The sequence below is a fragment of the Gobio gobio genome, assembly GCF_949357685.1.
Source record: "Gobio gobio genome assembly, chromosome: 12".
NCBI lineage: Eukaryota > Metazoa > Chordata > Actinopteri > Cypriniformes > Gobionidae > Gobio > Gobio gobio.
Window position 1 is genome coordinate 32,983,952 of NC_137105.1, and position 104,511 is coordinate 33,088,462.

Genomic DNA, 104,511 nt, shown 5'->3' on the forward strand with positions numbered 1-104,511 from the left:
TCATGTTATCTTTCACTTCTATAGGCTATATAGGGTGATTTCAGGGTGATTGGGACACTTTTTTCCATTGAGGTGACTTGGAAAAAGTGTCCCAATCACCCTGAATTCAATTCACCCTATAGGCTACCATATTATTACCACAGTGCATTTTGTAAAATAAAGCTATAGTAGGCTATGTCAACATCCTTTTGTTATTTTTTTTAATGAAACATTGTTCTTGTTTACCATGTCAACTCACAGAAGAGGACAATGTATCATCTTGTAGCATTACTACACCTGACGTGTCAAAGACATGAATCACAGATGGAGACCTCGCTCACATGCTGTTATAAACACTGTCGATTTCTTAGCGCAACGACATAACCAAAAATCTAGCAGACTACAACTTAAGCACTCTATAAATGAAGATTTTAGCTACTAAACGTGTTATTGCATTTAGCTGTCATTTCAGCATCACGCTTACGTTACTCTATATGGCTGTCCGCATTGGTGCAGTAACACATAACCAGCTATGGCCACGCAAAATGCATTTAAACTTGCACTTCAAAATAAAATCGCTTACGTTTAACATTCCTACAAACGTCTCGCGCAAAGTAGCCTACGTTCAGTCTGCCCCTGTTACGTGTTGTTAGTAATAAAGATCACTGTGTACCCTACCCACGCTGGTCAGTGATGATACTCACCCTCAAACGCCATGATGCTGTGAATGGGACGTGATAAGGGGTGGTGTAGAAGTCAGAGGGAGGAGAGGAGAGGAGAGGAGAGAATGTACTGGGACAGTGATGCATGGAGCAGCGCACGCCCGACAAACATACACAAGAGCCAACGCGCAATTGTAACCATAAGAAGCTATTTATACATAATATTAACCCTTAAAAATGATCGATGGTTAAAGGGGACATATTATTGCCCTTTTCATAAGATGTAGCCTAATATGAATCTCTGGTGTCTCCAGAATGTGTCTGTGAAATTTCAGCTCATACCCCACAGATAATTTTTATAGCTTGTCCGATTTGCCTATATTGGGTGTGAGCAAAAACATACTGTTTTCGTGTGGGTCTCTTTAACCCTTTAATAGGCTACCTACTGGACCGCCGGCGCTCGCATTTGCATGTCTCTGTTTAAGAGCCAATAGAAACTGAAAGCAAATAATTATTTCAAAATCTTTTTGAGACTTTACACTTTCAGATCAAGTGCAAGCCTCCATAGTCCATACCAACATGCTCCTCTTCCATTGTTTTCACCTTCTAATGAGTCTGCACAAATTGCATGATATGCACACAGGCATATTATGTATATATTATAATACATACATATTACATATACATATTACATAACATTATACATATTATAATGATCATTATAACTAAAAACAAGATTTCACATGGAGTTTTTTTAGCTCATAACTTCATGAAACATGCATGATACATGCGGATCGTATAAAATGGCACATCATTATTTACAGTATTCTCACGATTAAAATGAGTCAAAAATCAACATAATCCTTTACAGTGATCACACTGTAAAATCCAACAGTTGTTCTTACTAAGACTTTTTTTAGTAAACTTTACTTAATGTCCAATAATTTGTTGACCTTACTTGAAACAAGTAAGTAATCTGAACTATTTGCATGCTATGCCTTCGTTACTTAGAAAACTCAAGTAAACATTACTTGACTGGTTTGAGTACCATTTTGCCAAAGCAAAAAAACAAGCGGGTGGACGGGCGGCCGGGCAAAGTGTTTTTGAGGCGGGGCAATTTTTTCTAGACTTATCACTCATTTCCTCCACTTCTTCTCACCATAATTGTGATTAGTGTTCCCTTTGGTTGGACACTTGGAACTTCATTCATATTATAGTAATTAACTTCCTATTAATGCAGCAATGCAACAAGAAATTGATTTCAAAACAAGGGAAGTAATATATATATATATATATATATATATATATATATATATATATATATATATATATATATATATATATATATATATATATATATATATATATATATATATATATATATATATATATATACATACAGGGAGTGCAGAATTATTAGGCACGTTGATTTTCTGATCATAATTTTTTTTCCAGGCACATTTGACCAATTCCAAACCACAGTAATCCTAATAACTACTATTGATTTAGTATTTAATAATGTATAAGTGATATATAATTGTTCATGAAGGCTGGAAATGAAAATCACCTTATATTCAGGTGTGCAGAATTATTAGGCATGTTTTCTTTTACAGATAAATTGAGCCAAAAAAGAGATTTAACTCAGACTGAAAAGTCAAAAAGTATTAAATGCCCATGAGAAGGACTCCTCCTGGACTCCGCTCCAGCCCTCCATGACTTCCTGGATTTCGCTCCAGCCCTCCTGGATTCCGCTCCAGCCCTCCTGGATTCCGCTCCAGCCCTCCTGGATTCCGCTTCAGCCCTCCTTGACTTCCTGGATTCCGCTCCAGCCCTCCTGGATTCCGCTCCAGCCCTCCTGGATTCCGCTCCAGCCCTCCTGGACTCCGCTCCAGCCCTCCTTGACTTCCTGGATTCCGCTCCAGCCCTCCTGGACTCCGCTCCAGCCCTCCTTGACTTCCTGGACTCCGCTCCAGCCTTCGACGAGCCCGCTCCAGCCTTCGACGAGCCCGCTCCAGCCTTCGACGAGCCTGCTCCAACCCACGAGATCTCCACTCCACCCCTGAATTCCCCAAAGAACATTTTGGGGGGGGGGGCATGTACCTGTGGGTGGGAAACATGTGGGTGGGGCTCTGGTTTGGCCTGGGCGCCCTAAGACTCCTGCTCCGCCCAAGGCTCCAGACCCGCCTAAGACTCCTGCTCCGCCCAAGGCTCCAGACCCGCCTAAGACTCCTGACCCGCCATGGCCGCCCACGGCCCCTGACCCGCCATGGCCGCCCACGGCCCCTGACCCGCCATGGCCGCCCCAGGCTCCTGACCCGCCATGGCCGCCCACGGCTCCACCCTGGAGGCCCTCCAGCCAGTCAGACCCCAGTGCTCCCAGGACTCCATGGTGCCCACCCTCCCTCCCAATTTGTACTTCTACGGCGCGAGGACGCGCCTACCGGGAGGGGGCGTTATGTCACATATCTGTGTTTCTGTCATGTTGTTTGCTTTAGTCACATGTTCCTTTTGTCTATGTTTCCCGCCACTTTCTCTGTTTCCTTGGTTACCCTCGTTAGTCTAGTTCTGTTCAGCTGTGTTTAGTTATCCTTATCTGTATCACCTGTGCCCCTCGTTAGGAAGTCATCAGTGTTTGTATTTAGTTCCCTCGTGTTCATTCATTCCTTGTCTGGTCTCAGTTATGTTTACATGTCGTGTTGATGCAGCTTTGTGTTCTGTCCAGCGTTCTTTTGAATAAATACCTGTCTTTGTTGAAGTCCCGTATCGCCTCTTCACTGCAGCACGATACGACCGTGACACATTTATACATCTTATTAATTAGACGATTTATGCCTTGTAAAGCTTTTACAAAAGTGATTTAAAGGGCTGGTTATCTTCTGCACGGGTGTTCTCTAATGTTTTAAAGTTAGTACTGAGGTAGTTTTGACATTGCAAAATATTGTATTATAATTGTTTTATACAAATTGTATTTGTTGTATTTTTTTGCACTCCTGTAATCCAGTGTTGGCACAATTTTTTATTCAGCAATGTGTAGCTACACTTTACAGAAATTTATTTTTATATCAGTTTGTAGGGGCTTAGTTTCATTTTACAGCACAGTTATGTTTTCTGGAGGTGTACAGGAATGTTTCTTTTCTAGAAGAGGTTTATTTTTTTTATTTTACCCGTTATACAGTTAAATCTTTTGCATTTTTAAATACGTATGTCTATATTCTGTATCACTCTGTGTTGTGTTTGTTTCCTTTTAATGGATGAGCCTTTAAATCACCTTTGTAAAAGCTTTACGAGGCATAAATAGTCCTCACTTTAGATGAGCTCACAGAAATAGTAACTACTAAATGTTTTATAACTACCTGAATTAATCATGAATTACAGTAGGAATACATGTTAATAAAGCATTTATTAACACACCGAGTAACTAAGTATGGTATTTCTATAGGTCTAAATAATAAGATAATAAGATATAAATGTACATTTAAATTAAATACAATTATTAAACACATTATATATATGATTATAAATCAAGAATAAAGCATTTATAGCAGTTTTTATAAACTGCTTATTAATGCCTATTAATGTTTTATGAATGATGAATTAACTTTGTACTAATGCTTAACTAATGCTTCATAGCGTGCAGTTATTATAAAGTGTTACCCATTTATGTATAATCCAATAGGCCTACTTAAATGATTTTATTACACTGAAGAAGAAAAAAAGATTTTTGCTTTGCATTCTCTTTGTAGAAAACAACAGAAACATGGGTCATTTTAGCCCTTTTTATATTATGTAGGTTTTCTGGTTCATGCATTTAATAATATTCTTATAATAGTTTTCTTTTGTCTTTTCTGCGTCAGATTTAAGTAGTTTTGATTCACTGCTGGTTTATTTAGCTACTTTTCAGTACACCACATTAAGAACGTCACTTAGTATTTTGAGACTTTTTTGAATATTAAAGTGCAAATGCACACCTGACCACGCTTATGGGTTTGCTACTGTTACAATAAAAATTGTATTTCAAGGGGCTGTTTACATGACACTAACTAAAAAAATGAAACTTTTAATGTGTTTTGGCAATTCATTTACACAACAACAGCGTTTTGGGGGCCTGAAATCGCAAACTTTTGAAAACGATACCGTTATTGTCACTGTGTAAACAACAAAAACACGAATTTGTGAGAACAGTGACATCATGCGCATGCATATTAGCTACGTGTTCAGTCTATAGGCGCTGTTTCTTTACAAAGTGACTTCGCCAACTACTGGCCTGGCAGAATAATACAGTGTCTTTAGTTGGTTTCACTGATCTGTGAACGGGATTCATTCAAGGACAAACTTTTCCGTTTTTAGGACATGATTGTCATGTAAACATACCTTAAATTTGAGTAAAGATTATGAGGGCACCTGGATTTTAAAAATAATAATGATAAATATTCCATAAAAAAGGGTCCATTTTAATTTCTATTGTCATCTGTTACATACTGAACATTTAACAGTTTATTTCTAAGTGTTTACAATAGCCTATTGAAAATCAAAATGTGTAAATAAAGCTATGGAGAAAAAAAAAACTTTTTTTGCAGTTTTACAACCCTTATAGTGTACCAACAGGTAATCAAAAGTTACACACACACACACACACACACACACACACACACACACACACACACACACACACACACACACACACACACACACACACACACACACACACACACACTTGTGGTCTTTAAGCACACTTGAAGTCTTCGGCAAAACACTGGAAATGCATCATGTGGTCAAGTGCAAAGACCACAAGTGTGGGTAGCCTATCTTGGGACAGACCCTGAGTCTGACTCTGAACAGCAATGAGCCATACAACATTACAACATTCAACAAAAATGTGTGAACACGTTATGTTATGATGTTATGTTGTGTTGTATTATGTTATGTTATGTTATGTTATGTTATGTTTTATGTTGTTATGTTATGTTATAGGCCTATGTTATGTTATGTTATGTTATGTTATGTTATGTTGTAAACGCATTTGTACACAGTGAATAAAAATGCCTGGCTGTGGATCTCGGAATAGTCGCTGTGTGAGTGAAAGCACAAACGTCCTGCGTCAAAAGGAACTCCTCCTCCTCAGCATCAAACCCCTTCCGCGATGTCTGACATCCAGCCCTGAATTAACATAGGAAGTTCAGCACGCACACTAACATTATCAGACCTTTTAATAAGAAACAATGAGCGAAATAAAACCAAAAGTAGCGACTTCCACGGACAAAAAGGAAGCTATCGCAGAGGAAAAAGACTGGGCTGCTGCTAAAGCGCACTTTGATAGCTTAAAATCAACGAAACCGAGACCCGTGAGTATTCTGTCAAGTTCAAGATGTCAAGTTCAAGGTGTAGCTATCAATTATGTTTTTGGACGTGTTTTTTAACAGCCCAAGCCGAAATATGCAGTTACTATCGCAGTTTCTTCCCGGGCATTGTTTGATATGATGGCGGAAAGGAAGATATATGAAGAAGAAGGACTGGAGAAGTATGTTCAACATCAGGAAGATCACGAGAGTGAGCCACTGAAACCAGGAGTTGCTTTTCCTTTCGTTAAAGTGAGCATAACACTTATCAACATTAAAACAGAATCCACAAAGTATTATTATTATTATTAGCCTATTATTATTTTACAATGGTTGCATATTTCTCTGTCACACCCTGTCACACCCCTATCTAGCCTATCGACATTGGAAGTAAACAACCTAGAACGCTGATTCGAGAATCGAATCTTCTTTTTTTATTATTATTATTATTATTAGCTATTATTTTTTAATCACTGTTTGATTCTGTTCACATTAATCGTTCTAAGTTATTCCTTTTTGACTCGGACCGAGCAGTCCTCCTTACGAAAATGAACCATTTTACTACAAATAAAACCAAAAAATCATGGTTATTAGTTAAACCATTGTAACCACAAATTAACCATGGTTTTGCAACTCTAGCCATAGTTTAACCATGGTATTTGTGGTAAAACAAATGGTAATCAATTAGCCAACCATGGTATTTGTGGTAAAACAAATGGTAATCAATTAGCCAAAAAACTATGGTTACTACATTGTATTGTACAATAAAACCAAGGTTAATTTTCGTAAGGGATCGACCCAACAGCTAAAAGCCACTTCGGTCAAAAATGAGATAACGATACTGAGTGAATGCTCTCCGCATATACTCGGCATATAGACGTTCATAAAATACTTTCCCACTAAATCCCATCCTCAGCCCATTCAGAAGTATCGGTACTTAGGTAGAAACCTATAGAAGCCTGACAAAAATGCTTATTTTAAAGAAAAACGTCAGACAAACTTCTTCATATATATACACACACACTACCAGTCAAAAGTTTGAAATCATTAAGATTTTGTAATGTTTTTAAAGAAGTCTCTTCTGCTCATCAAGGCTGCATTTATGTTATTAAAAATACAAAATGTAATTTTGTGAAATATTATCAAAATGTATAATAACCGCTTTCTATTTGAATATATTTTAAAATATAATTTATTCCTGTGATGCAAAGCTGAATTTTGAGCATCCAGTCTTCAGTGTCACATGATTCTTCAGAAATTCTAATTGGATGATTTGCTGCTCAAGAAACATTTATGATTATTATCAATGTTGAAAGCAGCTGTGTAAAACTTTTTTTTAGGATTATTTGATGAATAGAAAGTTCAAAAGAACAGTATTTATCTGAAATAGGAAGCTTTTGTTACATTGTACTACGGTCAAAAGTGTTGGGTCGGTAAGATTAAAAAAAAAAAAATTTAAAGGGGGGGGGGGGGGGACTTAAAGAAAATTAATTTATTCTGCAAGGATGCATTAAATTGATCAAGTATAGACATTTATAATGTTGCAAAAGCTTTATATTTCAGATAAATGCTGTTCTTTTAAACTTTATATTCATTAAATAGTCCTGAAAAAAAATTGTACACAACTGTTTTCAACATTGATAATAATAATAAATGTTTCTTGAGCAGACAATCATTATACAGATGCATGAATATTAAAATATGACCACGGAGAGGAAAATTGATGTTGAGGCATTTTAAAAATATAACCCTATATGACAACAAACTGCCAAAACGAGGGAGAAACACTGTAGATCATTTAAAAGGTCTAATAATATTATTATTATCAGTACATTTAAGAGCACTACAACAAACGACACACGTCAGTTGAAAAAAGAAAGAATAAAGGCATAATTACTTTTGCCCATTCATCTTTGATTTTCAGTCTACATCATTGTCTTCTGTTTATCAGAATAATCCATTGTGTCATTGTGTTCATGATCAGACATACAGCTGCATCAGTGTCCCCACATATATTTAATTTAAAGACGACGTGATTAAATATGTGCTTGAAACGCGCTTGCTCTGGTCTCTATCTGATCTATACGATCCACGTTAAATTCGTTGCGGCTTTCCACACAGAAAACACTCTCATTCGCTCACTGTCCAAAAAACACAAAAATAACCAATTTCCACTTATTGGTTATTGGTAGAGTGCTTTAGTGTTTTCAGCGATGTGCAGCCTGTACATATCTGTTCACATCTCAAAAAATTTGTTTTGGGATTTCATGAGCCTTTTTAAGAGCTCTGACATGTACCACCTGACTGCTGCAGATTAATTTCGCCGTTGATAGTGTTGACATAGAAACACATAAATTCGAGTCTGAGGACGTGAATAGCTCACAGTAGAACGTCACAAGGTGCCGTCTCTTAATTATGGTTACAACGTGGTGTGAACGCAGCAAAAGCTCTTTGTTTTGGTTCAGGAGGAACTGTAAAAGGCGGCTGGTGGTTGTTTGTGGCACTTGGTGACTGTGTCCACAACTACATGGCCTTATGGAACGCGCTGATGACGTGCGATATCTGCGCGAGGAGTTACGCGGAGGAATGGAAATACATACGCTGACAGGCAGGCAGGACATCCTATCATTGCATTCGGACTAAATGCAATGATTGGACGAACATTTTTTTTTGTCCTGAGACATCCACAGACGATATATATGTACATTTTCTAATATCTAGGTCACTTCTATCATTGATTGCTATTAGGATGTGAAGAGAATTTCAACCAGAATAGGAAAAAGTGTTTATGAAAAAAATGGCCTGCCCTACCTTTAAGGAGTAGAAAGTGCTATGAAATAGTATAAACTGCTAGTACATACAAAAAAACTAGGGTCCTAAATGAGGTCCTAAAACGGCAACCCCAGGTATTGCTGGATCATGCTACTGTTGATTTATGTCACATTGTTAATAGTACATTTTACACAGATATTTGCTGGCTTTCTTATGAAAACAAGACATTCTTCCTTTTAATGTGCACACAGGCACTGATGAATGTAAATGAACGGCTGAGGAAGCTCTATCCGGACAGTGAAGAGCTGTTTGACATTGTTCTCATGACTAATAATCACGCCCAAGTTGGGGTGCGACTCATTAACAGCATAAATCACTATGGTAGGTGTGCAATTTCTCACTGCATTCTGGTCTGGATGTTACATAAGTTTGTTTTTAGTTTGCACATAAAATGAGTTTGTTAAATAACATTAAACAGTGTAATGTGTACACAATACAGTTACTTTATTTTAAGGTGTCTTTGTTATATATTTAAGTACTAAGTAATAACAATTAACTACATGTACTTATTATAGGGTTAAGGTAGAATTAGTGTTTGATTGAGGGTTAGTTGCACGTAATTATGCATAATTTACTTTTATTACTATGGTAATTACATGTAGCATATGTAACAAGGACATTGTAACATAAAGTGTTACCCAACATACATGGGAAAATATACAGTCAATGATACAGTGTGGTATACAATGAAATTCTAGTAGAAGATAAAGTAGCCAGTAGCTGAATGTTAATATGGAAATTCCCCTCTTACAGATCTGACGATAGAGCGATTCTGCATGACCGGAGGTCAGAGCCCGATTGGCTACCTCAAGGCCTACATGACTAACCTTTACCTCTCAAAAGACTCAAAGAAAGTTAACGAGGCCATTGAGGAAGGTAAATTGATGACAAACACACGACTGTAATGTAACAACTACCGCATGCATGTTGTATTTAACCCTGTAAATTGTAAATTGAAGTTTCTCCAAGTTTAGATTAAGCTAAATCAAGGATTTATGGTACATTTACAGTAATGATGGGTCCTTGGAATGTTCCACTTACTTTAGTAGCCGGTGTTTATTACTTTGCATTAAAAGGGGCTGATGCAAAATGTTGTTTATTGTAATAGGTATAGCGGCAGCCATCATGTTTAAGCCTGATATGGAGACTCAGCGGTCTGAGACTCAGCTGCGTGTGGCCTTCGATGGGGACGCTGTGCTCTTCTCTGATGAGTCTGAGATCATTGTGAAGCAGCATGGGCTAGATACATTCTTCGAGCATGAAAAACTGAATGAGAACAAACCACTTGCACAGGTATGTCAGGTATTTCAACTAGACGTGGATCACATGACAGTTATGCTTCTTTTATACATGGCATTTATACATTATGAGGTGAAGTGAATAACACTGATTATCTCTTCATCACGGCACCTGTTAGTGGGTGGGATATATTAGGCAGCAAGTGAACATTTAGTCCTCAAAGTTGATGTGTTAGAAGCAGGAATAATGGGCAAGCATAAGGATTTGAGCGAGTTTGACAAGGGCCAAATTGTGATGGCTAGACGACTGGGTCAGGGCATCTCCAAAACTGCAGCTCTTGTGGGGTGTTCCCGGTGTGCAGTGGTCAGTATCTATCAAAAGTTGTCCAAGGAAGGAACAGTGGTGAACTGGTGACAGGGCCAAGGCTCATTGATGCACGTGGGGAGCGAAGGCTGGCCCATGTGGTCCGATCAAACAGACAAGCTACTGTGGCTCAAATTGCTCAAGAAGTTAATGCTCGTTCTGATATAAAGGTGTCAGAATACACAGTGCATCACAGTTTGTTGCGTATGGGGCTGCATAGATGCAGACCATTCAGGGTGCCCATGCTGACCCCTGTCCATCACCGAAAGTGGGCATGTGAGCATCAGAACTGGACCACGGAGCAATGGAAGAAGGTGGGCTGGTCCGATGAATCATGTTTTTTTACATCACGTGGATGGCCGTGTGCGTGGGCGTCACTTACTTGAAGAACACATGGCACCAGGATGCACTATGGGAACATCCATGTGGATGTTACTTTGACTACCTAAGCATTGTTGCAGACCATGTACACCCTTTCATGGAAACGGTATTCCCTGGTGGCTGTGGCCTCTTTCAGCAGGATAATGCGCCCTGCCACAAAGCAAAAATGGTTCAGGGATAGTTTGAGGAGCACAACAATGAGTTTGAGGTGTTGACTTGGCCTCCAAATTCCCTTGATCTCAATCCAATCAACATCTGTGGGATGTCCTGAAAAAACAAGTCCGATCCATGTAGGCTTCGCAACTTACATGACTTAAAGGAGCTACTGCTAACTTCTTGGTGCCAGATACCACAGCACACCTTCAGGGGTCTAGTGTAGTCCATGCCTCGACGGGTCAGGGCTTTTTTTTGCAGCAAAAGGGGGACTAACACAATGTCAGGAAGGTGGCCATAATGACATTGCCACCTTGAGGAATAAAGGTGAATTTCACTTATTGAGTCATTAAATATTCAATCATTGTTGCAGAAAAAATATACTGACCCACTGATCAGGGAGTAGGCCATTTTAAGGACTGTCTCAATCGCAGAATCCTTCCAGTACACTGAAACGTTTGCTCCCTAAAAAGTCCCACAATGCACCATGAAAACCAGGGTGCATTGATGCTCAATATGTTCCCTCACCGGAAGTTCTGAAGTGCAAAACATAAATCACGTGAGCCACCTCACTACACATAACATGTTATTATATTTCAGCATAAACACATCGCAAGACAGGTAATGAACATAATCTAGCTAAAATGTATTATAATTTATTTATGATTGAAATGTTGCATGTCTATGTAACAAGCAATGTATTTGTCATAATGTACTTTAAATAACATTAAAAGTAATGTAAGAAAGATATCAGCTCTGCTTTTGTTCATAAATACCAGTAGTGATGTTGTACAATGAGGACGTTGTCATGTCGCCAGAAATAGAGTCATCAATGTCGCAATATGTAGTGCGCCAGTGTCCTTTACTGTCTTTACAAGTGCCCAAATTTGGGAACACGATATACTGATTCACAAGCTAAGGAGCTGATTTAACGCTGATCCAGAAATGACAAAGATGAAGGCAGGTTACAAGAATAACAGGATTTATTTAACAAGAATCTCCAACAATACGAAAATAACAACTGACAATGAACTGATGAACTGAGGAACCAAAGGAACTCAGTAACCATGACAACTCATAAGTGGTGGGAAACTAGACAAAGGAAACACAGGTGACTGAAAATAACAAACTAAAAGTCAAGGAAAATGAAACTAACTAAACAGAACCGTTACAGCTGAATGAGACGCACCCCTAGTTTTCATTAGTCTGTTCAATTAGTCATTCTGTTCACCTGTGGTCTCATTAATTACCTGTGTAGCCTGTGAATTTATAGTTTCTTGAGTTCCTTTGTCCTGTCATCGAGTTGTGAAGTCAGTTTCTCTGAGTTCTTCTGAGTAAGTTTGTATTAAAGATCAACTACGTGAGCTTTATCCTCAACATGTCCTCCAACCAATACGCCTATATGTTTGTCACTTCCCTGAAATACGACCCTTAGGAGCGTTGACAAAAGTTGCGCCCCTATCGACAACAGGACACGTTCATTTTAATTCATGAAATACGACCCATAGGAGCGTTTACTAAAGTTGCGCCCTATCGACAACAGGACACTTTCAGTTTAATGCTTTGTTTCCTTTTTTTTGCGACATAATTGGGGTTTTGCGCAGCTCAATTGATAGAGCATTGCACAACATCCTGTAATCATGTGATCATGCAATCGTGGGTTCGATCCCAGGGAACGCATGTGCTCATAAAGTGTATATGCGCTATAAATCACTGGGTAGGTTTAGGGGTTGGGTGGGTGTAGTGTTTAATAAAAGAATATTTTTGCTAAATGGAAATATGACAAATGGTGGTAAAAAGTCCACACATTGCATTGAAATGAAGACACATTTTGATTGGTAACGACAGTCACACATCATTTCATGACGACAGACGTAACACGACACTGTCATTATTTTTACGCCAGCTAGAGGGCGCATGACTTTAAAACGTAAATAAAGGTCATAATAAAGTGCTTAAAAAACAACCTATAGAGTCGTTTTTTTGGAGGACAGTCTGGATTCTTTTATCGTTTTTATTTTTTTCTTGTTATATTGTTTATAATGAATAGATTATTAAGAAGGTTAAAAAATTAATGAGGGGAAGGGTGAATGACATCCCCGGTCAAAGACTTTAAGGGTTAAGACTCTTATATCATGTGCACTGCTGCGGTTTCTCCAGCCTGCCAATAATAGATTATCAGGTTCTTTCTAATACCATTGGCTGACTCACTGCTCCCCTCTATTTCATATTCAGGGTCCTCTTAAGTGCTTTCTGGAGGCTCTAGGGAAGCTCCAGAAGAAATTCTATGCCAAGAACGAGCGACTGAACTGCCCTATCCGTACCTTCTTGGTGACGGCCAGAAGTGCGGCCAGCTCTGGGGCCCGTGTGCTGAAGACGCTCAGAAGCTGGGGCCTGGAGATCGATGAGGCTTTGTTCCTTGCTGGGGCCCCTAAAGGGCCCCTGCTGGAGAAGATTCGCCCTCACATATTCTTTGATGATCAGATGTTCCACATTGAAGGGGCCAAGGAGATGGGCACTATTTCTGCCCATGTACCATATGGGATAGGACAGAAATATAACAAAGGGAAACTGATAGAACCAGAAAAGCAGCAGAAATAAAAGATGACACTCTTAATGATGAGGGAGATCATTATATAGTTTTTATATTTTTTAGATGAAGATATCTACCCCTGTTTTATGAAATGTAAGGGAAAATGTCAGAGGGAACTGCTGTGCTCTTGTAAACAGTGTAGACATATGTTTTCTGAACATATATTTTTGCTCGCACAAAACTTTTTATTAGCAATAATGCTGGAAATCTATCTATCTATCTATCTATCTATCTATCTATCTATCTATCTATCTATCTATCTATCTATCTATCTATCTATCTATCTATCTATCTATCTATCTATCTATCTATCTATCTATCTATCTATCTATCTATCTATCTATCTATCTATTTTATAATTCTTTATATAGATTTTTTTAATATATCTACCTATATGAGACCTATATAAGGTTTGAGAATATTTGGAATATTGTTTTACTTTTTTATTGGGGTGCATATAACTACAAGATTTGCTTCATATATTAATAATAAGAGCTATTTAAAAAAAATTGAAAATTAAAATTAAACAAACACTTCACAGAATCATTTTGAAATGTATTTGGTCAACGTATTATCATAACAGATATCTGGCTGTTCTGAATGCACTGTTCTTATTTTTGAGGAGGATCTGCAATGTTCACTTTAGAATTTATTAAAGTGAAACATTCATTATCATTAATAGAGTTTTACAATTCAGGCTGATCATCTGCCCATTATGTTGCTTTATGTTTGCAAACATTTACTGTTATGATGTTCGCATCAATGTTCTCCAGGGTTAATCATTTGCTTTCCACACATTTTGCAAATGACAGTTACACAATGTGTTGATATCTCCATTTGTATTAAAATTATCAAAAACACTATTGATGGATTTTAAGGTTGTTGCATGTCATTGAGTTTCATAATCATTTTGTAAAGAGATCATGTGATGTCTGTATAAGCTCTTAAACTCCAGTTGGAAATGCACTGCTCTTCGTATGTGTTTACAGATGTAATCAGGCAGTTTAATTAAATGACATTGGTTTTGTTTTAGGCTGCTTGATAAAACTGAATTCTATACTTGTAATTGTGATAGCTAAATAAAGGTTTTAGACTTTGTATGAGTTAAGGAATCATTTTTTTCATGTCGACACTTTCATGTCGTTCCAAACCTGTATTGCTTTTTACTGTGGAATACAAAAGGAGATGCTTTGAAACATGTTTCTGCTGCTCATTTCTATACATCAAATGTGACCAGGAGCTGCAAGAGAACCATAAAAGTCATCCATAACACTTGCAGAGCACAATGTTCCAAGTCTTCTAAAGCCGTATGATAGCTTTGGAGATTTTTAATTTTGGCTGCAAATCCTCCACTGTAGTTCTCAAATCTCTATATTGCTGTTATGTTCTGTGTCTCGGCCAAAAAGCGCGCTTGAAAACACCAAAAGGACTAAAGAAGGCGACTGTCAACTAGCATGTGTGTTCTGCACTTGTGCGTGTGTTCTGCACTTGTGCGTAAGTAAATATCTGTGTATATCAGAAGGGATCAATAGTCTATTTTCATCATTCAAAAACTGAAACCGACACCAGGACTGCAGATATACGAATCATAAACAAAACAACACTTGTTTACCATTTTGAATATCAATCGCTGATCCCTTTTGTTAATTCCAGTCAGCTCATATTATTAAAATATTTGTGCATTTGAGTGCTCAGGTAAGATGACATAAAATGATAACAGCTTTCTTTTATTTAAAATTATTTAAATTATGATAAAAGCAAGCAAAAACTAATGCTCAAAAAAGGCCCAACATTGCCTGACGGCCAAAAGTTGACTTGGTTTGTCCCAGCACAGCTCTCACGGTACTTTGATGCCGTTTGATGACCACACCAAAGCCATATAAAGCAAGCCTGCAACCTCAGCCAAAAAAGCGTAATGCCTGCTAACTCTTTGGTATGCAGTTTTGTTTAAAAGATGCCAATGGAGGAGAGGCTTCACTTCGCTGAATAGTGTCACTCTCCTCTATTTATTGAATCATCAGCCCATCCGCTAATCTTCAACATGCTGGCTCTTACACGTTTGTTTTGGATTGATCTATTTTTAGATTTTACACCGAAAAAATGCTGTTTCCAGATAAGTCAGATAATTGCACCACAAGTATGATTCAGTTTACGGCAGTTCTTATTCATATGGTATCCGCAAACAGTGATTGACTGTCGCACAACTCTGAAAGAATTAAGAAACTCAATGACGTCAAGGCTGTAATGTGATTGATTATCAAAGCACACGTGATGCACATTAGCCGTTATGCTTTTTCCAATGGTAGAGCCACAAACCCTCATATCTCCCAATAATAATGCTGCGTTCCAGGCAGGTTTTTGAGCCTGTAAGTTACAACTTCAAACCCTGACTCATGACTTTGTAGCGTTCCAGGCAAAAGCGCAAGGAATCGTGTGGTAGCTAGATGTAAACAAAGCATGGCGGACCGTGCGAGGCTTATGCTAAATTTACAATCATTTCTATCGCCAAAGGTGCTTACTTGCTTATTTGAGGGAAACGGAGGGGAAAAAACGGCGCATACGGCAAGAGAAGCTGTTATACCTTTTATTTAACATTATTTGTATATTTGTTTCATAAACACCAGATCCGTACGGGGCTGTCATTGTTGTTTTGCAGGCTATGTGACGTCAGATCTAGTAACTGGGAGTACATTGATCTAGTTCGAGTTCACGGGTGGTAAGGTTTGACTGCCGTTCCAGTCCACTTTCACGGGTAGAAGGTTGGAAAAACACAGGTTACGGGTTGCCTGGAACGCGGCATAAGACCATCTCTGGAACACACCTTTAATCTGCAGTGGTACAGCAGCCACATGGTATAAGTCAGCTCTCAGAAAGTAATGAGTTTACACGTTGTAATTACTAGTTCTACAAGCACTAGTTCAGAATCGTTTAATTACAGTACCTATACAGAGCTTATTCATACAGAGCTACCACAAAAAAAAGTTGACAAAATTGAATTTTTTTCCACCTTAAGCATGTTGTTTTTTCTCAGTTGTAGCTGCCTTAATAAACATATCAATATGGCAAGATTTATCCCACAACTATTTACAGAAACTATTACACTGCGATGGCATGTTAAGGCTGTAACCACAGAGACATAAATATTGTTTGTTTAAAATATTACAAAATCTATAACTTCCAGGACAATGTGTCCCACTGTGAGATCCATAACAAGCAGGAAATAGTAAATGCTCCTCAGAGTTAAAGCTGCCCATGACACTGCCTGATTTATTCAGAATGATAAAAAATCCTGACGGAGTTGACACAAAGTGAGGACACAACTTTTATTGCTATTTTTTCTTGGAAATATATCTTAAAGATCTCCACCTTTTAATGTAACTGCATGTGTATTTTTTTAATTTGTTGCATTTTTAAACACTTTGTTTGGCAGTTTTGCATTGTGACCTCATGCTGAGGACAGGTTAAATTACATGTGTTTCCAAGTATAGTGAGTGATTTTAAAATAATACTAAAGAAATTATTTAAAAGTATGAGCAAGGAATGTCCTGAGTATACAAATTTTCTTTAGATGTAACTTTTTAAGTATTTTTAGTGTTTTGATATTCTTACTTTTTAACATAAAAAGGGCTTCTGTGTTTGGGACATTGTCCCTTATCTCAAGAATCAGTGTACTTAGATGTTTCTAAGCATAAAAGCGTGGTTTGATTCAGTGTTATATTGTTTGAGTAAAAAGCATTGCAAAGGAAACTTCAAGTAAGTAAATTACTCAACAACCTTTTACTGGCCAAGTTAATTACTTATTTTACTTAACTTAGTTAAATAGTTTACTTAATTCCATATATGAACTTTACTTAAAAATATCTGTGTGCAAAAACTTGCAAAAGAAAAATTAAGTACATTTTATTTGATTGTTTTTTTTTTAATGTAGGCTACTTGTAATTATGCATACTTTACTGTTATTACTATAGTAAGTACATGTAGTAATGTGTAACTACGTCACCTTAAAATACACTGTTACCTATCATTCTTCAGGACATCACGTTTTGTGTTTTACAGAAAAAAGTCAGTAAATAGTGACAGAACTTTTAAAAACAGACCCTTTAAATCATCATTGCTTTAATAAAAATCCCTTTACTAATCAGAAGAGGGCACTATGAGACTAAAGTAGGTTTGTGCCATTAATACAAAAGCCCTGATATCGCTATTTTTTTCTTTTCTTCAAAAAGAGTACATTTAATGGAAAATCCCTTCGTATTTAGTGAAATGTTTCGAATCAGAATTTGTACGATATTCCAAAGAGTGGATGTAACCAAAATTGGAACTCAAGGGGCCAATGTCCCTTCCTAGCCACTTGAAACATTTGTCCATTCTCTTTCTGTTGGGCAACAGACTGCCTCTCTTTATGAGCTCTGCCTGTCCTCCAGTTTCCATGGATACTTCAGCACTGACTCCAGGAGAAGTGAGTGGGCTCAGTATGTTTGAGACATAATTAATGACAATGGATTACAGTCAGTGAGCGCCCTGAGCTCCTGCAAAAGAAGCTTAACCTCACATACACTATAATTAGTGTTCATGAAAGAGGACTAAACATAAAACATAGACTCACAGTTCTAGCTGAATTGCACTATCCTTTCAATCAGAGGTGATATTTCTGCGGCTGAGGTGATGTGCGTATGTGCCAGTTTGCACGTTCTGGGTATTGGGAGAAGTGTGGCTGCGACACGCGTGGGTGTAATAGCATTAGAAAGTCATGCTTGGGAGCTTGGATATATCAGAGTGTAACTGAGACTGTATGTGAAACATGAATTTTAGTTTGGTGTTATTGGTGATGTTGATACAGCATATGTTGCATTTAAAAAGGTTTCACGTTGTGATTATAAATCCTTTTTAGATTTGTACTAGCTCAACTCATTGTAGACGTTATTATAAAACATATATGCAAACTAAAAACTGTTTTCCAGTTCCCAAAAATTATCCAGTTCCCAAACTGGTTTAAATCTGAACGGCAAGTGGATTTTTTTTGTGTTTCATGATGAGGAGACATCTTGAAACAGATCTGAAATACTATTTCTGTGAGCCCTTGAATATTGAGTATGTTTACACTGTAAGCCAAACCCACAGATTGAGCAGACTGGTGTTTTTCCCTCGCTTTTTCTGTAATGTAATGTAATGAAATGCATTCAGGTCAGACCAACCCTCGTCTTGCCTGTGGGACTCCCAGAGCACAATGGTTTCCAGGTCAACAGGAACCAGAACCAGTAGTTAGTAAAACACCATGACAGCATGTCTTTCACAGAGAAGCATTTAAAAGATTCATAAAAGTATGATTGAGCTCTAGTTTACCCCACTCTATGAGTTCTCCTGAATTATATTTAAATCTGTCCCAGTGCGACACATTGACTATGCTGCTTCATGGCTTCTACAAAAACATCATGCCTGGTCCAATAAGGCCACCGCTCCCCTGTGCTCCAAAGCACCAAAGCCTGTCTTCTACTATCTGTCTGTTATTTTCTACGTTTTAATTTGCTTGTGCAACACATTTCTAGGTAAAGGCAATGCTGAAAGGTATAGAATTCCTGTGGGGGATAATGATTTACTGTTTTAATTCTCTCTCCATCACTGGTTCCCTCAACATTACTTGTAATAATTCAGCCTGCCTGTATTTTCAGATCTTGAGATTTTCTGTTTCTAAAGAACACACAATATGATGAGAGATAAGCAGTGCACTAACAGAATAACCTTTTTTCAACTACGGGAATAGTCATCATACTATGGAAGCTTGTTTGCACCACAGAATAAAAAAATAAAAAAATACAAAAGATAATAGAGTGCTTTAGTGTCCGCCAACTTTTTTTTTAGCAGTGTTGGTTCCAGAAGTATTTTTTCCATTCATTTTCCCATAGTTATTTAAAAAAAAAGTTTTTGTTAATGTGTTATAAGCTATGGACCAAGCCAATCAGCTATGAGGTGAATCACAACACTACAAACTTTGAAGCAAAAAAGTGTTTGAAAATCAGATAAAAAGACAAATGTGTACTTAAAGGATTAGTTCACCCCAAAGTGAAAATTTCCTGATAATTTACTCATGCTTATGTCTTTCTTTCTTCAGTCGAAAATAAATTAAGTTCTCTCTCCTCGTAACTCATGACGCAATGGGAACGCCCTCTGGGTGTGCCGATTGTCTGAAGACCTTATAGAATAACGCCAATTCATTTGCTGATGGCGCAGGCGCCGCCCCGACGCTCTTATGTCGCCACACTATACTGGCGCGCGCCATCTGCTCCTCAGATTTCTCTGCCTTCACAAAGTGGCCATTTCTAGCCCTTCAGTTTCGGTTTTTCTGGCCCAAATATCTCGGATTTCGTTCAACTTTTATCACCAGCACTTCAGTGACTGCGGATAGTGGAACATTGTTCTCCTTACGGTGAAGTGTCATGGATTTTCGTTGTTGCCTGCCGCCGTGCACTCACTTCATCGCGAATGACGACCCTCACAGTAAGTGTGTTAAATGCTTGGGGTTTTCACACGCGCGCGAGGCGGTTCAGGGGTCTTCAAAATGTACATTTTGTGATAACCTCCTTCTCAAAACCCTCCCCTCGAGGCTTGCGGTTTTTGAAAGGGAGTCATCCGTTTTTCCCCGTTGCGCTCCCGAAGTCGCGCAGGCCTCTCTTGGATCCGCGACCTGGGGTTCAGATATAAAGCTCGAGGATGTGGAGTGTGAGCAGACGGGCCTCGCCCTTTCTCTTCCTCTCTCCCCCGAGCACGTGCGCGGGGCCCTGCCCATCGAGTTTTCTCACGATTACCTATGTCCCAGCCCGGAGGCACGCGAGGCGGCTTCCTTCGGACTGGATGATGTCGTGTTCACTGCAGCATCTGACTCTGAGGATTTCGGGCTTGCTTTTAACGACAACGCTCTCCCGCCTAGTGGCCAGGAAGCGCGGCCTTCAGCGGCCTACGCTGAGCTCCTCGACGTGATTTTGCATGCTACTGAGAAACTCGCTATCGAGTGGCCGGACGAACCCCACGAGGCACAATCCTCTCGACTCGATGAGAGGTTTCTAAGTGGCCCTAATTCCAGGCAGCGCGGAGGAAGCTGCATTTTTCAGCGATCTACATAGTGAAATCTCCAGATCCTGGAAACCTTGTTGGTTCTGTGGAGCAGGGCTAGTCCGCCATTCCTGCGGTTGAGGATACGCTGGCCACTCATCTCGCTCCCTCGTGGAAGTCCTGCCCCCTCCTTCCCACTAAGCCTAAGGGTCAGGAGCGACTCGAAGGGCCATGCCAGCCTGACCAGCTGCCGTGTAGGACTTCCCGATAAGGGCGGAAGTGGGTCTACACGGCAGCTGGTCAGGCTGGCATGGCCCTTCAAGTCACTCCTGACCCTCCGGTCAGAAAAAGGAGAGCGCCAGCTCACGTCCGAGGCTGGGTCAGACCGCGCAAGCGTTTCTGCCCACCTCTCACCAGCTCTCCTTATCCAGCTCTGTCACTTTCGCCGCCCAGCGCATTTCGAAATGCAGAACTGGCCCGACCCACGCCTCTTCCAGCGCTGAGGGAAAGAGATACTTTTTGCTTTCTCCCCTCACGTCTCATTGGCTCACCATCCGCCGCTCGTTCAGACGGAGACACGTTCGGTCTTCTCTGGGAACCAACGGGGCCTATTTTTCCAACTTTGGCTGTGCATCTCCCACTCCGTGCCAGGACGCCATGTGCTTTCCTTCGCGGATGACCACGCCTCCCTTCAAGGATCAGCTCTACACCCTATCTCAGGTATGTCCACTGCACCTCAACACTCCACTTCCTCTGTCACATTTCACCCACGAGTGGAAGCATCTGCCAGGCAGATTCGCCTTCAAGGGGATGGCTTATCAATACAAAGTCCTCCCCTTCTGCCTCGCCCTGGCGCCAAGGACGTTCACGAAGTGTATGGATGCTGTTCTGGCCCTGTTGAGGCTCTAGGGCATCCGTATATTCAATTACCTGGACGATTGGCTCATCCTGGCCCACTCCTGGGAGTTGGTGACTCGCCACAGAGATGTCGCTCTTCAGCACATTCAGTCTCTTGGCTTGAGAGTGAACACCAACAAGAGTGTTCTCACCCCAGCTTAGCAAACCACCTTTTTAGGAGTTCGCCTGGATTACGTTCTGATGCAGGCCCATTTGGCTCCTGCCCGGATATCCAGCCTCGTAACATGCTTGGCCCGCTTCAGGCTCGGCCATCATGTCTCTGTGGGTATTTGTCGCAGGCTCCTGGGTCTCATGGCTGCAGCTTCCCCGGTGCTTCCCCTGGGACTGCTCCATATGAGGCCCTTCCTCTGGTGGATGAAACTCTCAGGCGCTCGATCAACAGGATCGGCCCTTCACCTATTTAAGGTGTCACGCGGCTGCTTCCGCGCCCTATCAATATGGCAGGACCCTCTCTTTCTTCAGAAGGGGGTCAGTATGGGGGCTGTTTTCCGTCACCAAATGATTACGACGGACGCCTCTCAGACCGGCTGGGGCGCGGTATTCGAGGGCAGACCAGGATGCGGAGTGTGGGAAGGGGAAGTTCTCTCTTGGCACATAAACTGCTGAGAGCTGTGTCCCTGGCCCTTCGGCACTGACTCCCCTCTCTCATGGGACATCATGTCATCGTCAGGACGGACAACATGGTGGTGGTGTCTCATGTGAATCACCAAGGGGGCTCACGGTCACGCACCCTGGACAGGCATGTGCGCCGTCTCCTCCTGTGGGCTCAGGAGAAACTCCTGTCCCTGAGCGCAGTCCATGTACCCGGAGTCTTGAACCTCGCAGCAGATTATCTGTCGAGGCAGAAGCTCAGGTCGGGGGAATGGATGCTGAACCCTCAAACTGTATCTCAGATTTGGGAAGTGTTCGGCAAAGCGGAGGTGGACCTCTTTGCCTAGAAAGTGTCGTCCCAGTGCCGGCTCTGTTTTTTTCTGAGCTCCCCAGCTCCTTTGGGGATAGATATACGTTCGCACATCCATGGCCCAATCTGAAACTCTATGCATTTCCGCCCATCAAACTGATTCCGGCGGTTCTGTGCAGGGTGAGAGAGAGCGGGGTCAGCCTTCTGCTTTTGGCCCCACTCCGGCCGTTCCAGACTTGGTTCTCGGAGATGGTTCTCCTTCTGGACTTCTCGGAGATCCCGATCAGAGAGGACCTACTGTCCCAGCTTCAGGGCAGGATTTGTCATCCTCACCCGGAAATTTGGAAGTTGTGGGTATGGCCCATCAAGGGTCAGTAGCTCTAGACACTTCCTGCTGATGTTCAGGAGACCATTGCGAGTGCGAGAGCTCCTTCCACTAGGAGGCTCTACTCCTCCAAGTGGAGGGTCTTTGAGTCATGGTGCTCGTCCCATGCGGTGGACCCAGTTAACTGCCTGGTGGGTTCAGTACTGGAGTTCCTACAAGAGAAGTTTGCCGCTGGAGCAGGAGCCATCGCTGCTCGTAGGGAATTGCCGAAAGTCCCTCTAATCAAGCATAGGTTAGTTTCTTTTATGCAAGGGGTTAGGCGCCTGAGGCCAGCATGCTCCCCTGGTATTCCCTCTTGGGACCTCTCAGTTGTCCTGGAGGGGTTAACAAAGGCTCCTTTTGAGCCGTTGGAGTCAGCCCCAGAGCGGATTATGACTCTCAAGGTTGCTCTTTTACTAGCATTATCCTCCTTGAAACGTGTGGGCGACCTACAGGCCCTCTCTGTTAGTGGGACCTGTATGGATTTTGCTCCTGGTCTAGTCAAAGTAACCTTAAGACCTAGGCCAGGTTATGTGCCCAAAGTTCTGTCCATTTCGTTTCATTCTCAGGTTATCACCCTTCACTCTTTCCACCCTCCTCCTTTCGACTCGGAGGAGGACGAGAAGCTTAATTTGCTCTGTCCTGTCAGAGCATTGAAGTGTTATGTGGACCGATCCGACGGTTGGAGGAAATCTAACCAACTCTTGGTGTGCTTCGGTGCTGGCCGCCGCGGGCTTGCCGCTTTGAAGCAGAGGATTTCCCATTGGGTGACGGAGGCTTGTCTCCGCTGGCTTAAGAGGTGCATGGTATACCTTCACCTCTTAGCATTAGGGCACACTCTACCAGAAGTGTGGCTTCCTCTCAAGCGCTTTTTAGAGGGGCTCTTCTGGAGGATATAGGTTGGTCCTCCCCGCACACTTTTGTGAGGTTCTATAGTTTGGATCTCGACATGGCTCCGGGTTCGCATGTTATTTCTGCTTAATCCGGCCATGCAGGTTATCTGGTATTCTTTGAGCCAGATATGGCAGCGCTTTAGCTTGGCGTGTGTGGTATATCGTTCCCATTGCGTCATAAGTTATGCAGCGTTGAGTGAACCTATGAAAGAGAACGTCTCAGGTTACTGGTGTAACCTATGTTCTCTGAATAGGGAACGAGACGCTGCGTCCGCTGCCAAGCTCCTCACGCTGCTGACAGGCCTTCCTTTTCAGCAGAGAAATCTGAGGAGCAGATGGCGTGCGCCCCAGTATAGTGTGGCGGCATAAGAGCGCCGGGGTGGCGCCCGCGCCATCAGCCAATGAATTACCATGATTCTATCAGGGCTTCAGACAATCGGCACACCCAGAGGGCGTTCCCATTGCGTCATAAGTTATGCAGCGTCTCGTTCCCTATTCAGAGAACATAGGTTACACCAGTAACCTGCGACGTTTTCGGAAGAAAACATTCCAGGATTTTTCATCATATAATGGTTTTCAATTGCAAACAAAATGCTGAAGGTTCAAATCAATGCAGTTTCAAAAGGCTTCGATGCGCTTCAGAAGCTTTGCGTTATCCCAGATGAGGAATAGGGTCTTATCTAGCGAAACGATCTGTCATTTAAACATAAAACATTTATAAAAAGGAATATACTTTTTAACCTAAATTGTTCATCTTGCACAGTTCTGCGAGGAACTAAGGATGACATAATCACGTCGGAAAGGTCACGCCAGACGTAGGCAGAAGTACCGCCCCTGTGTTTATAAGCGCTCATGCGAAGACTAATACAAACGCCCTTGTCAGGACACTGACAAGACAGCTTTCCTTGACTGCTCAGTTTCCACCTTGGGCTTGTTTGGTTCTGCAGTAGATGGCTTCGCAGAGTGCTTCATGGCAGCGCAAAAGACATCACAGGCCATGCGCCATTTCCTGCCCAAGAGAGCGAGTTTCCTCAGCTGCTTCTATTCGCTCAAAAAACAACATTGACTCAGTAGCACGCCCATGCCTGCTCAGCCCCTGCAGAAGGCAGAACCCGAGTTGAAACAAGGGGGTAGGGAGAGAGCATTTTCTTGTGGTGCCCCCCTTAGCACTTGGTGCCCTACGCGCAGCGCGTGATGCGCGTAATGGGAGCGGCGGCACTGTCAGTCACCGAACCTGAGTCTGCCATTTTTGAAAGGGCATTTGTCTGAAAAAACCCTGATGCAATACTTGTTCCCGTTATGTCAGGGAATCGAGGTTACGTCAGTAATGGAGCGTGTTTTGTTTTGTTTTTATTTTTGCCATTGTATGGACAAGGCAAGATGTTTTTCATTGACAAATCAGCATTTTTTTTGTTGTTGAAAAATGTTAATGAAAATATTTCAAATGTTCTTCTTTAATGTCCTCTGTAACAATAGATGCACTAAGGAGTTCAGTCAGTGTCAGAAATGCCAGCTTCCAACCACACCTCCTTATTTAATACAACATTTGAGCAAAAATGTCTAAGTTTTTCCAAGCTAATAAATAGTGAGCATACATATAAATAACAGCATTTATTTGAAATAGAATTTTTGGTTGCACTTAATTTTACAGTATGTGCACTTGTTACTTACAGTGTACATACCCGCAAAAGTACTGAGTAGTGTAAGGTAACTACATGGGTTATGTTAGGGGTAGGTTAAGGGTTAGTACCTATTTAGTGGCAATACTACAAGAAGTAGTATGTTCATGCGAAACAGGACTGTAAAATCAAGTGCTACTGATTTTTTTTGTAACAATGTAAATGTCTGAACTAAAAAAAATAATTCAATTCAATTTAATATATCTTTGCTGAATAAAAGACTTAATTCTTTAAAAAAACGTTATTTTTTGCTTTTATATCCCCAGAGAATAATTTCAAAAAGGCAATTAATATATTACTTAAAGTATATATCAATTATAACACTTCATAAAATTTGTTTTAGCCATTTTCTTAGTAAAATCCACCATCAGGTCTCAGATAATTTCAGAGAAAAACAGATGTATTCTCTGGAGGACAAAATGAATTGCTGGGCCCCACAAAGATAAGATATCTCTAGTCTAACCAAAGGTAAAACTCGAAAGGGTATAGAGCAGTTTGTCAGATGAAGAAAATGGACAGATTGTAAAAACTTAGCTTTGAGTAAATAAAGGTGATGTTATGGTTATACTGCAAATAGTACAAGTAAAGAATATTCAGTAATTTTTAGAAGTTGGAAACTGAATCCCAGTCCAGGATCCTAGACCTGCCTCTTTCAGCATATCTCCTATTGGGAATTCCTGATGGTGAACGATAGGACTGTCTATTGGAGTAAACAGAGAGCAGATTTTTGCCGAGCCATCACCAATTATCCCCGCTTGTGCTGATGTAACAGGAATCAATTTCACAGCTACGAGCTCCCAAGGGTCCCATCACCTCATCGTCTTCCTGTCAGAGGATGTGGGGCTAAATTTGCCTCTGGCACTATCAGAATATTGAGAGATTATTAAAGACATTTATCATAGGTGAATCTAACTGTCCACTTATTATGAAGTACAGTTCATATAATAGAGATCTGCAGCACTTGTGGGAAAAAGGTCCCCTTTGCTTGGGCTCTTCCCACACTTGGCAGCGAGAAGGAGCCCAGAAGGAGTTGTTTGCCTGAACGTGTGCAGAAGGCTGGGCTTGTAGCACAGCACCAGGGGGAACTCAAGATAATGCCCTCAAGCCAAGGCTATATTTAGTAACATCCACAGCAGTAAGTAGCACAATGGGCTTGGGGAATATTCTAGATATACCAGTGGGTTGGTCATGAATGATTCGTTCATTTTGAACAAATCTTTAATAAGACTTGGGAATAACGAGTTGTCTCAGAGAGCGATTTGTTCATTTTATGTTGACTGCACATGCGCAAAATCCTATGAGTTATGAAGTCTTTATCCGAAACATAAATGATTTGTTCACCTACCGAGTCTTCGGTTTGAGTCGTTCGTTCATCATGACAGCAAGGCAGGGGTTTTCGAACCCATTTAATGGGAGTTGGTTAATGCTCTAAACTTTATCCGTATGATGGGGTAAACCCTTTAATAAAGCAATGATACTTGTTAACAGTGGATTTAAATCTTCAGAAAATATTATAGCATATAATACAAAGAAAATCCTGTATTATTGACTTGTCTGTTACTACTTTTGGATCAGCTTTAATTTATTTTCTAATGATCTCCTTGTTATATGATTTATGTCTTTATGTTAATTTAATTACTGAATAAAAAATAGTTAACCATTCAGTAAAGGAAATAGAAATGTAGTGTTATGTATTTAGGATCCATTGATAATTTTGAGTCACTCATTATGTTTATTAGTCCATAATAAATTGCATAAAAAGTTTACAATTTGTAATTTTAACTGATAAGCTGAAGCAATGCAGTCTGTACCGGGAACAGAAATGAAATACTTCCTGGCTCAGTATCTTAAAACAAATACATCAGTATTGACTGTATTTTGTATTATAGTTGTATAATTAGGTATATAATATAATTATCAAAAGACATGCACAAAACATAAAAAAAAGGTTACACTTTATTTCGATAGTCCACTTTAAACATTCTACTAACTATAAGTAACTAACTGTCATTAGAGTATTAGTTGACTGTCAGTAGACTGGTAGGTTATGGTTAGGTGTTAGGGTTCGGGTTAGTAGAATAAGTTGAATTGTAGTTACCAAGTTACTTATAGTCAGTAGAATGTCTGTTGGGGGACCAACAAAATAAAGTTTTAGTAAATATCAATCAGACAGTCTACAAATACTCTAATGACAGTTAGTTGACATGTAGATGCAAAGTTACTTATAGTTAGTAGAATGTCTAAAGTGGACTATCAAAATAAAGTGTTACCAAAAAAAAATTAAATAAATAAAAAATAAATAAATAAACAAATAAATAAATAAATAAATAAATAAATAAATAAATATATATATATATAATATATATATATATATATATATATATATATATATATATATATATATATATATATATATATATATATATATATATATATATATATATATATATATATATATATATATATATATATATATGTATATATATATTCTTGTTCATGTCAGTCTCATTTTCTTAAATGTTTCTTGAGGATCTGTGCTGTGTGTGGGTTTACATGTGACTGTTTCGGGATGTTACGTGACAAAAGAACGAAAGACTCGACCCAAAGACTCGGAAGGTGAGGTAAACTAACAGACGGCATAGCCTGAAGACACATATAAGCAATGAATTAATAATTTCTGTTTCTCATAATTTGGCCTTGGCAGCATTATAGTTTAGTCTTATGCGAAATTTGATCAACGTTTGTGTAAGAAGATGTGATGGGGAATTTGGCTATTAACATTTGAATTATATTCTGCTAAAATGAAGGAAATTGAAAAACGATTAGTTCATTGTGCTGAGTGAGATTCAGTGATGTGAGTCAGTAAAATGATCCGAACTTCCCATCACTAGTATATTCTGGGTAACTGGTAAGTATCTTAGGGCTACAGCTTGCAACTATAGTTACATTTTGCCAAAACCGAATTTTTCTCAAACAGTAGAGCATGGAGCTAACAATGCTAAGGTCATGGGTTCGACTCCCAGGGAGTTTTTAATTTGCTTGCAGAACTTTTGTGTTAATTTGCAAAAATATTGTGGTTGCTCACAAAGTGCGCAATGGTTTACAAACGAATGCAAAGTTTCTCTTGGGGAATCAATAGAAAATGTTTAAATAGTTTAGATTTGGCGACACTATAAACAATCAGTCAGTTGAGATTCATGATACACTATATTGCCAAAAGTTATGGGACGCCTGCCTTTACATGCACATTAACTTTAATGACATCCAATTCTTAATATGTAGGGTTTAATATGGAGTTGTCCCACCCTTTGCAGCCATAACAGCTTCAACTCTTCTGGGAAGGCTTTCCACAAAGTTTAGGAATGTGTTTATGTGAATTTTTGACAATTTTTCTAGAAGCACATTTGTGAGGTCAGGCACTGATGTTGGACGAGAAGGCCTGGCTCGCAGTCTCCACTCTAATTCATCCCAATGAGTGAAAAAAGTTCCTCCACACCAAGCTCATCCATGTCTTTACGGACCTTGCTTGTCATGTTGGAACAGGAAGGGGCCATCCCCAAACTATTCCCACAAAGTTGGGAGCATGAAATTGTCCAAAATGTCTTGGTATGCTGAAGCATTAAGAGTTCATTTCTCTGGAAATAAGGGGCCAAGCCCAACCCCTGAAAAACAACCCCACACAATAATACCCCCTCCACCAAACTTTACACTTGGCACAATGCAGTCAGGCAAGTACCATTCTCCTGGCAACGGCCAAAACCAGACTCGTCCATCGGATTGCCAGACAGAGAAGCGTGATTCGTCACTCCAGAGAACACATCTCCACTTCTCTAGAGTCCAGTGGCGGCGTGCTTTACACCACTGCATCCAATGCTTTGCATTGCACTTGGTGATGTAAGGTTTGGATGCAGCTGCTCGGCCATGAAGCTCTCTACGCAGTGTTCTTGAGCTAATCTGAAGGCCACACGAAGTTTGGAGGTCTGTTGCTATTGCAGAATGTTGGCGACTTCTGCGCACTGTGTGCCTCAGCATGCGGTGACCCCGCTCTGTGATTTCACTTGGCCTACCACTTTGTTCCCAATTTCTTCCACTTTGTTATAATACCACTAACAGTTGAGCGTGGAATATTTAGTAGTGAGGAAATTTCACGAATGAACTTATTGCACAGGTGGCAACCTATCACAGTACCGTGCTTGAATTCACTGAGCTCCTGAGAGCGACCCATTCTTTCACAAATGTTTGTAGAAGCAATCTGCATGCCTAGCTGCTTGATTTTATACACCTGTGGCCAATGAAGTGATTAGAACACCTGAATTCAATGATTTGGAGGGCAATAACACAGTGAAATTGGATGCATGTAAACTTGTCATTTGAAGTTAGTAATTAGGTTTTGCAGTGATATTGAAAATTATGAAATCTATAAGGTTTTGGTTTCAATTTATAACATTTCAGAGCTAGCTACTGTAAAAAAAATTGTGTAGCTTCCAACAATGGATATAGTAATGATGCAGGTAGTGATCAGCAACACTTTTCCTGTGTTCTCTCTTCTGTCACAGTTCTGCTCAATAAATTTAAAATTACTCATGAAAAGGCCCTCTGTAATCATCTAGCTGGTTTAGCACCATTATTTCCCTTACTCCCTTCTCGTTTCTAAACCTCCTCTAGTCCTCTGACCCTCTTATTTAGATAAATATTCCCTATCACTATTAAGCTTCAAGTCTGTGTAAAGACACATGGCAGTTAAAGTAATTTGTGGTTCAGATAAAATGTACCAAAGGCATGTGAGGCACAGCAGAGGTGGTGGTTTGTTCAGACTGCGTCTGGAGTGTTTTTGCATGAGACACTTCACAGATGTAACATAACATAGGGCCATCTTTCATTGGGTTGAACTTTTGGCACACTTATTAGCCACACAAGCATCCTAATTAAAACTGGCCATCAGTGACTAGTCACTTCACCCTCAAACAGTGGAGGGAGGCACGATCAATAATGTGTAATGGTGATATTATCGGGAAATAATGAATTTCTATTCACACACCTAAAAAATAAAACTATCTCATTCTTCTGTGACAGATGCCCTTATATTTGATGAAAACGTTAAACTCTCAGCCATAAAAATGGGTCTCTGTGCAGTAATCTGGTTATCTGTGATCAATGTGCAGTAGAAAGCATTGACCTGGAAGAAAGACGTTCGAAAAAAAAAAAAACACCCAGTCTGTAGTGCTATCAATAGATGTACTAATTAAGGGCAAACATCTAAAGCAATTTCTCTCATGACCTGACAAACACATCACTTCATAAAAAGTACTCATTTGATCTGTATGTGCTTGACTAGCTTTGGTATATTTTTTGAATACAGACTTCTCAAAATGCAGGTCATAAATAGGCCTACTTGAATGCATCTCTTCTATAATGAGCATGTTTTTAATTTCTGAACATAAATTTTAATATAGGCTACATCAAAAATGTCAGTGGGATTTAACTGGGTTAAACTTTATTTTAAGATGACGTGGTTACATTGTACTTACTCAAATCAGTACTCAAATAAGTACTGAGTAATATTAATTAACTACATGTAGTTATGATTAGGGTTTAGTTTAGATTTTGAGAAACAAATTGAATATTAGTAATAGTATGAGAAAAACAGTACGCCAAAAGAGTAGTATGTCCAAATGCATTGTATTTGAAAAACAGTAGACGAAAATTACTTGGATGACGTACTAATTCCGGCAAGATTCTGAAGTGCACATTCTATGGACACTTTGCTATACCATGAGGCCACAGGAGAGGATTTATGCTATGTAATGCTATATTAACGTTATGTACGAATTTCATTCATACTATATTCAAACTATAAAGAACATACTTTTTTAACAGCTGCGAAGTAAATTCAAATTCAAATGTAGTACCTACTCAGACACAGTATGCGATTTCAGATGCAGCAACTAAAACAAGAAGAGCATAAAACACACTTCAAAATAAAAGTCATACAACACAAAACTGGGAAACAAGACAGGAATTTAACACAATCAAAATGTTTTCTTTTCAAAAATGTAATTCAAGTGTGGGCAGCTTTTTTTTTTTTATATTTGAAAAACATTTGTACAGAAATCAGAAGTCGTATGGCACCAGCAACATGCCGAAGAAGAAAAAAATAAAACCAGGAAATTATATCACAGAGAGGACCCCTACAGACCCTCATGACTATCAAGTATCTTCAAGATACCTCAAGTATTAATATATCAGATTATTTCAATATCTAATAATATGTCCAAGTTAGTTTAGATTGCACATCACATTTCTGCTTTGGCCGTCTCTTAAAAAAACAAAACAGAATGACATTACCTGTATGAATTAATAATGTATCATATTTGTCAAAAATACAAAATAAATGAAAATAAATGTATAAAAAACACATATAATACAAATATAATACTGTGTACACATGTGTTCAAGCTGTAAGGAAATGATTGTTTGTTCTTTAATTGACAGTTGTACTACTTGACATTTGTAGAATCATCCAAATTAAACCTTTCTTGGAAATGGTATAAAATATATATTTTTGTAATCAAATGTAAACAACATGACGAGTACATTTCTAAGTTTCATTTCAACTAAAAAAAAAATCTTTATTGTGGACCAAAATACTATATACACAACAGTGTGTATGATAGTGTCTCGATTTTTGTTAGTTAAATAAAACTGGATTCTGATCTGGTGGATAAACTTGCACTTCTATATACATTTCAGCCAGGGGACTGAATGATTCTGTGGCCTAAATATTGAGTTTTTCCCAGCCACTAATGCACACGGTGGGCAGTGATTGGGGCTAAACGCTTTAAAAACTGGGTTTCGTGCTCATTAATTGTCTAGGCATCAGATCCTGTGGACATTTCCTACCTTCTGCTTAGGACAACAGGATTACTGAGTTTCATGGGGTGATGGATCCTGCTTGCAACACGTACCACCAGCTCCAGTTAAGGAGAACATCATGCAGCTCCACGACCTCCTCTAACTCGTCCACCTCCCCTCAGATCTTTTATTCGTCTCGAGGACGTGTAGGTTGGTATCTTGCAGCCGGACACACCAGCTGGAAGTCATGCAGCCTCACCTCCAGTCCCAGTGGAAGGAGCACCAGCACCAGCAGCAGTCCACGGGCCTCTAGCTGGGATAGTATGAGCTCAGAGGCAACCACCTGCCTAAAGCTCAACACCAACAGATCCCATGAAGCAGAGCAGTGTTGTGACCGACCACGAGGCCGCAGCCCCCTTGGAGAACTCAGGTCCAAAGTACGGAGCTGCCAGCAGGGGGCAGAATTGACCAGTGGGGAGGAAGGGACGGGCTCCAGTAGGGGTATCAACGTGACCTCTGATCCGGCCGTGTCGCATCTGGCTGTGTTACAGCATCAACTGGAGCTGAAAATCGAAGCCAAATTGAAGTTCTCGCAGTTCTTGGATGAAGTGAGCAGCCGAGTCCTTTGCCCTACCAACCCGTTCGTGTTGTCCAGGCAAACAGAGTCCTCTAGGTCTAGCTCTTCTATCTCCATTTACAGTAATAGCAAGTCCAGGACACCAGACCTCCAACACCAGCCAGGGGACGTGGATTTTTCTCAAAGCCCAGGTCAGCTGCAGAACATCCAATCAGTGGACGGGATGCATGAAGAACAAGGTGTACCAGAGACTGTAGGAAAAGCCTACCTCGAGACGGACATTGACTGTGTCCGAAGGGAGGATGAGATAAAGGAAGTTAAGACCAAGAAAGAGACGGCCATTACATTTGAGAGCAACGAGAGAAGAGAAGTTAAGACTCCAGAATGTCATCCAAACCCCATCCAGAGAATCAGACCCTCGAGCCCGCTGATCTATAGAGAGGAAACCCTCTCTAGAAACCCCTACCGATCTGTTTCCCTTCCCAGGGACATCAATATGGTAAGTTATTCCTGTCCTGTGTTTTTTTTTCCAGTCAAATTTTTCCAATGCATTTTCATCAGTATACACATAGGAAAGAGTATGGAATCACAAATCTGATCCCTTTAATATATCACTTGCTTCTCCTTGACAGCAATAATGCTAAATAGAGAGCAAACAGAAAGTTTGCATCAGGTCACCATGATTTTGTCAAGTGCAAATTGTTCCTGGATTCACATATTTTATTGACCCCTAAATTGACCCCTAAAATCAGAGGGAAATGATAGATGAATAACATTGATGTAGAAACACCTAACCCTGTTGTAAGCCTAAACTTGACATAAACTGTAAACTTGTCCCTCAAATCTGATTGATTGGAATGTTGTTGACTCAGATATAACAAAGATGTTGATCCAGGAACATGTTGTACGTGTTGAAATAATGTTCATCATATATATATATATATATATATATATATATATATATATATATATATATATATATATATATATATATATATATATATATATATATATATATATATATATATATATATATATATATATATATATATATATATATATACACTCTAAAAAAAAAGGTTCTATATGGCACCAAAAATGGTTCTTCGTTGTAATCATAGAGGAGCCACTTTTGGTGCTATATAGCACCATATCTTTACATGTTCTGTATATGGTAGCGGTGTATATATAGCACCTTAGTCAAAGAACCGGTGAAGAACCTCTGAAGAACCGCTGAAGAACCACTGAAGCACCAAAATTGCTTAGAAAGGTTCCCCTATGATTACGAGCCAAGAACCATTTTTTGTGCCATATAGAACCTTTTATATATAAAAGGGGTATCATATCATATATATATCATATATCTGGTCCTCAAATCTGATTGGCTGAGAGCCTTTTCTAGCATGTGATATTCTCCCAGTATCAGCACTTGGTACCATTTCACCGTTTGTATCACTCCTTTGGCAGTCGAGCAATCCACCCTCTTTTTTTACAAATACTACTGTTATTATGTCATGGAATGTAGTTTTAAGAGTTTTTAGGCGAAAATTTTAGTTATTTATACCTCATATGTGACTTATATATATAAACATAGCGTCACTTTTACACTTTTTCGCAGATGCGACCGTTTATTATGTTTATTTCCAATTGTCTTTTATAATGGCTATTGTTGTTCCTTTATATATTATTGTTCAATAAATATTATTTTTATATAAATAATATGCCGTATTTGGTATTGAGAAAGGGTCCATTATTGATTGCAATTTCAACTTCAGTGACAGTTATATTGTTGAACCATTAGATGGGGGCAAAGTCTTTATGAGTGACTGGTTGTGAACAAGGAAGTTGTTTTAGCGCTGTCTTGGGAAATCTTTTAAAAGGACAAAGACAAAGATATCACTTTCCTCAGTGGACATTCAAACAGATTTTTTATAATGGATATAAAATTCGACCTGAAGAATGAATGCTATATCAGATGCAGGTAATACACTCATTTTATCGATCTCTCTCTCATAATACCATAATACTCTACTCTACGCTATGCCTACATAATACAATAAGTTTCAACGAAGCGACTCAACGTTCCTTCATTACTAGGTATGTGACGTTTTAGAATTAGTAACGGAGGCTTGGGCTCAACTGTTAAATTATCAACTTTAGATTTGAATCCATGGCGGAAGGAAGTAGTTCTGCACAAAAGAGTGTTTTTAAAGACACTCCATTGTTGTTTCTTATTTATTTACTTACTTCCGTCAAACTGTTGTATAAACACAATATCACACTCGTAGCCATGCAATATGGCAATATATCAGCACGCTGCGATTAGGCCTACCTATTTGGCCGCATCACAATAAAATTAAAAATAAATAAAACAATTAAGTCAATAAAGTCTCCTAAGCTTTGAAAGAAGAACCTCTGAGCAATGAAACTTTCCTTTAGGTATTGCTGCCATCCAAAAAAACAACAACTTAACAACTATCTCAGCAGATTTTTGGAGATATATAAAGGTCTGGCTGTGTAGGATGCGTTATCATACAAACCGTAGCAGTAGTAAACAATCCAGTCTGTCCCTGACTCATAAATATATCAGAAGGCATTGCGATTGAATCAAGCTTTTAGTCAAGCTTAGCTCTGAAAGGAAAGAGTGCCAGAGCTCACGTAGAATTGAGCCATTGCACTTTACTATCCATACTAAACTAAAACACAGTGTGCGCTACATAGTAATATTGTGAGCTGTCTGTTCCTCTACATGTGAGCTAATAGTCAATAATCATATTTTAAAGAGATAGAAGAGATGCAGGGTTTGTCCCATTCTGTTCTTGTGTGTTTCAGCAGAAGAAACAGTATGTGTGAAGGATAATCAGATCAATAACTAATCCGGCACTATGGGAAATGAGTTTCTCATTAGTTTGTGGATCACTTACTGTCTCTGCCAACTAATTGGATCGATGTAGCTTTACATAACTGTAGTGTAGATAAACATGTGTGCGGTTATGTCATGTCATGCTGAATCGGTGCGATCGTACACTTTTTTAAGCACAAAATACTCATTATTTATTAGGTTTCATTATTCCAGATGTGCTAGTTGAACCTGTTAACTTTTAAGTGTTTTAAATATGTTTACCTGTTCAATTCACAAAGCATTCATTTGTAGAACACACAAAAATCGTTGTCTTAATTTATTATCTTATTAAAATGCAGTCTTTGCCGTCACCTTAGCAACTGCTTGAAAAAAGGTGGGCGGTGAGGGGGCAGAGAGACAAGTCTGTGTGTGCCTGAGAAGAGAGAGAGAGAGAGAGAGAGAGAGAGAGAGAGAGAGAGAGAGAGAGAGAGAGAGAGAGAGAGAGAGAGAGAGAGAGAGAGAGAGAGAGAGAGAGAGAGAGAGAGAGCCTGTCAGATGAAACTTGCAGTGCTCCCTTGCCATTTGTCGGAAAGTGAGATTTCCAGTCGTTGCCAGAAACAACCGTCATTTGAAAGAAGATGCTGATCTTTATATTATAAGATTGAGTCAGTTTCTGGGTTTAATAAACACTGCAGTTAATAAGTCTGAACCAATGCAATGAAGCAATGCCTACAGTTTATCAACTACAGTAGTAACACATTTTTATAAACATGTAGTTCGTTAGAACTACAAAAAAAAAAAAAAAAATATGGCTCTTGATGTAAAGGTGATGCATTTTTTTCAATAGGAAAATTGGTTGCAGTTTATTTTAAAGTGCGTGCACTTACGTGTACTTACATTGTACTTACCTGAGTACTAGTTAACATAAGCAACTGCATGGGTTAAGGTTAGATTTAGGGGTAGGTTCAGGGTTACATACATGTAGTAGTTACCCAGTTATTGTAATTACTATAAAGAGTACATAGAATGTATATGCAGAACAGGAGTGTAAAATAAAGTGCTACCAACATTTTTTTTTTATCACAGAATTATCTGTTATTCTAAGAAAAGATGTCTGTTTATTGTAGTGGTTCAACATGGCAACATTTGTTTAAGCAGTGGTGTGAGTTGCCAACGAGACAGCTTATTTGTGCAAACCAAGGACTCAGGGTTTGGCCGATGCTGTAACTCAGGCACTTTTATTTGATTTGATTTTCTCAGCTTATTTCTTTTTGTTATTATTTTATTATAAATGTATAAAATATTATAACATGTTGATGTGATAATCTAAACATAGTTAAAAGAGTGAGACGAATAGAGTGAAGAAAATCCCTTATATTTGTTGTGTAAAAATTAATTCTGTAAAATTTACCAAAATTACAAGCCATTATGAATTATGTATTATAGTTGTGTTCCACATTGACTAACATTTTTGCCGCTAGTAAGTATTTTATTTTTTACTTGTGTACTTGCTAGAAAGTCAACAGTGACAATAATCAAGCAGTCAAAATATGCAAAAAAATGTGTGTATTTAAGATACATGTATGAAATGATCCTTACCAAAACAAATGATTTGACATTTTATTCAAGAATCAAATATAATACATTTATGTGGGGGAAATGTTCATGACTAAAAATGACAAATATTAAAAAAATTTCATGGTATGCAATTATGTTCACTGTTCGACATTGTTGGTAAGAAAAGTAATCAAACCACTGAGTATATGAAAAGTGTTTTATGAGTTTAAAAAAAAAAAAAATTATATATTAAAGGGCCAAAAGTGCTATAACTGAAGAAACACTCATCTGCATCATCTTTATTAATTCATACAAACTGCGCACAAACTACAGCTTCATCTTCATTGTCGGCTTTATTATTGTGTTGCCTCTGAAAAATGAGCTTGTGTTGATTTTAATTTTGTTTTGCACCGCAACCTGAATTTATTTCTTAATTTAGTAAAGTGCAAGTAGCCAGATGTTGGGCTTTGTATAACTTTACCCATAGAGAAAAGCAGGCATGTGCTGTAAATTTTTTGTAAGAAAATATACTATATATTAAATAAGAGCAGATGTGTAAAATTTTTGAAGAGCCTGACTCTAGTCAGAATGAGTCTGATACTGCTCCATTGGGCTGTGATTATAGGGCGTGTTTCAAACGAACCAGGAAAGAAAATGCTTCTTCACTCAATTGGATAGACCTACAACCAATGAGAGCAACGGAGTAAGTGACGTGTGTTGAGCAACGCATAGTTGTCAAGAACTCAATTGCACGCACGCTGGAAGAAGTAGAAGGAGAAATGAGTGTAAACGATCTTTGCCGGTGTTGTAAAAAGAATTTAAGAATACACGGAGTACTTACCAACACAATCATCATTTTTGAGAGAAATAGTAAAGGTGAATGCATATCCAAACAAGTTTTCCGTTTAGGATTTGAACGAATTCAACCCCATCACTCTTTGGTGACGTGGATGGTTACGTTGATCATCTGTCCACCATCGTATAAAGCCCGCCCTGACAATTTGATTGGTCCGAACAGCTCTAGTTCGAGCATAGTTGCTCCACAACAGATCAAGTCCAGACCAAACTTTCCGACCTCAAATGTTGTGGGCGGGGCTCAGTTCGGCTGGCATCCAGGTTACCCATAAATGGCATTTATCTACAAGTTTCCTACGCCCCATGAATCCTTTCGTCAAAAGTCGGAGCGTCTTCCAGTTCGAAGAAAACAAGCTGCATTTCCGTCGTAGTTTATGCGCACGTTTTCGTATCGGATAGAAAATGTATCCGACTCAAATGAGCCAGATTTTTTACGTGCATTTATAGAATTCATGCACATCTTGGCGTTTCCATTCAGCATTTTTTTGATGGAAACATCAAACTGACATTATTGACATTCAACAGTTGACAGTCATTCAAGCTATCCAAATTTGCTAACGATGTGGGAACACAACCTCAACAAACTTTCAAAAGGGTGAAACAACAGTACCTTTACCCTCCGCTGTAGTTGGTTAGGAGGATGACGTGAAGAAGTGGCATCGTATCACGTACGATAGCATTTTTAGCTATTTTCTAGATTCAGTAGCCTGTGATGGTAAGGCGATGAGCAATTTGAAAAGCTCAGAGGCGTATCAGTATCTGTCGGAAACGATCTAAAAGCGGACATTGAGCTGAGCCTGAGCCTACACGTATCCCATCACAAGGCATGGGTGCTAGCATCAGTGACAGGTGAAGTACAGACAGCGGGTTGTTCATGTATTAGGGCCAGGACGCTGTTGTAGTCATACAGCAGCACTTTTAAGGTCAGTAAAGTAAGGAAGGACAATTAAGGACACAAAAATGTTATTGATTTTTGTATTTGGATATTATTAATTAACTAATAAATGTACTAAACTGAAATGTTTAGTGTTTGTCATTCAAGTTGCAAATGTTCAACCTTCAACCTTCAAAACCTTCACTTAACCCTTGTGGCACCATCTGATTAAAAAATAGTAAAAATTATCATTTTGAAACCTTGCCAATGATCCTCTTTCATTGTTTCAGCTAACAATGCTCAAAAGAGGATTTTCAGCTATCCTCTTTTCATTGTTTCAGGAGTCATTGTTCAGCTAACCTCGAGTTTCTCATGGTTAAATGTAGACCGTTTTATCTGCCGCGTGAGTTCACTTCCACCATTATAACTGCAGCCTATATTCCTCCGGATGCTGATGCCAAGCTTGCTATGAAAGAACTTCACGCAGCCATCAGTAAACAACAGACTGATCACCCGGAAGCTGCTTTTATTGTTGCAGGTGACTTTAATCATTCAAACTTAAAGTCAGTGCTACCCAAGTTTCACCAGCATGTTTCCTGCCACACCAGAGGAAACAAAACCTTAGACCATGTGTACACAAACATGGCTGGTGCTTACGTTGCGACACCCCTCCCCCACCTGGGACAGTCAGATCACCTTTCTTTGTTCCTCATCCCCAAATATGCACCCCTCATCAACCGTGTGAAGCCAGCAGTAAAGACCATCAAGGTGTGGCCTGCGGGGGTTGACTCCACACTCCAGGAAAGGTTTCTACACACAGACTGGAGTGTGTTTGCTTCTCAAGCCACCAGTGGCGCTCACACGGACATTGACTTCTACACCTCCTCTGTATTGGATCATATCAATACCACCATTGACAGTGTTACAACCCAGAAACAGATCACCACATACCCTAATCAGAAGCCTTGGATGAACAGGGAAGTTCGACTCCTGCTGAAGTCACGCAATACTGCCTTCAGATCAGGAGATGCACAAGCCTACAGTACATCCAGAGCTAACCTGAAGAGGGGCATCAAAAAGGCCAAGCACTGCTACAAGCTGAAGATAGAGGGTCACTTTTCCAACTCTGACCCTCGACGCATGTGGCAGGGCATCCAGGCCATCAGTAACTACAAACCCCCCCACTCCACCCCCGCAGCCACTGATGTCAACTTCCTGAACGAGCTAAATCACTTTTATGCTCGCTTTGAAAGAGACAACAGAGAAACTGCCACCAAGCTCAAACCCTCAGCTGACCCACCAATCACACTCTCCACCACAGATGTCTGCAAGTCACTGAGCCGGATCAGCGCACACAAGGCTGCTGGACCAGACAACATCCCTGGTCTTGTGTATACAACACAAACATATATTATTGAATACCTTACAAAATTTGCATAATGTACAAACATTGCATATTGGCTTTATAGTTTTTTAGATTGGCCTGTACAGTATTAAACTTACTTGAATGTCTTATACTACACTGGATCACGTAGCCTACCTCCTGCCTGGCGTTGAATTAATAGGACTGCTGTAAAGTTCCTTGGTCACTGCTGCACACAAAATCTGAATGAGAATGTGAATTCCTCTGACATAATCTCACTCTTGCATTATTCATGGGGCGGCAGGGAGACAGACCGAGCGAGAGAGAAAGCTGTAGCACGCAGTGGATGTGAGAACCGGAGTGCCTTTCCATCCCTCCCTCAGATTCTTTCATCAACAGATGAGCCCACCTGTTTCCCTTCTAAACCTCTCTCTCCCTCTCACACTCCTTTTCTCACCCTCTCCCTCTCCCTCTCTCTGGTCTGCTGTCTGTCATCACATCCTTTGGATCTCCGTGAAGCCTATGAGTGAGTTTCTCTCGGGGAGGAGGAAGGAGAGGGGGCGGCGTGCATGATGTTGTGTATCTGCATTCTGGCTGAAACTGTGCTTTCCATTCGCACTTAATCTGTCAAAATTCCTCCCCTCCTCGCACATGAGATCGGTGCAGAAGTATACTGGCACTGTTGGGTAGAGAGAGAGTGAGAGAAAAGGGAGAGACAGAAGGAGAGAGAGAGAGAGAGCGAGTGAGAGAGGAAGAGAAAGGCTGTATGTGCCTCAGACTGCGCAGTGATGCCTTGGCAGCTTCGGGAACCAGGCGCACGTTCGTTTCAGTAATCTCCTCTTATTTCTTCTTCCAGGCTTCGGAAGAGGAGATGCAAACCATAAGGTAAGCGGATTCACCTTTCTGTCGTTTTCTATTCTTCTACTCCTCTTTGTCTCTTCCTTTTATCACTGACTGTTAAATGCCTGTTAAAGCAGTTTAAAGCAAGACTGCAGCAGGAATTCACAATCACCATGATGTAGGAAGCAGGATTAGCCCGCGTTCTCCACCAAAAAAAAAAGGGGGTTTAGCTAGTTAGAAAAGCTCCAGCTTCTTCTGGAAGCTCAGTTGTTTTGGTTGGTAATGTGTCATAGACCACATCCATTTGAAAACCATTTGCATTTCAGAATGTGCATGTTTCATTTCCCTCTTTCCCAAGCAAATCAATTGATCAGAGAAGACCTGTAGAGAGGTAACAAGGCACATACTGGCCATTCCCAAACTGAACTGCGCCTTTCCATTGGCTGGAGAATATTCAAGCTGTGCATGTGCTGCCATTAGATCGCTGTTTCCTAAGGCGACATCAGAGATGGGGCTCGGGAAATTATTTATGAGCATGCTAGGTGTTCGCTGCTGCTGCTGCTGTATATTATAGTATAGAAGTCATGTGGGGGAAAAAGGGATGACTCAAGCTTTGTGGGGGAAGCTGGATGGATTTATTGGGGGTTCCCCCTCCTTCGTATGAATTATTAATAAATTACAGGGCGAGAGAAATGTTTTGAGTCATACTGATGGATTTCAGCGTACTTGTCTTCGCGTTGCTAAGAGAAATGAAAAACTGCAAAGTAAATGTGCTTGCAAGGACTCTGCATCTATGATGAAGAGCACTTGTCACAGTGGATTGCTATGATTGGCAGAGAAGATGTCAGTAGTCCAATATTCATTGTCTAAACATTTCCTGTCTGTTTATACATCCATATTCTATCTATTTACAGATTAAATTGACTGCAGTGAATACATTAAAATGCAAGCAAACATAGAAGAGATATAAAAAGAACATTGATAGACTCAATCATCTATGTGGATCACAGTAGGGAATGCAGTTCTCATGTACTCTTTGTTGAGTCTAGAACAATGCAAAACGAGTTCCAGTTTCCTGCAGAGTTTAGCTCCAACCATGATCAAACTCACCTGTCTGTAGCTTTCTGGTAATCCTGGAAAACTTGATTAGCTTGTTCAGGTGTATTTGACAGGACAGTGGATCTTTAGGGCCAGAGTTGAGAACCCCTGCTCTAGTACAGTGGTTCCCATTCCTGGTCCTGAGTATCCCTAACACTGCAAATTTTGGATGTGTCTCTTATCTGACACAGCCATCTGAGGTCTTTACTAACGAACTGATGAGTTGAATGAGGTGTGTTTGATTAGGGCGACATCTAAGGGTATGCTTAAACGACCAAACGTTTCCACGTACAGACGACAACATTGTCAAAATGATCCCCGTTCAAACTGATCCACGAAAATGACTAAAAACGCTGGATTATGCTGCCAGGCCAGTAGTTGGCGATGTCACTCTGTAAAGAATAGAATACGTGCCTATAGACACGTAATACGCATGATGTCACCGTGTTCTCAAATTTGCGTTTCTGTATAGTTTACACAGAGACGATAACGGTATAGTTTTGAAAAGCTTGCACTTTGAAATCCATTTTCGAAAGTTTATGTTTTCAGGCCTCCAAAAATTATAAATTAAAACACAATTTTTTTTCTGTTTTGGTTGAAAACGGTGTCGTGTAAATGGCCCCAAAAGTGTGCAGTGCTGGGGGTACTCCAGGACAAAGGTTGGGACGCACTGGTCTAGTATATGCAGTGTTTTAAGTTAACAATGCACCAAATTATAATCTGTCAATTTTTTTCTGAACTGGATTGAATAATTAACAATTCATTTGAATTGATTAGTTGTGAAACGATTGTTAGAAACCTTCCATTAATATCTTCATAAGCCCTTTTCGGACTGTAATTGTTTCTCATGGGTAAATGTGGTTTTATTCAACATTTGGGGCTAGTGAGAGATTTTATTGCCGTCCGATTCAAGAATGTCAGTGTTTTTCTCCCACCACCCGCGCAAAAATCCAAATTATCTGACAAACACCAAGGTCATGTAGTCATTTAATTGACATCCGAATCCACATCTCTGAGTTCACAAGAAGAGATCACTTCAAAATTCACAGTTTAAATCTGTTATTGTGGCAGCAATATATGCAATAGAATTAAATTATGTATTATATACAATTATATACATTAAATATATATAAACCAAGCAGTTTTATGTTTACCTCATGTAAATAAGAGGCTGCATTAAATTATTTCCACAAATTTCCATATTTTTAAAATGACATCCATCGTTTTGATATAAAATGCAAGACAGAAAACCATTTCAAAAATAGCATGTCTAGCTTCCTATTTTTAATCAGTTGATTTAAATAATTTAATAATAAATAGGACATTATTTTACTATTATTAAATAAAATATGAATTTATTCTTATTGTTCCAAGCATATGACATTTTATTCACAGCAGACAATCACGCGTCTGACCATGTGAGCAGCGCGTTACTGGGTTCCTAGGATCACAAAATGGTGATTCCTCCACCGTGAATAAATCGCCATCTGAATGCATGAGTTTTTATCATGCAAATTTATTTTTATAGATGTCCACATGAGAAACAATTACCATCAGAATAGAGCTATAGATTAAGTTGCTGCATTGCGTGGAATAAGCATATGCAACGTACGCTAAGGTCTGAATCTTTTTGGCCAGCAATGATTCTGCAAAGGTGATACATGAGGGGTGGTGGACAGAATATGCAAACATAAGGTAAAACCCCAATTATCATCCCTATTTATTGCAAATGGCCAGTGTGGCCTTGACCCCCTCAGTGCAGCAAATCTGATGTAACACAGTGAAATCACTCCTTCTTGGTCCTTTTCTCTTCTTCTACACACAAAAAAAAGACTTGACATCCATTCACGTTTATTTCAGATATTATATTTCAAAGGACAGGAAGACACCATATATACATGACAATTAAGCAGAGCCCCCAAATTCACATTACCATAACCAGCATCCAAATATTTAGTTTATTTTTTAATTCTCATTATTCCCAGTGATGATTCTCAGTAGATTCTCATTAATGTGCCACAGCAATGAAAGCTATCCAGTCTGGACACAATCTTTCTTTTTTATAAATTAGTATAGGTTAAATAAAGTACATAATTAATTAGCAATTTAAATATATCATGTTTTTTTCACATTAATGAGAATTAGGCGGGATGTGCTAACAATGCAAAAAATATTCATTCGAAATATAATTTAACATTTTGGAATAAAATATGATTTAGACAATGTTGTGAGATATATCTGTAAAATGGATGCATGCATGGTTAGCCATTTCGAAAACATGGTAATATTGTAGTTTTGTAATACAGTTTGCAATAAATTATATGTATAGATATATGTATAGAGATAATATTAGAGACAATTTACAAAGTACAATAACTTAAGCTAATCAAGACCAATCTAACAGAAATCTGCTGTTTGTGGAAACACATTACAACAAGGGTTTTTGAAAAGTAACGTTATACTTATTTAGCAAAATTTTAAATTATGCTACGCCCCTGAATGTCATCAATATAGTATTAAAAATGACTTCTGATCATACAGAATCACAGTTGATCTACAAAACCACGTCCAAAACACATGATCATTCTGTTGGTTTCAGTTGATGTTGTTTTACTCCATCAGCTGAATGATATCCGCAATGACGTGGCTGAAAAGTGAAAACAATCCATGCTTTGCAGCCTTGGGCTCTGATGTTCTCCATCTGTTCAGAAGAATCGTTTATTATAACCTGAAAATAACTTTTTTTAACACATGTGAGCTTGTCTGTTTGTTCTTGCATATGTACCCGCATGTTCAGAATTTTCTCAGTACCATTCAGCCTGCCAACATTCAGCCTTGCAGGCTTAAGATTTTATATACTAGCAGATCCCTGCCTCTCAGGGGTATTGTTGGTGTGTGCATTTGTATTTTCATTTGTTTAAAAATACGAGGAATGTGTACATCAGTGAAATGGTTGAATCTAACAAAACTGTCAAGAACATGCACAGCTTGTATTTCACACCAAATGTAATAACAATGAAAGATTATTCATATTTTAAGGAACATTGGGATTTTTTAAAATTGTCATTAGTTTGACGTGTTCATGAAAGTAATTTATATTAAATTATTTTAAGAATTTAAGTAATTTAATGTAAGCCATTTATATAGTATACATTTTTTGTGTTTCGATTTTGGGTGTGAAATATGATCAAGACATGTTCCTTATGAGTTGCTGATATGACCTGTCCGGTGTTGGGTGTAATTAATTACTAAGTAATTGAATTACTTTTCCCATGAAAAAGTAAGGGATTACTCTCAATTTGTCTGTAATTTAATTACAGATACTTCTGATGTAATTGCATTAAATACTGTATAGACTATAGAACACAATAGTGGATTTAACATCAACATTTAATGTCAAAATGGTCTTATTGCACTGTTGAAGATGTAATTAGTAACTTACCCAACACTGGAGCTGTCCACCATCCTTTGCGTTTTTGAAAAGTTGTCAAAATTGTTGTCAAAATGATCCCTGTTCACATGGATTCGAGAAAATGTCTAAAAGTGCTGTAATATGCTGCCAGGCCAGTAGTTGGTGATGTCACTTTGTAAAGAAACACTATGCGCCTACACAATGAACGTGTATGTGCATGAAATGTGCGTTGTTGTAGTTTACACAGAGATGATAACGATATTGTTTTCAAAAGCTTGCACTTCGAAACCAGTATTCAAAAGTTTGCGTTTTCAGGACGTCAAAACGCTGTTCTCTTGTAAATGAATGGCCACAATGCATAAAAAGTTTTTATTTGAAAATGATGTCGTGTAAACGCCATAGTACCCCATTTTGAAAATATACCAAACCGTAGGCATTAGCCATTGATGAAAACCATTTTTCCTCTGGGACGAAACAACCCATTATCATTCTGTGTCATGACAAGATGACGTCCCACAAAACTTTCCTATCCTAATTTAAGCAATTTTGCACAAAAATGAATCTCAATCCCACAGCAAAAATGACTCCCAGTTGATTTGCTGGGCACCGTGACACATTTTAACATGGCCCTCGGTGCAACGTGTTGCTGCAGCTTTTTGGAATCCCATTCCACCCATCAGATTTCCGTTGCTCATCCTCAATTCTGCCCGGATAGACTGTCCTGATTCTTCTTCTTTTCGTTTATCTGCCATCTGCAGGCCGCATAATCCACTTAAGCCATAATTATTCCCCGCTGTTTGCAAGTGGGTGGCTGGTGGAAGGAGGGATGATGTGAGATTGAAAGTGAGAGTGAGAGATAGAGGCGAGAAAGACAGCGAGAGTAACAACAAATCAAGTCAGTGCAGATAAATGACTGGATTGTTCCAGTGTGTCTTGTGTGAGTTATCGGCTTTTCTTTTTAAAGAATGAAATGGCATTCACAAATGGTTGTACTTCCATAATATGAACATTCAATGAGAAAAAAATGTAGGGCAGGACATGATTGTATCCATTGGGAATTGAGTGCATTGTAAAAAGTGGGCGTTTCATGCCAGAAAGGAGCCAGACCTGAATACGAGTTTACAGTTGATTGTGGAGGAGTACTTCCGTCTTGACTTTTGAGGAGGATTTTTGGCCGGGAATGTGGAGACTGAAGCTCTAGGTTGTATTCACTAAAACAGTATACTGAAATAATGCATAAATAGCTATTTATCTATGCTGCTTTGGCTATTTCTTAATGTTAATTGTTAATGTCTGGCGAAAAAAAAAATTGCATTACAATTATGAGAAACTTTCCTTTAGAAAGCTTTTCCACATAAAACTTGTTTTCTTCTTTCTTTCTTCTGAATTACGTGAATCATACGTTTTAAGACCATGAATGTGAGATATTAAATAGGTCCTGACTGCAATTAAAATGGTTACAAATGCACAGTGTGGGTAGTAACTGACTACATATAGTCAGACGACAGTTACTAGTTAAGCCACATTTGTTTATATAGCGCTTTATACAACACAGATTGTTTCAAAGCAGCTTTACAGGAAAATAATTAAATGATTGATTACATGATTAATTAATGTTCACAAAATGGCAGTAAATTGATAAAAGAATTGAAAAAAAATTTTTATCTGTATTTTTTATCAATTATACCATCAATGTTATAAACAAGTTAGAGCAAAAGTATAGGTAACACTCTATTTAAGGTGATGTAGTTACTCGTTACTCGGTGCTTACTATAGCAATAACAGTAAATTATGCATAATTACAAGTAACTAACCCTAAACCAAACCCTAACCTTAGCAGTAACTCTATAGTAGACCTAAGTACATGTAGTTAATTAATATTACTCAGTACTTATTTGAGTCAGTGTAACCCAAAAGTAAACTAAAAGTAATTAAAAAGAAGCCTGATCCTAAAATGTGCAATAGTAATGTAATATATTACGTTACTAACTACAATTTTTTATCATGTAATTTGTATTCAGTAATGAACTACAGTTTGCAAGTAATAAACCCATTACCGCAAACGCATCAAAAATTAAAAAAATGTGCAACAATAATTTTAAATATACCTGCCTACCGCTGCTGACGGTAGGGATAACGTGTTCATTCATATATGGTTTCACGCTGTGATATAATTTCACAGAGTTTGCTGCAGTGTTTTATGCACAGAACAATGGACGCATGCACCATCCAATTCACAAACAAACGATCCAATTCTGCACAGATTCATTTTAATGAATCATGCAAAAATATTCAAGAAAAAGACTCAAACTCACTCATGAGTTAGCAGTTTGAATCAGACTCTCTAAGTTAGTGAACCTTTACTGCCTGCTTTACTGAAATGTAATTACTGTAATTTCTGGTTATGTAAAATTCGAAGTGAACCACAAGTTCAAAAGTTTGGGATCAGTACGATTTTTGTTTTGTTTTAAGAAATTAATACTTTTATTTAACAATAAACAGATGAAAGTGACAGTAAATACATGTTACAAACTATTTCAATTTTGTTTTAAAATGCTGTTCTTTTAAACATTCTATTCATCAAATAATCTTGAAAAACATGTATCACATTTTCCACAAAAATATTATTATTTACTTCAACATTGATAATAATAAGAAATGTTTCTTAAAGGGATAGCTCACCCAAAAAATGAAAATTACCCCATGATTTACTCACCCTAAAGCCATCCTAGGTGTACATTCTTCTTTAAGATGAATACAATCTGAGTTATATTTAAAAAATGTCCTGGCTAATCCAAATATTATAATGGCAGTGAATGGCAGCCCAAAATTTGAAGCCCAAAAAAGTGCATCCATCCATTATAAAAGTAATCAACACGGGGTTAATAAAGACCTTCTGAAGTGATTCGATGTGTTTGTGTAAGAAAAATATCGATATTTAAAACCTTAAAGTAAAGTAAAATATCTAGCTTCCTCCAGACCACCTTCCGTATTCAACTTACGAAGAAAGTGTAACGCCTCTCGCAGTTCAAAACGCTTACACTACATCTGACGTCATGCGTCACAAGTTACGCTTTTTCCATAAGTTGACTACGGAAGGTGCTTTGGAGGAAGCTAGATATTTCTCTTTATAAAGTTTTATTCACCTAGGATGGCTTGAGGGTGAGTAAATCATGGGGTAATTTTCATTTTTGGGTGAACTTTACCTTTAAATTCTGACTTCTGTTGAACATACATGAAGAATGTCGGTAACCAAACTGTTTCTGGTCCCTATTGACATCCATAGTACAGAAAAAAAATGGAAATATGTTGTTTATGTTGAAAACATTTTTGCCACAAAAAATATTATTAGTGTTAATGTAATTAATGTTATTAGTGTTTATCATATGAGATCCAATTGTATATTTGGTCCATTTTGATGCCATGTTGACTTTGAACTCAGACAGTCTGACTGTTGTTTAGTTGATCCATGAGTGTTTGGTGCATTTTCGGGTCTATGTCTATGCAGCAATGTGTGCGTCTGTGATGAGGGGGTTTCCTGGAAGATTATCTCCCTGCGTTGATAAGCTCAGAATACAAAGTGGAGGTGATATGAGAGGCCGTTTCACACCTCTCGTTTTTCTGTCGCACTCATTCCGTTCTTCCGTCTCACTCCTCCTGCCCCTCTAATCTTCCAGCTCCACTTGTCTTTCATTCCCTCCCCTCGCACCTCTAAAATGTCAGCAGCTCTTTCCGAAAGATCAAATGCAGCCAATGCAGTGGATGCAGCCCCTCGTGATATAAGACGCATTGACTTCCATGGCCTGCTGTGGGAGTATACTTGCCCCTCGTGATGTGGTAAATGTTCGTGGGGGAGGATTTAGGAAGATGTGTTATATTGACGCCCTGCAGTGATTCAGATGGGAGAGAGAAAAAAAGTGAGTGTGCGATGAGTCAGAGGTGGGGGAAACCAAAGAGAAATGCATAATCAATCGTTGCAAACAATCTCTCCATCCTTACCCGATGGACAAGATGGAAATAGGGACAGGAAAACAGGGAAAATTATGGCTTTTATTCAGAGTATTTGGTCAAAAAAATTAAAAACTGTATAAGGCACTTTCCATGAATAGGTTGAAATAGGGTTTTATGCTGTCAAATCAAATCAAATCAAAGATGGATAAAGGAGGTATAGTTGGTGCTGTATTCTTTGGATTTTCAGAAAGCTTTTGAGACTGTAAATCATAATATTTTGCTTTCTAGGTTATGTCATTGAAATTTTTCAGTTGAGTCCATAATGTGGTTTACATCATATTTAGAAAATAGAAAATAGAAAAAAAAAAAAAAACATGCGTAAGGGTTATACAACATCAGAATATTTGTATTCTAATATTGGAGTCCCACAAGGATCTATCTTAGGTCCAATGTTGTTTAGTATGGTATGTATGTAAATGATTTACCAAATGTCTGCCCCTCTGATGTTATTTGTCAAATGTATGCTGATGATGTTGTTTTGTATGTAAATGCAAAAAGTCAGCAACAGGCTGCATATAAATTCATGTTTACATCTTAATGTCAAGAAAACTGTTTGAATGTTTTTTATTTATTTATATATTTTTACTAAAAGGACAAATGATGATGTAAAAGCAGAAGTGTTTATCCAGGGTCATACATGATTTTAAATATTTAGCAATAATAATAGATTCTCAGCTTTCTTTTAAAAAAACATGCCCATAAAGTTGTTAACACAGTGAAATTTAATTTAGCCAATTTTAGATTTATTAGAAATAGTTTGAACAAGGAAGCAGCAGTTTATGAATTTTTCCACATATCGCATAGCCTATTGTATGACTACCTGGACACAAACTTAAACCATTTGAAAGTTTATAAACAAGCTCTTAAGGCCCGTTCACACCCAGGATGATAACTGTAAAGATAACAATAAATATATTGTTCTAAAAATCATTCTCAGTGTTAAAGAATAGTAGAGTTCACACCACAGCGATAACAATAACGGCACAGAGAAACAATATCGTTGGAATCACTTTCAGAACAATTTTATCCAGCTGATGAATGATAAAAACATTGACAGCCAATCAGAATCCATCCTGCTGTAATGAGCTTGAGCATTTAAAGTTACGATTAGAATAAACAGAATGATATTGTCTGCTGGTGTGGACACTAATATAGTTATCTTTATAGTTATCGTTCTTGGTGTGAACAGGCCTTTAAGGTCTTAGATGAAAAGCCAAATATTTTTCATCATTGTAGTGTTTTAACTAAGTTTTCTTTTTTGAGTTGGGAACATGTGATATCATAACTTCATAACATCATAACTTTACATATTTTCTGTATTATTAATGTGTATTTTCCCTGATTAAATAAACAAATAAATAAAAAATTAATATCCCATTTGTGTGTAGATTAATCCAAAACAGAGTGTGACGGAAGAAGGATCAGCATTAAAGATAACTTTAAACACGGGGCAAACACTACATATTCACATATACATTTTATTGCCAAAAGTATTGGGACACTGAATTCAGGTGTTTCAATCACTTCCATGGCCACAGGGTGTATAAAATCAAGCACCTAGGCATGCAGACTCTCAGGAGCTCAGTGAATTCAAGTGTTGTACTGTAATAGTTTGCCACCTGTGCAATAAATCCATTAGTGAAATTTCCTCACTACTAAATATTCCACTGTCAATATTATAACAAAATGGAAGCAATTGGGAACAACAGCAACTCAGCCACGAAGCGGTAGGCCACGTAAAATCACAGAGCAGGGTCAGCACATGCTGAGGTGCACAGTGCGCAGAAATCGCCAATTTTCTGCAGAATCAATAGCTACAGACCTCCAAACTTTATGTGGCCTTCAGATTAGCTCAAGAACACTGTGTAGAGAGCTTCATGGAATGGGTTTCCATGACCGAGTAGCTGCATCCAAGCCTTACCTCACCAAGTGCAATGCAAAGCGTCGGATGCAGTTGTGTAAAGCACGCCGCCACTGGACTCTAGAGCAGTGGAGACGTGTTCTCTGGAGTGATGAATCACGCTTCTCTGTCTGGCAATCCGATGGACGAGTCTGACCACTCCTGACCACTTGCCTGACTGAATTGTGCCTAGTGTAAAGTTTGTTGGAGGGGGTTTATGGTGTGGGGTTGTTTTTCAGGGGTTGGGCTTGGCCCCTTAGTTCCAGTGAAAGGGATTCTTAATGCTTCAGTATACCAATATATTCTGGACAATTTCATGCTCCCAACTTTGTGGGAACAGTTTGGGGATGGCCCCTTCCTGTACCAACATGACTGCCCACCAGTGCACAAAGCAAGGTCATAAAGACATGAATAAGCAAGTTTGGTGTGGAGGAACTTGACTGGCCTGCATAGAGTCCTGACCTCAACCCGATAGAACACCTTTTGGATGAATTAGAGTCTAACATCAGTGCCTTACCTCACAAATGCGCTTCTAGAAGAATGATCAAAAATTCCCATAAACACACTCCTAAACCTTTTGGAAAGCCTTCCCAGAAGAGTTGAAGCTGTTATAACTACAAGTGTGGGCCAACTCCATATTAAACCCCACAGATTAAGAATGGGATGTCATTAAAGTTCATGTGCATGTAAAGACAGCCGTCCCAAAACTTTTAACAATATAGTGTATGTTGACGTTAACACAGAACTAATGCTGCAGATGAGGTTTGACATTGGAATAAATGTCCCACTTCCAGGAAATCAGACGTCATGTTCACATGTTGACCACATGATGTTACTGCGACACAACGAGAACATTTTGCGTTTTTGTGTCAATTATGGCAAAAACAGAATAAAAACAACATAAAATCGCTTTGAAATCAGTTGACGAAAACCAAAAACAAAGGTGTTATTACATACACCTAATGTCTAATGTTAAAGTTTGTTTTTACATTTATGCTCATTGGAAGCAGAACTTGCCGACATCTTGGAAGTGACGTCAAATGACGCATCTTGCTGCTGATTTTGAGTGACAATCCAGATGTTATTTCCAAGAATGAGGTGGGAAAAATCCAAATTCCGAGATGTCTGGAATGTAGAAAACAACTTAAACTAGACAAGGACAAGGAACAGGTGTGGAACTAATCAGAAACCATGGTAACGAGTGAACAAGAACTGAGTGGCCATTTACACAAAACCGCCTTTCAGCTAAAAACTGAAAACTTTGTATGCGTTTTGGCTGTTCATTTACATGACAACGGCATTTTGGGGGCCTGAAAATGTGTTTCAAAGTGCACGTTTTTGAAAATGATATCATAAACTACAGAAGCTCAAATTTGTGAAAATGGTGACATCATGCTCATGTGTATAGCATGTACAGTCATTAGTGTGTAGTGGTTTTTTACAAAGTTACATCGCCAACTACTGGCCTGGCATGAATAATACAGTGTTTTTAGTTGTTTTCACAGATCTGTGTGAACGAGGATTGTTTTGACAATTTTGTCATCTGAACGTGAAAAAGGAAAACCTTTTCCTTTTTTAGTACACTGTTGTCGTGTAAACATACCCTAAAAAGAACATGACTATGAAACAGGACATGATTGTGACACAAATACCATGTTTGTTTGTTCGTTTTGTTTTTTAATTTAAACTATCTTAGATGATCTATTTATCTGTATCTATTAACTAGCATGGCTTAAATGTTAAATATAAATTAAAATATGATGTTCCTACAGTAGGCCTACATTAATTTACAATTCAATGTAAAATTATATCTATGATTGCAATTTTTAATGTTGTATTAATGTGATTGTTTGCAATTATTTACAGAAATGTGTGATTAATTTGTGAATACATTGAATTCAATGTATTCACAACCTCCATACAATCACTCAATAACCCATAGTTTTGTGTGTGTGTTTATTTTATCATTTATTTATTTAATGTTTATAAAATTGTGTAAACTGTATTTACAATGTTTATAACAAAAAACACCCTAATCAGGGTATCAAACTGTATTTAGATATGTATTGTTCATTTTGGTAACCCAAATTCTGGTAACAGGGTTGCAAAAATTTCAAACCGCATAAAAAAATCAATACAATACAACCTAAAAGATTTTATTTAATGTTTATAACAAAAAACACCCTTATCAGGGTAACTGTATTTAGACACGTTTTGTTAATTTGGGGAACCAACATTTTGGTAATAGGGTCGCAAAAATTTCAAACTTCATAAAAAAATATATACCATACAACCTAAAAGATTTTATTTAATGTTTATAACAAAACACTTTAAGGGGGGGTATTAAACTGTATTTAGAAATGTTTTGTTAATTTTGATAACCCAAATTTTAGTAACAGCATCGCAAAAAATTCAAACCTCATAGAAAATAAATACAACAGCTCATCTAAGATTTGGTGCAGTTGACAATCCTTTTCTGAAGTTGAAGCACCTCCTTTCAACATTTTGAGAGTTTCGGGCATTGTTTCGAACCCTATTAGTGGAAAGTGTCATAAATGTGCAGTATATATTCCCCAAGCTGCAGTGCTCTATAGATTAACTAGGCGGATCTACATGCACAGAAGGTTGTGCATGTGAATGTTTATTTGATGAAGTCGCAAGCTGTCTCAGCACGTTCCTACCTTAATTCATCTCGTTGCTCACGAATGCACTTGTGTGAGGGACCCCCAGTCACACGAAACATCAGCGCAGTGGCATCGGCCCAAAGAGGTTAATTAGGCCTGTCGCTGTGCGCTCATTCTCGCATGCATGAAGCTCCAAGATGAATCGCAAGTTTGATGACACTTTCTTAATTGCTGTCGCTATTATTTTGTTATATGATTGCAAGCGCCACCCGGCACTCTCTTTGCTCTGTTGGCAGGATCTCCAGCGGTCTGTCAGGACTGCATGGGAAAAGTAACCTCAGACTCAAGCAGGAATAAGTGGAATCCCTGATAGGGAGCGGAGAATTTATACACAGACCCTCATGAGAGGGTGCCTACTGCGAAAAACCATGAAAAAGATATATATTGGGAAAACCGCCCTTAAAACCTCTCGAAATGGTTGTAAACATCAGAAAAAGAGGTAAGATGCTCTCTCAACCCCGTCGTCCGCCCACCACAGTCATCCCATCAACCATGTGCATCCGTCGAGTGCTGTGACAGATTGGTTCCACCTTTACCATCATGAGTGCTGCTGCTACAAGTGTTGACCAATGAATGTGCTATTGTACACACTACATACAGTATGATAATCATGCTCTCCAATCCACTTGTGACTATGGAAGTGTTATTAGTTCGCTAAATAGGGCTGTTTAAAGAAATCAGTAAACCAATACACGAACCAACACAAATCATGCAGTTTAATATACAGACTCTGATCAGTGTAGACATATACTTACCTCCATCTTGTCTCCTTCATATGAAGTAGAGTCCGGGTAGTTGCCACACTATGTGTCAGTAACTGCCAGGTTTCGAGTCAAAAGTACAATGGCATATATTAGGAAAGGGTATATCTTTTTTAATCCCCCTGAAAAATATTGACTGGAGAGGAAAAAAAAATTGACAAGCTTGTCTGCCTTGAAGTCGTTCAGTTGTTTTGAGATCCTTTAATAATTTGGACAGTTTCAATATATTTTCTAAATTTATTTCATATTTCTCTTTTGTGCCTCCACAGGTTAATCATAAGCAGGCTTGCAAATTCACTGTGTGATAATGAAAGCTGTTTTTGCTGGAAACATGACACAATTTGCATATCCATTCTGATATGTTTATTTTCGCTGGTTAATTCTCACATAAACTACCACATGTGAAAGAAAATGTCAAATCAAATACATATTTATACATTGCACAATATAAATGGGACATTATAGGTTTATGTGAATATTGTTATAGGTTCACTTAAAGGTGCAGTGTGTAATATTTATGAAGATCTATTGACAGAAATGCAACTATGTTTTCAGTGGTGTATACACTCTAAAAATGCTGGATTGTTTCAACCCAAATTTGGGTCAAATATGGACAAACCCAGTTGTTGGGTCAAATTTACAAATTTAATTTTTAACCCAACGGTTGGGTTTGTCCACATTTGACCCAAATTTGCAGCCTGACAAGCCAGACCCACATCAAGATGTTGAAAACTCACCATTGGCAGGGCTCAATCCGAGGGGCGGTATAAACGGTTGTCTTTCAAATTCCCTCTGCACGCAATAGGACAGCGCTACAACCAACCAGAGAAACGAAGAAGGTGAAGCAGAGCTAGTTGATTGATTCAACTTTTGCCGTATCCGGTCGGCAATATTCCTTTTTTTAGAATGACTTCAGTGCCGTTCTTTTCTCAAAGAAAAGCTTAACTCCAAGCCTTCCAGAGTCGTGGCCAAAGCCGATTCGAAAGACCGCTGTTCGCCAGCTTCTTTGTTTAAAAGTAGCACGCGGAAATGCCGCAACTCTGCCATAATTATGTTAAGCCCGCCCACCGACTCCAAACACAATGTGATTGGCATATCTAGAGTTTGGTTTTTCCAGATCGCAAGCCAACAGAGAGTTGCTAGACGACCCTGGCTGCAAATTACATTTGCTGCCGCTAGGGTGCATCTAGATTTCTAGGCTACCAAATTTGGGTTAAAACAACCCACATTTTTTAGAGTATAAAGACCTTAAATAATGAACGTTATGTTTTAATTACCTTAAAATTAGCCATTTCTATCTACATACACTGCAGGTCCCCTTACAGTGAAGACGCCATTTGTGCCGCCAATGGGTTTCTACAGAAGCCCTAAACGGACAAACAGCTCTACAGATCGCTAGCTACTCTGTGCTGTCTCAGATGACAACATCTTTGTCCTGTGTCGGCCAACCTCAAATTCGCAACCTCGCCGCTAGATGCCGCTAAAATTTACACAGTGCACCTTTAAATTAAAAGTTAAATATTATGTTCTAAAATGGTTAATGAATGATAAAAACTATACGTGTGTGTGTGTGTGTGTATATATATATATATATATATATATATATATATATATATATATATATATATATATATATATATATATATATATATATATATATATATATATATATATATATATATATATATATATATATATATATATATATATTAGTTATTTTATATTGAAAAATATTTATATATGGCTTAAATGTTAAATATAAATTACATTAATTTACAATTTATGATTGCAAATTTTTTATTTTAATGTTGCATGTGATTATTTGCAATTATTCAGAATAGTTAGTTTTTACTATTTAACTTTATAAATGTTTGTTTATTTTTAATTCAGCAGCTCACTTGCAAACACAAAGTATATTATTACCACAGTGTTCTTTGACATTTCTTAGAAGAAGACATTTCTTATTAATTTCTTATGAATAACATGATATATGAATATTGTAATTATTTATGATAATATTACCATGGTACCAGCTTACTATATTTTGTAAAGGGAATTCAGCTTTCATTTTAAGTCTGGCTTAATGCTTTGGCTTAATGCAATGCTTTTTTCACCCTTTTTTTTCCTCTAGTCTCTATTGAAGCAGCACTAGTGATAATAGTGTGTGAAACTGTGCGGTGTGTGTTCTGCTGTACATGTGGCCTGCTGAGAATAAGTGTGTGTGGTCTTGCGTGTGTGCTCGCTTCCAAATACATGTGTGTATCGATTGTCAGTACATTTATCTCTCAGACGTGTTACATTCTCACCGCTTCAGACACGTGTTGTCTGACCGTCTGATCAAGCTTTGGTTTGTGGCATGCTCAAAGCCGCAGCCAGAAAAGTCATTACCTCTCACCACACATCTGTCCGTCAATACTAAGCCATTAAGAGCTGTCAGTGGTTCTCTTACGTAGCGTAAAAAGCTGTGTTTGGTAGGTTCCATCCATCTCTCTCACCATCCCCGCTTGTGTGTTTGATCTATAAATAGACCGTCTGAACATGCCATTGGTCATGTGACTAAGGATCAATGTGGGAAATGGGGGGGGGGGGGGGGGAGAGTGTTGGGGATTAAAAAGATCAGTAAACCTGATTTATCAAAGCACTCTTGACACGAGTTGGTTTGAGTCACGCTAAATGTGATCAGTGGGTTGTATGACAGTTATTGATCACGTCAGTGAAAATACGGCAAAATACATCCATAAAACTGGCCCAAACAGAGGTTCTGCTGAGATTAATTTCTCAATTTTCTCAAGTTTTGTTTTTTACATTCCCATTATTGATCCTGAATCTTTGCCTGATCCATGTAGAAAGGATTCAGGGACTATTTTTGTCAGATTTTGTCACTGAAGTGAATGTAATCACATGCGCATCTATATGTAGCTCTCTGCAGGAACAGAAGGAAGACCTGCGGAAGCGTCTCTCCTACACCACTCATAAGCTGGAGCTTTTAGAGCGCGAGTTTGACTCCACGAGGCAGTACCTGGAGACTGAGCTGCGCCGAGCTCAGGAGGAGCTCGACAAGTTCACAGACAAATTACGCCGGTAAGTAGAGTGTACACAATAGCATCTGGCTTTAAATCATCCACCATACTTTTGAGTGTAGCAAAAGAACATGGCAGTATGTTAGCGTTAGCATCTATTTAAATTCATCACTATAAAAATGACTTAACTTTAAAGGTCCCATGGCATGAAAATTTCTTTACAGCGAGTTTTTTTAACATTAATATGAGTTCCCCTATATGGTCCCCATGTTAGAAATTTTGATAGGTGTAAACCGAGTTCTGGGTGTCCTGCTCTGCCTTTGAGAAAATGAGAGCTCAGACGAGCCGATCTGGAATCTTCCCTGTATGCCGTCATACGGGAAAACGTTACCTCCCTTTCCTCTGCTTTGCCCGCCCAGAGAATTAGGAGAAAATTGATTGTTTATTTTACTCGCAATGTCAGCACAGGCTTTTACGATATGGATTCGACAGCACCGCCACAAACAGTCAGTAACAGTGTTCATTAATGCCTGATCTGGGATCAGTGATTTCTGATGACTAGCTAAATATTCAAGTTCACACAGACTTTCTTTCTAAATCGTTTATGCATCCGTGAATCAAGCCAGTGACTAAACGATCAACTTCACATCGTTTCTCTTAGTAGCATGAAACAAATCTGTTACTTCAATTGTGATAAGATGCTAGATTAGCGATCAAAGAACTCTCTCTTTATAATGTTCGGAGCTGTGAATCACACTCGCGAGTGTATCTGCACACTTGCCCAAACTGCCGTAACTTTCGCTGCACAACAAAGCTCTTACTGTATTCATATCGATGTCGTGTTTGCTGTTAGTTGTGATGAAAGCATTTCGTGAGAAAAATAGCGTTGTAATGACGAGATCACTGCATTCACGCGATCAACAGACTGTCTGTGTACTCAATGCTCGTCACTGCAGCCTTGTGATGGGAAAATATCTAAAAATAATGCTCGACAGCTGTAATGGTAAAAAAAAACTTAGTAAAAGTATTCGAGAGGGGTTCCACATGTTCATAGAATAAGGTGGAAGAAGACAGGGTCGGCATGACTGGGACTCGTGTTTATTCAGAACTCTCAGATACAAACAAAAACTTGCGCTCCCAGCACTCACAACTCGGTACAATATAACTTTTCTCAGCAATCTTTCTCCAGAGCTCTCCGTCTGGTCTACAAGTCCGTCTCTCTCTCTCTCTCTCTCTCTCTCTCTCTCTGGCAGTGATTGTCTTGCAGTCTGCAGACCTCGCTAAACCACGCCCCCTCCACCACATAATCTAATACTCATTTTAAATGCAAAGATGTCAGCCAATCACAACAGTGGGCGTTTTCACTGAAGTCTCACAGCAGACACACCCCTTGAAACAGAGCATTCAAGCCAGAGGGCTAATATCAGAATAGAAAAATGCCTTTTATTTCTAAATTATGACATTTTATGATGTAAAAATCATACTAACAATATAAGTACACATCAGGAAACATTATAAAATAATTTTAAAAAATCCACGCCATGGGACCTTTAAGGTTAATTCTGTGGTGTGAAAAGCTATTTGATTTAGTCTTTAATTTCATGTTTCTCTCACAGTATGGTTTTATATTAGTCAAAACACAAAGCATACACTGTGTACGAATATGCCTGCTTCCCTACTATAGTAGACGAAAAACGTGACGTGAAATTAATAGTATGTCTGAATTTTTCGTATTCATAAACAGTAGGCAAAAAGTGGGTAAATAACCCAATAACCGTTAGGGATGGGCAACAGTGGTCGAGTAATCGAGTAGGCCTACTCGAACATGACAGCGACCATCGATCATGAGAACGATGATCGCCCTGACTTTAAAAAAAAATTGTCTCTTTTTTATTGGTTATTGCGTCATTTTGCGCGGTACCTGAGGTCTGATTGGTTAGCGTTATACAGCATGCCTCCTGACCGCGGCGAAATAAAGTGAAACTGAGGCGTGCACTGCAGTGATGTCTGGAATCACTGATCATTAAATGGTTATTGCAAGATGTGCAGCGCCAATCTGTCAGCGCCTATAGTACTGTCAGTTTTTCTTTCATTCTTGTTCACTCGGCTGTTGTTCATTCTTCAGTTTCAGCTCAAATGCATTAATGCTCGACATTATAATATGGTTTAGAGATGGTCATATTCTTTTCAGATAGGCTATTTCTTTCTCAGAATCATTGATATTAGTAATGCAGCACTGCTATACTGTTTTCGTATTTTTTAACAGTAGACCTAGTTTATTTAAAGCTGTTTTTCGTTATGAGTTCGAAAACGCACAGTGATGTCTGTAAACACTGCGATCATGAATAATAAAATTAAGTGCATGATGTGCAGAGGCAATCATAGCATTATAATAAGAACACGTTTTTAATAAAATGTTGTTTCTGTGTGAATTCGTTGTCCATGTATCAGCGTTGTTGGGAAGAGCGCATTCAAATGTTCTGTTTCAAACTAGCTTGTAAAATCTAGCACGCTGAAGTTCACGTGAGCATTCACGTCCGTTTGTGTTGATTTAAGTTGTAATAGGTTAATATTAATCTGATATAGGGTACGTTTGGTTGAGTTTATTAACCAGCTTGCAAGCTCTGCAGGGTGGTGTATTTCACTGTTTCAGCTCAAATGCAATGCTAGATATTATTGACTTTTCAAAGACATTTATTCATCATAATCTAGCAGTTATTTTTTGTTTTATATGTTCATGTTTTCATATACCTGTTTTCATGTCACGTTTGTATGTCAACAACCATTTTTGTAACAGTATTTTCATTATCTCAATGACAGACATGCCCCGCCCCCTGCACATGCCCTGCCCCCGAGTACTCGAGTACTCGTTTTTGAGATCTATCGATGATCGAAATGAGAACTGACATTGTAGGTCACATAACAAAGCCAACATGGCAGATGTAGTACGTCCGGATTTTGGGCCTCGCACATTGGGCCTCATTCATGAAACTTAAGTAAATATACGAGCAAATTCTGAGTAATTTGCGGGTAAAATGGACCATTACGAAAACTCTCCTCCAGATTCACAAACGCTTCGCATACCACAGATTCTGTAGTTAAATGTGTGTATACTAAAAAATGTCAAACATTCGTAAATAGTTCATAATTAGCATAATCCCAGCCCATGAGTTACAATGCAATTTACGTGTCGAGGAACGTTGTGGAGTCTTCTGGACTTCGTTCTCCGGTTTGGCTCCAGCATATTGCATAAATGCTAAATAGAATAATTGGCCATATGCCGAATAATAAATATTCACTTATTGTGTGTCCACCAAAGCATTTTTAGCCAGCTAAAAAAAGCCTGATGCTCTTCTAAAAATGGCCCACTGGTGCCGCTTGAAAGCGCTTTGCAAGCGTTTTTCCAGAGATACTTTGGTTGCTATGATACAGAATATCCATGGCAGTAATGTGCTACTATCTCATTTTGAAGAATATTACTGAATATAAAAATGCAGTAACCAGCAATATTAACTATTAACATTGTTGTTCAGTCATTGTACAAGGATGATTGGTCGGTGTAACATTTGTCCCACCCTCCTTTACTGTGATTGGACGGCTGGGCAAAAAGTGACAGTGATGAGCGCTGTTTTACCCAAAGTTAAACAGTCAAAAAAACTAAAGACAGGGCAAATCAACTCGTAATATTATTATGGTACAATATTATCAATTTGCCTAAATTAGAACACAAAACGTTCAATGTGGTAGCGAGCAGGTGTACGTTTCTTTTGTACCAACTAACATTTTAAAAATATTCGTGAATATTTAAAAATATGTTTGTGAATCCCAAAATTTACGTCAGAGCGGCTTTTTGAACGATTTACACAAATTTGTTCTGCTCGTGTTTCATGAATGAGGCCTATACCTACAATATAGAACATCATTTTTAATGGTCACAAAGTTCATTCCTACTCAAATAATATAAGATTTTGGGTGCACCTATATATTTTTTAAATCCTTGTTTGTTTTTTAATAGAAAAGTCACAAATTATCCATACTGCTGATAAGAATTTTGGGACCATATTCTGTAGACAAAAATCTAAATTTTCAGAGGTTGCAAGTCTTCTTGGTCGCAAATGAATACAGGATGCCACTGTAACAATGTCATACTTACAGTGAAACATGATGGCAGCACTGTTTATTGTACACTGCTGCAAGATATTTTGCAGCCGATGCACTAGAAGAAAGTGTAATTTCTGCTACATGCCAGACCATCCCTATAGAGAATATCCACATCTGAATGGCTAAAATCAAATAAGATTAAGGTTATGGTTATGGTATGGATTGCACTATAGTCAAAGCCCTGACTTTAATCCAGTAGAGAATACTTTTAACAGGGGTGTTATGAATGTATTATAAAGGTGCATTGAGTAATATTTATCCTCATTAAAAAAAAAAACAATTACCCCTAAAGAAATAAATAGTAGGCTATTTTTGAACAATACATCAAAAATAAAAGCTGTTTTATTTTCAACAGAGCAGGTCAACTCATTGGGTCTGCCATGTTGAGATCACATGACCAGTCAAATACTAAAAATTAAATTATGATTAAATGATAAAATTAAAATGGCTGACTGCCAGTAGCACATTTATGAAATGTCATCAGTAAACCGGTAAATTGGTTTTGCTGACTTGCATATTGACTAGAGAAAAAAACTATCACTGAGTGCACCTTTAACTGTTTTTGAGGAAAGAACAAAATAAATGTCTGCAATTCTCTTTATTCATGTTTGTGAAATAGTTGCCAATACCATTTAGTTCCAAATATCACAGACGTCTTCACACCATGTACTTTTAAAATGTCCACTTTTTGTGGACATTAGTCAAAAAGAAACTTGGATGGGGGCACACTTCGAAAATCCACTGGAAAAACTATATCATCTAAACAACTTTGACTTAAAATTTTAACCATACTATGATTTCACAAGTTCCTGTCTCCATATAATCTTAGCGTAAGTGGGAAACTGAGATTTGGCTTGCTGTCTGCTATAGAAGGGCTCAGGACATTCTACTCGGGCTCCGATTACCCCCCTATTACATAGGCAAAAAATACAAAAGGAGGAGAAAGGATGTTGAAAGAACTAACAACGGGAAGTGGTAAGAGGCTGTTTTTATACCTTGGTATTACTTAGATTAGATGGGCGTACTCCTCCTGAAATTACTTTCGTGGGATGCACTATTTTTTTACCTTGCATACTATTTCCGACGGATAGTAAGTGAATTGGGAGACAGAAATTGTTTCACTTAGGCATCTGCTGGCCAATGCCAAGTGTGTAGGAGTAAGTTGTACAGTTATAGCTTGGCAATGTGTTGGGCTCCGCGGTCCATTGTAAAATAAATGTTGTGAATTGGTATTGCAACAGATACCATAACGTAATGTGGAAGATGAACAGGTGCGCTGGTGAGAGTTTTGGCAAACGACTTAAAAGAAAATTAGGATTATCTAACAGATGTGTCTAAGGAAATAAGGATAAGACCTTCCTGTGCGTGCTGGATTTGATGAAAGATGTTTTGTTCATCTGTTTCCCACAGAATACAGAGCAGTTACTCAGCACTGCAGAGGATCAACCAGGACTTGGAGGATAAAATCCACCGAAATGTGAGTGCACACATCAGCCACACTCAAAAAAAGCATAAATTATACAAGAGGTGTCTGGGCGAGCACACACGCACTGCTTTTTGTTTTAATGTGCGAATGTTTTTGTTCGCATACGTGTTTACAAGTACTCATCTCCCTCTTTAAGTGCTTTCTTGTTTAAATGGGTTTTTGGATGAAAGTGTTTACATCGCTGTCCGCACTTCTGTCCATGTGTGTACGCATTTTGTGGTGTGTAACATATTAGTGAATGTGTTAAACATGTACAATAGCACTGAATGCACTAAGAGTCTATTTGAATATCAATACACTGCCACTGGTGCGCCTGACATTAATTACAGTCCATTACAACAGCCCGTCCGCCTTCACATGACAGTGTGATAGTGAGTCCATTATACTCACTGAATCTGCATCACAGCCTGTTTGTTAATTTGAAGTTCGAAACAATTAAATTATAATTAGTCTGCCTGCCGCAGTACATTGTATGACCATTACATGTCTGTATTAGGATCCACCCCTCAGGGTTTACTCCGAGTTTGTTATAGTAAACACTTTTTTTTTAGCAACATATTACACAATGATGACCCTGAAGGTTATGGTCCAGGTATGAAAGGAAAATTATGTGAAAATCATCTGATCTCAGCCTTCTACTGATGTTCCTTTGAGTACGGCAATTAATTCCCATCTGCTGCAGGAATATCCTAGAATGACTTAACACGTGCACTGAATTCTCACTGTGTAAATTTGTCTATATTCCTACTGGTGGGCCTATATCATTGCAAATGCATATCATAGAGGTTTTTTTCTGAAAAATGTGCTCCTTTCATCCAGTCACAGCACCACGATGATGAGAAACGGGCTCTTAGTCGAGAAATCATCGTCCTTAACAATCATCTCATGGAAGCTAAGATGACCATTGAGAAACTGAGAGAGGATAATGTAAGAGAAATAATGACAATCTGATTTCTTTTATACGTGGAGGCTTAAATGGCAGCCCTATGTATTGGCTTTGGATAATCTAATGTTCCTTTTCTACCACTCTCAATAGGAGTTATACAGGAAGGACTGTAACCTGGCTGCACAGCTCTTGCAGTGCAATAAGTCACACTACAGAGCCCAGTTATCTGAGGTAAGTCAGCATGCAAGCAGTTTTAACAAAGAACACATACTTAAATTACAAGGCATTAATAAAAAATGTGCTTACCATTTATATGGACTTCCTTAGCTTTCTTTCATTATGACAGATACAATTAAAGGATTTGTTCACCCAAAAATGAAAATTCTGTCATTAATTACTTACCCTCATGTCGTTCGACACCCATAAGACCTTTGTTCATATTCGGAACAAACATTAAGATATTTTTTTTGAAATCCGATGGCTCAGAAAGGCCTCCGTTGGCAGCAATGTAATTTGCACTCACAAGACCCATAAAAGGTACTAAAGACGTCGTTACAAAGTCCATCTCACTACAGTGGTTCTAAAATAATTTAATGAAGCGACAAGAATAGTTTTTGTGCGAAAATTTTTTGTGCAAAAAAAATTGAGAATATAACTTTCATTTAGCAGCTTTGATAAGGCATCTGCTTGTAAACAAAGCTCCTCGCTTCCGGGTCATGTGTCAGAACGCCGGCTCTACATCATATTCTCGCGGATGCGTTGTGGTGCTTCTTGAGCTCATGTCAAAGGCCCAGGCGGAAGACAAGAACTTGTTGAATAAAGTCGTTATTTTTATTTTTTTTTTAGCACAAAAACTATTTTCGTTGCTTCATAAAATTATTGTAGAACCACTGTAGCGAGATGGACTTTTTAACGTCTTTAGTACCTTTTATGGGTCTTGTGAGTGCAAATTACATTGCTGCCAATCAAGGCCTTTCTGAGCCATCGGATTTCAACAAAAATATCTTAATTTGTGTTCCGAAGATGAACAAAGGTCTTACGGGTGTCGAACGACATGAGGGTAAGTAATTAATGGCAGAATTGTCATTTTTGGGTGAACTAACTGTTTAAGGTATCTGGTTCATTGTGTTTGATTATTTTAAAAATATTCCTATATACAAGGATGCTAATAGTTAAAAAGAAAAAAGAGTATTATAGACCCATTGTTGCTGCAAGGCAAAAATAATGCCCTGTACCATGTGTGAGCTGGGTTTACTACTCAGCTAACTGATCACATGCGGCAAGACATACATGTGCTACAGTAAAAAATGGAAAATGCATTCTATATGTCTATATAACAATGATGAATAACATTAGAACACAGTGTGTCTATGTGCTGGATAATTGTTATTTATAGCACAACCTCTAGTCTATTTATATAGCCTGTTTGCACGTCATCCACAGAATACCTTTTCCAAAAGATATTTCATCTAAATAAACCCAACCATCCCCTTTAGTGCTATATTGTTTAACCACTAACTGTTAGCTAAATGTTTTTGGACTGATATGAATGTAGCAAACCAAGAAGCAGGATTATTTTTATTTAGTGGGACATACTAGCATTTAGGTCAACTATAGTAAATCTAAAGTTCTTGTTTAAAGAAATATTGAGGTTCTGTCCCAATTAAGAATGAGCGACTATTCTGGCAGGGTAAAAGGGGGATGAAGTTTAAGTAATAATAGTGTGTTCCAATAAACTTGGCATTTTATTCATCGAATCTGCTCCAAGCCTCATGCCAATCCCATGATGTCTAGAGCAAGGACTTATTTTGGCATTCTGCCTGCTTTAAAAACCTGCTCATGCTTGGCAGATATACCTGAATGGAAACATCAATGTGTCTGTTACACAATGTGTTCAGGGAATTAAGCCTTGAAAATTGTTTTATATGAGAATATCAAATAATTGGCACTTAGCATTCGTTAAAAATAGTCAGTTGGACATAGCTAAGGTGTCTCGTGTGGTTATGAGGAAAAACTATTTACAGAGTTTCTGTAATTAGAATTTCTGAGAAATTTATTTTAAAAGCAACCCAAAAGTCTCCAAAGCAAGAATACTCAGAAGGGCAATAGATGTCGTATGAATTAGATATCGAATCGGATTTGTTGAACCAAGACCAACCCTATTGGTTTTGAAGGACTACATTTTTTGCTTTGTCTTGGCTCCTCTTATCATGCTTATATAATTAGCCATGTTCTGTTAGCTAATTAGATGCAATTTACTTTCTTCTTGTTGCTATGGTGAAAGAACTGAGGTAAAAAAAAAACACTAAAAAGGGGGGAAAAAAAGAGTTGTGATATTGGATTGATGCCTAGTACTCAGTGTGTAGTGTAGTGTGTGTAGTGTCAGTGGCAATGAAATCTGTGGTTCTTCCCTCTGGCCAATTTTTGCTAAATGAAAAACTAAAAACCATGTACTTACGTATACCATTAGTACAGATTTGAAGACTTAATATCTTTGGCTGTCTTCTTTGCAAATGTACTTCGGTGCTCATTGAGGGCTCTTGTGTGTTTCTTTCTGCCTTTTAAGGATATTGACCTGATCTATGCTATTATTTCCCTTTTATCCCTGCCAGATAGGGTTCCATAACAGCCTAGCTTTTTCTCTTTGTGTGCGAATTTCTCAACTCTTATTGTTCAATGGGTACATCTAATGGACATCTGTGTTTCACTCTCTCTCAGTTGCCTGCAGAGTTTCAGGAGCGTGTGAGCTTGCACATGGAGGGTTCTTCTCTCTGCCACTCCCCATATGCCGACACAGTGCCTGCCTCTGTCATTGCTAAGGTCTTGGAAAAACCAGATGAGGTCTGCAGCAGTCAAGCCTCTCGCTCACCCAGCCCACAACCCCAGGAACGCCAGGGCTTCCTTGTGGGCACCAGCCTCGTGGGTAGCACCGAGCGCCTTGGCCTCCGAGCTACTTACAAGTCAGATCTGTACAGCAGTGACACAGCACTTTATTGCCCTGATGAACGGAGACGAGAGCGCAGACCCAGCATGGACCTCCATGGACAGAGGAAGGTTTATGAACCTCAGAACTCCACTGATAGCAACCCAGAAGAGGGATCCATGTCGCTGCAGCCTGGCTTCTCGCAGGACCACTTCAGAAAGTTTACAACCTCTCTGGGAGGCGGCTCCAGCTCTTACTCCAGCTTTAGTGCAGCAGGATCAGAAGACAAGGGTCAGGATCCTCCGAGCAGTGCTGCATCTTCTCCTCGCCACCATGCCCTATACATGGACTGGAGGGATGGGGCTGAATATGAGCACAAAAGCGACTCTTCCTGGGAGAGAGAGAGTCCAAGCGCCTTCACAAAGGCCCATGCGTTCCAACCGCCTGAGACCAGCCACCATCAGAATGGTAGCTCACCCATCTACAGCAGAACAATGTCCTCCTGTTACAGTGAACCTTACGAGCCCCTGCCAACTTCCACCTCACCCAGCATCACCTATGGCGACAGTCGCCGTGGAAGTGCTTTTGCTCCTGAGGAAGAAGAGCTGATTGGTCGGTGGAGGCAACTGAGTGTGGAGGATCTAAGTGCCCACTCATACCGCAGTCCTGGGCGGGCCTCACCTTATAGCTTCTCTGAGCAGCACTTCTCTGTCCGGCCTGCAAAAATTCGCCTTGGTCCTCTCTACAGTAGCTTCCAAGAGGGTACTGATGTATTCCACCATCATGCTGGGGTACTAGACCCCTTCTCCAGCCCCAGCCCTGATTGCAGCCCAGGCCTACGGCAGCAGCAGCAAAGCCAGCCTCACCTGTACCGCTCTAAGGAGGATAGCCAAGAGTCTGAGCAGAGCCTCTACAGCCCCAAGGACGGTGTGGTGGCAGCTGGGGGCCAGGCAACAGAGTACGTTGATGTAAGTCCCAACAGTTCAAATGAGTCACTGGACCATGGATCTCTGGAGATGGCTGCAGAGCTGCAGCATTATCAACCTGAGAGGCACAGCGTGTCCCCTCAGGGAACCACCCCACCACCTCCTCCACAACAACCGTACCAAAAATTTGGCACACTAGGGCTGTCACGCAAGGACAGTCTCACCAAGGCACAGCTCTATGGTACTCTACTAAACTAAGAGCAGGATTTCCTGGTTACCCTCTTTTACAGCTCTATGGTACTCTCCTAAACTAAGAGCAGGGTTTCCTGGTTACCCGCTTTGTCAGTAGTTTTTGAATGTTAAGCCACAGTTTGAGCCAAACACATGATAAGAATTTTCTGTTGAATATTTTCAGTCCATCAGCTCTTATCTTTTTACTCTCTATTTCTGTATCTGTTACAGTGTTTTCTAAACATCGAACATGAATTCCTCATGTTTCTACCGTTGATATGAAGCTCTAACACGCAGCACTATTTGTATAGCCTATTTTGGAAGTTTATTAATGGTTCTGTGTGGTTTGTGAGAAAGTATTTTAAGTGCATTAGGTGCATTATGGATTTTTGGAAACTTGTCTTCAGAGAGAGATTATCTTTGTTTTACCAAAAGCCTTCTGGGCTCAAAAGGGTTTGTGAATGGACAGCACATGCTATGTAAAAAGAAATGCTAATTTTTGACAAGAAATTCGATCTTTTATTATATAACTTATGAATAGCTGTATTTATTGTTAAGTATGCTATATCTATAATTGTTTAATAAATGTAAAACTATGGAGAGATTGAACAATCTATATAATTGTAAATTATTTTTATTGCTATAAATAAGGCAATCAGCACAATTATACTGCAAACAAATAAAAATGCCTCAAACAAGTTAACCATTTAAAAAAGATTTAACTACAATCTATTGGCGGATCGTTTCACAGATTTGTGAAAACAATTTTGAGAATAAACTCTGCACGGATTTATATTACCCTAAATCAGCCCTTCAAGATCATGTCTCAACCAAAGTGATACTTCTAATCTATTTCTATTCCAAATAGATTTGGTACTACTCAAATCTATTGCTTCATCAAGCGAGTACAATATCTTGGAAGCACTGGGCATTTTATTTTAAAACTCCTGATGTGTTTTGTTGGGCGATGGAATTTCTGAGGTGATTGTTCTGTTTTCTCTCTTTTGTTCCTCAGTGCTGTAAGCCCCCTCCCTCAGGCCCTCTCTACCTCACGATTCAATCCCTCTCTTCTTTCTTAATCAGCTGGGATCCTGTGTCAGTTGACACAATGATGCATGACTCTGTTATTTCTGTTTCGCTTTCTATATCTAATAAAGCACAATAGTTGCACCATGTCTGCCTCTTTAACTCCCTTTTGTCTCCTGCTCTACTCCTGTTGGAGAGTGAAGCTTGCTGCTGAGGTGAATTGGGGAAAATGTATAACTTAAGAGTTCTGTTTCCTACATAACATGTTTCCTTGTACAGTGTGAATGACAGCATACAAAGGAAGGACCTTGGTCCTCCTCCACAAACGACAGACTTCTTTTGCAGCATTCAATTTATTCAGTCTTTACAGTATAACAGAAGCACTGCATTTACACTCAAAACATTCATGTTAGTGTGTATGATTGACGACTGTAGCTAGTAAACTCCCTACAGCTCCACGGTGAATGAAATATATCTAATAATGGCTAATGCACAGCAGAATATAGCGGAGGTAATGAAGTTTAAACAGCCATTACTCTGGTTCATTTGCGTAGTGACACACCACAATCCGTAGAGCCACAGCCTACGCATTTCCTTTTTTTATTTCGTTTGGACACTGGGATGTCACACATTTTTTTAAATATATCTTGAAATAAGTCACAGGGTGGGAGTTGCCGGGTCTATTATACAGCGGTGATATTCTGAGAGGCTAAAGTGTCACTAGTTCACATCATAAATGAATAAGTCTGTAAAATGAATTCCAGAACAACATTCAGCAATCTTGATCTTTAATCTATGTTAAGAGATATGCAATAGCGTTCATGTTATTCTGTATTCGTCTTAGCTCTGAGCCATATGTTTCTTGGGCACGTTGCTCCTGTCATTTGTATTCAAGGGATATGTTGGACTCGATACTTTCAGGCTCTCATTCACAGAGAAGAGTGAGTCACAAGCCGGAGGCCATCTCTGAAAAACACTGCAGCAAAGATATGGGGAACAGATGGACATTTTAATTTCCTGTCTCCTAACCAGCAAGTCCCTCAGGTACTTGGCCATAAACACACCCCAAAAAAATCCATTGCACTGATGTACGACATTTAAATTTGCCACACTTGTGAAAGGCAGTTCTGCTTCTTCCCTTCACCTTCTAAGGCCCACCATGCTTTCACTCAGGTCCCACAGCCGTTTGGCTGTATGGTCATCTGTGGCTTTAGAAAGCAATTGTTCTTCTTCGCAATTAGCAAAGCATTTTCCAGACACACCCTCAACTTCAGGCGAGCATGCCAGGTATAGTGGGGTCTGAGCACCCTCCAGTGGGCTTTTGAAGAACAACCAAGAGACCAGCAAGAAAAGAGGCTTAATCAGCAGGGGTATGTTGACGTGCCGACCCAATCTGGTCCTTACAATACCCGGAGTGAGGGCATTTACAGTTACCTCAGTACCATCCAGCCTGCGGGCCATCTCGCGAGTGAAAAGTAGGTTGGCAAGCTTGCTCTGGCTGTAGCAAAAAGCCTTGTTGTAATTCTCTTCACTGTTCAAGTCCTCGAAGTTGATGCTGCCATACTTGTAGAGTTTGGAGGAAACCACAACGATACGGCTGGGAGCCGACTGCTTCAGGAGGTCAAGCAGGAGATGTGTCAGAAGGAAGTGACCCAGGTGGTTCACTCCCAGCTGCATTTCATAACCCTCTTCTGTCTTACTGTAGGGACACTGGTAGAGACCAGCGTTGTTGATAAGAACATCAATCCTTGGCTCCTCCTAATTTTGGAACACAATTAGAAAATTTTGGTAGAAATCACACTTTTGTAATATTGCATCTACTGTGCATCTACATGAAAAATTATTAATACATGATGTAGCTTTTTATCCTGGTTGAAATTTAATACTGACAGATTGTGATACCCTCGAGTTCTCTGGCAGGCTGTTTCAGAGGCATGAATCACGGATGGTGAAAACCCTAACCTCAAGGAGGCTGCCTGAGGACTACAGGGATCACCTTTGGGATGGAGGTACAGCTAAGACGGAAAATGCTATTCTATCCAACTCAACTTTGTGTATTTTGTGGCATTTACGCACTGCAGAACATGTAACTAAAATGGCTCCATTTAAATACCTAAATAAATACACATGCTTTAAAGGGGTCATGAATTGAGAAATACAATTGTCCTTGATCTTCTGACATATAAAGGCTGGCACACACCAAGCTGACGATCGGCCGTTGGGCCATTTTTGAGCGTCGGCCAACTTATTTGTGTTCCGCATCGTTGGTTCTAGTCTGACGCCGTCTGGGTTTTTTAGGCCGATTCAACATGTAGAATTGGCAACGGGCTGTCGGTGAGAGAGAGAACTCGGATTGGTTGTTCAGTGAATATTTTAATATTAACATGAGCAGAGAGGAATAAAGAAAGTGATCAGCAAGATTGATATTCAAAACAGTAAGCACACGCTGCTTTGTTTACAGTCTGTGTACCTGCAGCGTCTGTTTCCCTTTTTGAATGATGAATAGACAAATATATCTGCAGAAATAGACAGTTGTCTCATTTACACGCAGGCGCAGAACGTGCTTGCTAGTTGACAGTCAGCTGTAGTTCTCTTTGTGTTCAAGTGCCGCTTTTTTCACCCAACTTAGGCAACGCAAGGCGACAACACAGTTCTGTGGCGTCGGTTTGGTGTGTCCCTACCTTAAGAGATTATTGTACTATAAAAATATCCTGCAAGTTTCAAAACTCAAAACTTCCTCATTAGTTCAAAAACAGCTTTTATTGAAACCAAGCTCCCAAAATGACTCGTTTAGGATTTGTTGTCTCAGTCTGACATCACTGAGCAACAAAACGATAGAGTTGCCACTGAGGATTACAAGACATTTTGAATGGCCTTCCTTGTGATCCTAACATTAAGAAAGCGTGGATGAAAGCGGCTGATCGCAACATGCAAGTGTGTCATTATTACTTTGTTACAGATCATTTGATATGTACTCACTTTACTGAAAATGATGAACGATGAATATAAGAACAACGGCCATTCATTCATCATTCGTTTACACGAAACACCGTGAGTTCTATCTTAGTGGCAAGTCTTGAATGTGGCACACCTATCAAAAGTGTTTCAAAGAGAGGATCAAAAACAGGATAGAAAATAGCCTATTATTTTTAAATTAGAAAGTTTTTTTAATGTAAAATTCTTGCTAGTATAAGTGGACCTCAGAGAACAATTAAAAAAAAGTTCATGACCCCTTTAATAAAATCTACATATAGGAAACATCAGGGCTAGTTGTTACATGAGCTGTGTGTCACCTAAAATGTTTTTGAGTCAAAGTAAAACCATGTTGACATGCATTAATCAAATAGGTCAGACTGAGGCATGTCGACACATGTTTTAAATGTCGTGATTTCATGTAATTCATTAATTACAATTTATTTTGGCCAAAAAATGGTTTGACAATTTTATGTATTTAAATTTTTTTTTAAATACATTTCACTGAAAACGGTTAAAGGAGTATTGACAGGTTCAAATTGAATAAACTTCAGCCTTAACTTTAGACTTGCTTCTCAATTAGGGTAGGCCTTCAAAAAGGGACAATAAAATGTAAAAATAATTGTATTTTGAATAGGTAATGATGGTTGGAATATCCAACGAATCTACGTGCCTCCTATTTTCCATTTATGTATGCAAAATGTATCAAGGGGAAAAAAACAGTTACTATGATGCTGTTATTTATCATACTAATATGTGATAATAATAATAATAATAATAATATGCAATCTCATTAATATGTCATTGTAAAAGGCAAAATGTAATTTATGATGATAGTGGTCGATAATACCACAGCTAATAATTGTAGGGATATGTTACAATTATAACTGAAGTGATATAACATACATTTCAGGACACTAGTGGATAGCTAATGTCAACACATGCTTGACCTTTACTTACACAACATGTTAGTTGGTGTGGACTAATTCAGCCATTTTCTCAATAAATGTAGCATGGTTTGTGCTATTTATGGGTTAATAAATACTCCATGGTGCAGTAGCCAATATTTCATGTCCATGCAACACAGTTTCAGGTAACGTTAACGTTACTGAACCAAGGCGAAAAATGTAAACAAACCATGATAACTTCCTCGCAGAAGCTGCGCACGGACTGGAGCGACGCGAGGTCCAAGTGTTTGATCACGACCTCTCCCTGATTCGGACCGGCCTGATTCTTGATGTCCTGGGCCGCTTCCTCCGCCCTCTGCCTGTCCCGACAGGCCATGATCACACGGGCCTGCAGCTTCAGCAGCTCCGCTGCCGTCGCCTTCCCGATGCCGCAGTTCGCCCCGGTCACTATAACAGTCTTCCCGCGCATCAGACCCGCTGGGTAACTCAGTAATTTCAGCGCTTTCCGCCTGAAGAATATTCTCCTGGCAATGAAGAAAACCCCACCACCGAGGACAGCGGCTAAGACTACCGTTGCCGACATCAGTGCAGGAATACCAAAGTGTTGAATGACAGAGTGCGTGTGACTGTGAGCACCTAGGACCACATTACCCAGAATGCACTGCTTTGTTATGGTTGAAAATAGATTTCCCTTTTATGACTAGTTTAGCCTATTACACAACATACAGTGATGCGTACACCTAAATGTATAATCTTTTAAATGTATAATCTAATCTAATCAATAATTATATATTTTAGATAATTTCTTAAAAAAACAACATTTATTTGTTTGTTTGACTGTTAAACTGCGAAGTAAAAACCCACACTCCAAACCTGTCTTTTCATGGTCGCGGGGATTGATGAAAAAAAAGAAAGAAATCAATTTGACAACATTCATTCTGTAAAATATATTTTTTAGACCCGTCAAGCCCAAAAGTACATTTTGGTTACAAATGTTACGGGTGGGTTTAAATGTTTTTAGATATCTTATAGCTTTCTCCTCTCATTAAATCTAATTTTAGCCAGTAGGCAGATCCTTGTAGGCTATTTTCTGTGAAAATATGGAAATTAAAGATGATATTAAGCCTATAACAACATCATATTATTCATCATTTAACAGCATATTTTTACATTTAACTTGCCACAATAATGTGTCATTTCCTACTACATTTTTAGAGTTTCATGCTATTTTATGTTTCTATTTTTTGAGATTGAGTTTTCATTTTTAAAATAGTCAAAATGCAGTGAATTTATTGGCACCACTTACACATTTAAGGCAGCAGCTAAGTTTTCAAGTAGGTTGCCTTTCTTTCTTTCTTTCTTTCTTTCTTTCTTTCTTTCTTTCTTTCTTTCTTTCTTTCTTTCTTTCTTTCTTTCTTTCTTTCTTTCTTTCTTTCTCTTTCTTTCTTTCTTTTAACATCTCAAATGTGAAATGAAACAAAAACTAAAAATACACGTAACAATATTTTTTAATTACAAATACAAATATTTTTTAATACATAAACATATCTTAAGTGCAAAGTTCCAAAAGCATATATTGTCAGTAAAGTATAATAAATACTGTAAGTGCATGTGCTAAAATGCTACACAACTAATGACAGAAACAATTTATTCTAAACTAAATTTAGTTGTTACCTGTAATCTAACTTTACAGTCAGAAAATACCAATACCATAACTACATTATTAAATAGGCCTATATAAAAAACAGCAAAAAGGCTAAACACATATTTCTGTTAGTAATTAGTAATACTAGCTCATTTTGAGTAGAATTAGTTTATAAGTGGCACTCTTAACAAGATCAGTGCAGACTCAAGAAAGAGAGGAAGATTTAAAGAAGCAGACAAATGGCTTAAATCTAAGGTTGTTAATACTGTAATACTGCTGGTCTGCTTGTGGTTCTTAGGGCTGGCTTTCAGTGTTTGGGTCCTCGTATATGTAACTGCCAACACCTCCAGTATTAACTCCTAAACAAAAACAGGGAGCAAACAGTGAACAAAAACAAAAATCATGATGGGTATTATATACTGTATTTATCAAATTAAATTGGAAAATGTACCTTTTGGCCCAAAGAGAACAGCGTAACAGGGTTTATGGCAGTACGGCTGGCCATCATGCTGTAGTTTAAAACACAAACCATGTACGCTATTAAATGATACTTGTTTTCACATGTCATTTTGAATCTAGGGTGCATTGGACAACAATATCACAACTGCATCTTTATTACACAGAACTGAGACAGGACATATACATTTCCACGCAACCCATTTTATTCTGACCAAATTGTATTTCAGATATATGATAAATATCAACAGCCTGGCACAGAGAAACATATTTTTCAAATCAAAAATATATTTAAGGAAAACATATGCTTAAATATATGGCAAAATGTACTTAAAGGTGCACTGCGTAAATTTTAGCGGCATTTAGTGTATGTAGATAGAAATGGCTCATTCTAATTAAACATAACGGTTCATTATGTAAGGTCTTTATACACCAATGAACATATAGTTATGTATATTATATTGCATTTCTGTTAATAGATCCTCATAAATACTACAAACTGCACCTTTAAGGGGCATGTAATAATTATTAATTAAGTATTAATTATAGTAATTCAATTTTAAATCGACCCAGATCTATATCTAACATGGCCCACGGATGGATCTCAAACTGCCGCAACTGCATAAAACTCTCATGATATTAAAAGAATAAAACAAAGCATATTTCATTATCTCTGGAACTTGGAAGTGTTCATGTTTTATACCATTATTACTGTTCTCGTCTGAGTTACCCAGTACATTCAGCATCTGGCTGAATCTCAACCATATTCACAAAAACTATAATTTTCATCATCTTCAAAATCAATACTTTGATCGCTGACAGCTTCTTCGCCGGATCCAATATCCAGTGACAGTGACACTATTATTTAACTGCATATACAGAACTTAAATGACTTAGTAAATTAAATATACAGAGTAAATTACTATGCCATTTCAAGTTTTGCTGATGATACTTCTGCATTCTTTTGTTTTATGCCTGCGGTCATTATGAGTCAAACGTCACTTGGTTGATAAAGAACTGAGGTATGCGTTTAAGGGTTAAAGCGTTTCTGTCCCTCACCTCTGCATGGCTGCCTGGAGCCAGAGTCTTACTGCACCTCTCACAGCGCAGACAGGGTCTGTGCCAGTCTTTACCCAGGGAACTGACCTTTTCAGCTGAAACACAAAGAAGGAAACACAGGCCCTTCTGTAAGCATCAGTCAACCCCAACAAAATGCTAATGTGTGTCCTGGCACTGCTGAACACACACCTCCCACACAAATCCATATTTGGTGAACTTTAATATCTGAATGTCAGCGCTTACCAAAATACACGGTTTTGTTGCACCTTGGGCAGATGTTCGGCTCACCAGAGAAAGAACTGAAACTTGCAGCTGGAGGAAATGAGGTAAACAATTATTCTCACAAATAACATTAATTTAAATAATATTCATTGAAATAAACCAAACTTTACAGTTTTGTTCCTATCTTTTCTGAAGGTATCTGTTCATATATAATTGACCTGATTATATACAACATTTTATTCTTTAAAACGTGTGATTCCTTTTTTTTTTGGCTGTTGACAGTATTTTCTAATTTATGGAATGATAAAAAGAGATATCCAAAATCCTCTCTGTAAAGACCTTTGACTGTAATATATCAACAAAATTAAACAAGATTTTTGAATCGGCTTTGGGCCCTATCATACACCTGGTGCAATAGGGCATCAGGCGCATGTGTGTTTTGCTAGTTTCAGTTTCAGCCTGACACATTTATAATTTTCACGTCCTGCGCCACACCATGGGCGTGCTGGTCTGAGAACAATGTGTGTTCAGGCGCATTGTTGGCGTGCTGCTATTTTGAGGCAAATTAAATAGACTGCAACACTGTCCAACGGAAACCTGGTCAAAAGTCAATGGTGCATTCTTTTTTTTGTTATTTAAAGAGCATGTTTAAAGAGCATGTGCGCCTATAGGCGGGTCCACAACGCGTGTACACTTTGCTCATTACACACACAGGGTCACCGCGGCAACCGCTTGCGTGTCAGGGTTTGAAAGCGCGTCTCATGTATGAAAATTATCTGTACACATGACGGGCGGCAATAAAATCGCAAGAAAAGCCTGACGTGTACTGACAACTTCATTATTTAACCGTATTTTCTTCAATACAATGTTAAAGCATGTGTCAAGTGAGTTTCATTCATAATGTTTCCACTTCATGTAATATGACAGTTCATACTGGAGTAAAGCCGTTCTCATCATGTGATTGGGGGAAACATTTCTGAGGGCGTGGTGAGCTCGTGCTAGGGGCGCGGATTGTGAGCCGTTGGAGGTACCATCCAGGGACGGACTGGGGCTAAAAAACAGCCCTGGACTTTCTCCCAAATAGGCCCATCATCCGGCCATTCGCCCTTAGCCGTGCGCAACAGACACTAGCCAGGATGTACTATGCCACAATACTGTCAGACTATCAGACAAGGTATTCACAACAAGTAACATCTCAAAACCAATGATGATAATAAACTTTGATTTATATTAAGGGTGTGAAATGATGAAAATGGCTAGGCCCTATTAATTTTATCTGTGAAGCTTTCACAAACAACCACCACATTGTGCCAATTCCAAAGACAAGGAAAAACTGCACTCTGATGGAAGACAGACAGAAAGTGCAAGCTAGGATTTTTTGGTTAAACAAAAGTTGTCAATTATTTAGCCCCCTTCCTTGTGTGTTAGCACGTTTAGAGTGGTAGCAATGCATGCCTGATGTTTTCCCGTTTAATTCAATACCTTAGTCTTCATTCTTGCAGAAAATGTGAGCTCATCACTACAACCTCTCATATACAACAAAGTGAATGAAAGAAATGAAAACCAATGCAATACGATGATGAATGTCCAAAAGATGACACCTACAGACTGTTTTTAAATGGGGTTGGATACATATTTTTTGCTTTTAAACTGTGTGTGTGTGTGTGTGTGTGTGTGTGTGTGTGTGTGTGTGTGTGTGTGTGTGTGTGTGTGTGTTAGATGACAGTAGGTTACAGTTTGACAAGAGTTCAGTTTGACAAAAGCACAATGTTTTGTTTTATTACGAGTGTACACAAATATAAGCAAACACTTTGCAGTTTGAATGATGTCCTGTATGAACAAAATGACGGAGTATGTATTGTTTTTATGTTTCCACTGTTCGATCGCGGCATCGCGCCCGCACCTCTCCCACACACACACACATTATTAGTTCTCTTACGAGAGGTTCTCTCGTATTGCGTAAGTTCCTTACGCTACGGGAAAGTATTCTTTCTTCGAGATTTCTGAAAAACCCAAAATTATCCTTAATTTTGTAACATTGTCAACGCAGTGCGGCAGCCTGGCAGACCATAGCAGGCTATTCCAGCGTGCTATTGGCTGCTCTGCTGGCAACTGCAGCAGCCTATCGGTGAGCCCGCGTGACGTGGCGACCAATGAGGGCGCTTCGCGCCCACCTGGCTTCATTTGCCTACAGGTGGGGCGTGGCCACGTGTATATAAGCAGGGCTCACGGGCTGCATATTCGATTTTCTTTTCTTCAGCGAAGCCCTTCGCATCGCTGGATCTGGAACCCGCCGCCGTGACCGCGCAGACAAGCAAGCAGAGGACAGCGCCTGAGGAAGCCGGCAGCATCGCGCCACCTTCAGCCTTCCGTGCCTGCTCTGCTATCCGGCAGCCCCATATCCTTTTACGCTCAAAGTGTTGTCGCCGCTGCGTCACACTTTTCACAAAAAGAGCCGAGCGTTGATACAAATGTCTCGTTCCACCTGCGGCTCGTGTCACGCGCAGCTCAGCTCCGGGGACCGCCATGTGATCTGCGCTCTCTGCCTGGGCCGTGATCACACCGCCGCCGCACTCCACGCTGGCGGATGCCAAGAGTGCGAAGAACTGACGATGTCGACCCTGCGGGCTCGACTCGTCCTGTTCGAAGATGATATCCCTCCAGTCCCTGCCACGCCGCGCAAGAAGAAGCGCCGCTCGCAGCGGACTCCGGAGCTCGCAGAGAGAAGCTCGCCGGAACCTTTCCCGCCCGCTTCACTCTCGCCTTCCCCGCCCCCACCCCAGGCCGCCATTTCTGTTGCCGCCTCCGGGGATGAGGCGGATGCGGCCGCAGAACGCGCCGACAGCTGCTCCATCATGGCTTCCGACAGCGAGGACTGGTCTTCCGCATCCTCTTCAGTCCGGGGCTCCGGACGCTCTCGAGCGGGTGAGGACGCCGAACTCTTGCGCCTTCTCACCCGGGCTGTCGAGCAGCTAGGCCTCGAATGGGCCCCGCCCAAGGTGGCAGCGCCGAACCGACTTGACGGATGCTTCCTAAACAGTCGCCGCCGTGCGCCCACCTCCAGGCCGGACCACCGTCAAAACTCTTTTTCCTGTCAGCCCCCACCACTGTGGCTGCTGCAGATGGATTTCACGCAGCCAACGAGCCGGCAAAAATGCCTTCTCGCCTGTCAACAACCGCCGTTTTTACGGCGAACCAGAGAAATCACAAAAGTTGCATTATTTCTGGTCGCACGGCTCGCGCCGTATGTGTTTCAAATGCAGTAAATGTGCCCACTTTTCTGTGTTCACCCCTGCACACAAGCACTATAAACCCTGTGTCCCCCACTCACATAAAGCGGCCACCGGCCGCTCGAGTGCTAGAGTTAGGTCACGTGTCCGCTTGTTTGCGTCCACGACTAACCACCACACGCGCTGTCACACAGCCACTCTTAACCGGTCATGTTCCACGCGTAAGAGTTGTGCCCGCTCAAACGCGCTCACACATTTTCGCGAACATTACGCCTCAGGCGCCACGCGCCACGCCACACACCATTTATTTTCCGCCCAGGGTGGCCGGAGCGATGAGTGTAGGGCCGCACACAAGCCACTCCCCGCTCGAAGCGGCAGAGATGCAGTGTGTAGGGCGGCCAGCCATCGCGAGCGATCGGCTGGCCCACAGCACAGAGAGCGCGCGCACTGCGCCCGCCCCTCCTATACGGGCCGTCAAACCCGCGAAGCGCGGCGTTTCGAGCCCGGAGGCCGTTCTATCCCGTGTGGCGCACGCGAGAGCGTGGGAAGCCATTCCAGGTGTATCAGAATGGGTGCTGAAAACAGTGAAGCACGGCTACACTCTGCAGTTCGCTCGCCGCCCTCCGCGCTTCTGTGCGCGTACAGAGACGAGAGTGAGCGAGGAAGTAGCACATCTACTTCGAGCATAAATAGCCACGCTGCTGTGCAAAGGGGCTATAGAACCGGTTCCCCACTCTATGAGCGAGTCAGGCTTTTACAGCCGGTATTTTCTCGTGCCAAAAAGGGATGGGTCGCTCAGACCGATTCTGGATCTGAGGCGTCTGAACAAAGCTCTTATGAAAAGATCGTTCAAGATGCTCACGACCAAGCAGATCCTCGCGCATATTCGCCCGAGAGACTGGCTAATCTCCCTAGATTTGAAAGATGCATATTTTCAAATCAAGATAACGCCGCGTCACAGGCCATTCTTACGATTCGCCTTCGACGGCCAGGCTTATCAATACACCGTCCTTCCGTTCGGCCTGTCACTAGCACCCCGTACATTTACGAAGTGCATGGACGCGGCCCTCGCTCCTCTGAGAAATCGAGGGATGCGAGTATTGAACTATCTGGACGATTGGCTCATCCTGGCGCAGTCGGAGGCCGAGCTCCTCGCCCACAGGGCAATGCTGCTCAGCCATCTGGACAGCCTAGGGCTCACGGTCAATTGGACCAAGAGCTCATTAGTGCCCACGCAATCAACCTCATTTCTGGGTTTGAATCTGGACACTGTGGCAATGTCAGCCCGCCTGTCACCCCATCGCGCGCGCCAAGTTCGGCGCATGGCTGCGTATTTTCGGCCAGGCAAAATCGCACCTCTCAAGCTGTTTCAGAGGATGCTGGGACGTATGGCCTCAGCTGCAGCTGTGCTCCAGCTGGGCTTAATGCGCATGCGCCCGCTGCAATGCTGGTTAAACGCCCGAGTGCCTCACAGGGCCTGGGCGTCCGGTGGCTTCAGGATCAGAGTGACTCAGGGCTGCGTGTCAGCCCTAGAGCCCTGGTTAGTAGCCGACTGGTACCAGAGGGGAGTGACGATGGGAGCCATCTCACACCGCAAGGTCATCTCGACGGACGCCTCCACCACGGGTTGGGGCGCCGTTTTCGAGGGCAGATCAGCCTCGGGCCTTTGGTCGAGCGAGGAAAAACTCCTACACATAAACTGTTTGGAGATGATAGCGGTAGAGAACGCGCTCAAGCAGTTTCTCCCGCTTATACGAGGACACCATGTGTTAGTCCGGTCGGACAACACCACAGTGGTGTCCTACGTGAACCGGCAGGGCGGTGTCAGGTCCAGAGGTCTGGGCAATCTGACAGAACGCCTGCTCGTGTGGGCACACAGCTCGCTGCGCTCGTTGAGAGCTGCGCACGTGCCGGGCCACCTCAATGTGGGCCCGGACAAGCTGTCCAGGGGCCTCATTCTCCCAGGAGAATGGTCCCTGCACCCCCAGACAGTCCAGCTGGTATGGCGCCTGTTCGGCAGAGCGGAGCTCGACCTCTTTGCAACAAAAGAGAACGCCCGCTGCCCGACGTTTCTGTCCAAAAGCGAGGATGCGCTGTCCCAAACTTGGCCCAGCCTCCCGCTGTATGCTTTCCCGCCGATCTCCCTATTGCCCCAGGTCATAGCGAAAATCAGGGAAACGCGCCGTCCGGTGCTCCTTATAGCACCGCGCTGGGAGAACCAGATTTGGTACCCAGAGCTGGTGAAGCTGTCGCACTCACCCCCCTGGCCAGTTCCGCTGAGAGCAGACCTTCTCTCTCAAGCAGGAGGCTCAGTTTGGCATCCCCATCCAGAGCGATGGTCTCTGCATGTATGGGTGACCAACGGATACCCGTTGACCTGCCCGAAGGGGTTATGAACACGATTTCACACTCTAGAGCCCCCTCGACGAGGCGGTTATATAGTTCTAAGTGGTCGGTGTTCACTGAATGGTGTGTTTCCAAGGGATTGGACCCACAGCAATGTGGGGTCCAGCGGGTGCTCTCCTTCCTCCAAGAGCTTTTGGAATTGGGCAGGTCCCCTTCCACGCTCAAAGTGTATGTGGCGGCTATAGCAGCGTTCGCTCAGACGACGCTAGGTAGCACGCTAGGAAGGAACGAGCTCATCGTCCGTTTCCTCAGAGGAGCCAGACGGATGAATCCCCCGCGGCCCCCGTCGGTTCCTATATGGGATCTGGCCTTGGTCCTAGAGGCCCTGAAGGCTCATCCCTTTGAACCGCTCGAGACTGTGGAACCAAGGTTCCTTTCGCTGAAAACCACGTTTCTGATAGCTCTGGCTTCAGTGAAACGCGTGGGGGATCTACACGCGCTCTCAGTGAGCCCGGCGTGTATGGAGTTCGGTCCTAATGACTCTAAGGTCATTCTCAGACCGAGGCATGGTTATGTCCCCAAAGCGATCGGCACTCCCTTCAGGGCGCAGATTATCTCCCTCTCGGCTCTGCCAGCATCCGATGAGGGGGACGGTGGCAATTTCCTCTGCCCTGTCAGGGCATTGAGGGTTTATGTCACACGCTCCGCCGCCTTCAGGCGTTCTGAGCAGCTATTTGTTTCGTTTGGTGGGCGCACTAAAGGTCTCGCCTCCTCGAAACAGACCCTGTCCAGGTGGATAGTGGACGCGATTGCAACTGCATACGCTTCCAAACACCTGCAGTGCCCGCTAGGTGTCAGAGCACACTCCACCAGAGGCATGGCCTCTTCGTGGGCTTGGGCCAGAGGGATTTCCATCCACGATATCTGTATGGCGGCAGGCTGGGCCTCCCCGTCTACGTTCGTGAGATTTTACAATCTGGAAGTTCCTGCCTTACAGGCGAAAGTGTTATCAGTTCAATAGGGCCGTTGGTTCTGCCCAGTGATTCTGCGCAGACATAGCTCACATACTGGTAGTAAGTTCGGTACTAGGCTCATGTGAATTTGAAGGAGACCGGCGGTGCCGTTCCCTCATTTACGAGACGAGCTGTTGTGAGTTTGAAGGTGACCGGCGGTGCCGTTACCTCACTCATATAACAAGATATTGTGAATTTGAAGGCGACCGGCGTTGCCGCTCCCTCATTCATGAGACAAGGTGTGGTGAATTTGAAGGAGACCGGCAGGTGCCGTTCCCTCATTCATGGGACAGGGTGTTGTAACCACCCGTCGTAAACCACCCGTCAGTTCGAATGAAGTGTCTGTATATGTGGTGGCCCGTTTTTTCTTTACCGGCCACCCTGCCCGAGCAGTGTTATGGTCCCCGGTTCCCTGGGATACATATGCTGTATGCGAGGCGCGCACGGCGTTGACAATATGTTCCCGTAGCGTAAGGAACTTACGCAATACGAGAGAACCTCTCGTAAGAGAACGATACTCGGTTACTTAACGTAACCTCGGTTCTCTCTAGAAGAGGGAACGAGTATTGCGTTCCTTGCCGTGCGCCCCGCTGGCTTTTACGCTTCAGAACTAAGAAAACCGAATATGCAGCCCGTGAGCCCTGCTTATATACACGTGGCCACGCCCCACCTGTAGGCAAATGAAGCCAGGTGGGCGCGAAGCGCCCTCATTGGTCGCCACGTCACGCGGGCTCACCGATAGGCTGCTGCAGTTGCCAGCAGAGCAGCCAATAGCACGCTGGAATAGCCTGCTATGGTCTGCCAGGCTGCCGCACTGCGTTGACAATGTTACAAAATTAAGGATAATTTTGGGTTTTTCAGAAATCTCGAAGAAAGAATACTTTCCCGTAGCGTAAGGAACTTACGCAATACTCGTTCCCTCTTCTAGAGAGAACCGAGGTTACGTTAAGTAACCGAGTATCGTTTTAGTATAGTTTTATTTATTTTTATATTGTGTATTCTCCATGTAAATTCATGCACCGAGCAGTGACGCCCGTGCCGATTCGGTTAAAACGAATAGGCTACACATTCCACCCCATGCACACCCATGTTGATAGCTAGCTGACTATGCAATTCACTAAGATAGGGATAAAGGCAGCCTATTATAATGTGTCCTGCTACTACTGGCATTTACCAGGACCTCTTGCTGGTGTGAAGTTAACTCTGTCTGTCCCTCCTCATCATGACCAGGCTGTGGAAGCTCAGGCTCTTCCAAGTGATGTAGTGTGCTGGCAGTTGCACTGCAACCAAAAAGCCAGTAGTCTCGACTCGAGAGACTTGGAAACTTTTTCCCCATCCACCTTTCTCCTTACGTTTTCTGCTAGCCATAGACTTTTTTTTTTTTTTGCCGACGGCCGGGCGACGGCCCTCAGTTGGACGGCCGTTCTGGACTTTTCCAGAACGCACAGATTACCAATCCGTCCCTGGTACCATCCTACGTCACGATGTACCACAACGTCCAATAGGAAAATTCAACTGCAGTAGCCACCGTTCAACCTTAAGAGGGCAGCACTTTGGCGGTTTTACACCATATTTTATAGAATTAAAACACTTTATACTCAAATGTCAAAACATTTACTCGAATCAATGAACAGCATTAATAAAGCCCCAGTATTACAGATCATTAACTAAAAAAAGTTGGTTTAGGGTTTAGTTACCCTTTAACTTCCCAGAGCCGCGTGGCGCAAGTTATTTGACGGACAGATGCCTTTTTTTTATGGACTTCAAAAACAGAGCAACAATCCCTGCCATTATAAAGCTTGGATTAGCCAGGACTTTTTTTAATATCACTCCGATTTTATTAATCTGAAAGAAGAATGTCTTATACACCTAGGATGACTTGAGGGTGAGTAAATCATGGGCTAATTTTCATTTTTGGGTGAACTATACCTTTAAAGTAACACTATTATAAAAAATGGTTCACCATTAAAAAAACCCCTATGAATTTAAGTCTCTGCATTATGATCTACAGTAGTACAACCAATATGTCAGACAAACTCACCCTTCACTGGACCCCTGGTAGCCTTTTTCTCTTCAGCCTTTTTGGTTTCCATGGCAACAGGGGCAGTATCATCGTTGACAGGTGTTTCATAGACATATGATCCCGCCCCACCAATATTCACACCTACAGAAAGAAGACAGACAGTACAGCTGCTTCTTTTCTGATTCTATTATATGGATGGTATTTAAACATTTCAGTAGCCTAATGTAAGAATTCAACATGGGCTTTAAATCCATGTAGCGTTAATCCATATCTCAAGATCAGAGATTTAAGAGATGAAACTGCTTCTGTGCAGGCTGTCTGCGTCATTAAGAATCTGTAGCATCAAAGAAGAAAGTGTCCTACTTGCTGCAAGCCCCACAAATTATGAATAGATAGATCCAAGACACTAATTAGATGTACTGTACCTTTTGGTCCATAGAGGGCAGCATAGCATGGCTTGTGGCAGTATGGCTTCCCATCATGCTGTTAACAGTGGATAAAGTACATCACTGAGATTAATTAGGCATCCAGTTCCTGCCATCCTTGTCTGTTTTCAAAAATTAACACTCATGCTGTCCTAAGATTATAACATCAAATAATCTCAACATCGAAATAGCAAACAACTGAACAACAGAAATAATATATTTTAAAAGATCATCCTTAAGTGCAAACTGAATGTAATGTTTTTGGACACTTAACTACATCTTTTCTTTAAGTGTTCTAGTTTGAATTCATATTACATGCAATTAGTTCAACTTAAAGGTGCAGTGTGTAATATGTATGAGGATCTATTGATAGAAATGCAATATAATATACATAACTATGTTTTCAGTGGTGTATATAGACCTTACATAATGAACCGTTATGTTTTTATTACCTTAGAATGAGCCATTTCTATCTACATACACCGCGAGTCCCCTTACTGTGAAGACGCCATTTGCGCCTACAGCAGCGCTAAACGGACAAACTGCTCTACAGAGCGCTAGCCACTCTGCTGTCTAATACGACATCTTTTTCCTGTGTCGGCCACTGTAGTTTGTCTATGTGCTTTGAAAGGGAGGGGTGAGCAGTGGGTGGAAGCAATTCACAATCTCACCGCTAGAATACCTTTTATAGTGCTTTTTTGACCCATATAAGTAGGACTTAAGTACATCTTGGTGTTTCCTCTAAGGAGGCAATGGAGGCAGCAAATGTTAGCAGTAGCACCCCATTACTATCGTCATTCAAAAAACTGTATGATAAATGACATCTTTATTATCCGTAGTAAAATTACAGTAGTAATTTAGCAGACTGATATTCACATCGATTTATAAGTTTGGAGGGAGCTAGGACAGACAACAACACTAAAAATATTAGTAATAAGGCAATAACTTGTTCAGTATTATGATTTTATAAAGATATTGTCATGACGTATTATTGTACTAATTTTGACATTTAAGCAATTTAGATTTTTTTAAATATATATTTGCATTAAATAGTTTTGTAAAATATTAGATATTTAAGACATTTTAAGATAAAACAACAACACATTGTCCTAATGTAATACTTTGAATTTACCTCAAACAAATTTAGACAATGTGTGTTTTTTTTTTTAAAGAACGTTGAGACAGTCCTGTTCCTAACGGTAGACCTACTAAAGAAGAAGTGACAGGTACAAGAAAAGTAGCAAAAAAGTTAATACACAAAGGAGAGAGTCGAGACAGAGATATCAGGGAAAATGAAGATAATTAAATGCAAAAGGGAAGTTACTTCCAGTCATGCGTATGTGGGGTAATGTAGCGCTGTTTTATCCTATTAGATATATTTGATCGTGTTGAAATGTATAATGCTACTCTGTGCGTTTGCTCGATGGCTACTATGAGACACTTGTTGCACACTGCAGTAAATTAGATCAATATTAGGCATGGTAAAACATGGTTCTCGCGGCAAATCGAGAAAACGAGATATAAACAATAAGGCTAACTGTGTTTAGATATAACAATGATTAGTTTTCTGTCAATGAATGTATCCAAACAGTTGCTCACCTGTCTTGTCTAAAACACATAATATATTAAAGCGGAACTAACTATACTAACCGGAAAAAGTAGACCATCTTTGGAATAATTTCAACATACTAAGATTTGGGATACACTAATTCTAATTTCGAATTCTATTTAGAACGAATAGTATGTGAATTGGGACGCAGCACTAGTCTCCTTATTCGTGTCGCCAGGTCTCATTGGCTCTGGGTCTTCACCTCTATTGGCTCTGTCTCCATCTGTTGTCTCCTGGTTAAACTTGCCAAATCTCCACCATGGCTTCTCCTGCCTTTGACTCTGCCATGGGCTTTTGAGTCCCCGCCAGGCTCCTCCTGCTCCTCCCACCATTATTGCTACATTGGTTTCTCCCACCACCATCTCCTCTTGTCTCCTGCTCTTTGCCAGCCCCTTGTCTTCCTCCAGAGCCCCTGCCCTGCCTCCCCCATCAGTTTATACTATTAAGAGTGCGCCTTCCGGAAGGGGGAGCTACTGTAATGGTTATGGTCTGTTTAGTTCTGTTTTATTATCATGGTGTTTTTCCAACACGATCACATGAGAATGCGTATCAATTGTACGAGTGTGCAATATCGTGGAATGTATACGCCAAATTGAGTTTTGGCGTGCATATGGTATGCTGTTTTTCGCGTGCATATGATATGCACTTTATGGCGTGTATAGGTGCTCTTGGGTAGGATAGGGGTGGGGGGTTACTTTACGCCATAAAGTACGTATCATATGCACGCGCACACTCGTATTATTTATTCGCATTTCCGTGTGATCGGGCTCTGTTTTTTTCCTGTTTGCCTGTCTGCATGCCTGTTTTCCCTATTAGTTTCCATTTTTCCTAATGAATTACACCCCTTTTTCTGTTCAGGTCATTACCACTCCTTATGTATTTAAGTCCTTAGTTTCCTAAGGACTTTGTATAAAGCTGTTTTGTTTTTCTGTTCTCTCTTAAAAATTATTGTTAAAAAATTAATAATAACGTTTATTTTGTACTCCTAACCACTTAACATGACACAAATAAGACAATCCGCTGCAGTTACATAAAACTTATGAACAGACTATTTTGCTAAGCAACAGTGAATAGCAGATGTAGAGTCCAGAAGTCCTGAACCGCCTCAATTGTCTCTGTACTCTTGTATTTGGAGTTGTGTGATTAACAGCATAGCGAATAACAAAAATCTGAATGGATGTTGGAAAACATGTAAATACCGTTCGACTTTTTTTCTCCATGACAAGCTGACAAGCTATGTGTACCATATAGCAACTGGGGTGACCACTATATTTCTGATTTTCTATAAGAGCCACCTACTGTCAGAGTTGTCATGTTCATTCAGCTCATCTGCTGTTTTTACATTGCTCTATGGCTTCATCTGTGTTGATATTTGGAACAGAACTCTTGCTCATGTAATATTGCTTAATTTATTTCAGACTATAAATCAATATTGTGACCACATTAGATGCGATATTTGCCAGATAAACATATGCATATGCAAATTAGTTTAGTAGAATATACAATGAAGGAAATGTTTTTTTAATGGGGTTTTATCTTCAGCACTTTCTTTTTCTCTGTATTTTAACTGTCTTACGCTCACCTCTGCATGTCCTCCAGGATTCAGGGTCTTGTTACAGCGTTCACATTTCAGACAGAATTTGTGCCAGTCTTTCCCCAGAGATGTCACTTTCTCCGCTACAAGACACAAAAAGATGTATCCCCTTTACTCCACTTATTTGAAGATGTATATTAAGATGATGGCTTAAGAGGCTCTTTGAATACAAGTGTAAAACTCTCCTCTGAAGCAACTATATTCATTATAACAATTGAGCTGAAATTACTCTGTAGAGACTCTTACCATAATGGTGCCTTGCAAAGATCAGAGCTTCTATGAAATGGTGGTTTGAGTCTTGTCTGAGTCTCGATAGAAAAACAAAAAAACAGTCTACCAGGCTATAAACCACATACATGTGTTTATCTATTTAGTTAACACACAGTTAGTTATTTTGCACATCTTAAAGTCAGTGTTTATTATAAAGATTTTATCAGTGCAGATCGTTCTTTTCTTTTACAATTTATGTGCACTTGTAATCTTTAATAAAGGTACATTCCCCTCCCTCTTGCAGTGGCATCGCTGCTCTGATGACATATTTACTGGCACTCACATGAGATCCACCAATAGCAAACCACAATCATCCAATCAATTCCCCATGCACTAAATCAAGTCCCACCATTTTTTTGTCTTGTTCATGAAGCGGTTTCACTCGGATATACTTCACAATATGGAAGAAAAGACTATCTTTGTCATGCCGATTTGAATGTGTGTAAGTGAGTCCACTAAGATATATTATGAAGCCTAATGTCCATACTGTCAGGGATATGCGGACAACAGCAAAACACTCTTAAAGAGTGAAAGGTTCTTATCAAACCTCACCCCTTCATATCGAGGCCAGAATATTCCAGGCACATGCCTAAGGGAGCACAGAACACCCTCATGAGCCGTTCTTCACAGAGCAGACATCACATCATGTCAGTGTAAGTCAAGACTAAAGAACCGCACAATAACATTTTAGGTCAAACTTTATGAAATCCATTCAGGGATGTTTTGGCAAGTATGTTTATTATTATGTGTTCTATGGCAGGATGTTGCCTTAAGGTAACAAATCCATTTTCTTCACTTTGCAAGTACATGATGCATATAAGGCAATAAAACAGTTCATAAAGAAGGGATGACTTTGAATAAACCAATAAAAAGTGTTTATTTTATTACACTACATTCTAGTAATTATTTATCTTTAAAAAAAAATATTTCTCTACCATGTGAAAAGCACATTCTCTCTCTCTCTCTCTCTCTCTCTCTCTCTCTCTCTCTCTCTCTCTCTCTCTCTCTCTCTCTATAGGCCTATATATAAATATTTAACACAACACGTGACACTGAAGACTGGAGTAATGATGCTGAAAATTCAGCTTTGCCATTACAGGAATAAATTACATGTTAAAACATATTAAAATGGAAAAAAGGTACTCGGTAAACTAGGTTCCCTGAGATAAGAGTACTGCGTCGCTAGGCACTGATGGGGAAAACCCCTTTTTCTCTGATTACTAAAGCCTTTTTCAATAACACAGTGAAACAGCATGGCCATTGGTTTGTGTAGTTCAAGTGAAACGAACGAATGACGAGGCAGCAGAGCTGCACGAGCCTATGGCGAAGAAGCCCGCCAGAATCTGCAGAAGGGGCAGGGCCATCTGGCTATATAAGTGGGCATTCTGGCATAGGATCCTCAGGTTAATTTGACTGAAGCGACAAACACTTGAGTCGTGCAGCAACATAGCACGGCACGAAACATAGTCCTCATTCCCGTATTTCAGGGAACCATGGTTACGTTAGTAACCGAGTATGTTCCCTTTCGATACTTCACTTGTACATCGTTGCTAGACGCTGATGGGGAACCAGTTCAATCACAAAGTGCTATGACTGCGGAATGACAAGTACATGATAATTTGGTCTTAAGCACTAATAAGAGGCCCAAGGAACCAAGACATAGTAGGGCGACAGCTATCCAGCTAGAGGCTTGGACGTATATGTCGGAGCCACACAGGGGAATAAGATTAACCCGTATAGAATAAACCCGGCTCTAGATAATCGTTCCAAGAAATCCCTGTAAGTCTAGGCGCTAGAAGGGCCAAGAGCTTCCAAGAAGGGAAGGCGAACACCTGAAAGTAGCAACTCAGAACTAAATCAGAATCACAGGGTACTGTAGCGAGTTTGAGCTCATATGAGGCCAAGTTTGGAAGAAACTGGTCCTGGAGTGTGGGTTCGTAGTGGATTGAGCTCAGCAGAGGTAAATTCCATTACACAGAGAGGACCCGTGCCTGCAAAGCGGCAAATGTGGGTGGCGAGGCCCAGTGGACACACCACTGGACCAAGCCCAAGACGACGCCATGCATCTGGTAGAGTGAGCTTATACCCTGATGGGGCATTGTAGGCCCATCGAGGAGTAGGCTAATGCAATTGCATCTACTATCTATCTGGACAGTCTTTGCTTTGTGACCAGATGCCCTTTGGTGCAGACTCCGAAGCATATAAAGAGCTGTTCCAACTGCCTGTATGAGGCAGAATGCTCAATGTAAACTCTCAAAGCCCAGACAGGGCAGAGTAAATGCGCAGAGAGAGTAACGTATTGTGCTCTGAACGGAAAGGAGAACATCTTGGGCACATAGCCATGCCTTGGTTAGAGGACGACTTTGCAGTCGTTAGGTCCAAATTCAAGGCAGGAAGCGATCAAAGAGAGTGCTTGTAAGTCACCTACTCGGTTGACCGATGCTAGAGGTAGCAGTTAGACTGAAGCGGCATGAAGGGAGGGCTCCTAAGAGCCCATAACACTGCAGACAGGTCCCATGTAGGGATGGTGAGAGAGCGAGGCGGTTTCAGCCTCCTGGACCCTTTTAGAAAAAGAACAACCCGGTTGTTCCTGTCTACAGGCACATAAACCTTGAGCATAAACCACATTACCCTTGTCCAGTAATTCCTGGAGGAAGGACAGTATCAATGATACGTCACAAGAGGTCGGGTCTTCGCTCCAAGCTGTGCACCAGGCAGAGAAAACAGACCACTTACGAGCGTAGAGGCGTCTTGTAGATGGGGTTCTCACATCAGAAATAATATTTAAAACTCTCTCGGGGAGGTCGATAGGCTCCCATCGAGAGGCCAGAGGTGCAGTGCCCACAACTCGGGTTGGGGGTGCCAAATCATCCAGTTCGCCTGAAAGAGTAGAGTCCGTCTCAGGGAGGTGGGCCACGGAGCTGCTGTGAGCAGCTGAGTCAGCTCTGAGAACCAAGGCTGGTTTCTCCAGAGGGGGACCACTAGGAGGACAGCACGTTTGTGCTCTCTGATTCACCTGATGACCTGAGGAATCAGAGTCATCAGGGTTAAAGCATACAGGAGAAGGCTGGGACAGCGCATCCCTGTTCTTTGAAAGATAAGTTGGGCAATGAGAGTCGTCTTCTGAGGCAAAGAGTTTGACCTCTGCCTTCTCGAAGATCTCCCAGATCCTCTGAGGGGAAGTTGCTCTGAGATAGCATATCTGCTCCCTGGTTCATCTTCCCCGGCATGTGCGCTGCTCTCAGCGAACACAGATTGAGCTGTGCCCATTCCAGGAGGCATTTCACCAGCTTGAAAAGAAGCTTTGAGGTGATAAACCCTGGTGGTTTATGTAGGACACCACTGTCATGCTGTCCAATCGGACCAAGACTTGGTGTCCTCTCAGCATCTCCAGGCAGTTGATGTGTAGCCGGGCTTCCTCATCCGACCAGTGGCAGAAGGCCGGTCTGCCCTCGCACAGAGCTCCCCAACCTGTGTTGGATGCATCTGTCGAGACAACCTTCCTTCTGGAGACCATCCCCAGGGGCACACCAGACTGGAACCAACGAGGGTTCTTCCAAGAAGCCAGAGCTGACACACAGGCCTGGTTCACCCTGATACATAGGTGTCTGTGATGCCAGGCGTGGGCTGGAACCCGGGGTTTCAACCAGTACTGTAGGGGCCGCATGTTCAGCAGGCCCAGCTGCAGCACTGGAGATGCAGAGGCCATGAGGTCCAGCATCTTTTGAAAAGATCTGACTGGAAGAGAGGCTCCAATTCTGAAGGAGGCCACAAGCTGTCGAATGGCCAGAGCGCATTCTGGCATGACTGCGGTCCTCAATTGGGCCGAGACGAAGACTCTGGCTGGCGGACAGTGAGCTCTTGGCACCGGGCACTCAAAATGGCTGAGTAGCACGGATCTGTGAGAATTTAGTTCTGCCTCCGACGTTGCAAAAATGGATGCAGATTCCCCTCTCTCCTGTCTGAGAGAGGGAAAGAGCCACGTCCATACACTTTGTGAATGTGCGTGGAGCTAGGGACAGCCCAAATGGAAGGACTGTATACTGATATGTCACTCCCTCGAAGGGGAATCTCAAAAATCATCTGTGATGGGGGTACCCTGGGCATATTTGCGAGAGGATCTGTTTCAAGGTAATCATCCTGAACATTCGTTTCATAAGAGCACGATTCAAGTGTCTTAGGTCTAAGATGGGTCTGAGGCCGCCATCTTTTTTGGGGACGAGGAAGTAAAGGCTGTAAAAGCCCGACTCGCTCTGGTCTGGAGGGACCATCTCCACAGCTCCCTTTGCCAGTAAATTCATCACCTCGACGCAGAGGAAAAGGGCCTCGTGGCTCCTTACCGAGGTGGAGACCATGCTGCTGAAGCATTTTCGTCTTTGAGCGAATTGGAGTGAATAACTTCATTTAATTATTCCCAAAATCCATTTTCCCAAGCCTTGTCCGTGTGGCAAGGGGTTGGATTGGATCGAGCGACAGGCCGCTGTGCAGGGGCCTGGAGCTTGTGGAAAGAGGAAGAGGAAAAGGGCTCTCTTTTTGAGTATTGAGTATAACAGCGGTTGCATGGGTGCGTAAACTTGAACGGGCTCAGTGACTTTGTCTCCAGCACCCAGAACTGAACAGGGCGCTAGGAGGCATAAACAAGGCTGCTTGGGGGGTGGTCCGGCCGCAGTGAGACTTAGCCCCCTCCTCTTCCTGTCTTTCAGGACGACTTCTGAGGCACTGGGTCCAGCATTATCTCAGGACGGGGTCCCTGTGCCGGGAAGGGGTAGGTGAGGCTCAGGCTGTGGCGCAGGCTAACTGGTCGAGGGCGCGGGCTTCGCGGGCTGCTGAGTTAGCACAGTCCTGGGATGACTCGGAGCAGCACGAGAACTGGAACGCTTCAGCAGGAGAGAGAGCAATGAAGCGTTCAGTGAAGCCATCGATGGTGGGTCCGAGACAAGTGGGGAAGACCTGGGAGTCAAGAAAGGTGGCTTTGTCCACATCCTTGATCTCCGTAAGATTAAGCCACAAGTGGTGCTCCAGCATCACTAAACTGGCCATAGATCTGCCAATGGCCTGAGCCGTCGCTTTTGTAGCGCACAGGGCCAGGTCGGTCTTGCTGCGCAGCTCTCTGAATGCAGCTGGGTCAGGTCCAGACTTCATGGAGCGGAGGAGTTTGGCGTGAAAAACCTGAAGGACAGCCATGTTATGTAGCGAGGAAGCTGCCTGTCCAGCCGAAGTGTAGGCTTGTTCAGTGAGGGTTAAGGTAGTCCTGCAGGGCTTTGATGGGTGTGCGACTTTCGCTTTCCATTCGATGGCAGTGGGCAGGCAGAGGTGCGCGGCCGCAGCCTCATCGAGAGGAGGCAGCTTCTCATAGCCTTTTTCTTTGGCGCCATCAACAGTGGTGAGAGCGGAAGAAGTGGAGGCTCGTAGACAGGCTGAGTAGGGAGCGCACCATGATTTTGTGAGCTCATCGTGGACCTCTGGAAAGAATGGGGCTGCTTGCTGACGAGGGGCCAGAAACCATCCGTCCAGTCGACTGCATGTGGGCTCCTCAGGGGTAGACCATTGCAGACCGAGCTCTTCGACCGCCTTGGAGAGGACACGTAAAAGAGCGGCATCCATTTAAGCTCTGGCGTCAGTCGTTTCTCTAGGTGGCAAGGGGATGGGGTGATCCAGCGAGCCCAACCATTTCTCAGCATCACAGTCCGCCATTGACATGCTGTCATCTGGGAGATCTTCGTCAGATCCCTCGAATGAGACCATACCACTCGCGCTAGCAGAGGGACCAGAGCAGGCATGAGCTCACTCATATCAGAGCGCTCAGATCCTCTGCCCTGCTGTTTTTTCCTCTGAGGGTCCTGGAAGAAAAAGGGAAAGCGATCCGCGAGTGCAGAGAGGTGAGACTCATGGTCTCACTGTGAGAGCAATTAATCTCGGTGAGCGCGGCTTTTGTGTGGGGGTTTACTCAGACAGGCAACACACTCCCTTTGCTCGTCATCAGTGTGCAGGGGTGCCCTGCACAAGCCACACTGGTGGCGTGACAGAAATGTTCTTATTTAGAAGCTCTTTTAGAATTACCGGATGGCAGAAGGGGACTCACGAGCAGGATGCTGGATCAGCTGTGAAGCAGATGTCGGCGTGCTGAGTCAGTCTCATAGACTGTAAAAAAATATGGACGTAGTGTCCGTGACGTCACCCATAGGATTCTGATGAGCCGTTCTGAAGCGCAAAGTATGGAAGAGATGGCCGCTGCCATCTTGGCAGCGCGTCACTCCCGGATAACAGAAAATGGGCAAAAAGGCGGGACGTGGGCGGAGCTTAAGTGACGCAATGACTAACAGACAGCAGATAAATGGCTATCCACCTGTCACTCGAAGTGGCCACGCCCTTAATTATGCAGAACTTTAATGCTTTATATAATGTAAACGAATGAGTTATAAAAAAATTCACCACCCTCACAGTTGTCATGAAGGGCAAAATTAGCCGTATAGACCAAAACCACAATTTGTACCAGGCTGTAAACATGCTTTATTCTGCTGTAAAGTTGGCCATTTTAACATGGGGCTCAATGAGATTCTGCTCCCTTCTGGAGTCTGTCCCTAGCGGCCAGTCAATGAATTGCAGTTTAAGGCACTTCCGTATTGGCTTCAAGAGAAACTGCGGGAGGTTGCCGCTTGGTCAGTCTCTATCCTCTGCATTGCTTGTCAGCGGCGAGAAGACTTGTAATCTCGAAGTTCCCGCAAAGAGATGATCGTCATCGCTGAAGGAGAATTAATCTGAGGACCCTATGCCAGAATGCCCTCTTATATTGCAAGATGGCCCCGTCCCTTCTGTGGATTCTGGCGGGTTTCTCATGCACCTCTGCTACCTCGTCATTGGCTCGATTCACTTGAACTACAAAAAAACAATGGCCGTGCAGTTTCACTGCATTATTGAAAAAGGCTTCAACAATCGTTTTCCCCATCAGGGTACGAGTGAAGTATCAAAAGGGAACAGTTATTTTACATTTTATTAATATTACTGTTTTTACTGTATTTTTGATCGATTAACTCTTTTCCCGCTAGCGTTTTAAAAAAAATTTACCAGCCACACAGTTTTTGCTCATTTTCACAAAAAATTAATGGCCCATAGAATATTTTGTTGTATGAATATCTGAACATGCAATATATCAAAAGAAAGAATAGACCCTCTGCTTTTAAACAAAAAAATGTTTATTCTAGCTTCATGCATTCCTTTTTTTTATCAACACTTGAATATGGGTAGGTTTCATAAAAAAAAGCAACATTTTGAACAAAAAGCTGAGAAAATCACATTTTTCAAAATCAAGACTATATCCAGATCAGATTCAGAGTGATCAAACACAGATGGAGTAGATCGAGTCCATCAACACCCCTAATGCTTGCACAGTTCTATAGACATTTCATTCAGTAACATTAGATAGTTTTGATTTATATGTTTAATGTTGATGATCACGTTATTTTCTTGATCAGGAGAGTCAGTACTCATTCAGAAGATACATAATAGCGTCTAACAGTGAACAAACGGAAAATTCTGTGTTTGGCAGGGAAGCGTTTTCTTACAAATAACAGAAAATTCTGTGTTTGGGGGGGAAAGAGTTAAATACAGCCTTGATGCGCATTAGACCAATGTGTAGTGTGTAGAGTATATAATTAAATGCATGTAATTTAATGGAATGCAGTGGATATGGATGTAGTCAATAAAAAGAGTGTTCTACTTTCCGGCATGTAGCAGTTTGGCATCTTCCATTGTCATGTATTGTTGTTTCCAGACAATTCGCTAAAATGTAAATATATTTATTTATTATTATATTATATTATTATTTAATATTGTTATTTTTAATAACAATTTTTCAGCATTTATTTTTGATCCCCACTTCATGTAAAATGCATACAATATCGCACTTTCTGTTTTCTCCTCACAAACAGACATACCCCAACAGCAAGAAATTAGCAAGTTGAAAAATTGAATGTTTTTTTTTTTGCTGACTAATGTGCAGATAGTTGAACAGACAGTAATTAGTCCTTGTCTCTAGACTTGTTGTTCTGCTTAATGGTTTCATGATGCCCTCCCTCTTAACCTGAGTATCAATTGAGCTGTTTCCATAGTGAGGACATTCATGGCAAATTCCAGCTGACAGAAAGTTGCAGAGGTTGCAAACACTTTAGAAACAAGAGAACAGGAGTTTTTGATATACTACTAATCGAAATAATCTAAGACGACATGAAATAGAATCTGTGATTGTCTTTTCTTTCCTATTGTGACGTACACTGCCTGGCCAAAAAAAGTCGCTGTTTGGATTTAAATAGGCAAATGTCTAAGAATCTATGATTGCAATACTTTTTGCAGTGATTATGTTTCTAGCATGTTAAATGTTTGGCAAAAGTTATTTTAACCCTGATTGATGGAGTGTGTAGATTTTTATTTCTTAAACCAACCACTCCTGCACTGTCAGTTCATCAAGAGAAGCATTGATGAATCTTGACATTGTCATTCTGGAATAAGGCCATGATATGTCTTCCTACATGGTTGTTTAAGAAATGAAAAGCTACACATTCGATCAATCAGAGTTAGAAGAATTGTTGCCAAACAAATAAATATTAATCTAAACGTAATATAACATACAAATAAAGATACTTTTAGATGTTTAATTGCTATTTGGAGCATTTGGGTCGCTAGACGAGGGCTTAATGAACTAATTTTTGTGAAAACCTCAAATTCAACCCAAATTGACATTTTTCACTTCTTTTGTCTCTAGCTCGTAATTAGGTAGTGTGCATTCCAACTAATTTCTGTCAAATATAACATGCTAGAAACATAATAATCACTGCAATAATGATCCAATCATAGACTCTTAAGCATTTGCCTATTTAAATCCAACGTTTTTTTTTTTTTTGGGCCGGGCAGTATATAAAATAGAACGGGACTTGATTTTGTCCATTGGGACAAGATTGGATCATTGGATGGTTGTTGTTTGCTACTGGTCGACCTCATGTGAGTGACAGGTTGTCCCTCCCTTGCGCCAGTAAACATGTCAACAGAGAAGAGAAGAGAAGAGAAGATAAGAGAAGAGAAGAGAAGAGAAGAGAAGAGAAGAGAAGAGAAGAGAAGAGAAGAGAAGAGAAGAGAAGAGAAGAGAAGAGAAGAGAAGAGAAGATAAGATAAGATAAGATAAGATAAGATAAGATAAGAGAAGATAAGAGAAGAGAAGAGAAGAGAAGAGAAGAGAAGAGAAGAGAAGAGAAGAGAAGAGAAGAGAAGAGATGAAGCTGCAAGAGGGAGGGACTTCACCCAAAAATGAAAATTCTGTCATTAATTACTCACTCTCATGTCTTTCCAAATCCATAAGACCTTCGTTCATCTTCGGAACACAAATGACGATATTTTTGATGAAATTTGCTAAATTTTTGGGTGAACTAACCCATTAAATATTACGAGATTAATTAAATTTAAATTATTTATAAATAAATACTGCATAAAAAAACAAGAATTATCCATTTTGATTTCATGGTGTCTTTAGGAACAAAAAAGGTTATTAACCACTGACGGAAAAGAGAAAGTCCTGCACACACACCAAGAATTGGTTCTCTTCTTTACTTTCATGGCATAACTGCTCAATTATGTGGGCAAAAAGCGTGTTTCTCCACTAAAAGCCATTTAAAAGTAGCCGTCTGCCAGGTTGCGTGGTATTCAATTGAATAGGAATGCTTTCTCCAGGTCACACTACACAGCTGTTCAAGTCTCATGGGAGCGAGTAGCAGCCAGAGACAAAGCAGATTCTCACATGTTAATTATTATAGTGCTCAGTGGGAGGGAGTCAGCTCAGCCTCAGCATATGATATTAGCAGAGACAATTTTTTAATCTGCTAATCATACATGTTGATCGTCAACCTTTATTTTTCTGCAATGAGCATCATGGTGTGTTGCTCAAAAGTTAACCAATGCTGTTCATTTACAGTGAGAGTGAAACCTTGTAGGGAGTTTCACAAAAATATATTTTAGCCAACAGCTGTTAATGATAAATAATAAATTAATATAATGACTAATTACACTGTAGGGACAAATGCCAAAAGACACCTGCAGTTTAAAAGAATTTCCACCAAGTTACATTTAACCAGAGAAGATAAAGAGGAAGAAAAAAAGCAGAGCCCTGTTTAACATATTCCAATAAATCAAAATGTGGCACACACCCCATTCACACCAGGCTTTTTGAGAATGAAAGGAAAGGCCCATAAATATCTGGACAGAAGAGTGTAGAAAGTGTTAACCACACCTATTAAATGGGTCAAACCAGATTAATACTGACAAAATGGTTAGAAAAAAAATCACAAAACGGTTCTTCAGGGAACCAAAAATGGTTGGCATCCCTGCGAAAACCCCTTTTTGGTTCTTCCTGGCACCTTTAATCTTAAGGGTGTAGCTGATCACGTTTAAAAATGAAAAAGTACTCAGAGTAGTAGCCTACATGAAATAATACATATGAACCTGAGTTTTAAATTGAAAATCCACTTGTTTGTTATATTTGCATAGTGTAGCCTACACGTTTTAAGTTAAATGTCACGTAATACAGTCATATATACTTTTATTTACCCTAATTCTGCATTTCAGCGTCATGCATTCAGCAATAATGAAAACTCTCTCTCTCATATTCATATGGGTGATCTTCATGGTTTGTATTAGGCTATACTGCAATATTCAAGGTATCTCAAATCTCAGCAGATAAAAATAGTTTGATTAGCTGCAGCGTCTGTAATCAAGTGGACAAATCTTAATCATCAAACGTAATTAATTTAGTAAGAATATCGTGCACCCGTGATTAGCCAGATAATAATCAAGCCCACACTGTGTGGTTTGCAGACGTTATTTACAACGCATACCACGGTAAATGATAATGAAATTAGGCTAAATTCAGACACTGCATGACATCTACGTTGCAGACAGCGTGTGCATTGTTTTATTCATGGCATTTCGGAAAGGAAGCAAAATTGACGACTTACCAAAATAAACAGTTTTGTCACATTTGGGACATTTTGATGCCATGTTCCGTGCAAAGCTAGGATTTCCTTTTGATTTGAGCAAGTTCTCTTAAATTCAGATCTGACACAGTAAATGCGACTCCCTCGTTCTTAGTGATGCTCAAAGCGCGAGAGCGCATCCTCTCTTTCAAGATTGCCAGCGCGGATCCTCCCTCGATGACGTCAGGGGGCTAGTGAATGTGCTCACCCTTCATTTTATTACACTACCGATGTCTGCTTCCCCCCCCCCCCTGTCTGTCGAGCATAGACATAATGTCAATTATATAAAATATTATATAATTTATATACTATATGCTAATATTATAATATAATAAGCTATATTAATTAAGCAATAATTAAAAATGTGTAGGCTATATATTTATGCGAACAGCTTTGAGTGAAATAAGTAGGCTATTTAATCAACCAATAAAAACCCAAAACACATTGAAATACAGACTGTCTCATTTTCAGGAGTAAGATGCTTGTGGAAATTTAGATCTCACGCAGCTATGACTGAGACCTACTAAATTATTTAAAAAATGTGATTGAATAATTAAATGCCATTTAAACCCTGTTTCTTTGTCAATGTTCTTAAATTAATGTGCTAATTCCGAATCCAGAATATCAGGTAACATGGCTGCATTTCATTTATAGCCTATAGTATGATGGTATATCATTTCATGTGCAGGCAACATATTTTAGACTTTTCCCCTAAATTTCCTCATCATGAATATATACTGTGGTAAGAAAAAGTATGTGAACCATTTGCAGAATCTGTGAAAATGTGAATAATTTTAACATGTCGTTCCCTGGATGAACAACCATCACAAAACAAAACAAAAACAGCCGTGGATCATCCAGGGAACAACACACAGTATTGAGAATTAATGGTTCATAAACTTTTGAATGGGGTTATTTAAAAAAAAAAAAAATCAGCATTTTTTTGTCTTGTGGATTATATGTAAACATTTTTATGTAAAATATCTTATTCAGGTCAGTACTACATAAAAAAATAACATGCATTTTGTATGATCTCTTTTATTTAGTTAAAATTATTCACATTTTCACAGATTTTTTCAAGTGGTTCACATACTTTTTCTTTTCTTTGTGTGTGTGTATATAAAGCCTGAACCTCGTCGTCAGTCCATCTGTCATATTTTTTAAACTTCATTGATGATATTTATACACAGTCAAACCAAAAACTATTCAGTGAGGATAATATTTATGTAAAGTGAGGATTTTTGTAAGCGAGGATAGCAAAATAAACTGTGACATATTATACCCAAAAATTCCTATACAGTGGACTACCAGTAAAATTTATAAAAATTTGGGACCAATATTATTCAGACACTTTTACCTGACCATGTTTTGCTTAAAGGGTTAGTTCACCCAAAAATGTAAATTCTGTCATTAATTACTTACCCTCATGTCGTTCGACACCCGTAAGACCTCCGTTCATCTTCGGAACACAAATGAAGATATTTTAGTTGAAATCTGATGGCTCTGAAAGGCCTCCATTGGCACAATGCACTTTACACTCTCAAGACCCATAAAAGGCACTAAAGACATCGTTACAAAGTGGTTCTACAATAACTCTATAAAGCGACGAGAATAGTTTTTGTGCGGAAAAAAAACCTAAATAACGACTTATATAGTGATGACTGATTTCAAAACACCGCATCATGAAGCTTTGAAGCGTTATGAATCAGCGAGTCGAATCATGATTCGGATCGTGTGTCAAACCGTCAAACTGCTGAAATCACGTGACTTTGGCGATTCAAACCGCTGAATCGACTCACTGATTTATAACGCTTCGAAGCTTCATGATGCGGTGTTTTGAAATCGTCATCACTATATAAGTCATTATTTTGTTTTTTTTTGCGCACAAAAACTATTCTCGTTGCTCCATAAAGTTATTGTAGAACCACTGTAGTGAGATGGACTTTGTACGACGTCTTTAGTACCTTTTATGGGTCTTGAGAGGGTATAGTGCATTGTGCCAATGGAGGCCTTTCTGAGCCATCGGATTTCAACTAAAATATCTTCATTTGTGTTCTGAAGATGAACGGAGGTCTTAAGGGTGTCGCACGACATGATGACAGAATTTTCATTTTGGGTGAATTAACCCTTTAAGTGTTTTTTCTTTAATTGCTTTTCTTTCATTTAATTATAGCCTACAGTCAATAATTGTCTCCCTTAAAACTCATCTTTGATAATCAAAATGTAATATTTAAATGTTTTTTCCCCCTGTGAAAATAATTTCTTCATGCCTTAAAATAGCTTGAATGTAACTTGCTCTTGCTTCATTTTCAGAGGCATAAATATGCAAATTAGCCCCAGCCTCCATATATGTTTGAACCAGAAACTGATTCAAAAGAAAAAGAGGAGGAGTGAATTATACAAAGCCGTCTACAAGTCGATGTATCAGAATGTAATGCGCTTTATGTAGCGTATCACATGGACACATAACGGTAATTGATTTGTTTGCCTTTGGCTTGACTGTGTTATCAAACAGCTAATAATGTGTTGCTAATGTTACACACACCATGTTCCCGTTCACCATCTCAGAGTCAGACAGCTGCCTTAGAAACAAAAAGCAGCATCCTCAGAAACGCTTTGAACATCATAGAAAGTCAGTGGAGAAAAGCTCCGCCCCACATGTTGACCCATTGGTTACATGTTTGTGTTGGTAGGAAACAGGGGCGTGTCAAAAATGTGTTTTTGAGACACTATACAGTTTTAAGGAGAAAATACTGATGAATTTGCACATGGTTTGTCTTAAAGCATATTAAAAACACCACATAGACATTTAAACAACATAAAAAACGGGATTTTCACCACAAAGGGTCTTTAAAACAAGGCTTCTGCCGCAATTCCACTGAAATTATCCAGAACTATTTGTCCCAGGAACTTTTTTGCCTAGACCTGTTGCTATCTGCGTTTCCATCGTGGTCTAAAGTATTAGTTATAGTCTGGTGACGTAGGGGAACGTTTTCATTGTGGGTCGCCGTTTCCAATTCCCGCTGGATTTCGTCCTCCGCATATAAGCTTAATAAAGCCTGAACCTCGTCGTTGGTCCATCTGTTGTATTTTTTAAACTCCACTGTTGATTCGAATAGCAAACAACTTTTACTGCACGCACCGCAACAGAAAATGATGGTTGAAGTAAAATGCTGGGTGAAGTCTACCAATCAAAATGCTGCGTGAATTCAACTAATCAGCATGTTCACCCAAGTCCCACGCTTTGCCTCACTGCCTCATCAGACAATGACTTGTAAGGCAGCGTTTGTGCATGAAGGCACCTCACGAAACTGATTCGGACAGGCTTCTTAGGCAGTGTAACAGTTTAATGATCTACAACAAAATAGAGAGAGCTTTGGTGAGAACTAAAAAAATATTTAATTATTACATTAGAAATTTCTCGCTAGAAATTACATCAGAAGTAGAAAATGTTGGTAAAAAACATACATTTACACAGAAACTGACCAGCAAACGCAACTTTCGGACGCCCTTTTTTTCAGCTCAACTGTCACAGGATTGTGGGATATCAAAGGCAGCGAAGGATACATATATGCTGCCTTCAAAAATCGATCAGATGAAGGTATCTCAGGAGACAGGAAGTGAAGCTAACATTAGATTCAGACGTGCCTTGATGCCTTCCTACCTTGAAATGTGCCCTCCGAAGGCAGCATTTTCCAGGTTTCGGACGCAGCCTGAGTACTCAAAGTCCCTATTTCCTGGGGAAAGTTCCTGTGGTGGAAACGCGACTTTAATTTGAAGTGAATTTAAAGACTGAATAAATTACTCATGCACATGCTGTTTTTTTGACCCTCTAATAAAAGATAAAGCAAGAGAAAGAATATAACGTGTGAGATACAAATGAAGAGAGTGCGACTGACATTTTTTTAACTGTTTGCATTTATCCACCTTGACCCTTGTATGCCATTACAGTGCTGTTTACAGAACTAAAATAACAAGTGAACAAATAAAGTAAATCAATACATGAAGGAACCACTGATAATGATGAACAAGGGCCATTTACTGTAGACAGAAACAGGTGGATCATGTTATTAAGCACGAAAAAGCTTTAAACATCGG

General features: G+C 40.2%; 4 protein-coding genes across 4 annotated transcripts; 2 read left to right on the top strand and 2 right to left on the bottom strand.

Annotated features, from left to right (window-relative positions):
- Positions 1-5,771: 5,771 nt before the first annotated feature.
- Positions 5,772-14,636, top strand: nt5c1bb (5'-nucleotidase, cytosolic IB b). The gene is made up of 6 exons (XM_079831422.1): positions 5,772-5,983; positions 6,062-6,229; positions 9,001-9,130; positions 9,563-9,685; positions 9,918-10,102; positions 13,181-14,636. Exons 1-6 carry the CDS (start codon positions 5,861-5,863, stop codon positions 13,544-13,546), a joined length of 1,095 nt encoding a protein of 364 aa, XP_079687548.1. The 5' UTR covers positions 5,772-5,860; the 3' UTR covers positions 13,547-14,636.
- Positions 14,637-32,207: 17,571 nt separating this feature from the next.
- On the top strand, positions 32,208-69,785 carry LOC307134966 (brain-enriched guanylate kinase-associated protein). The gene is made up of 7 exons (XM_079831072.1): positions 32,208-33,268; positions 41,117-41,145; positions 57,886-58,047; positions 63,558-63,624; positions 64,453-64,560; positions 64,670-64,750; positions 67,238-69,785. The coding sequence occupies exons 1-7, from the start codon at positions 32,282-32,284 to the stop codon at positions 68,624-68,626; spliced, it is 2,823 nt and encodes a 940-aa protein (XP_079687198.1). The 5' UTR covers positions 32,208-32,281; the 3' UTR covers positions 68,627-69,785.
- A 181-nt stretch (positions 69,786-69,966) lies between these two features.
- On the bottom strand, positions 69,967-74,153 carry rdh14b (retinol dehydrogenase 14b). Its single transcript, XM_079831171.1, has 2 exons — positions 73,736-74,153; positions 69,967-71,383 (listed from the first exon to the last, which is right to left on the bottom strand). Exons 1-2 carry the CDS (start codon positions 74,087-74,089, stop codon positions 70,766-70,768), a joined length of 972 nt encoding a protein of 323 aa, XP_079687297.1. The 5' UTR covers positions 74,090-74,153; the 3' UTR covers positions 69,967-70,765.
- An 845-nt stretch (positions 74,154-74,998) lies between these two features.
- Positions 74,999-100,598, bottom strand: crip2l (cysteine-rich protein 2-like). The gene is made up of 8 exons (XM_079832109.1): positions 100,396-100,598; positions 89,117-89,211; positions 85,926-85,983; positions 85,519-85,641; positions 76,910-76,978; positions 76,667-76,761; positions 75,603-75,660; positions 74,999-75,510 (listed from the first exon to the last, which is right to left on the bottom strand). Exons 1-8 carry the CDS (start codon positions 100,436-100,438, stop codon positions 75,446-75,448), a joined length of 606 nt encoding a protein of 201 aa, XP_079688235.1. The 5' UTR covers positions 100,439-100,598; the 3' UTR covers positions 74,999-75,445.
- Between the last annotated feature and the right edge of the window lie 3,913 nt (positions 100,599-104,511).

Bases quoted from the DNA above. Each gene is read 5' to 3' on its own strand.
- nt5c1bb (XM_079831422.1), top strand. From the start codon at position 5,861: ATGAGCGAAATAAAACCAAAAGTAGCGACTTCCACGGACAAAAAGGAA. The intron at 9,131-9,562 runs GTAGGTGTGCAA...CCCCTCTTACAG, and splicing joins TAACAGCATAAATCACTATG to ATCTGACGATAGAGCGATTC. The intron at 10,103-13,180 runs GTATGTCAGGTA...TTTCATATTCAG, and splicing joins AGAACAAACCACTTGCACAG to GGTCCTCTTAAGTGCTTTCT.
- rdh14b (XM_079831171.1), bottom strand. From the start codon at position 74,089: ATGTCGGCAACGGTAGTCTTAGCCGCTGTCCTCGGTGGTGGGGTTTTC. The intron at 71,384-73,735 runs GTTTGTTTACAT...TTCCAAAATTAG, and splicing joins TCTGCGAGGAAGTTATCATG to GAGGAGCCAAGGATTGATGT.
- crip2l (XM_079832109.1), bottom strand. From the start codon at position 100,438: ATGGCATCAAAATGTCCCAAATGTGACAAAACTGTTTATTTTG. The intron at 76,762-76,909 runs GTAAGCGCTGAC...TTTGTGTTTCAG, and splicing joins CAACAAAACCGTGTATTTTG to CTGAAAAGGTCAGTTCCCTG. The intron at 75,511-75,602 runs GTACATTTTCCA...GTTTTTGTTTAG, and splicing joins TGTTCTCTTTGGGCCAAAAG to GAGTTAATACTGGAGGTGTT.
- LOC307134966 (XM_079831072.1), top strand. From the start codon at position 32,282: ATGGATCCTGCTTGCAACACGTACCACCAGCTCCAGTTAAGGAGAACA. The intron at 41,146-57,885 runs GTAAGCGGATTC...ATCTATATGTAG, and splicing joins GAGGAGATGCAAACCATAAG to CTCTCTGCAGGAACAGAAGG. The intron at 58,048-63,557 runs GTAAGTAGAGTG...TGTTTCCCACAG, and splicing joins TTCACAGACAAATTACGCCG to AATACAGAGCAGTTACTCAG.